Below are 121,903 nucleotides of genomic sequence, written 5' to 3' on the forward strand. Positions count from 1 at the left end.
TCCCAAGCTTTCTCAGGCTTTCTGTGGATGCAGTTATCCACATGGGCGCCATATGTAACATGATGGGCCGGCTTGTTGGGGTTTCTGTCCCGCCCGGTACCCCACAGCTGGCAAATTCCAGAGAAAATCAATCACACAGAGGTCTCTATAAGTTATAAAGCTGATTGGCCCATTAGGTCAGGCTTCTTGTTAACTCTTATAACTTATGTTACCCCATTATCCTTATCTACGTTAGCCACACAGCTCAGTACCTTTCTCAGCTGGGCAGCTTACATCTTTCCTCTCCGGTGGTCTGGGCAGAACTGGCAGCTTCCTGCTTCCCAGAATACTCCTAGTCTCTTTACTCCACCCCTATTTCCTGTCTGGCTTTCCCGCCTATACTGCCTGCCTGGCCAATCAGCATTTTATTAAAATATGATTGACAGAATACAGACAATTCTCCCACACCACACCTGGCCTTCCCAGTCTCTCTCTCACCTACAGGAGTGTAAATATTAGAGATGTGCACCACTGCCCCAGGCCTTGTCCCATTTCACCTGCAGGAGTGTCGTGATTACGAATGTGAAAAACAGCACCTGGCTTTCCTGTCTCGGCCTCACCTGTAGGAGTATGGAATTATAGATTGCACCACTGTACCTGCCCTTCCCTTTCTCCCTTTTATCTGCAGGAGTGTCAGGATTACAGTTGTGCACCACTGCACCTGGCTTTCCCTGTCTCCTTCTCACCTGCAGGTTTTATGGGACTACAGATGTGCACCACAGCTCCTGGCCTTCCCTGTCTCCCTCTCACCTGAAGGAGTGTCGGGATTACAGATGTTCACCACTGCACCTGGCCTTCCTTTTCTCTCTGCTGCAGGAGTGTCATGATTACAAATGTGCAACACTGCACCTGGCCTTCCCTTTCTCCATGTCACCTGCAGGAGTTTGGGATTACAGATGTTCACCACTGCACCTCACCTTCCCTGTCTCCATCTCACCTGCAGAAGTGTCGGTTTACAGATGTGAACCACTGCACCTGGTCTTCCTTGTCTGCCTCTCACCTACAGGAGTGTCAGCATTACAGATTTGCACCCCTGTACAGTTTTGCACCATTGCACTTACCCTTCCCTGTCTCCCTCTCACCTGCAAGAGTGTCATGATTACAGATGTGCACCACTGCACCTGCCCTTCCCTGTCTCCCTCTCAGCTGCAGGAGGGTCATTATTACAGATGTGCACCACTGCACCTGACCTTCTCTGTCTCCCTCACCTGCAGGAGTGTCAGGATTACAGATGTGCACCTCTACTCCTGGCCCTCCTTTTTTCCCTCTCACCTGCATGAGTGGACGCCTCTGGTCAATGAAAATAGGGCTCCAAATATATTTTCAGTATAAATGTCCAGGCTGTTTAAGAAGCTGCTAGATCTCAGACTTACTAGGAAAATGTGTTCTCAGGGTAGTGAATTTGTTTTCCTTGAGGAAAACCAGGAAATGGGGACATGCAGCCTAACAGCTGGGATAGGCACATGCCATACTGAGGGGCATTCTCAGGAGACCAAAGCTCATGCCAACTTCTTAGAAAAGTCATAGGCCTTAATGAAGGAACCCTATTGTCAGCATCCTGATACCTGGATACCTTCTAAAGACAGAAGAATGTATGGAACTTAAGAAGTAGCTCGGGTTCCTACTAACAATAGACTCCTCAAAGAGAATATGAAAACTCCTCTTTTCTTCTTTAGTACACAGCTTGAAACTCACAGGATAAAATAAAGGTGGGACTAGCCACATGGGCCAAATGTATTGATCCTTCATGACTTTATCTAGAATCAAATAGTTTCTGAAGTCCTGGATATAGACACCAAAGTAAAATATTTCCTTCCTTCAGTATCAGTAGGGACTATCACATGGAATCGTAGATGATGTATCTGTGGTATTTTTTTTGCTGTAACTTCAATGAGAAGTCAATGACATAGCAATTGGTTTGGTTTTATGTCACATCCACACATTATTCGATATATGTATTACTAGTCACAAGGGAAAGAAATGAGAATAAGTAGACAATACATGCTACTCCATAAATATCACTTCAAATCAAAACAAAATGCATCTTTTTGAACTGTAGGAGGCGTAATGTACAATCTGTTACTCCGTAGCACTGGTACCTCCTGGAGCCTGTGTGGTTGTGAAGCTGCTGTCTTCAGTCCTACTGGGTCAAAGTTCAGCATTTAATAACTTCTAAAAATTATTTTATAGCTGGGCATGATGGTGCAAACCTTTAATTCCAGCACTCAGGAGACAGAGGTAGGTTGCTCTCTGAGTTATAGGTCAGCCTGGTCCACAGGCAGAATTACAGAGTTTTCGCTACAGGACATCCAGGGCTACACAGAGAAACCCTGTCTTGAAAAACAAAACAAAACTACCAACAAAAGACCCAGAAAACAAAGCTCAAGATACTACAATATGTGGGTGTTGCATCTGTGTTCTATGTGTGCCAGGTATACAGAGAGGCAAGAAGAGGACATTAGAATCCCTGGGATTAGAGTTATAGTCAGTTGTGAGCCACCGTGTGGGTCCTGGGAGGATCTCTTGGCCATGTTGAGAATAATCCAATGGATAGAGTGGGTAGAAGTGGGGGTATAACCAGAGGCAATTAGATGTGTAGGAAGGCTATTACAGCAATCCAGAAAAGACAGTGTAACTTACCTACAGGTGGTAGCAGTTGTGTAGGAATGGAGAAATGGTTAGATTCCAGATGTATTATGAAGATGCACACTAACAATTGGATTTGAGTATATGAGAAAGGTAATTTTAAAAAAAAATAAAGTTTTGTTTGTTTGTTTTTAGAGACAGGCTTTCTCTGTGTAACAGTCTTGGTTGTCCTGGAACTCTCTTTGTAGACCAGGTTGGCCTCAAACTCACTGAGATCCTCCTGCCTCTATCTCCCAAGTGCTGGGATTAAAGGTGTGAACCACCAACAACCGGATAAGGGTACTTTTTAGATTCTTGAACACAGCAACTAGAAGAATAGAGTTGCTAATGACTACAGTGTGGCATCTCCTAGAAAGAGTGTTTTTTTCTCCTTAGTAATCTCCCCAACCATTGCTGCAGAACAAACCCCAAGGTATGTTACCTGACATGTTCTACCACTGAGCTATACTTGCAGCCCTTTCTCCCAAACTCTGACGTGGCAGGTGACACGATAAGCCTGTGGGCCCCAGCTTCCTAATGTTTGAGTCATGACATCATAATTAATAACTGTAAAATGTTTCTGGACACATTACTCCCAAAAGACAATTGTAAATCAAATGCACAATTAATCTGAGATGTTTCTGTGCTGCATGTCTTCCCTGCAGTCTTGGTTCTGAATTCACAAGTTACACTTCTCTGGGACGCCGGCACTCCACATGATGTGGGTGAATGTTTCTGAACTACTATAGCTCAGGTCCAAGACTGCCGTGTGTTACGAATTGTGTGCTTTTACTGTATGCACAAAGTTTTCTGCTTTTTACAGAGACATAATAATTGAATTTTGAAAAACAAAGACTTTTAATATTTTTCTGTCATCATTCCTTAGCATGCAAGTATCAAATTGTATCATTGGACTGTATCATGCTAGAATGTTGATTTTAAAAATTGCTGTTTAGAGGACCTGAGCTCATTTCCCAGCACCCACATGGCAGCTCACAACTGTCTATCACTCCAGCTCCAGGGAACCCAACACCTTTATACAGACATACACACAAGAAAAACACCAATGTACATAAAATAAATTTTAAAAATTTGTTGTTTAGAGGCCAGCAAGATGTCTCAGTGGATAAAAGCCTGGTGATTTGAATTTGATCCCTGGGACCTACACACAGTTCCCACAGCTATATCATGAATTCTAATTAGTATTAATAATAAAAACCCAGATACAGATATAGGAGTTAACGCTGAAGATCAGAGAAGCAAAGCACCAGCCACTAGAGACTTCTTTTACTGCTACCAATGCTCAGACCTAAGGGGCAATCCTGACTGCATCTCCAGACTGCATGTCTCCACCAGACTTCAGACTACACTGCTCCTCACACTTGTCCAGTCTTATATTCCTCTCTGCCTAGTCATATCACTTCTGTCTCCACCTCCCCTGTGACAGGAACTCTTTGTGTATGATGATAAACTTGACTGCCCTGGAACTTAAATTTAAAATTTTCCTTCTGACTATTTGTGTTATAAAATTCAAAGTTTTGTGTTTGACTGTACTTTTGATACTGAAATGTTTTCTTCTTTTAATTCAGAGACTCTTAGTAGAATTCATAATATTAGTCTCTTATGGAGATTAAAACTGCATTAATTATATATAATTATATGGTTATAATTAGGATAAATCAACCTTAAGGTGGTGACAATATGAATTGTCTCTATTTCCTCAAAATGAATTACATTTGGCTATTAAGAGTTCTTTATATGTACTTTAGACTCATTTTTGATTTTGATTACTGAAGTTGCTGGAATGCAGTGAGGTGTCATGATTCTTGTTTTGACAAATTATGAAAATTTCCTACTATGTTATTGTATTAAAATTATCTATTGGAGTAAAAAAAAATAAAGTTGTTGTATGCCAACCATTCCCTGGCCTCTAGTGGTTTAGCTCTGTACTCTAATCTTCAGGAAAATTTTACTTCTTAAAACACAAACAAAATTTCACTACACTATGATCCCCCTCACTAATAAGTAAGCAAAGACATACAATTTTAAAATTTACTGTTTGGGCTATGATCTGAGTTTCATTTTAGAAAACAATTAAATGGAGATTGGAGATTTGGCTCAGTTGGTATAACATGCTTGCCTAGCACGCACGAAGCCTCAGGTTCAATTCCAACACCATGTAAACTAGACTTAGTAGAGCACTCTCATAATCCTAGCACTCAGGAGGTGGAAGATTAGGTATCCAAAGTTATTATTAGCTAGTTTGAGGTCAGCCTTGTATGTGTGAAACCCAGTCTCAAAAAAAAAAAATCATGAAAGGAATTTTGAATTAGAATTAGGGCAGAATTTTCAACAAATTTTAAAAGGCTTGTAAACATACTTCTGCCATTTCAAATGTGTGTGTGTGTGTGTGTGTGTGTGTGTGTGTGTGTGTGTGTGTATCCTTACATATGCCATGGCATTCTCGTAGAGGTCAGAGAACTTTGAGTGTCTGTCTTCTCTTTTCATCTTGTTTGATACGGGGTATCTTGATGTTTTCTCTCTGCTGTGTACCCCAGGCTAACTGGCCATCTAGCTTTAAGAAATTCTTTTGTCAGCTGGAGGTGGTGGTACACTCCTTTTATCCCAGCACTTGGGAGGCAGAGATGGGAAGATCTCTATGAGTTGACGGCCAGCCCGGTGTACAAATTGAGTTCCAGGGCAGCCAGGACTGATGACATAGTCACAAAACCATCCCACACCAGTTCAGAATTATGAATAGTAAAAGGGTTATTTATTTAAGGGAAAAACTTACAGGTCATTGTCCTATATAACAGGCCTCTGCATGAACAGGAACAGAGCCTAGCAGCCAGAAGCAAGAGAGCAGGCGCACATTCACTGCTGCTTTTAGAGTATAAGAGACTATGGCCAAGTGGGCTGGTATCTTACAGGCTATTGGCTGAAGGAGCAGAATGTGCTCTCACAGCACAGGACTGTTACAGAGAGAAACCCTGCTTGGGGGGAAAAAGAGAAATTCTCCTGTCTCACCCCTTAGTCTCAGCTCCACAGGGACACTAGGATGCACAGGCATGCACTACCACATCTGGTTTTCTGTAGGTTCTGAGGATTCAGAGTCAGGCCCTCGAACTTGTGCAGCAAGCACTGAGCCCCCATTCTACCAGCCCACTTCTGCTATTTTGTACTATATATTTGTGAGAATCAATACTCTCAGAATGGATGATTATAAAATTAAAATGTAAAGCAACTGTAAAAATAAATATGAAATCCAGCGTTGGTGGTGCATGTCTTTAATCCTTGCACTTGGGAGGCAGAGGCAGGAGGATGTCTGTGAGTCTGAGGCCAGCCTGGTTTCCAGAGCTAGTTCCAGGACAGCTAGAGCTATATAGAGAAACTCTGTCTCAAAAAAAAGTACAAAAATTAACATTGAAGATTCTATGTGCTGAGCAGCATTAAATACTCAGCTAATATTTAATATTATGTAAGATATACAAAATGGCTTTTGTCTTTAAAAATGATATAATTTTATCATGTATACAAGAGAGGTTTTAAAATAAATTTCAGTATTATTTATCGTCAGTAAATGTTTAACTTGTATAACTATTTTATGTAATTATATACCCAGGTGTTGTAAGGAGGCTGCTTGTTCATTTCCTGGCTGCCCAGACTCCTGAAATAACCACACAGAAACTACATTAACTAAATCACTGCTTGGCCTATTAGCTCTAACTTCTTCTTGGCTAGCTTTTACATCTTAATTTAACAAATTTCCATGATTTTATATTTTACCATGAGGCTCGTGGCCTACTGGCAAGGCAAGCTTCCAGTGCGTCTGTCTCCAGCATCAGCTCCATGGCTTCTCTCTGTCTCCACTTCCTTTCTTCTCCCAGTATTCAGTTGAGTTTTCCCCACCCAACTAAATTCTGCCCTGCTATAGGTCCAAAGCAGTTTCTTTATTCATTAATTGTAATCACAGCATACAGAGCGGAATCCCACCTCACCCAGGCTCAGGTAAAACGTTCTCAGTCATAAAGCTGTCTTGAGTGGAAAAACCTTTGCTAGATGACAAAGGAGAAAGTACAATTTAAAATGTGGTTTTGTATGAAAAGCTGAAGGTGGGTTTGGAGAGATGGCTGTTTCCCAGAAGATCTTGCTTCAGTTCCAAGCACACATATGATAGCAAATACCTGCCTGTAAGTCCAGGCCCTCTGTAGGCACTGCACGAACATATGTGGTACACAGACATACAAAGTACACAGACATACACGTCACATAAAATAAAATCTTTAAAGAAAGCTAAGCTGGATGTGGTATTGCTTGTTTTTAATCCCATCACTCTGAGACTGAGGCATGCAGATATCTATGAATTGAAGACCAGCCTCGTCTACATAGTCAGCTGCTACCTGCTAGCCAAGGCAAACAAACGCCTAAGGTTAACTCTGTCATGATTGAGTGTAAGCAGCTCAGGGCAATAGTGAATAAACAGATATGGCAGTATTAGCAAAACTCTCAAACAATGAAAACTGAGTTTTATTGAACACTTGCACATTGACAGGGGAGACGAGGGACAGACAGGGCATTTTCACATCTTATAAAGCCACATTTGTACTTCATATCGTAGAAAAGAGTTTGCAAGTACACATTGTAATAGCTGACTCAGCACTACTAAGAGTTTGTTTGTTTTGGTGATCCAGGGGAAGAATACAAGGTTTTGTGACCTTGGGAACACACTGCACAGCTGCACAGCAAGCACAAGAGACACACAGAGAGAAGCTGCAGCACTGTGACTCTCAGAGGCAAGGCTGACCACCTGATCAGAGCAGGAAGACTAAACTTTGAAATGGTTGTCTGCCTCTGTTTCCATTTCATTAAAGACAACTGGCTGGAAATCAGGAGGCAAATAGAGGATGCTAATCTGTTGTCTCCTCAGATCACAAGGTTTCTAAATAAAGTGGCTTAATGCCTCAATCCCTGTTTTCTACTCATTGGTGTTTGTTGTGACAGTTTAAAGGAACTCTGCATTTTGGTGACAGTATCACACAATCTACTTTCACCTTTTGATAGCCAAGCTGTGGTATAGTCTGCAAAGCTTAAACATTTATTCTGTGGTTCTTGACAAGAAACGTTTGTAGATTTGTGATAGATGAAAATAGAGGGTGGAAGGTGACTCAGTGGTTAGGCATTGCTGCTCATCCAGAAAATGTCCCTGATTCCCATGTCCGAAGGCTTACAGCCACCACTCCCTAGCTCTGGAGGGATCAGACATTGGTCTTTTGGCCTCTGAGGATGCACAGACACACGTGGCACAAGGACACACCACACACAGCAAAATGGGACATTAGTTGATTTTTAAAATAAAGGTCATGAGGGTGAAACTCCCATGATGGCATTCATAGCTTTATATTTATTTATTTATTTATTTATTTATTTATGTATGTATGTATTTATTTATTTATTTATTGTGTGTGTGTGTGTGTGTGTGTGTGTGTGTGTGTGTGCGTGCCAGAGGTTAATTTTTGTGAGCAGGTTCTCGCCTTCCATTTTGTTGAGGCAGGGTCTCTTGTTTGTAGACAGGTTATTACAATCTAGCTGGCCCTCTTGTCTCCATCTTTTGTCTCAGGAGGTCAGGCTTGCCCAGCAAGCCATCTTACTCCCTTTCTCTCCTCTCATCTTTTCTTTTCATGTGGCATAGGTTGTCCCCAGAGCTGCTATGTAGCCAAAGCCGGCTTTGACTCCTGATCTCTCTGCCTCCATCTCCCAAGTGCTGGGATCACAGACCTATGCCTTTAGGGCTGTCTTTGATCATTTCTGAAGCTAAGTGATTACTTATGGATGTTCACTTTGCTAAATTTACTTCATTGTGCTTGATGGGAATCACACACAGGGTATCTCAGATACTAAGTTGAGCTATAACATTGAGTTCTGTATATGCTTGAACGTTTTCACAATAGCGTTTCAAATTCTTAGATGCAAAAGATCGTTAATCTTACGCTTTTCTCCTCCTTACAAACAAACGAACAAACAAACAAACAAAAAACCCCTTATGAATGTTGTGTGGGGCTAATAAAACAGAGTCTTGCCCTTTGCTTCTTTTTTTGAAAGACAGAAGTGATTCTAAGTTTTTGGTTGAGCAATATCCTTGGAATAGTCACAGACATAGTACAAAGGCACCAACACACGTAAAGGAAAAGATTTTTGTCTTGGAGATGTGTCCCAGGACCAATCGCATTGCCAAAAAGAAATCAAATCGAAATCCTCTCTAGATGTCACCATAGAGTCCCTGGCCCTCAGCTGATCTGTAGAGTCAATGCCAGGGGCTAGGCGAAGGAAGTTCTGTCAGCCCCACCGAGCAGGGGAGGGGCCCGACTTCAGCACGTGGGTCCTCACGTCCAGCTGGGAAAATACCGGCCTGAGTGCCCAGGCTGGCGCTGGCTGCTTAGAGAGCCCAGGAGCCTTTGCGGCTGCGGCTGTGCAAGCATGCGGGGGGCGGGGCCTCTGTGCTGAGGCTGTCATCACTGTCCTTGCTGTCCCGCCTCCGCCTGTGCTGTCCTCGCTGTCCCGCCTCCCCCACCTGCCGGCTCGGCTTCGGGTTGACCCTGGCCTTAGCAGAATTCTGGTCCACAGGCAGAATCACAGAGTTTTAGCTACAGGACATCCAGGGCTAAGTAAGGTTAAAAGAAAACACGTTACTAGGGAGTAGTTTTTTCTTCCCATCTATTGTAGTTTTGGTGGTGAACATGCCTGGAAGATTTTAGTACTTTATGTTGATTTTAGTCGCGGTGTGCAAAACAGCTTCTGTGAGATCCAATCAGATTAGAAATTTATCCCTTTTATTGGGTAAGCAAGGCAGACAAATATTTGGATTAAAAAAAAGGATGCAAAAAAACGTTGGGTATTTTTGTATTTCACAGACTTCTTTGCAAGCCCAGCTACTACTGATGAAGATGTGTTAGAAGAGTGGCTGCTGAAATTGACCTTTACTGACCCGAGACAGTTCTATTTGTTTCACTTACTTGTTTATCCCACTGCTTTGAGTTTTACTGCAATGGCTGAGAGACTTGAAAAATAAAACAACGTGCTGTGGTCTTGAACCTTCTCTTTGAGGAAATACTGAAGTGCCAAAGTGGAAAGCCAGAATGGCAGCCAGAGAGAAGCTCTTTGAACTTTGGATGCTTTATTGTACAAAGGTAATTGCTTTTATTTCTGTACGTGATTATAAAATTTTGTATCCAGCATTAAGACCTCAAATGCCTAGTGTGTTTGTTCATATTAATAATCCTGAATTGGCAGGTGTGATGGAACATGCCTTTAGTGCCAGCACTTGAGAGCAGAGGCAGATGGAGAGAGAGTTCAAGTCCATCCTAAGAGAGTTCTAGGAAAGCCAGGACTGCATAGAGAGCTCCTGTCTCAAAACAAAACACCCTAACAACCTCCCAATACTGAATTTTAAAAACATGTAAGAGATTTTATATTTTCCATAGTTTTTCAGATTTGAGTACACTGACCACTGGCCAACTATTAAAAATTTAACAGTGTGTTTTTTGATATTATCTTCAATGATCTCAAAATTATATAGGTAAGATTGTGCCTATAAAAGGAAAATAAAACTTTGTGTGTGTGTTTAGGATGTGTGGGACACACGGGTGCCATAATATTTTTATAGAGGTCTGGGGACAGCTTTGTGGATTTGGGTTTCTCTCTCCACCTTTCCATAGCTACCTAGGGTTGTATTTAGGTCTGCCAGATCACATGGCCTATGCTTTAACCATGAAGCCATTTTACTTGGAAACAGTTGACCTTTAATGCTGTTTTTGGCTTAAGGACTCTTTTGTGAGGACATTAAACTTTTTTCAGCAGCCTTTTATGATTTTATTTTTTATTGATTTGAGGTGGTTATGTGATTACCATTGTGTTAGCACAAACCGGCACTATCTCATTTGATAACTAGAGTCTGACAAGGTGGGTATTGTAATTACTCCCTTTCACTGATGAGAGAACTGGTGTAGGTGTGAATTTGAAACCCAAAAGCACATGATTCAGGTCCCCATGCTTTTCAAAACCATTTTAACTCTGTAAGATTTTTCCATTCAGAAATAGTTTTCTTGGACTTCCTTCATGTGGGTTTTGCATAGAAAGTTAGATTTTAGGTCATTGATACTAACTGAGAGTACTTCACAAGTAAGGATCATACTACCATACTACTACTCTGAAGATACTGGCAATGGCCAGAGAAACATCCTTAGTCTATTTAAATTAACTTAGGTATTTGTGATTATGCTCTCAGGTCATAGCCTGCAATTTTACATTATTTTTTCAGGCTTTTTTCTTTTAATATAATTTCAGGTATTTTATTTATTTTTATTTTATGTATGTTGACATTTTGCTTGCATGTTTGTCTGTGTGAGGGCGTCAGATCTTTGAGTTACAGATAGTTGTTAGTTGCCATAAGGGTGCTGGGAATTGAACCCAGGTCCTCTGGAAGAGAAGTTAGTGCTCTTAACTACTGAGCCACCTTTCCAGCCCCAATTTCGGCTATTTAAAAATCAAATTATTCCATAAAAGTCATCTAATTTTCACTGGAATTTTCCTTAACTTCCTGGTTAGATCTTCACGTTGAAGGCCAGCCTGATCTAGCTGTCCTTGTCCTATCAAGCTGTTAGCATAGCTGCTGGTCTTACATTAATAAATTTCTTTTGCCAAAAAATTAGTAATCTCACCCAATGGTAATAAACCAGTGTTTCTACATACCTGGTAGGAAGCTTTTCAAAGTCAACATCTAAAAATTGTTCATAACTTAAAACAAAATTGTCCAACCGTAGTCTCAGGTAATCTGGATCTTTCTGAAATTAGAAGATCATCACAATATTATCTGTCAGAAAAGCAATGCTTTCACACCTAAGTAATTACCTAAGTGGGAACAATAGCCATTCACAGGATCACATCTGTAATCTGAGCATCCCCCTCACCTTTGTCTCTTCAACACTTCTTTATGGCAGTCAAATTTCAACATGTCATTTAGGAGTATAAACACTTAATCATTAAACATCATAGCTTAAGCACTGATCTAAGGCAAAGGGATCACTAGCAAAGTTATTTGTTTTCCTAAAATAAAAGCATTATGCTATAATCCAGAATCTCAAAGAATGTTCCCAGAATAGATAGCAATTGCTGACCTTTGAAGATTTGTTTTTCTATTACTATATTGGTTCAAAATCAGCCTATAAATTACCACTATCTACTTCACAAGAGAAATCAGAAGATATAAATATTTTAGACAAAGAATAGTACCATGAGACATTTTCTAATACTTATTACTTGCTTTTTATGTTTCAAATTAGAATGTTATTTGTCTATTTATTCATTTATTTACCCACTAGGGCTAGAACTCCAAAAGTACAAGTACCCAGGGTTCTCCTTAGTAGTTGCTTTAAAAGAAAAATAAGCAGAGGATTACTTCTTGGTAAAAGTTAGGCACAAAACAATCACACACACACACACACACACACACAAAGTAAAAAATTAATGCATTTCTCTTCATATTTTATTTAGCAACTCTCTAGTATCTGGTTCAAATTCTACACCAATACTCTACATTTTAAGCCCTTATTCTGACTCCAAAGATCAATACTACCAAGTGTTGGGAAAGCACAGAATTCTCCTAGGAAACTGAATAATCACAAAGAAGAAAGGTACTGTTTCATTTAAGAAGTATAAAAGTATCCTCACTGGGCGGTGGTGATGCATGCCTGTAATCCCAGCACTCAGAACACAGAGGCAAACGATTTTGTGAGTTTGAAGTCAGCCTAGTCTACAGAGCAAGTTTCAAGAGAGGCCCCAAAGCTACAGAGAAACCCTGCAACTAAAAAGTATCCTCTATTTACTGAAAAAGGCCTGGAACAGCAGGCATTTTTAACCTTTATCCTTTTTTTGCTTGTTTGTTTTTCTTTGCTTTTTGGGACAGGGTTTCTCTGTAGCTTTGGAGCCTGTCCTGGAACTTGCTCTGTAGACCAGGCTGGCCTCAAACTCACAGTGATCCGCCCATCTCTGCCTCTAAATGCTGGGATTAAAGGAGTGTGCCAGTGTCTGGTCTTAATCTATTTTCTTATTTATACTTTACACTATCCAGAAAGGGTTTGGTTTTCCTAATTTGAGAGATTACAAAAGAATGTATAACTTGTCCAAAGTCATAAACTAAAAACTGTAGCGTTGCAAAGATACATGAATCCAACAGGTGCCCATTCTACTACACCATACTGGCTGTGAACCATGCACGCAAGCAGGGGTAGGGATTTAGTAGGTTAAAAAAGAAAAGGATGGGTTCAGTCAGGAACCATCAAGTCAAGGCTATAAAAATGTTAGCATACAAAATAATAGTATCTCTTACAGCTTGGAAAAATTTGTAGATGAACTGCACTTTGCTGTTAAGGGGCATACAAAGGAGCCCAAAATCAGAAACAGCAGTGATTGTATTATTTTTCCTCAGTATAGAACAATAAAAATATGATCACTCAGAGTTCTCCTTACCAGTTTTCCAACAGAGCAGAGGATTACCTCTTAGTCACTACTCTTGTGATTAAGTTCAGTATACTGAAACACCACAGCATGGTCTTACCTCCCTATTTGTACATTTACTAACACAACACACGAATATAGTGAGTATTTCAAGAGCGCTACGGTCAACTCAATATCACCTATACTTAAATCCCAGCATTCAGGAGGCAAAGGTTAGAGGACTGTGTGATCTAATACTGAGTTCCAGGCAAGCAAGAGCTACAATGTGAGTCCCCACCTCAAGAAACAAAATTAAAAATAAACAAAACAATAACAACATACCAATTGAATAAAAAGATAAAATGACACCAGGCAGTGGTGGCACACACCTTTAATCCCAGCACTCAGGAGGCAAAGGCAAGTGAGTTCCAGGCCAGGCAGGGATATGGAGAAACCTTGTCTTGAAAAAGCAAAAACAAAACAAGCAAAAAATTGTTAACTACTGAATGCCAACAACAAACACATAAAATCTACGACCCAATTATCATTTTTCTGAAGTTTAGGAATAACCTGATATCTGAATCTCAATGTTTTCATACAAAATTATACTCAACAATCTCATGGTATATTCTAACAGTGACAAACACGCCATAATGCAAACAGCACCAGAAGACCTAGAGATAAAAACTATCATTATAAATTATACTGACCCAAGTCAAAAGTAGCCATATGCAAACCCATACATATGTGTCTTAGCTTCAGAGTCTTCAATGGTGGAAAAACCCAGTCTTTAATACTAAAATAAGGAACAGGCAGTTTCCTTAATTCCAATAGAGTATACACTGGAGGTATTAGACAACACCACTAGACAAGAGAGATCCAGAAGCAGACTTAGCAGAACATTCATCATCTTGAATGACTTTCAAATCTAAAGAGCAGACTCTTATACCCACTTCAGATTCAAAAAAACAAAGACAAAAAGGAAAATTATACAAAAGTAAGAATTTCCAAGAGTACAGCCGCAGAAGAAATAAAAGAGTGACCTTGGCACTACAAAACCATAGCAGTTTCTCTGGAGGTAGAAGGAGCAGGGATTACTTGGTTTTCAGGGTTGCCATGAACTACTACTTATGTGCGTATCATTCTTCCCTTCCCTGAATTTTTACTGGGGCGCTCCCATTTTAGTTTTAACACTCTGTGTTGGCTTTGTGGTGGACATATATTGATGGTGTCTTCTGAATTAGACTTTAGTATCAAGAGAAGTCACAAATGGACTTGATGATGTCTGTCTGTGTCATCACAAGATCCTGGTTAGATTACGTACATAAATACAGGAGGTTTTAAGTTATGGAGATAAAAAAGTGTATTTTACATATAGCAGGGATATGAATAATTGTGATCAAGAAAGTGAACTGTAATAGAATGGATTCTTGATTTCAATATATTACTTTGCAGTAAAAACTTTTGTTAAGTTGGGCAATGGTGGTGCACACCTTTAATCCCAGCACTTGGGAGGCAGAGGCAAGTGGATCACTGAGTTTGAGGCCAGCCTAGTCTACAGAGTGAATGCCAGAACAGGCTCCAAAATCACTGATAAATCCTGCCTCAAAAAACAAAACAAAACAAAAAAACCTTTGTGTGGTTTTGGAGGGCTTAAGGTTTTTTGGCTTTTTTAAACAGAGTGTCATGACTGACCTATATCTATGTGGAACCAGGTTTGCCTTGAACTTGGAGATCTACCTGCATTTTTCCCCATGGCTTGTATTAAGGGTGTGTGCCACCGCCACCAACTCCCTTACAGAAAATTTGTCATGTAATTTTGCAGTAAAGGAAAAGAAGTTGTAGCAAGGGCAACTCAACATGTAAACAGAATAACTGAGCAAAGCTTTATTTCTAAAATTGCAGTTTCAGAGAACTATCAGAGGTTGTTTTCTGGGATGCCTAACTTACAAGTAAGAATCTTTAAAGTTTGTATTATTCATATTCACTTGTTAGCTACTTCAATCATCTTGTGAGTAAACAATATTGTTACACAAAGTTATGAGAATGTAATTCATAGAGCAATAAATTCCTTACATCATACACTCTAGAATTACAGAAGGATATTTGGAAATTTCAAATTATTTCAATGTTCTAGATGCCAAAATGTGGTAGACAGACCAATATTCTTGACCAGTTTGATGCAAAAAAAAAGAAAAAAAACAAAAGGAAATCTTTCTAAATGATAAAAGCAGCATGGCAATCAATATAATTCTGAATTTAATAACAAAATTGAGAAAAACAAGGGGTTTGTAGCTCAATAGTACTGCACCTGTTTAGCATGCATGAGGGCCTGGATTCATTCCCTAATACAATTAAATGAATAAATAAGTAGAGAACTTTTACTTTTAACATCTTTCATTATCACTCTTTTTAGACTGCTTTACTGAAACTACCAACAATCTCCACAATGTTTGGAGGAGTAATTTTTTTGAGTGTGAGAAAGAGAGACTCGTGTGTGTGTGTGTGTGTGTGTGTGTGTGTGTGTGTGTGTGTACCAAACATCCATATAAAGTTTCTTACCTTCCACCTCGCTTGAGGTAGGGTCTCTTACTCACCACTGAGCACAGGCTAACTGGTTCACCTGTCTCCAACTCCTATCTCATCTCACTGTAGCAAACTGTGATTACAGATGTGCACTAATACCAGAACTCTAGCATCTACACTTCCAAAACAAGAATGTCCGACTCTGAGCCTCCTCCTCAGCCCTAGTTTTTCATTTTGTTCTGGAACTCAGAATTCTCCTTTCTCAGCCTCCTGAGTACTAAATGTACAAAATGTACACTACTACACCCACCCTTCCAAATGCTTTTCTTGAATGCTATATTTTACTCTTCTGGACTATTTCATAAACCGTTCTTCTTTCTGAGGCACCAACACTCTTAGTCTCCCATTCAAACTCCTAAACATATATTATTATATGTCTAATGCATGAAAATATTGGACTTTTCTCTTGCTAACAGAAATTCTTCAGGTCCAAAACATCCTGACTTTTACCCTCTTCTTCTTATGTACAGATAATTTCTAATATAACTCTCAAATATTTATTTCTAGCACAAACCTCCCTTTGGAACTCCATATCTACTTCTGAAGTACCTGAATATCCCTCAAGGACCAAAAACTCAAAATGCTCACCTAGAAACCTAGTAATCTTATACTAGTTAACTTTGCAAAAGTATCAGTTTCCAAAGCATAGATTAAGTGCTATATATGCTATCAACTACTAGGGAACTTTAGATAATCAAAAGAATTTTTAACAAAACGTGATTTTTTTGAGACAGGGTCCCAAATTTTTTCAGACAGCCAGGCTCGTCTGAAACTCTCCATGTAGACCAAGCTGGTCTTGAACTCAGAGATCTGTTTATGCATCCTGAACGTACAGATTAAAGATGTGTGCCACCACGACCAGGCCAACAATAAAAAGTTTTCATGCCATTTTAACATTCTGAAAGAGTAGTACATGATGAGCACAGACAAAACCACAGAGGTAATATTCGTTTCCTAAAGACAAGCTCCAGGTCTTCTGATGTAAAGTATCCAGGACCTGAAACAAACATAGCTAAAACCCACCAGTACAATTTTTCAAAATCCAAATAAAAGAAAGTACATTACTTTTTATCTAAATAAAACATCCTTAAATCCTACTTTTACTATACAGCAAAAACTTTTATTCTGAAAAGGAACTTTACTCTGAGTTCACTGCAAAACTATTTCAGTCATATTCCAGATTTAGAAGGACAAAGGGCAACATCAGGAAATGAAGCATCACAAAGGTTCCAAACAAAGTTGGTTTAGAATTAGGGAAAATAAAAAGTCATACTATTATTCAAAATAACTAAGCACTATGCTTACTTAAAAGGCAATTTGAAAATTAAGATTAAAACTTAAAATATTTTATTAGCTCAGTTTCATTATCACCAAAGAGAGAAAAACTACCCTTGACTGTAAATATAAAGACCAACAGAAATTATGACACAAAATACTAATAACATTTTCTTACTTTTAATGTAAATGTCAATAAAACAAATTTATTTTTCCTCAACAACTTTGAGAGATAAATAAAAGTTACTTTATTTTTCCAATTTGACAGATGAGAAGATGGAAATATAATAGATGAGCAAATTTGAGGTCCTTAAGATCAAAAGCAGAATCAGAACTAAATTTTGGCTCCATTTCTATGAGCGCCACTTAATGTTTCAATGTAATCTGAATATCAAAAATAACAGAAAAAGATCAAACATCCCTAAAGCATCAGTACTAGAGAGGATAAGACAGGAATATCAAGAGCCCTGGCTGGGCTAGAGCACTTGTTGCTACATAAGAGGATCAGGGCTCTGTCCCCAGCACCTAAATGATGGGTCACAATCACAAACTTCAGTTCCAAGGAATCCAATGCCTCTTCTGACCTCCACAGCGCCAAGAACACAAGTGGTACGTATATATACAAGTAGCCAAAACATTCACAATGAATAAATTTAATTTAAAAAAAGAGTTCTACACGAGCCTGGGACAAATGACTCTGTTTTAAAAAGCATAATTAATGAGTACTGATTTTCAACCTACTTTATGGCACATTTCAAAATGTTGCCCCTCTATCACTTTGTGATAATTTTTACCAACTAGAATGAAAATGAGACAAACACGCCTATACTCCTGCAACCTCTATTGCACTCTGAAACACAGATTGCTCCAATACTAAGGGGACTTAAGAGGTGAGTGAACAGCCACGCAGCAGGACACCCCACTCTCTAGGGCCTCCACAGTGGGACAAAACAGCTTCCCCAAATCCCTTGGCTTTTCTAGCCAGCCAGTAGAAGAATGTCCTGCAGGTAGGCTCCCCAAAACCAGTTCCATCTACTGGACCCTCTAAGCTACTTGCCCCACCCAGCCTATGAACTAAGTAAGAGCTTGCTACAATACTGAGGGGACCAAGAGCTTTCTACAACACTAAGGGGACCAAGTGGGAGGACCAAGAGAGCGAACAAGGAGAGAAGACCAAAAAAGCAGGCTTAGAGAGACCTCAGAGGCTTTCTGAGACAGACACAGACAGTACAGAGCAGACCAAGAAAAACTCCCAAACACTCCAAAGATTGGACCAAGACACAAAGAAATAAAGCCTCATTTGAAGGAAGAGATGGGTAGACACCAAGGCAAGAATTCCTCCAACAACCTAAAAAAACCACATGGTAACACCAGAACCAAGCAAAAACAAAACAGGAAGGCTTGGTCATCCTAACACAAAAAAAGAAGAAAACGTCTTTAAACTCAACTATATGTAAATGAAGGATACCTTTAAAGAGGAAACAGAAACACTCCCTTAAAGAAACAGAAGAAAAGACAAACAAAAAATTGGAAGAAATTAATTAATCATTCAAAGAAACCCAAGAAAATCAAGAAAAAACAATCAAACAAGTGAAGTAAATAGGTCAAGACTTGAAGACTGAAATAGGGGTAATAAAGAAAACACAAACCAAGGGAATTCTGGATATGGAAAATCTGGGTAAATGAACAGGAACTACAAAGACAAGAATAACAAACAGAATACATGAGATAAAAGAAAGAATCTCAGGTGTTGAAAATACAATAGAAAAAAATAGATTCATTGGCCAAAGAAAACATTAAATCCAACAAATTCTTAACACAAAACATCCAGGAAATGTGGGACACTATGAAAAGAACAAACTTAAGAATAATAGGGATAGAAGAAGGAGAAGAAATACAGCTCAAAGGCACAGAAAATATATTCAATAAAATCATAGAAGAAAACTTTCCCAACCTAAAGAACGTATGAAGATACAAGAAGATTACAGACCACCAAATAGACTCCATCAAAAAACAAAAAAAAATTCAACTTGACATATGATAATCAAAGCACAAAACATACAGAATAAAGAAAAAAATATTAAGAGCTGCAAAGGGAAAAGGTCAAGTAACTTATAAAGGTAGACCTAGCAGAAGTACACCCAATTTCTCAATGGAAACTTTGAAAGTCAGAAGATCCTGGACAGATGTGCTGCAGACACAAAGAGACCATGGGATGCAAAAATAGACTACTATACCCAGCAAAGTTTTCAATCACCATCAATGGAGAAAACAAGATATTCCATGACAAAAACAGTAATTAAATATTATGTACCCACAAACCCAGTCCCACAGAACGTCCTAGAAGAAAAGCCCCAACTCAAGAAAGTTAATTGTACTCACAAAGCACAGGCAACATATAACCCCCCACCAGTGTTACCAAAGAGGAGAAACACACAAACACTACTATCAAAACATAAACTGGAATAACCACCATTGATCATTAATATCACTTAATATCAATGGACTCAATTCACCTATATAAAGACACTGGTTAAGAAAATGGATACAAAACCAGGATCCAACATTCTGCTGGATACAAGAAACATACCTCAACCTCAAAGATAGACCCTACCTCAGAGTAAAGGGTTGGGAGAAGGTTTTCCAATCAAATGACCTAAGAAACAAGTGGGGGTGGCTATACTAATATCTAACAAAATAGATTTCAAACTAAAATCAGTCAGGTGGCATAGAGAAGGACCTTTATACTCATAACAGGAACAGTTCATCAAGATGCAGTCTCCATCCTGAACATCTATGGCCAAATACAAAAGTACCCACAAATGGAAAACAAACATTACTAAAGCTTAAATCGCACATCAAACCTCACACACCAATAGTAGGAGACTTCAACACACTCCACTCTCCCCAATGGACAGATCAACAAGACAGAAACTTAACAGAGAAACAAGAGAACTCACAGATGTAATGAATCAAATGGACTTAGCAGACATCTATAGAACATGCCACCCAAACAAAAAAGAATATACCTTCTTCTCAGCACCTCATGGAACCTTCTCTAAAATTGATCACATACTCGGTAACAAAGCAAACCTCCACAGATTAAAAAAAAATGGAGTAATCCCCTTTTTATTGGATTAAAGTAAAAATTTAATAACAATACTACTCTCAGAAAGCCTACAAACTCATGGAAATGAAACAGTGAACTACTAAATCACCTCTAGGTCAAGGAATAAAGAAAGAAAGAAATTAAAAACTTCCTAGAATTCAACAAAAATGAAGGCACAACATAGCCAAACCTATGGGACACTATGAAAGCAGTGCTACGAGGAACGTTCATAGCACTAAGTGTCCACATAAAAAAACTGGAGAAAGTCACATTTCTGACTTGAGAGCACACCTGAAAGCTCTAGAACAAAAAGAAGCAGCCTCACCCAGAAGGAGTAGAAGATAGCAAATAATCAAATTGGGGGCTGAAATCAACAAAAATAGAAAAAAAGAAAAACAATACAAAGAGCAAAGAGCTGGTTCTTTGAGAAAAATCAACAAGATTGACAAACCCTTATCCAAACTAATCAAAAGGCAGAGAGAGAACATCCAAATTAACAAATTCAGAATTGAAAAGGGGGACATAACAACAGAAACTAGGGAAATTCAGAGAATCATTAGGTCACACTACAAAAACTTGAACTCCACAAAATTAGAAAATGGAAACGAAATGGACTGTTTTTTAGATAGGTACCATATACCAAAATTAAATCAAGACCAGGTGAGCAAAATTAGACCTAAAAACTACAAGGAAATAGAAGCTGTCATCAAAACCCTCCCAACCAAAAAAAAGCAAAGGACTGGATGGTTATAGTGCAGAATTCTACCACAACTTCCAAGAAGAGCTAATACCTATACTCTTCAAACTGTTACACATAATAAAAACAGAAGGAACATTGACAAACTCTTTTTATGAGGCTACAGTTACCCTGATACCAAAATCACACAATGACTCAATCAAGAAAGAGAATCACAGACCAATCTCACTCATGAGCATGGATGCAAAAATACTCAATAAAATACTGGCAAGACAAATCCAACAACACATCAAAAATATCATCCACCTTGATTAAGTCGACTTTATCCCAGAGATTCGGGGTTCAATTCATCTCATGCGAATTTATGCAATTCGGTTTTTTTTAAGTATTAAAAATTTGTACAGATTTTTTTGGAGGTTATTTTTATTTTAAGTATATTGGTGTTTTGCCTGCATGTATATTTGTGTATCATACGATGGAGGTCAAAAAATGGCACTGGAGAAAAATCCCCTGAAACTGGAGTTACAGGTCGCTGGGAGTCACTGTGTGGGACCTGGGAACTGAACCTGAGTCCTGCGCAAGAGCAACCAGTGCCCTTGACCACTGAGCCACCTCTCCAGGTCCCGTCTGCTTTTGAGGCCGGATCTCATGCAGCCCAACGTGGCTTTGAACTTGCTATGTAGCTAAGGATGACACTGAGCTTCAGAGCCTCCTGTCTCTAACTCATAAGTACTAGATTATAAAGATGCAATGCCAAGCTGGGCATTGAGTTGCACACTTTTAATCACAAATGCTGGGAGGCAGAGGCAGGTGGGTCTCTGAGTTCAAGGCCAGCCTGGTCTACAGAGTGAGGTCCGGACAAAAACCGTGTGGGAAGAAAGAAAGAAAGAAAGAGAGAGAGAGAGAGAGAGAGAGAGAGAGAGAGAGAGAGAGACAGAGAGAGAGAGAGAGAGAGAGAGAGAGAGAAGGGCAGGAGAGAGGGAAGGAAGGAGGGAGAGAGGGTGAAGGGAAGGAGGGAGAGGACCATGTTCAGCTTTATATCTATTTTTCTTGTGCATTTTAAAAACTATATACATGTATGTTATCTGAATATATGTGCACATGAGTGCAGGTGTCCACAGAGGCTAAGAGAGAGTATCAGATCCTCTGGACTTGAAGTTACAGGTGGCTTGAGTCCTCTGAAAGAGCCAAATGTACTCAACCAATGAGCCACCCCTCCAGCCCCTTCATATCGATCTTTGAAAAGCTTTTTTTAAAGGAGTTACAATTATGATTTTTCATACAAATTGTTTTATTTTAGTATGAGATTATCCAAAAGAAGAAAACTTCCTTACATGACTTCCTCAAAACCCAGAGGGAGAATAAGGTCAAGGGAGATAGAGACACGCTGTAAAGGACGAAACTACCTCCTCTTTCAAGAGCTGTGTAGCCACCTGCTAACCATGGGGTTACCAAGCGCACTGGCTGCAGGAATGTTGAGTTACTGCTTACCCAGAGCCAAAACCATCACAGTCTGTTTGTATAGCTCACTAAACACTCTGCAAGAAATCCACAGGCAGGTGCATTCAGTGCCTGAATGGAAGCCTCACCAAAGCTTGGTTAGAATCACAAGGTGAGTTGGTTGGTGACCTTGTATTGCCCCTGCTGGTTTCACCTCCAGGGCTCATGAAGAATGTGTACGAATTCTTCCGCTGACCAGGACCCAAAGTCTGAGTCCTCTAACTTCGCTTCTGGGGCGACATCAAACGGCAACTTCAAAGGGCAGGGCTGACACTGGGGACCTGGGACCTGCAGGAGGTGGCTCACTGTGGGGCATTGCAAAGCATACCTGGCTTCTACCCAGTGGAGAGAACCCACGCCTCCCCGCTGTGCTGTCACAACCAAAACCGTCTCCATTGTCCAATGTCTGTGGGAGCAAAATAGTAGCCAGCAACCACCCTGCTCTGTGCGATGACACAAGCTGGAGTCTTCTAGCTAAGGCTCTCAAGTAGCCAGAGTGTAGGAAGCAGCTGGGCTTGGGAGCTCCTGACTCAGCGCCCCAGATACTGCCAAGGCCAGCCCTTCATATCTCCTGTCAGAACTGTCTGGGGCTCCCGCTGCCAGCTGGGATCCAAAGGTGACACTGGCTGAGCCAGCGGGGAGCCATCCAGCTTCACTCATCCCTGCCACAGCCAGAAAGCCACCTTTCCACCTCCTCCTAGCAAAATGGGTGAAGTTTCCCCAGGCAGAGATTAACCAACAATGAGGGCTTAAGTGAGTGCCTGGTTCAAAGCCAGATGACACCATCCAGCATAACAAGGTGCCCTGAGCACTTGCCAACGGTCAGCCATATGTTCTCCAGCTCCAGACATTCATGCCACCCGCCCAAGAGGGTAATGGAGAACAAAGAGGAGCGTCTTTAGTGAACACCCCGCCCCACCCATGCGGGCGGCACTCCGCAGCCTGGCCGCGTTCTGTCTATAGAGAAGCAGCTTGCACTGACCTAGGGCTTTGAGAGACTTCAGGGCAGTCCTGGCATCTAACTAACCCAGCTAGATGCCTCATCCATTGATGGGAGAAAGACCTGAGGGATGAGCCCTCCACACCCTGGAGACATTGGCAAGGAAGACCGCCAGCACAGTTAACAATTGCTGAAAAGCCTCTTCCCCGTCCCAGCTGTCAACCTGCAATTTTCGCACAGAAACCCTTCATGAAGTTCTATCTCATCGGATTATAATTTCTTTGTGGGCACGTCTAGATCCACCCTATAATCACACTTATCAAAAAGCAAAGGGGAGGGAAAGGTTCGTAGTAACCTTTGAACGGTAACTTGAGAGCCACCCAAGTGGTACAGAAGGCTAATGCTGTCTTCACTACAGCTCCTGAAGAGTCCAGACCCACATCTGGGGATGTCTTCCTCTTGCCCTGAGTGTGTCTCTCTGTGTTAAAAGTCTTTTAGTAAACAGACTCTCCCTTGAAGAAGCCCACACCTATGCTCTGGGATGTGCCTTACTTTCTTTTTTAAGTATTTACTGTTTTTTCTTTAGCTTTTGTTTGTTTGTTTTGCTTTTCGAGACAGGGTTTCTCTTTGCAGCCTGTCCTGGAACTAGCTCTTGTAGACCAGGCTTGCCTTAAACTCACAGAGATCTGCCTGCCTCTGTCTCCCAAGTGCTGGGATTAAAGGTGTGTGCCACCAGTTTTGACTGCATGTATGTCTGTGTGAGGGTGTCAGATCTTGGAGTTACAGACAGTTAGTAGCTGCTGGGAATTGAACCCGGGTCTTCTGGAAGAGCAGTCAGAGCTCTTAACTGCTGAGCCATCTTTCCAGTTCTGTGTCTTACATTCTAAGTGCCTCTCACTGTCTTACGCTCCTTCTTAAAGTCTGGATTAAAATATCTTTCTTAAACCTCCAAATCTGTCTCTTACATCAAGTCCTGAAATCCTTCCCCTTTCTACATCAAAACCACATGTCCTTGGATGGCCTGAGTTCAGGTCCCCCAGAATGTAGGGGAACTCCTCAAGTTGCCATAGGTAGCAGTGTGGAGCTATAATTCAACCCCTGAGCCAGCCACCATGGACACAGCCACCGAGATAGACCCCAAATCCTTCATCTGACATCTGTGGGGAGTGGGGAGTTCTGATGTCCATGGTCCGTGTGCTGATGGCTTGGTGCCCAGTAGGTGATGAGGTGTCCAGTCCATGAGGGGTCTGACCTCATCAATACATTAACTCATTGATGGGTTCATATTGAGTAAACTAATGGAAGGCGGGAAAAGTCACAGGAGGTGGGACCTGACTGGAGGAAGTGGCTTATCAGGTGGGTTTTTGGAGAACGACAAAGCTTCCTCTTCTACTTTGTTGCTTCCTGGCCACCACAAGGAAAGCAACCTCTCCAGCTGCACATTCTTGCTGCCATATTTCTGCCATAACTAAGGCTCAGGGCAATGGACCCAGATGACGCCTAGCTGAGGCCTATGAAAACATGCATCAGAAATGGTCTTTTCTTTGTTTCTGTTTCTCTCAGGTACCTGCTACAGCAACCTGTACCTCAATGATATGCTCTGCCTTCCACAACAGCAGACAGCACAGCCACACAGATGGGAAATCTGGTCTCATCTGGTCTGGGTCAGGTTTTCTGCCAAAGGACTTTTTCACAACTTTATTTGGATTTTCAGTGCTCTGGATTGAGGGATAATGACCAAAGGCACTGGCTCAATGTTCCCTTGGGAGACACCGCCAAAAGTCAGAAAGTAAAAATGCTGTCCAGCCCAGACAAGCCACCAGCCCAAGAAGGCAACAAACAACAAAGATGACGGGAAAGGAGAAACCAAAATCATCTCCATGGCAAGAGAAGAAAGACAGAAGACACAAGTCAGCGACAATGGAACCATGCTCCCTCTTGGGTTTTTAGACTCATTAATAAAATAATTTAAGAAGGACTCAAATAGGAGCCCCAGGACTATTTGATTCCTATTTAGAAGAATGCCAAGGCAAGTTGTAAAATGTCACCAGCTGCCCAGAGGAGAGCATCGGGATGGGGAGGGGAAAAAAGCCATGCTATCCATCACCCAGGGATGCCCAGGACAACCATGAGGTGTCCAACAGCTACCAAAGGGATCTCAGCTCTCAATCCCGCTGTGCACCCACTTCCTCCGGGATCTCAGGCGAGCTAACGAATCTCATCTTGGCTCCCCATCAGTCAAACCTAGCAGCTTGGTCTTTCTGCCCTCCCATGAGGACTGTCATGTTTCTGTGACTCCACTGGATCCCCCAACAGCACAGTGAAGTGCATAGAGTAAGTCTGCTACCTTGAGAAGGAGGAGGAGGAGAAGGAGGAGGAGGAGGAGGAGGAGGAGGAGGAGGAGGAGGAAGAGGAGAATGAAGAGGAGGAGGAGGACGTGGGACACAGAAAGACTTGGGGACCGAGCTTGGGCAACACAGCTGTCCAGAATACTCTTGTCATGTGCACGGTGTAGGGAAGCCTGTCAGGCTCCTGATAGCTTTTTAGTTTTTGTTTGTTTTACTTTGTTTTTTGTTTCCGTAGGATTTCTTTGTGTAGCTCTGGCTGTCCTGGAACTCCCTCTGCAGACCGGGTTGGCCTCAAACTCAGAGATCCACCTGCCTCTGCCTCCTGAGTGCTGGGGTGAAAGGCGTTGGCCACCGCTGCCCAGCTCCAGGGGACTCTAGCTGTCTTACTCTAACATTTTTCTAGAGGACAAAATCATCCTAAGTGTACAGCTATGACAAGTGCAAGAAGCTGCAGGCTCTACCCTACCAACCTTGTACCTCTCTACAAGCAAAAGAGCAACGACCAAAGTGACCAGTACCCACAGCGTCAGATACCACAGCCAGGTGAGGACAGTCAGCAGTTACACCAACACAGGGCATCCTGACTCCTAGACCCACTGACAGGGGCACTGCCCATACCCCTCATCCCAGAAGACCAAAGGAAGAGGCAAGAGAAAGTTGCCAGGAACCAGGTATAAAGATGAGCAGTACACACCCCAGCAGCCTAGACCACTCAGCCCCTGTAGAGGAGACACTCAGTCCCTAGATCTCTGCCCATCCATGGCAGGCCTCATCATCACACAGGGAAGGAAGAGGGAGCCGCTATCCCTTCTGGCCCCAAGCTCTTGGCCATTCAGGAATCCTTCAAGTGACTTCCAGAATAATTTCACTGAGCTCTTTTTTGAATTGCAAATACCCCTGCGAGTTCATATTAGGACCTAACTTCCCACCCCCACAAGTCAGCCCCCTCAATTCAGAGCCAACAGCCGAGGACACACCTGAAAGCCCTCAGCCTGTTCTTTCACTGCTGCACCCAAGTCACCATGGCTACGAGAGATGCAGGAGTGGGTACCCACAGATGCTAGGGGACCAAACACCCACACAGCCTCCTCCATCACTAAGGGCATGTGGGTCACCTCCATGACTCCCAGAAACAGCTTCCTTCAATCTGGTGAATCAGTGGCCATTGTGGGCTTTTCTTCTGGGGGAATGGATTAAAGGCTGGCCCTAGAGTCTGACTCACAACCTGCTACTGCAGGATTGTTTTTCTCCCCCTTGTTAAATATTTGTTAACAAAATTCCAGCCATAAGTTTCGAAACACTGATTCAGCGTGGCATTCAAAGAGTATGGTACACAAGGAGTTTCAGACTGTTAACTGCAGACGGTGCCCCATCCCCACCCCAGTGAATGAGGCTCTTCAAGAGAAAGGGAAAATGCGCTTTCTAACATACTATGTCTTTAGGGAGGCATGACCGGCTTTCTATGGCTGAGCATTTTAATGTACGTCTTTCAGGCCTCTTTCTCCTCCTCCAGATGGAGGAATTAGTTTCCCATATTCAAAGATGGGAACAAAAGCCCTTTCCCACTTCAGCCTGGCCCTGCCTGTGGACAACCTCTACGTCTCTGGTTTCTGGGTTCTCTCTCTGGTCTTTGTTGCCACCCGGCTCCTTCCTCATGAAACTAATGAGATGGGCCTGTTCTGAGGTCAGCCAGCACAAAGATCCAAGCATGGACTTGGACCCGCCTTGTGTGGGCTGGCGGCTGAAGTGGGCAGAGTGCCCACACCACTCAGCAGCTTCACCAAGCTCATTAGCAGGAATTGAGGAGTCAAGGGAGCATTGCAGCGATGGCGTAAGCACAATCTGGCCGCTGGGGGTGTCCCCTTCCACAGCACACCCTAACAGAGTGCCCCTATGCTGCTCCTGCTGCAGAGATGGCTCAAAGACAGACAGCAAGGCTCCTCTCCCACGTTCACTCACGTGAGCTGGTACAGGTGGCACTGCCCTAGGCTCCCTCTGTGATCCCAGCTATGGGCAGCTCAGGGCTGTGCCACCAATCTTTGAGGTGGGAGCATGCAGGATGGGACAGAGGGGGCCATCTGCTGCTTCTGAGAGCCAACTCTGAGCAGCATCTTGGCTTGTTTTGTTTTGCTATGATATTAGCAAGCTTGAGTGGCATTCTGCGATCACCTAATTGCTCCAGGACTCTAACACTATCTACGGTCGCATACCAGAAGGCAGTCTGTGGAGAAGGTCTCCGAGAGGTCCACAGCCCTCATCCTTATCTGCCTGCTTCTGCTCCAGGAGGTCTGACGGCTCTTCCCCAGTCCCTCCCCCTGTACCATCAGGCTCTGGGGGTTCCCTCCAACTGTGCCCTTTGTTGGTGAACCTCTTGTACTCATGGCCTTTAGCTTTCACATTCAGTCGCACACTCAACTCACACCACAGCTCACGGGGCCCAAGGGCGTCATCAGCTGCAAACCCCTCCAGCAGCACCTGCAGTCTGAGTTTGAACAGATGGAAGAGATTAATAGCCAACACCCTCTTACTAAGAGATTAAAGGAAGATTTAGCAGAAACAAATTGCATTTCCCTCTCAGAACCCATGCTCCCCCTGGGCCCGCAGGGTCTTGAAATACGGTAAGTTAAGTTTGCTCCATAACTACTGCAGCTGACTACAGATACAAACATTCACAATTAAAAACTACCTGGCATAAAGTGCTTAAAGATTCTAATCAGCAACCTAAACTCAAAGGAACTCTAATTAGAAGTGTCACTCATTAATGCAACAAATATCTGCAGTGCCGTGTGTGCCAGGTGAGGTGTCAGGATGCCAAGAAGAAGCCTAACGTGGGTGCCCTCAAGATGGCCTCATCCAGCTGGGGGCAGATGAGCCACAGGGTTACCTGGTAGGAAGTGCCCAAGGGGAAGGGGAGGGGGAGAGGAAGGAATGAGTGAGAAGAGCTGTAGGCTTGTGGAAGGTGGGGGAGGCTAGTGAAGCTGGTGTGGGGTGTGGGCGGTGTGGAAGATGCCTGCTCTTGGTTCTCTTTTTCCTTTCCTTTCATGAAAGAGCATGGAGTGGTGGGGAGGGGGGCCGGGGGGAGAGCAGCTGCACGAAAACCAACCGCAGGCAATGATGGGACTGGAACTCCATGACAATAGCAGGAAGTAGTGGCAACACATGCTATGTCTTCTAGATGGTACCCAGAAATACACAGCAAAGCTATGCCTTCTCTACTCTGCTATTCAGCGACATGGGGACAAAGTGAGAATGACAGTCCCACTCAGAAGTCCGTGCATTCTGCCTTGGAGAGCACCAGGTACATTGCCCACCCACAGGCCCAGGTGACAGTGAAATGTCTGGAGACAGACTGTTTCATGGAAGGTGGCTTGAATCATTCACACCTGAGTCAGGATTCTGCCCAGGCCTGAGAAGTCAGACAATGCCACACGGGACTGGCCATGGGTCACAGAAGAAAACAAATATCCTATCCCAGCTTCATTCCGCAAACCTTCCAGAAGCCATTTTTTCCCCCAGAACATCCCTTTCATAAGCATCCCTCAGGGCCAAGGGGCAAGAAGGGGTAGGTTAGTCAGGTCACAGCTCCCACAGCCAGGTCGGCCACTTCACCACTGGTTATAAACTCTGATGGGGTGGGCAGTGCCAGCACCTTCATTCCTCCAAAGTGAGCCCTCACTTTCAGTGTTCAGTTTGTACCATCTCGGGGCTGCCTAAGTGCATTTTTATTGCTCTGTACCTTAAACCAGCATATGGCTGCTGTCCTCAGTCCCTCCGATCTTCACAGTCAAATAAGCTGGCCGGTAATTACCTTGAGACCATTTATTCACAGCTCAGCCACATGAGGGGCACGGCGCCTGCTGACCACAGTCTGTTTACCTATTATTAGCTCAAGGGAGACTTTCCCGCTTCCTGCTGCAGGTGGAAGGAGTCTAACTTAGGACTGCCAAGCATTTGGTCATAAGCCATAGGGTAAGACTTTAGCGCTCAGACTTGAGCAAGGGCACCTTTCAATTTCTGGGTACTCAAGGAGTATGGGGGTCCATGACTGTAAACGACTCCCAGATGAGACAGGGCCAACACTGGGGCCGTCTTGACTCTGCCAGGAAACCCACTTCATCCCTTCCTCTGTCTTCCACGTAGTAAGAACTGTGAACTTTCATGACCCAAAGTGCTGCCCAGCTCAGCTCATGTAGAAACTAGTCCTGTCCCAGTGTCTGAATCGCCTCCCTCTGCAATGGTACCCAGCACACAGGGTTACAAATCAAGTAAGCATCCCCGTGCAAGACCCTGCCAAGAGGTACCGGAGCCCCCAGTATGGCCCCTCAGAGTGTGATTTGAGGCCTTCATCTCTAGCCAGAGGTTCTAGTCTAGATTTCTACTGCTGTGTAAAGAGCAGCATCAAAAGCAACACAGAGAGGAAAGGGTCTATGTGGCTTACACTGCCAAGGTCACAGCCCATCAGTGAGGAAACTCGGGACAGGACCCTAGGCAGAGGCCATAGAGGAATGGCACTTAAATGGCTCATTCTACAAGGTTCTCTCAGTTTGCATTTTATACAACCCAGCACACTTGCTCAGGGTGGCATGGCCCATAGTGGGCTGGGCCCTCCCATGTCAATCATGAATCATGAAAATACCCCAGACTTGCCTATAGGCCTGATTTGATGGGGGCATTTTCTCTATTGAGACTTTCTCTCTTCCCTAATGACTCTAGTTTGTGTCAAGTTGGCAAAAAAAATAAAAATAAAAATCAACCTAACCAACATATGCCTTGACTCCTGGGGTCCTGTGCCTCACCTAGATCTGACAAGATGGAGCACTGAGGGATCCCTGGTGACACAGAAAGGGCTTGAGTCAGATTGCAGGGAACAGGGGTCTGGGAGCACCACGCGGGGCCTCCTGCCCAACAGGGGCTGTACACAATGTTCCGTGTACGAAGCTGTATGAAGCTGTAAGATTATATTACTTACACTTACATTATTGCACTTTCCAGAGCCATACAAACTTGCCTCCAGCAGCCAGGGCAACTGCCTTCTGGTGTCACTGCTGATCCAGGGACAGCCAGCCACCTGCTCTAGGAACTAGGCCCTGACCCTCCTGCCAGAGGCTTCAATTCCCTTTGGTCACAATCTAGGCCCCAGATGGTCAGAAGGTCATGCGACTTGTCCATTGTCAGTTGGTTGGTTAATGACATGCCAGGGTCCCGGGTCCTCTGCAACACTTACCAAAAGCACTGCCTGCTGCCCACCGAGAATTTTCATCCCCCAGTGAGTTCACTGGCCTCCCAGTCAGGACACACACTCACTCGCCAGCACTGCAGTCAGGGGACACGTGCCCCAGCAACTCAACAATCCCAGCATCTTCCTAGCCTCAGCACCAGGGACATTTCAGCATGGCCAACCCCTTCATGCATGTGTCTGTCCTGTGCATCACAGGACGCTGAGCTGTGTCCCATGCTTTCACACATGAAATGCCAGCTAATACACCTTCCCCACAATGACAGTGAGAATGTCTCTAGCCACTGGCAATTATCTCTTGGTAACAAAAATCACTCCCACTTAAAAGCCACCACAGAAAGAAATGGAACCTGCCTCGATGCCCATCACCAGATGACTGGATACTAAAAATGTGGGAAAATGTGGCAATTACACAACAGAAATTTATTCAGCCATAAGGAAAAAAAGAGATTATGATTTTTTTGTCAGGAAAATGGGTTGGTCTGGAAATTATATTAAATGACACATACTGCAATACTCTTCCATATGTGGATCCTAGATTCTAATTTTTGAAATTAGAAATTTTTGAAATGTGAAAGTGAGTGCAGATACAGGCAGTACAATAAGAAGGAAACCATAAGAGGGGGAAAGAAGCTTTATGGAACAGGGAGAGGGAGAGGATAGCAGATAAGCTAAAATGGAAAGATGGAAAACAGATGGCTGGGGTGGAAACGTACAAGTAGAAAGGGGCAGTGGGCAGGGAAAGAGGACCAATCAACCAACACACACACACACACACACACACACAAACACACAGTAGGTCTGAATCAACCAACAGACACACACACACACACACGCACATGCGCACACACACACACACACACACACACACACACAGTAGGTATCAACATGCCAGGAGACTTTGCATGCTAATTGAAAGTAAATTTAAAATAATACCAGAATGCTTCAGATACCTAGTCAAAAACACGTGTATTTTAATCTCTTGTAAACTGTCCAAAAGAAAAAGAAATAAAGTCTCTCTATTTTTAATATTTGCACATAAAGAAGCTCTCTGGGCCTCCCCTTTCCTGACAGGCATCCTGCAATGGGCGGCCAAGACCAAGTTAAAACACACACGGGGACAAGTTGTCAAGGCAGTGGTCTAGACACCTTGGAGGTGGAAGGGAGGCAGCGAACAGTGAGGATGCTATGACCAGCTGACCAGAGCCGAGTTTCTACGTCAGGATGCTGCCCTGACCCCAGACAGAGGAGACCTCTCATCTCCCTCCTAGCAGTCCCAGGAATGAAGCAGCTTCCCATGTTCACCTACCAATCCTGTTTCTAAACACAAGTTACAACCTCCTTAGAAAATGAGCCTTTGAAACTGGTCAGCCACGCTTGGTCTTGGCTGCACCTGGGTGGTATTGACATCAAGAGGAAAGAGAGAAACCTGTGTGGCTTTACCTCGGCAGCACAAGCCAGCTTCCATTTCCTCCTCAGGTCTCTTTGCCTTTACTCTCACCACGGACAAAAAAAACCCACCCATCGTTTTCCTTAGATACTTGGCCCTTTGTTTTAGACCAACAGCCTGTGTTGTTCCCACTAAGTACATCTTTATCTAGAGGAGAAAGGGGTGCCTGGTCCTAGAACAAAGGATTTAAAAGCAGACGAGGACGACACTGGAAACAGCAAGCATTTCTCTGGGTGGGAAACCAAGACCAGAGCTGGGAGTTCATGGGTACAGTGTTTGCCCAGCATCCACAAGGCCGTGGGTTCAATTCCCAGACCTAGAGATTCTGTCTTTTCTTGCTTTTCATGGCTGATCAAAAACAATATGGAAGAGAAAAGGTCTGACTTACATGACCACTCTGAAGGTACAGTTTATCATGAAAGGACGTCAGGACAGGAACTCTAGCAGGATTTTAAAAGAGCACGAGACTCAAGCAGAGACTACGGAGGAGGGCTGCTTACTTGCATCCTCCTGCAGGCTTGCTCGGCCTGCTTTCTTAGACAGCCCAGGCTCACCTGCTCAGGGATGCCACTACCCTCAGTGGGCTGGGCCCTAACACATCAACTAGCAATTGAGAAAATGCCTCACAGACAGGACCACATGCAATTTAATGTAGTTAATTCTTCAGCTGAGGTTTCCCAGGTGACCCTAGTTTGTGTCAAGTTGACAAAACCTGATCAGCACGAGCCTAAACCCGGTGATTCTCAACCTTGCAGACACTGTGACCGTTTAATACAACTCTTCAGGTTGCAGTGAACCCCCAACTATAAAATTATTTTCATTACTACTTCATAACTGTAATTTGGCTACTGTTATGAATCGTCATGTAAATATTTTTGGAGGCAGAGGTTTGCCACTGGGGTTGAGACTTACAGGCAAGGTCACTGGGCACCAGCCTCATTCTCTTCCTATGCTTACTATGGGAAGTGCTGAGCCTCCTCCAGATAGATAGTCTGCCAGCTGCCAACACCTGTTCAGGGACAGCTTGACAAACTGGTAACAGGAACAGGAGTTCATCTCCTGGTATGAGTATCCAGGTATCTGGACCTCCAAAAGTAATTACCACCAGAGACTTACCGTGGGCGCAGGGTCTGCCAGTCTCGGTAAGGGCTGTGCTCTGTGAGGAGACCATGCTCACAGTCTTTCCTCTGGGAGGCTCATCTCTTTCCCAGCCTGTCTCAGTTATGAGGAAGAAGAGGAGGTGGTGAACACAGCCCCAGTTCCTAAGCCTGCCACTGATATGTCAGGGAAATCTCAGGCTCCAACCAGGAGAAGGGCTTCGCCTTGGAGACCACTATAGAATACTCTGGTACGGAGTTCTTTCATGCTTTCAATAAGATGACACCTGGGGACGCTGCAGGAAAGATCTACATCTGCTTCAGCACAGGGTGTGCCTGAGGCAGGCCAATCTACCAATTACTCAGAGTTATGGCTCTTCTTCTGCTTCCCAATCCTGGGACCAAAGGGGTACACTACCGCTGCCTATATGAGCTCCATGCCCCCTGAAAAGCTGTTTTGGCATTGGTGGGAAAAATCAACATGAATTTGACTCACTGCAAATGGTTCTTTATGAAATGGAATAATTCGGACTTGTTCCTGAACCAGGAACCAAGAGGAACAGCAACTAGTAAGAAATGTTCATAAGCCTACCTCTAGCAAGCCTAAGATGATCCCCAAGTCACTGTCTGTGACGTGAAACACACATTTTATTCATTCTCCTGGTTCCTAATAGGACCTCAGTTCCCACTGGTAATAAAACATTCTCCAAAGGGGAGAACAAAGAAATAAATAAAAACTTCTTTCTTCTGGTTGAAAGTAGGAATCAGCCTTAGTACCTCAGCAGAAGGTAATATAAGCACACCAGAGAAAATGCGGCCATGGAAGGAAAGAAATTCAGTAAAAAATTGTAATTCAGCCTTCCCCTTAGTCAGATTTCTCATGTTTTCTAAGGAAATCTCATCATCTCTCTATGTTGTGTCTATTGTGCCAGCCAATGGGAATGCTGTGACGGGGCAGCAGAGGGACACTAAAGCTCACACTGGGCCAAATGCAGTGATGGGGTCCTGATACAATCGCCTCCAAAGCCAGATACACACATGCGCACATGCACATACACACAGAAACACACAAACGCACTCACATACACGCTCTCACACACATGCATACACACATATAAACAAACACACACGTGCACATGCACACACATACATGTACACACACCTGTACTTATGTGTACATCCCACACATAAAAACATGCAAGCATACAAAATTTTTTTAAGATTTTAAATTTCTTTTGAAGATACAGATAAATTTATATTAATTAGATTTACATTGATTTTGATTTTCATGACAGGAAGAAAACCCTTCCATATTTAGCTCACCAAACAAGAAAACAGATTTAGTTTACTGATTAGCTGCCTACTGACACATTCAAGGAACCCACTTGTTCTTTCTTATGGCTCCTATATTTCTTTGGGTTGCACAGTCTGTTGCTTTCAAAGACAAAGAGAGTAGAAGATAGGGAAGCAGGAAAGTGTCATCATCCCCCAATTCTTGTTTTTGAGGCACGGCTAATATGATGCCCATGATAGCCTCCAATTACCATAAGGAGACCAGCTGATACCTATACTCTTTAATGTATTTCACAATATAGAAACAGAAGAGTCATTGCCAAACTCCTTTTATGAAGCTACAGTTACTCTGATACCAAAACCACACAAAGACACAACCAAGAAAGAGAATTACAGGCCAATCTCACTCAGGAACATCTACGCGAAAATTCTCAATAAAATACTGGCAAACCGAATCCAAGAACACATTGGAAAAATTATCCATTATGATCAAGTAGGCTTCATCCCAGAGATGCAGGGCTGGTTCAACATATGCAAATCTATCAATGTAATCCATCATATAAATAAACTGAGAGAAAAAAAACATATGATCATTTCATCGGATGCTGAAAAAGCATTTGACAAAATTCAACACCCATTTATGATAAAGGTGTTGGAGAGACTGGGGATACAAGGATCACACCTAAAAATAATAAAAGCAATATACAGCAAGCTGACAGCTAACATCAAACTGAATGGAGAGAAACAAAGTAACATACCTTTTGACTTCAGTTTTGAAGCCAAGGTATTTTCCAAAACCTATCTTGGGTTATTTCAGCAGCATTTATAAACAAAAGTCTTGTAGCAGCTGTTGCTCCTTCCTCAGCACTCAAACAATTCAAAGAGAGCATAATAACATACAGTATCAAGATTCTCTGTGTGTTTTCCATCTTTATGTGGCTTTATTTTAACCTCTATTTCTTTTATTTTTACTTTTACTTTTGGCTTTTTGAGACAGGTTCTCTGTATATATCTTTGTCCTGGAATAACTCTGTATACCAGGCTGTCCTTGAACTCACAGAGATCCCTCTGTCTCTGCCTCCCCAGTGCTGGGATTAAAGGTGTTTGCTACCACACCTTGAACTCACAGAGATCTGTCTGTCTCTGCCTCCCAGGCATTGGGATTAAAGGCGTGCGCTACCACACCTTGAACTCACAGAGGTCAATCTCTACCTCTGTCCCTTGAAGTCACAGAGGTCAATATGCCTCTGCCTCCCAGGCATTGGGATTAAAGGTGTGTACCACCACACTCTATATCTCCCTTTCTTTCTTTTTTATTTTTAATGACTTTAACCTTTAGCCTGCATATAGTTTTTAACACACTGTAAACCATGTAGAGGTTTTCTTCCTCTTTGAATCTCTCTTTACTGTATATCTCTCTTTTTCTGACCACACAAGTCTTTAATGGGTAGGACTAAAGCCGTAGCTTTGACAGTTAGATCCAGCCCATTCCTTAGCATTCCAGCCTCATGGCTGAGATACCAGCCAGAGCTGTGTTCACTCCCACAACTCTATGGCGTTTCAAGGTCCTTGCTAGTAAGCAAGCTGCAGCATTCTGCTCACAGACCACACTCAGTCAGACTGCCTGCCTGAAAGAGTCAGAGATTGCCCTGGCAGGACAGCCCAGAAAGCCGGCATTTTAAAACAGCGCAGCTTTTTTCCCGCTACGGCTGAAAACCGAAAAGCATGCATTCAGCTTTTCATCAACACCGTTTAAGTGTTTCACGGCAGGACCTCTTAAAGGAGCTACAAAGTTTTGCAGCTAAAGCTGAGTCAGGAAGCCTCTCTTAGATGAGAGCATTTGCTTGCCTCTAGCAAGCACAGCAGACCCGAGAAATTGCTGCTACCAAGAAAACATGCTTTACTGTATTCTTTCCCAAGCTTTCTCAGGCTTTCTGTGGATGCAGTTATCCACATGGGCGCCATATGTAACATGATGGGCCGGCTTGTTGGGGTTTCTGTCCCGCCCGGTACCCCACAACCGGCAAATTCCAGAGAAAATCAATCACACAGAGGTCTCTATAAGTTATAAAGCTGATTGACCCATTAGGTCAGGCTTCTTGTTAACTCTTATAACTTATGTTACCCCATTATCCTTATCTACGTTAGCCACACAGCTCAGTACCTTTCTCAGCTGGGCAGCTTACATCTTTCCTCTCCGGTGGTCTGGGCAGAACTGGCAGCTTCCTGCTTCCCAGAATACTCCTAGTCTCTTTACTCCACCCCTATTTCCTGTCTGGCTTTCCCGCCTATACTGCCTGCCTGGCCAATCAGTGTTTTATTAAAATATGATTGACAGAATACAGACAATTCTCCCACACCACACCTGGCCTTCCCAGTCTCTCTCTCACCTACAGGAGTGTAAATATTAGAGATGTGCACCACTGCCCCAGGCCTTGTCCCATTTCACCTGCAGGAGTGTCGTGATTACAAATGTGAAAAACTGCACCTGGCTTTCCTGTCTCAGCCTCACCTGTAGGAGTATGGAATTATAGATTGCACCACTGTACCTGCCCTTCCCTTTCTCCCTTTTATCTGCAGGAGTGTCAGGATTACAGTTGTGCACCACTGCACCTGGCTTTCCCTGTCTCCTTCTCACCTGCAGGTTTTATGGGACTACAGATGTGCACCACAGCTCCTGGCCTTCCCTGTCTCCCTCTCACCTGAAGGAGTGTCGGGATTACAGATGTTCACCACTGCACCTGGCCTTCCTTTTCTCTCTGCTGCAGGAGTGTCATGATTACAAATGTGCAACATTGCACCTGGCCTTCCCTTTCTCCATGTCACCTGCAGGAGTTTGGGATTACAGATGTTCACCACTGCACCTCACCTTCCCTGTCTCCATCTTACCTGCAGAAGTGTTGGTTTACAGATGTGAACCACTGCACCTGGCCTTCCTTGTCTGCCTCTCACCTACAGGAGTGTCAGCATTACAGATTTGCACCCCTGTACAGTTTTGCACCATTGCACTTACCCTTCCCTGTCTCCCTCTCACCTACAAGAGTGTCATGATTACAGATGTGCACCACTGCACCTGGCCTTCCCTGTCTCCCTCTCAGCGGCAGGAGGGTCATTATTACAGATGTGCATCACTGCACCTAGCCTTCTCTGTCTCCCTCACCTGCAGGAGTGTCAGGATTACAGATGTGCACCTCTACACCTGGCCCTCCTTTTTTCCCTCTCACCTGCATGAGTGGACGCCTTTGGTCAATGAAAATAGGGCTCCAAATATATTTTCAGTATAAATGTCCAGGCTGTTTAAGAAGCTGCTAGATCTCAGACTTACTAGGAAAATGTGTTCTCAGGGTAGTGAATTTGTTTTCCTTGAGGAAAACCAGGAAATGGGGACATGCAGCCTAACAGCTGGGATAGGCACATGCCATACTGAGGGGCATTCTCAGGAGACCAAAGCTCATGCCAACTTCTTAGAAAAGTCATAGGCCTTAATGAAGGAACCCTATTGTCAGCATCCTGATACCTGGATACCTTCTAAAGACAGAAGAATGTATGGAACTTAAGAAGTAGCTTGGGTTCCTACTAACAATAGACTCCTCAAAGAGAATATGAAAACTCCTCTTTTCTTCTTTAGTACACAGCTTGAAACTCACAGGATAAAATAAAGGTGGGACTAGCCACATGGGCCAAATGTATTGATCCTTCATGACTTTATCTAGAATCAAATAGTTTCTGAAGTCCTGGATATAGACACCAAAGTAAAATATTTCCTTCCTTCAGTATCAGTAGGGACTATCACATGGAATCGTAGATGATGTATCTGTGGGGTTTTTTTTTTGCTGTAACTTCAATGAGAAGTCAATGATATAGCAATTGGTTTGGTTTTATGTCACATCCACACATTATTCGATATATGTATTACTAGTCACAGGGAAAGAAATGAGAATAAGTAGACAATACATGCTACTCCATAAATATCACTTCAAATCAAAGCAAAATGCATCTTTTTGAACTGTAGGAGGCATAATGTACAATCTGTTACTCCATAGCACTGGTATCTCCTGGAGCCTGTGTGGTTGTGAAGCTGCTGTCTTCAGTCCTACTGGGTCAAAGTTCAGCATTTAATAACTTCTAAAAATTATTTTATAGCTGGGCATGATGGTGCAAACCTTTAATTCCAGCACTCAGGAGACAGAGGTAGGTTGCTCTCTGAGTTATAGGTCAGCCTGGTCCACAGGCAGAATTACAGAGTTTTAGCTACAGGACATCCAGGGCTACACAGAGAAACCCTGTCTTGAAAAACAAAACAAAACTACCAACAAAAGACCCAGAAAACAAAGCTCAAGATAATACAATATGTGGGTGTTGCATCTGTGTTCTATGTGCGCCAGGTATACAGAGAGGCAAGAAGAGGACATTAGAATCCCTGGGATTAGAGTTATAGTCAGTTGTGAGCCACCGTGTGGGTCCTGGGAGGATCTCTTGGCCATGTTGAGAATAATCCAATGGATAGAGTGGGTAGAAGTGGGGGTATAACCAGAGGCAATTAGATGTGTAGGAAGGCTATTACAGCAATCCAGAAAAGACAGTGTAACTTACCTACAGGTGGTAGTAGTGGTGGAGGAATAGAGAAATGGTTAGATTCCAGATGTATTATGAAGATGCACACTAACAATTGGATTTGAGTATATGAGAAAGGTAATTTAAAAAAAATTTAAAGTTTTTTTTGTTTGTTTATTTGTTTTTAGAGACAGGCTTTCTCTGTGTAACAGTCTTGGTTGTCCTGGAACTCTCTTTGTAGACCAGGTTGGCCTCAAACTCACTGAGATCCTCCTGCCTCTGTCTCCCAAGTGCTGGGATTAAAGGTGTGAACCACCAACAACCGGATAAGGGTACTTTTTAGATTCTTGAACACAGCAACTAGAAGAATAGAGTTGCCAATGACTACAGTGTGGCATCTCCTAGAAAGAGTGTTTTTTTCTCCTTAGTAATCTCCCCAACCATTGCTGCAGAACAAACCCCAAGGTATGTTACCTGACATGTTCTACCACTGAGCTATACTTGCAGCCCTTTCTCCCAAACTCTGACGTGGCAGGTGACACGATAAGCCTGTGGGCCCCAGCTTCCTAATGTTTGAGTCATGACATCATAATTAATAACTGTAAAATGTTTCTGGACACATTACTCCCAAAAGACAATTGTAAATCAAATGCACAATTAATCTGAGATGTTTCTGTGCTGCATGTCTTCCCTGCAGTCTTGGTTCTGAATTCACAAGTTACACTTCTCTGGGACGCCGGCACTCCACATGATGTGGGTGAATGTTTCTGAACTACTATAGCTCAGGTCCAAGACTGCCATGTGTTACGAATTGTGTGCTTTTACTGTATGCACAAAGTTTTCTGCTTTTTACAGAGACATAATAATTGAATTATGAAAAACAAAGACTTTTAATATTTTTCTGTCATCATTCCTTAGCATGCAAGTATCAAATTAGTATCATTGGACTGTATCATGCTAGAATGTTGATTTTAAAAATTGCTGTTTAGAGGACCTGAGCTCATTTCCCAGCACCCACATGGCAGCTCACAACTGTCTATCACTCCAGCTCCAGGGAACCCAACACCTTTATACAGACATACACACAAGAAAAACACCAATGTACATAAAATAAATTTTAAAAATTTGTTGTTTAGAGGCCAGCAAGATGTCTCAGTGGATAAAAGCCTGGTGATTTGAATTTGATCCCTGGGACCTACACACAGTTCCCACAGCTATATCATGAATTCTAATTAGTATTAATAATAAAAACCCAGATACAGATATAGGTGTTAACGCTGAAGACCAGAGAAGCAAAGCACCAGCCACTGGAGACTTCTTTTACCGCTACCAATGCTCAGACCTAAGGGGCAATCCTGACTGCATCTCCAGACTGCATGTCTCCACCAGACTTCAGACTACACTGCTCCTCACACTTGTCCAGTCTTATATTCCTCTCTGCCTAGTCATATCACTTCTGTCTCCACCTCCCCTGTGACAGGAACTCTTTGTGTATGATGATAAACTTGACTGCCCTGGAACTTAAATTTAAAATTTTCCTTCTGACTATTTGTGTTATAAAATTCAAAGTTTTGTGTTTGACTGTACTTTTGATACTGAAATGTTTTCTTCTTTTAATTCAGAGACTCTTAGTAGAATTCATAATATTAGTCTCTTATGGAGATTAAAACTGCATTAATTATGTATAATTATATGGTTATAATTAGGATAAATCAACCTTAAGGTGGTGACAATATGAATTGTCTCTATTTCCTCAAAATGAATTACATTTGGCTATTAAGAGTTCTTTATATGTACTTTAGACTCATTTTTGATTTTGATTACTGAAGTTGCTGGAATGCAGTGAGGTGTCATGATTCTTGTTTTGACAAATTATGAAAATTTCCTACTATGTTATTGTATTAAAATTATCTATTGGAGTAAAAAAAATAAAGTTGTTGTATGCCAACCATTCCCTGGCCTCTAGTGGTTTAGCTCTGTACTCTAATCTTCAGGAAAACTTTACTTCTTAAAACACAAACAAAATTTCACTACACTATGATCCCCCTCACTAATAAGTAAGCAAAGACGTACAATTTTAAAATTTACTGTTTGGGCTATGATCTGAGTTTCATTTTAGAAAACAATTAAATGGAGATTGGAAATTTGGCTCAGTTGGTATAACATGCTTGCCTAGCACGCACGAAGCCTCAGGTTCAATTCCAAGACCATGTAAACTAGACTTAGTAGAGCACTCTCATAATCCTAGCACTCAGGAGGTGGAAGATTAGGTATCCAAAGTTATTATTAGCTAGTTTGAGGTCAGCCTTGTATGTGTGAAACCCAGTCTCAAAAAAAAAATCATGAAAGGAATTTTGAATTAGAATTAGGGCAGAATTTTCAACAAATTTTAAAAGGCTTGTAAACATACTTCTGCCATTTCAAGTGTGTGTGTGTGTGTGTGTGTGTGTATCCTTACATATGCCATGGCATTCTCGTGGAGGTCAGAGAACTTTGAGTGTCTGTCTTCTCTTTTCATCTTGTTTGATATGGGGTATCTTGATGTTTTCTCTCTGCTGTGTACCCCAGGCTAACTGGCCATCTAGCTTTAAGAAATTCTTTTGTCAGCTGGAGGTGGTGGTACACTCCTTTTATCCCAGCACTTGGGAGGCAGAGATGGGAAGATCTCTATGAGTTGACGGCCAGCCCGGTGTACAAATTGAGTTCCAGGGCAGCCAGGACTGATGACATAGTCACAAAACCATCCCACACCAGTTCAGAATTATGAATAGTAAAAGGGTTATTTATTTAAGGGAAAAACGTACAGGTCATTGTCCTATATAACAGGCCTCTGCATGAACAGGAACAGAGCCTAGCAGCCAGAAGCAAGAGAGCAGGTGCACATTCACTGCTGCTTTTACAGTATAAGAGACTATGGCCAAGTGGGCTGGTATCTTACAGGCTATTTGGCTGAAGGAGCAGAATGTGCTCTCACAGCACAGGACTGTTACAGAGAGAAACCCTGCTTGGGGGGAAAAAGAGAAATTCTCCTGTCTCACCCCTTAGTCTCAGCTCCACAGGGACACTAGGATGCACAGGCATGCACTACCACATCTGGTTTTCTGTAGGTTCTGAGGATTCAGAGTCAGGCCCTCGAACTTGTGCAGCAAGCACTGAACCCCCATTCTACCAGCCCACTTCTGCTATTTTGTACTATATATTTGTGAGAATCAATACTCTCAGAATGGATGATTATAAAATTAAAATGTAAAGCAACTGTAAAAATAAATATGAAATCCAGCGTTGGTGGTGCATGTCTTTAATCCTTGCACTTGGGAGGCAGAGGCAGGAGGATGTCTGTGAGTCTGAGGCCAGCCTGGTTTCCAGAGCTAGTTCCAGGACAGCTAGAGCTATATAGAGAAACTCTGTCTCAAAAAAAAAGTACAAAAATTAACATTGAAGATTCTATGTGCTGAGCAGCATTAAATACTCAGCTAATATTTAATATTATGTAAGATATACAAAATTGCTTTTGTCTTTAAAAATGATATAATTTTATCATGTATACAAGAGTGGTTTTAAAATAAATTTCAGTATTATTTATTGTCAGTAAATGTTTAACTTGTATAACTATTTTATGTAATTATATACCCAGGTGTTGTAAGGAGGCTGCTTATTCATTTCCTGGTCGCCCAGACTCCTGAAATAACCACACAGAAACTACATTAACTAAATCACTGCTTGGTCTATTAGCTCTAACTTCTTCTTGGCTAGCTTTTACATCTTAATTTAACAAATTTCCATGATTTTATATTTTTCCATGAGGCTCGTGGCCTACTGGCAAGGCAAGCTTCCAGTGTGTCTGTCTCCAGCATCAGCTCCATGGCTTCTCTCTGTCTCCACTTCCTTTCTTCTCCCAGTATTCAGTTGAGTTTTTCCCACCCAACTAAATTCTGCCCTGCTATAGGTCCAAAGCAGTTTCTTTATTCATTAATTGTAATCACAGCATACAGAGCGGAATCCCACCTCACCCAGGCTCAGGTAAAACGTTCTCAGTCATAAAGCTGTCTTGAGTGGAAAAACCTTTGCTAGATGACAAAGGAGAAAGTACAATTTAAAATGTGGTTTTGTATGAAAAGCTGAAGGTGGGTTTGGAGAGATGGCTGTTTCCCAGAAGATCTTGCTTCAGTTCCAAGCACACATATGATAGCAAATACCTGCCTGTAAGTCCAGGCCCTCTGTAGGCACTGCACGAACATATGTGGTACACAGACATACAAAGTACACAGACATACACGTCACATAAAATAAAATCTTTAAAGAAAGCTAAGCTGGATGTGGTATTGCTTGTTTTTAATCCCATCACTCTGAGACTGAGGCATGCAGATATCTATGAATTGAAGACCAGCCTCGTCTACATAGTCAGCTGCTACCTGCTAGCCAAGGCAAACAAACGCCTAAGGTTAACTCTGTCATGATTGAGTGTAAGCAGCTCAGGGCAATAGTGAATAAACAGATATGGCAGTATTAGCAAAACTCTCAAACAATGAAAACAGAGTTTTATTGAACACTTGCACATTGACAGGGGAGACGAAGGACAGACAGGGCATTTTCACATCTTATAAAGCCACATTTGTACTTCATATCGTAGAAAAGAGTTTGCAAGTACACATTGTAATAGCTGACTCAGCACTACTAAGAGTTTGTTTGTTTTGGTGATCCAGGGGAAGAATACAAGGTTTTGTGACCTTGGGAACACACTGCACAGCTGCACAGCAAGCACAAGAGACACACAGAGAGAAGCTGCAGCACTGTGACTCTCAGAGGCAAGGCTGACCACCTGATCAGAGCAGGAAGACTAAACTTTGAATGGTTGTCTGCCTCTGTTTCCATTTCATTAAAGACAACTGGCTGGAAATCAGGAGGCAAATAGAGGATGCTAATCTGTTGTCTCCTCAGATCACAAGGTTTCTAAATAAAGTGGCTTAATGCCTCAATCCCTGTTTTCTACTCATTGGTGTTTGTTGTGACAGTTTAAAGGAACTCTGCATTTTGGTGACAATCTACTTTCACCTTTTGATAGCCAAGCTGTGGTATAGTCTGCAAAGCTTAAACATTTATTCTGTGGTTCTTGACAAGAAACGTTTGTAGATTTGTGATAGATGAAAATAGAGGGTGGAAGGTGACTCAGTGGTTAGGCCTTGCTGCTCATCCAGAAAATGTCCCTGATTCCCATGTCCGAAGGCTTACAGCCACCACTCCCTAGCTCTGGAGGGATCAGACATTGGTCTTTTGGCCTCTGAGGATGCACAGACACACGTGGCACAAGGACACACCACACACAGCAAAATGGGACATTAGTTGATTTTTAAAATAAAGGTCATGGGGGTGAAACTCCCATGATGGCATTCATAGCTTTTTATTTATTTATTTATTTATTTATGTATTGATTGATTGATTTAGTGTGTGTGCTCTTTTAGCCAGTGCTCTTAACGTCTGAGCCATCACTTTAGCACTCCCCCCCACCCCGTTTATTTTTAATGATTAAAATTTAAACAGTGTTTACCATTTTGCTACCCCACTTGATTTTTTGAGTATATAAAACATTGTATCCATACCCAGTTAAAGAAGAAATCTTTGAAGATCATGCAGTGAATTTATGACATCTTTCATATTGGCCACAGTGCTAATCTGACTTCAGTACATGTACTCCCGTACATCAATAGTAAGTCACTCTTGTTATGTTTTGGATGTTGCCACTGATTAGTTTGAAAGTTTAGTGGAAGTACCCTTGACTTATACTGCTTTGTAGAAGAAATGTTATGGACTGTGTCTACTTACTCATCTGAGTTCAAAACTAAATGTTAGGGATTAAAATCTGAGTAGAAGCTTCTATTTTAGCAGGTGGATCCTCTCATATTTGTTGAATATTTGGTAAAACTCTTGGTATTTTTTATTTTTAATAGTTTTTTTTCTTAAATTAGCAAGTATTTATGGAGTGTGCTCTAATGTTTTAATACATGTACACATGAAATAATAAAGCCAGGCTAATTAACATACATATTCCCTCACACAATTGCTTTGTGATATGCAGTTTGTTTTGTTACCAAATGTTTCAGATATAATTTTTCTTACATGTACTTCCAACAATAGGATTTAATTGCATTGTTAGAAATATGGCGACTTATAATAGACTTGTTGACTTGCCTAGTTCTTACACAGTATTCCCGTTCTCTGAAGATTGTTACACTAGTGCATGTGACCACTAATTCAAGTTACATGTAGTCTGAACATTCTTGCTTTCAAAACCATCTCTACCTAAGGTCAAGGATTTGATTGACATATAGCTCTTAAAAGTTAAACATTAAATTTGAACAGCTCTAATCTAGTATCTGATTTTTTTTCAAAGTTTATTAAATTATGAAAGTTTCCATTTCCGCCCCTCCTCCCAACACCCTCCCACTTCCCCCACTCCCTCCTCCTCCCTCTCTATCCCTAAGAGCAGTCAGGGCTTCCAGCCCTGTGGGAAGTTCAAGATCCTCCCCCCTCCCTCCAGGTCCAGGAAGGTGAGTAACCAAACAGACTGGATCCCAAAAACCCAGTACATGCAGAGGAAACAAGTCCCAGTGTCATTGTCAATGGCTTTTCAGAAAGGCTCTGGGCCAGCCACATTCAGAGAATCCGGCCACATTCAGAAAATCTGGTTGGATCACATGCTCGTTCAGTTCCAGTCCAACTGGCCTTGGTGAACTCTCATTAGATCAGTCCCCTTGTATCAGTGGGTGATAGCACCCCTCGCGCTTCCAAGTTTTTTTTTCATGTTCTTCCTCCTTCTGCTCCTCATTTGGATCATGGGGGGCTCAGTCAGGTGCTCCAATGTGTGTCTCCGTCTGTATCGCCATCCATCGTCGAATGAAGGATCTATGGTGATAGGCAAAATCTTCATCAGTATGGTTATAGGCCAAGGCCGGTTCAGGCACCCTCTCCTCTGTCCAGAGAACAATCTGGGGATCTCTCCTTGGACCTGGGATCCCATTTATAATCAAGTCTCTTGTAAACCCTAAAATGACTCCCTTAGTTGAGATATACTCTTCCCTGATCCCATCCTTCCTCCCTCCCCCCCATATCAGTCCCCCGAGTTTTCCCCATTCCTCCCCTACTCCCTTCTCTCTAACCCACCCCCCCATGCACGCAAGGTTACCTGGGACGTTTGTCTATTTCCAATCTCCAGGAGGATAAGTACACGATTTTCTTCAGGTTCACCTTCTTATTTAGCTTCTCTAGGATCTCGAATAATAGGCTCAAAGACCTTTAATTATGGTTAGAATCCACTTATGAGTGAATACATACCGTATTCCTCTTTTTGGGTCTGGCTTACCTCACTCAGTAAAGCGTTTTCTATGTCCATCCATTTGCATGCAAAATTCAAGATGTCATTGTTTTTTACCGCTGAGTAAAACTCTAGTGTATATACGTTCCACACCTTCTTTAACCACTCTTCTATTGAGCGGCACCAAGGTTGTTTCCAGGTTCTGGCTATTACAAATAGTGCTGCTATGAACATAGTTGAGCAAATGCTTTTGTAGTATGATAGGGCATCTCTTGGGTATATTCCCAAGAGTGGAATTGCTGGGTCTTGAGGGAGGTTGACTCCCAGTTTCCTGAGAAACCGCCACACTGATTTCCACATTGGCTGTACAAGTTTGCATTCCCACCAACAATGGATGAGAGTTCCCCTCTCTCTACAACCTCTCCAGCATAGGCTATCATTGGTGTTTTTGACTTTAGCTAATCTGACCAGTGTAAAACGGTATCTCATAGTTGTTTTGATTTGCATTTCCCTGATCGCTAAGGATGTTGAGCATGACCTTAAGTGTCTTTTGGCCATTCGGAGTTCTTCTGTTGAGAATTCTCTGTTCAGATCAGCACCCCATTTTTTAATTGGGTTAATTAGAGTTTTATTGTCTAGTTTCTTGAGTTCTTTGTATATATTGGAGATCAGGCCTTTATCTGATGAGGGGTTGGTGAAGATCTTCTCCCAGTCAGAAGGCAGCCTTTTTGTCTTACTGACGGTGTCCTTTGCTTTACAGAAGCTTCTCAGTTTCACGAGGTCCCATTTATTCATTGATTCTCTTATTGTCCATGCTACTGGGGTTCAGCTTAGGAAGTGGTCTCCTGTGCCTATGTCTTGTAGACTACTTCCCACTTTCTCTTCTATCTGGTTCAAAGTGGTCAGATTAAGGTTGAGGTCTTTAATCCATTTGGACTTGATTTTTGTGCATGGTGATAGATATGGATCTACTTTCATTCTTCTACAGGTTGACATCCAGTTATGCCAGCACCATTTGTTCAAGATGCTTTCCTTCTCCATTTCATACCTTTAGCCCCCTTGCTGAAAATCAAGTGTTCATAGGTTTGTGGGTTAATATCTGGGTCTTCTATTCGATTCCATAGGTCGACTTCTCTGTTCTTATGCCAGTACCAAGCTGTTCTCAATACTGTAGCTGTGTAATAGAGTTTGAAGCCAGGGATGGTTATACCTCCAGACGTTTCATTATTATATAAGATTGTTTTGGCTATCCTGGGTTTTTTTGTTTTACCATATAAAAGTAATTATTATTCTCTCAAGGTCTGTCAAAAAGTTTGATGGGATTTTGATGGGGATTGCATTGAATCCATAGATTTCTATTGGTAGAATTGCCATTTTTACTATGTTGATCCTCCCAATCCAAGAGCAAGGGAGATCTTTCCATTTTCTTGTATCCTCCTCAATTTCTTTCTTCAAAGACTTAAAGTTCTTGTCAAATAGGTCTTTCACTTCCTTGGTTAGAGTTATCCCAAGATATTTTATGCTATTTGTGGCTATCATGAAAGGTGATGTTTCTCTGATTTCCCTCTCTGCTTCTTTATCCTTTGTGTATAGGAGGGCAACTGATTTTTTTGGAGTTGATCTTGTATCCTGCCACATTACTAAAGGTGTTTGTCAGCTGTAGGAGTTCTTTGGTAGAGTTTTTGGGGTCGCTCATGTATACTATCATATCATCTGCAAATAACGAGAGTTTAACTTCTTACTTTCCAAATCGAATCCTCTTGATCCCCTTATGTTGTTATATTGCTATTGCTAGAACTTCTAGCACTATATTGAAGAGGTATGGGGAGAGTGGACAGCCTTGTCTTGTTCCTGATTTCAATGGAATGGCTTTGAGTTTCTCTCCGTTCAGTTTGATGTTAGCTGTTGGCTTGCTGTAAATAGCTTTTATTATATTTAGGTATGATCATTGTATCCCCAATCTCTCCAACACCTTTATCAAAAAGGGATGTTGGATTTTATCAAATGCTCTTTCAGCATCTAATGAGATGATCATATGGTTTTTTTCTTTCAGTTTATTTATATGATGGATTACATTGATGAATTTGCGTATGTTGAACCAGCCCTGCATCTCTGGAATGAAGCCTACTTGATCACAATGAATAATTTTTCTAATGTGTTCTTGGAATCGGTTTGCCAGGATTTTGTTGAGAATTTTTGCGTCGATGTTCCTGAGTGAGATTGGTCTGTAATTCTCTTTCTTGGTTGTGTCTTTATGTGGTTTTGGTATCAGGGTAACTGTAGCTTCATAAAAAGAGTTTGGCAATGACTCTTCTGTTTCTATATTGTGAAATACCTTAAGGAGTATAGGTATCAGCTCTTCTTGAAAGTTCTGGTAGAATTCTGCATTGAAACCATCTGGCCCTGGGCTTTTTTTGATTGGGAGGTTTTTAATAACCGCTTCTAATTCTTCGCGACTAACAGGTCTATTTAGATTGTTCACCTGGTCTTGATTTAACTTTGGTAAATGGTATTTATCTAAAAACCAATCCATTTCTCATACATTTTTCAACTTTGTGGCATATAAACTTTCGTAGTAAGATCTAATGATTCTCTGAATTTCCTCTATGTCTGTTATTATGTCCCCCTTTTCATTTCTGATCTTATTAATTTGGGTGTTCTCTCTCTGCCATTTGATTAGTTTGGCTAGGGTTTGTCAATCTTGTTGATTTTCTCCAAGAACCAACTTTTTTTTTTCGTTGATTTTTTGGATTGTTTTCTGTGTTTCTATTTTGTTGATTTCAGCCCTCAGTTTGATTATTTCCAATCTTCTACTTCTCCTGGGAATGTCTGCTTCTTTTTTTTTCCAGAGCTTTCAGGTGTGCTGTTAAGTCTCCAATATGTGCTTTCTCCGTTTTCTTTAATTGGGCACTTAGTGCTATAAACTTTCCTCTTAGCACTGCTTTCATTGTGTCCCATAGATTTGAGTATGTTGTGTCTTTATTTTCATTAAATTCAAGGAAGACTTTAACTTCTTTCTTTATTTCTTCCTTGACCCAGGGATGATTCAGTAGTTGACTGTTCAACTTCCACACGTTTGTAGGCTTTCTGGTGTTAGAATTGTTATTGAATTCTAGCTTTATTCCATGGTGATCCGACAAGACACAGGTGGTTACTAATATTTTTTTGTATCTATGGAAGTTTGCTTTGTTACCGAGTATGTGGTCAATTTTCGAGAAGGTTCCATGAGCTGCAGAGAAGAAGGTATATTCTTTCCTATTTGGGTGGAATGTTCTATAGATATCTGTTAAGTCCATTTGATTCATTACCTCTAGTAATTCTCTTATTTCTCTGTTGAGTTTCTGTCTGATTGACCTGTCCATTGGTGAGAGAAGTGTGTTGAAGTCTCCTACTATTAGTGTGTGTGGTTTGATGACTGCCTTGAGTTCTAAAAGTTTTTCTTTTACATAAGTGGGTGCTTTTATATTAGGGGCATAGATATTCAGGTTTGAGACTTCCTCCTGATTAATTGTTCCTGTTATGAGTATAAAATGTCCATCTCCATCTCTTCCGATTGATTTTAGTTTGAAGTCAGTTTTGTTAGGTATTAGAATGGCCACGCCCGCTTGTTTCTTAGGTCCGTTTGCTTGGAAAACCTTTTCCCAACCCTTTACTCTGAGTAGATGTCTATCTTTGTGGTTGAGGTGTGTTTCTTGTAAACAGCAGAATGTTGGATCCTGTTTTCGTATCCAATCTCTTAGTCTGTGCCTTTTTATAGGTGAATTGAGTCCATTAATATTAAGTGATAATAATGACCAGTGGTTGTTGATTCCGGTTATTAATTTTTTTGTGTGTGTAGTAGAGTTTGTGTGTTTCTCTTCTTTGAGTTGTGGTTGTGAAGGGTCGCTAAATGTCTGGGTTATTGTAGACAGTGATGGCAATGTTGGATTCCTTGCGTTGCGATTTTTCTTCTATTACTTTCTGTAAGGCTGGATTTATGGCTACGTATTGTTTAAATTTATTTTTATCCTGGAATATTTTGTTTTCTCCCTTGATAGTGAACGATAGCTTGGCTGGGTATAGTAGTCTGGGTTTGCATCCATGGTCTCTTAGTTTCTGCAGTACATCTATCCAGGATCTTCTGGCTTTCATGGTTTCCATAGAGAAGTCCAGTGTAAGCCTGATAGGTTTACCTTTATAAGTTTCTTGACCTTTTTCCTTTGCAGCTCTTAAAATTCTTTCTTTAATCTGTATGTTTTGTGTTTTGATTATTATATGGTGAGGGGATTTTTTTTTGATCCAGTCTATTCGGTGTTCTGTATGCTTCTTGAACCTTCATAGGAATATCGTTCTTTAGATTGGGAAAGTTTTCTTCTATAATTTTGTTGAATATATTTTCTGGGCCTTTGATCTGCAGTTCTTCTCCTTCAATCCCTATTATTCTTAGATTTGGTTTTTTTATTGTGTCCCAGATTTCCTGAATGTTTTGTGAAGAGAATTTGTTGGATTTGCCGTTTTCTTTGACCAGAGCATTTATTTTCTCTATGGTATCTTCAGAATCTGAGATTCATTCTTCTTTCTCTTGTATTCTATTAGTTATGCTTGATTCTGTAGTCTCCGTTCATTTACCTAGGTTTTCCATATCCAGCCGGTTCTCGGTTTGTGTTTACTTCATTGTCTCCATTTCAGTTTTCAATTCTTGAACTGTTTCCTTTACCTGTTTGATTGTTTTTTCTTGGTTTCTCAGGGTATTGTTCACGGATTTACTTATGTCTTCAAACTTTTTGTTATATTTCTCATCTATTTCTATACTCATTTCTTCAAACTTTTTGTTATATTTCTCATCCAATTCTTTAAGGGAGTTATTCATATCTTGTTTAAGGGACTCTATTGCTTTCATAATGGCACTTTTTTCCACTTCTTCTGGGTTAAGGTGTTCAAGTCCTTCTATTGTAGGGTCCTTGGGATCTGGTGTTTTCATGTTGTTTTTCAGATTGTTGGATGAGGTCTTGCCTTGGTGTCTGCCCATCTCTTACTTCAAATGCTCTCTGTTGGAACTTCTGGTACTGGGTCAGGTTCCCTTCTTGGGCAGAGACTTCACTGACAGAATGTCCACCTTTCCTCAGGCAGGCTATTGAAGCACAGGCATTTCCTCTTTCTGGGATGCGCTTACAATTTTATGGCCCCAGGGGGGAGGGAGAAATATAGGAATTCCTACCTGGATGGGAGCTGCGATGGCAGGCGGGAAGGAGGGAGCCAGCACTGCAGGGTGACCTGGGAGTCTATGGGGTCGGAAAAGCCAGCTCTCCTCCTCACCCGGACCCTGCCAGGGGCCCAAAGCGAACTCACCCCTCCTTTGGCCCTCTGCTAGAAGTCAGGGCCCCTGCTGGTCAGGAATGTTGCTGATCTGGCACCTGGTCTACCTGTCCTCAGGGAGGCCTTTTAAGACCCAGGAACTGCCTCCAGCCAGGATGTGCCTACAGCCCAGGCCCAGCTTGCAAGGCAGCTTAGCTGGGGAAATTTTATGGCCCCAGGGGAAGGGAGAAATATAGGAATTCCTACCTGGATGGGAGCTAGGATGGCAGGTGGGAGGGGGGAGCCAGTACTGCCTCTGTTTGTTATTCTTGTCTTTGAAGTTCCTGTTCATTTACCCAGATTTTCCATATCCAGAATTCCCTTGGTTTGTGTTTTCTTTATTACCCTTATTTCAGTCTTCAAGTCTTGACCTATTTACTTCACTTGATTGATTGTTTTTTCTTGATTTTCTTGGATTTCTTTGAATGATTTATTAATTTCTTCCAATTTTTTGTTTGTCTTTTCTTCTGTTTCTTTAAGGGAGTTTTTTTGTTTCCTCTTTAAAGGTCCCCATCATTTACATATAGTTAATTTAAAGACGTTTTCTTCTTTTTTGTGTTAGGATGATCAAGCCTTCCTGTTTTGTTTTTGCTTGGTTCTGGTGTTACCATGTGGTTTTTTAGGTTGTTGGAGGAATTCTTGCCTTGGTGTCTACCCATCTCTTCCTTCAAATGAGGCTTTATTTCTTTGTGTCTTGGTCCAATCTTTGGAGTGTTTGGGAGTTTTTCTTGGTCTGCTCTGTACTGTCAGTGTCTCTCTCAGAAAGCCTATGAGGTCTCTCTAAGCCTGCTTTTTTGGTCTTCTCTCCTTGTTCGCTCTCTTGGTCCTCCCACTTGGTCCCCTTAGTGTTGTAGAAAGCTCTTGGTCCCCTCAGTATTGTAGCAAGCTCTTACTTAGTTCATAGGCTGGGTGGGGCAAGTAGCTTAGAGGGTCCAGTAGATGGAACTGGTTTTGGGGAGCCTACCTGCAGGACATTCTTCTACTGGCTGGCTAGAAAAGCCAAGGGATTTGGGGAAGCTGTTTTGTCCCACTGTGGAGGCCCTAGAGAGTGGGGTGTCCTGCTGCATGGCTGTTCACTCACCTCTTAAGTCCCCTTAGTTGGAGACTGTGTTTCAGAGTGCAATAGAGGTTGCAGGAGTATAGGCGTGTTTGTCTCGTTTTCATTCTAGTTGGTAAAAATTATCACAAAGTGATAGAGGGGCAACATTTTGAAATGTGCCATAAAGTAGGTTGAAAATCAGTACTCATTAATTATGCTTTTTAAAACAGAGTCATTTGTCCCAGGCTCGTGTAGAACTCTTTTTTTTTAAATTAAATTTATTTATTGTGAATGTTTTGGCTACTTGTATATATACGTACCACTTGTGTTCTTGGCGCTGTGGAGGTCAGAAGAGGCATTGGATTCCTTGGAACTGAAGTTTGTGATTGTGACCCATCATTTAGGTGCTGGGGACAGAGCCCTGATCCTCTTATGTAGCAACAAGTGCTCTAGCCCAGCCAGGGCTCTTGATATTCCTGTCTTATCCTCTCTAGTACTGATGCTTTCGGGATGTTTGATCTTTTTCTGTTATTTTTGATATTCAGATTACATTGAAAAATTAAGTGGCGCTCATAGAAATGGAGCCAAAATTTAGTTCTGATTCTGCTTTTGATCTTAAGGACCTCAAATTTGCTCATCTATTATATTTCCATTTTCTCATCTGTCAAATTGGAAAAATAAAGTAACTTTTATTTATCTCTCAAAGTTGTTGAGGAAAAATAAATTTGTTTTATTGACATTTACATTAAAAGTAAGAAAATGTTATTAGTATTTTGTGTCATAATTTCTGTTGGTCTTTATATTTACATTCAAGGGTAGTTTTTCTCTCCTTGGTGATAATGAAACTGAGCTAATAAAATATTTTAAGTTTTAATCTTAATTTTCAAATTGTCTTTTAAGTAAGCATAGTGCTTAGTTATTTTGAATAATAGTATGACTTTTTATTTTCCCTAATTCTAAACCAACTTTGTTTGGAACCTTTGTGATGCTTCATTTCCTGATGTTGCCCTTTGTCCTTCTAAATCTGGAATATGACTGAAATAGTTTTGCAGTGAACTCAGAGTAAAGTTCCTTTTCAGAATAAAAGTTTTTGCTGTATAGTAAAAGTAGGATTTAATGATGTTTTATTTAGATAAAAACTAATGTACTTTCTCTTATTTGGATTTTGAAAAATTGTACTGGTGGGTTTTAGCTATGTTTGTTTCAGGTCCTGGATACTTTACATCAGAAGACCTGGAGCTTGCCTTTAGGAAACGAATATTACCTCTGTGGTTTTGTCTGTGCTCATCATGTACTACTCTTTCAGAATGTTAAAATGGCATGAAAACTTTTTATTGTTGGCCTGGTCGTGGTGGCACACATCTTTAATCTGTACGTTCAGGATGCATAAACAGATCTCTGAGTTCAAGACCAGCTTGGTCTACATGGAGAGTTTCAGACGAGCCTGGCTGTCTGAAAAAACTTGAGACCCTGTCTCAAAAAAATCACGTTTTGTTAAAAATTCTTTTGATTATCTAAAGTTCCCTAGTAGTTGATAGCATATATAGCACTTAATCTATGCTTTGGAAACTGATACTTTTGCAAAGTTAACTAGTATAAGATTACTAGGTTTCTAGGTGAGCATTTTGAGTTTTTGGTCCTTGAGGGATATTCAGGTACTTCAGAAGTAGATATGGAGTTCCAAAGGGAGGTTTGTGCTAGAAATAAATATTTGAGAGTTATATTAGAAATTATCTGTACATAAGAAGAAGAGGGTAAAAGTCAGGATGTTTTGGACCTGAAGAATTTCTGTTAGCAAGAGAAAAGTCCAATATTTTCATGCATTAGACATATAATAATATATGTTTAGGAGTTTGAATGGGAGACTAAGAGTGTTGGTGCCTCAGAAAGAAGAACGGTTTATGAAATAGTCCAGAAGAGTAAAATATAACATTCAAGAAAAGCATTTGGAAGGGTGGGTGTAGTAGTGTACATTTTGTACATTTAGTACTCAGGAGGCTGAGAAAGGAGAATTCTGAGTTCCAGAACAAAATGAAAAACTAGGGCTGAGGAGGAGGCTCAGAGTCGGACGTTCTTGTTTTGGAAGTGTAGATGCTAGAGTTCTGGTATTAGTGCACATCTGTAATCACAGTTTGCTACAGTGAGATGAGATAGGAGTTGGAGACAGGTGAACCAGTTAGCCTGTGCTCAGTGGTGAGTAAGAGACCCTACCTCAAGCGAGGTGGAAGGTAAGGACCTTTATATGGATGTTTGGTACACACACACACACACACACACACACACACACACACACACACACGAGTCTCTCTTTCTCACACTCAAAAAAATTACTCCTCCAAACATTGTGGAGATTGTTGGTAGTTTCAGTAAAGCAGTCTAAAAAGAGTGATAATGAAAGATGTTAAAAGTAAAAGTTCTCTACTTATTTATTCATTTAATTGTATTAGGGAATGAATCCAGGCCCTCATGCATGCTAAACAGGTGCAGTACTATTGAGCTACAAACCCCTTGTTTTTCTCAATTTTGTTATTAAATTCAGAATTAAATTGGTTGCCATGCTGCTTTTATCGTTTAAAAAGATTTCCTTTTGTTTTTTTTTCTTTTTTTTGCATCAAACTGGTCAAGAATATTGGTCTGTCTACCACATTTTGGCCTCTAGAACATTGAAATAATTTGAAATTTCCAAATATCCTTCTGTAATTCTAGAGTGTATGATGTAAGGAATTTATTGCTCTATGAATTACATTCTCATAACTTTGTGTAACAATATTGTTTACTCCCAAGATGATTGAAGTAGCTAACAAGTGAATATGAATAATACAAACTTTAAAGATTCTTACTTGTAAGTTAGGCATCCCAGAAACCAACCTCTGATAGTTCTCTGAAACTGCAATTTTAGAAATAAAGCTTTGCTCAGTTATTCTGTTTACATGTTGAGTTGCCCTTGCTACAACTTCTTTTCCTTTACTGCAAAATTACATGACAAATTTTCTGTAAGGGAGTTGGTGGCGGTGGCACACACCCTTAATACAAGCCATGGGGAAAAATGCAGGTAGATCTCCAAGTTCAAGGCAAACCTGGTTCCACATAGATATAGGTCAGTCATGACACTCTGTTTAAAAAAGCCAAAAAACCTTAAGCCCTCCAAAACCACACAAAGGTTTTTTTGTTTTGTTTTGTTTTTTGAGAAAGGATTTATCAGTGATTTTGGAGCCTGTTCTGGCATTCACTCTGTAGACTAGGCTGGCCTCAAACTCAGTGACCCACTTGCCTCTGCCTCCCAAGTGCTGGGATTAAAGGTGTGCGCCACCATTGCCCAACTTAACAAAAGTTTTTACTGCAAAGTAATATATTGAAATCAAGAATCCATTCTATTACAGTTCACTTTCTTGATCACAATTATTCATATCCCTGCTATATGTAAAATACACTTTTTTATCTCCATAACTTAAAACCTCCTGTATTTATGTACATAATCTAACCAGGATCTTGTGATGACACAGACAGACATCATCAAGTCCATTTGTGACTTCTCTTGATACTAAAGTCTAATTCAGAAGACACCATCAATATATGTCCACCACAAAGCCAACACAGAGTGTTAAAACTAAAATGGGAGCGCCACAGCGAAAATTCAGGGAAGGGAAGAATGATACGCACATAAGTAGTAGTTCATGGCAACCCTGAAAACCAAGTAATCCCTGCTCCTTCTACCTCCAGAGAAACTGCTATGGTTTTGTAGTGCCAAGGTCACTCTTTTATTTCTTCTGCGTCTGTACTCTTGGAAATTCTTACTTTTGTATAATTTTCCTTTTTGTCTTTGTTTTTTCGAATCTGAAGTGGGTATAAGAGTCTGCTCTTTAGATTTGAAAGTCATTCAAGATGATGAATGTTCTGCTAAGTCTGCTTCTGGATCTCTCTTGTCTAGTGGTGTTGTCTAATACCTCCAGTGTATACTCTATTGGAATTAAGGAAACTGCCTGTTCCTTATTTTAGTATTAAAGACTGGGTTTTTCCACCATTGAAGACTCTGAAGCTAAGACACATATGTATGGGTTTGCATATGGCTACTTTTGACTTGGGTCAGTATAATTTATAATGATAGTTTTTATCTCTAGGTCTTCTGGTGCTGTTTGCATTATGGCGTGTTTGTCACTGTTAGAATATACCATGAGATTGTTGAGTATAATTTTGTATGAAAACATTGAGATTCAGATATCAGGCTATTCCTAAACTTCAGAAAAATGATAATTGGGTCGTAGATTTTATGTGTTTGTTGTTGGCATTCAGTAGTTAACAATTTTTTGCTTGTTTTGTTTTTGCTTTTTCAAGACAAGGTTTCTCCATATCCCTGTCTGGCCTGGAACTCACTTGCCTTTGCCTCCTGAGTGCTGGGATTAAAGGTGTGTGCCACCACTGCCTGGTGTCATTTTATCTTTTTATTCAATTGGTATGTTGTTATTGTTTTGTTTATTTTTAATTTTGTTTCTTGAGGTGGGGACTCACATTGTAGCTCTTGCTTGCCTGGAACTCAGTATTAGATCACACAGTCCTCTAACCTTTGCCTCCTGAATGCTGGGATTTAAGTATAGGTGATATTGAGTTGACCGTAGCGCTCTTGAAATACTCACTATATTCGTGTGTTGTGTTAGTAAATGTACAAATAGGGAGGTAAGACCATGCTGTGGTGTTTCAGTATACTGAACTTAATCACAAGAGTAGTGACTAAGAGGTAATCCTCTGCTCTATTGGAAAACTGGTAAGGAGAACTCTGAGTGATCATATTTTTATTGTTCTATACTGAGGAAAAATAATACAATCACTGCTGTTTCTGATTTTGGGCTCCTTTGTATGCCCCTTAACAGCAAAGTGCAGTTCATCTACAAATTTTTCCAAGCTGTAAGAGATACTATTATTTTGTATGCTAACATTTTTATAGCCTTGACTTGATGGTTCCTGACTGAACCCACCCTTTTCTGTTTTAACCTACTAAATCCCTACCCCTGCTTGCGTGCATGGTTCACAGCCAGTATGGTGTAGTAGAATGGGCACCTGTTGGATTCATGTATCTTTGCAACGCTACAGTTTTTAGTTTATGACTTTGGACAAGTTATACATTCTTTTGTAATCTCTCAAATTAGGAAAACCAAACCCTTTCTGGATAGTGTAAGGTATAAATAAGAAAATAGATTAAGGCCAGGCACACACCTTTAATCCCAGCATTTAGAGGCAGAGATGGGTGGATCACTGTGAGTTTGAGGCCAGCCTGGTCTACAGAGCAAGTTCCAGGACAGGCTCCAAAGTTACAGAGAAACCCTGTCCCAAAAATCAAAGCAAAACAAACAAACAAAAAAAGATAAAAGTTAAAAATTCCTGCTGTTCCAGGCCTTTTTCAGTAAATAGAGGATACTTTTTAGTTGCAGGGTTTCTCTGTAGCTTTGGGGCCTTTCTTGAAACTTGCTCTGTAGACTAGGCTGACTTCAAACTCACAAAACCGTTTGCCTCTGTGTTCTGAGTGCTGGGATTACAGGCATGCATCACCACCGCCCAGTGAGGATACTTTTATACTTCTTAAATGAAACAGTACCTTTCTTCTTTGTGATTATTCAGTTTCCTAGGAGAATTCTGTGCTTTCCCAACACTTGGTAGTTCTGATCTTTGGTGTCAGAATAAGGGCTTAAAATGTAGAGTATTGGTGTAGAATTTGAACCAGATACTAGAGAGTTGCTAAATAAAATATGAAGAGAAATGCATTAATTTTTTACTTTGTGTGTGTGTGTGTGTGTGTGTGATTGTTTTGTGCCTAACTTTTACCAAGAAGTAATCCTCTGCTTATTTTTCTTTTAAAGCAACTACTAAGGAGAACCCTGGGTACTTGTATTTTTGGAGTTCTAGCCCTAGTGGTTAAATAAATGAATAAATAGACAAGTAACATTCTAATTTGAAACATAAAAAGCAAGTAATAAGTATTAGAAAATGTCTCATGGTACTATTCTTTGTCTAAAATATTTCTATCTTTTGATTTCTCTTGTGAAGTAGATAGTAGTAATTTATAAGCTGATTTTGAACCAATATAGTAATAGAAAAACAAATCTTCAAAGGTCAGCAATTGCTATCTATTCTGGGAACATTCTTTGAGATTCTGGATTATAGCATAATGCTTTTATTTTAGGAAAACAAATAACTTTGCTAGTGATCCCTTTGCCTTAGATCAGTGCTTAAGCTATGATGTTTAATGATTAAGTGTTTATACTCCTAAATGACATGTTGAAATTTGACTGCCATAAAGAAGTGTTGAAGAGACAAAGGTGAGGGGGATGCTCAGATTACAGATGTGATCCTGTGAATGGCTATTGTTCCCACTTAGGTAATTACTTAGGTGTGAAAGCATTGCTTTTCTGACAGATAATATTGTGATGATCTTCTAATTTCAGAAAGATCCAGATTACCTGAGACTACGGTTGGACAATTTTGTTTTAAGTTATGAACAATTTTTAGATGTTGACTTTGAAAAGCTTCCTACCAGGTATGTAGAAACACTGGTTTATTACCATTGGGTGAGATTATTAATTTTTTGGCAAAAGAATTTTATTGATCTAAGACCAGCAGCTGTGCTAACAGCTTGATAATACTACATGACCGTGTTCACATGACAGATATTGCACAATGATCTTAGCAGTCTTCCTGGGCAGTATTATACCAGGCTCTTAGAAACCTCTTTGCTTTGGTGAGCTACTATCCTTTCAGTGGTCTGACACTAGCTATTCAGTTCAGCCCCAGATTTCACATGTGCAAGATAGAATCCTCCACAAGACTGTTTTTACTTCAGGTGGAAGATGCAAATCTTGACAGTCAGCCACTCTTGAAATTTTGTTATTGTATTTAATTAATTAATTATCTGTCTTAAGTTTCAACACTATCTCCTTGCCCATATCTGACAGGGTAGATGATATGCTTCCAGGAATATCTTTGCTTTCTGATAATATTCTTCAGGTTCTGAAGATCCAGCTGCTACATTGTGTTCAGAAAACAGCTGATGGGTTAGAGGAACAGCAACAAGCATTGCCAATTTTGCTCGTCAAATTATTATTCTTTGCAGGTATGTGGTATAAAAAAGTAAAAATTTTCGCATAATTATTACCAAAACTATAATAATACTTGTTAGTGATACTTGTTTGTATGATTCTTTAATGGTACCACAGTTTGTTTGTTTATTTAACTATACTGAAGGATATATGGTTGCTTCTAGTTTGTGACTGTTATTTATAAAACTTATAAATATTTGTGTCCAGGTTTTATATGGATAATTTTCAACCCATTTAGACAAACACCTAGGAACAATTATGCTATATCACATGGTTATAACATTATCATATTCAATGAATGAGGATTCCTGTTGTTCCCCATTTTCCAGTTTTTATTTCATGTTCATTGGTGCTTTTGCCTACATGCATGTCTGTTTGAGGGTGCCAGATCTCTTGGAATTGGAGTTATGGACAATTGTGAGCTGCCATGTGGGTGCTGGGAATTGACCCTGGGTCCTCTGGAAGAGGTGCTCTTAACTGACAAGCCATTTCTCCAGTTACATTTTTCAATATTTGATGATGCCAGTTGTTGGCAGAGGCTGCTTATTTATGCCTGGCCAACCAGACTCTAAGTAATCACACAAAAACTGTATTAATTAAATCACTGCTTGACCTATTAGCTCTAGCTTCTTATTGGCAAGCTCTTACATCTTAGATTAACCCATTTCTATTAATCTGTATATTGCCACGTGACTGTGGCTTACTAGTAAGGTAAGGCATATCTGTCTCCTGTGGGTGGCTACATGGCGTCTCTTGATATATCTTTCAGCCTGGCTTTACTCTGTTAAGCCATTGGCCGAAAACAGCTGCTTCTTTATTAACCAATGGCAATAAAACATATTCACAGCATACATCAACTACCTTTTTCTGTCTAAATAAAAAGGAAGGATTTAACTCTAACATAGTAAAATTACATATAATAAAACAGGTTTCAAGCAAGAATTACAGTTAAAATATTTATATCTACTTTATCTTTTATCATAACTAAGGAAAACTGTAATTATAACTTTTTTCAAATAATACAGTATCTGTGTGATTATTTCAGGGCTGAGCAGCCAGGAAACAAATGAACAGCCTCCACCAATAGTCATTCTTTTAGCATTTAGCTATTGCAATAGGTGTCTAGTATTTTATTGTTGTTCTTTAATGATATAAAATATTTAACATCTTTTTTGAGACTATTCATAATGTTTTTTGGTGAAGTACCTATATTATTCTTGCCAAATTTTAAAATTGGATTGTGTTCTTATTTTGATAGGTCTGTAAATATTTTGATATACAGTTTTTTTTTCAGATGATTGGTAGATTTTTTTTTCATTGTCTACAAGTTGTCTTTTTATTTTCTTAATACTGAGGCACAGAAGTTTTTAATTTTAGTGAGTCTCTTTTGTTCCCCCAATGGATTATGCTTTTAGTTTTTTTATCTGCAAAGTCATCAGTCAGTCTAAGAGACCTTAGATTTTCCTTCTGAAGTCTCTAAAAATGTTGCTGTATTTTGGGGCTCTTCCAAAGGACCAGGTTATATTCGCTTGTATCCACAGCACCTACATGGCAGCACACAACCATCTGTCACTCCAGTTGCAGGGATTGTGATACCGTCTTCTGACCTCTGAGGGCACTGGACAACAGTGGTACCCAGACATACATGAAAGCAAAGCACCTATACACATAAAAGGAAAAATCAAAACAAAACACAATACTACTGCAATTCATTTCACTTATCTCTAAGCTATAGCTACTCAATATATGTTTGGTGTTGTATTGAATAAACTATTATGTTGGATCTGTTTAAAAAAAAAGTAAGATTGTTACACAGAGAAACCCTGTCTCAAAAACAAACAAACAAAGTTTAAGTTCATTTGGATTTTGTCTAATTGTGAACATGACAGTGATGACACTTAGACTTTCAGTTTGGATCAGAAACTGAAAGTCCTTCCTTATTTAGATCCATTTGTTTTATTTTGTTTGGGAGAATGGGAGGCAGAGGGGAAGGAGGAAAAGAATGAAAAGAGAGTAGTTCTGAGAATAAAAGAGGACATGAGAATGGGATTAAACAGAAGCATAGGTGGCACTAGAGCTGTAGTCCCCAAACTGGCAGTTGTTATGTTTGGTCATTTTATCAGTTGATGGACTCATTTTATTAATTCGTAAGTGCTCTTTTACTACTTTGTCTGTGCCTCAGAGGCACAGCCTTAAAGGCTACTGCAGGTACCACCCAGATAGGCTATCCCTATTAAACATAAAGAAGTGTTCTCGCTATTTGTAGAACTGTAATGATAACAAAGAACAGTTCAATAAAAATTTACCTATAGGTCCATTTCCCCTGGACCTTTCTCTTTTCCCAGCACTAATTCTCATATAACTTTTAAAGTTGGGTGTTTTAATCCCAGCACTCGAGAGGTAGAGGCAGGTGGATCCCAGTGAATTGAAGGCCAGCCTTGTCCCTGGACAACTAGGGTTCTGTTACACAGAGAAACCCTGTCTCGAAAAAACATTAAAAAAAGTCATTTATAAATATTTGTACATTTTATTACTTAACTGCTGAGAGATAATTCACAGGTCATGTAATTGACCCACTTAATAATGTCATTCATTTTTTTAAACAAAAAAAATGTACTTTTGCTACAGTCAATTTTAGAACTTATTAATCAGTTCGTAAAGACATTCAGTTTTGTTTTGATTATAGTATATTTGGGGTGTGTGTGTGTGTGTGTGTGTGTGTGTGTGTGTGTGTGTGTGTGTATGTGAGAGAGAGAGAGAGAGAGAGAGAGAGAGAGAGAGTGTGTGTGTGTGTGTGTGTGTGTTTGGAAGAGTTGGTTGTCTCCTGGTGTTCCTGGGATTTAATTCAGGTTGTCAGGCTTGGTGGCAGATGCGTTTACCCTTTGTGCCATCTTTCCAACCCCAACAATGCTGAATTTTTAATCTCTTAAGAAACTGCCAAACTGTTTTCCAGAGTAGGTATTAGAATTTAAAATCCTGTCAGCTTGAAGGTTTCATTTTCTGTATATCCTTGCTAATACTTACTGTCTTTTCTGCTTTTATCTTTCTAGTGAATCTGGAAGTGGTTTTCATGACTGATGATGTTGCACATTTTTCATTCTACATATTATTTATATGTAGTACATTGTCGGCTACACACAGACTTTAAAGTTTAAAACAATGTATATGTGTGTATGTACTTGTGGTAGGTGCTTACAAAGGCTAAAGGACATCAGATCTCCTTGATCTGGAGTTACAGATGGTTGTGAACCAGCTGATATAGGTACTGGGAGCCAAACTTGGATTCTATGAAAGAGCAGTATATATTCATAACCACTGAACCATCTCTGATTCCTGCACAGAGAATTTTAACTATTCCTACATTAGAGAAACCACTAAGGTGTCATAGTTTAATTTTTTAAGGTGTGAAGTCTTATTAACTTTTCCTGTTCTGTGAACATCTAGATTTTAAGATAGAAAATTTTTTATAGATAACAGTGTCTCAGAACAGAAAACTTTATTAGTCTATTGCAAAACTTTTAACAGTAATGTCAAGAAAATATTTAGGTCTCTTAAATTAGCTTAGTATATGTCACAACTAAAGTCCTTAAGGACTCTCTACTTTAAATAGAATATAATGCTATGTCCTCTTAGAATATTTAAAGATGGATCCCCCTTGTGTTGTGGGATTTCTGATACAGTTTACAAAATAGGACATAAGCCAAAATAAAGGAGATAAAATTCAGAAAGTAGAGTAAAATAAATAATGGGACATACTTGAATAATGGCAACGCTCTATGCATTATTTTCTTTTTTAATATCATTAATATTTTATTTGCCAATATCTATTCTCAGGATCCACGCTGAATATACTAGCAACATATTGCTCATATATAATGCATGTTATTCTTTTATCTCCTAGGAATTTATCAAATGTGGAATAATTTGGGACTTGCTCCTATATTAATCATGTTATTATCATGACAACACTGTATATTCAGCAAGTAGGTGTGAATACATTCCTTTTTATTGCTTTATTGAGACTAACTGGGTTTTACTTTTTTTGTTTTTTTAATATTGTTATTAACCTTGCTAAATGTTTTCAAAGAAGGTAGTAATTGAAAAGACAATCGATTTTATAAATCTTGTATTTTATTTTTTTAAAAAATGATTTATTTATTTTTAGTTCATGTACATTAGTTCGCCTGTATAAGGATGTTGGAGCTCTTGGAACTGGAGTTACAAACAGTTGTGAACTGCCACGTAGGTGCTGAAAATTGAACCTGGCTCCTCTGGAAGAGCAGCCAATGCTTTTAACCACTGAGTTATCTCTCCAGCCCTAAATCCTTTATTTTCTAAAAGTAGACTAGCTATTTATACTTTTTGTTGGTTGGTTGGTTGGTTGGTTTTTGTTTTTTCGAGACAGGCAAATTCTCTGTGTAGCCTTGGCTGCCCTGGAACTAAATTAGTGGACCAGGCTGGCCTCGAACTCACAGAGATTCACCTGCCTCTGTCTCCTACTCCCGAGTGCTTGGATTAAAGGCAGTGTGTACCACCATTGTCTGACACTTTATTTTAATTTAAATTTTTTTATCATTTTTAAAAATGTCACAATGTTTCATTTTATGTTTAAATTTATTATAAGTCTTGCTGAAAAGTATGATTTCCAAAGATGTTTGACTATTTCAAACTTATTCTAGGAAGAATTTAATATCTGAGAGAATGTATCTAATCCATATAATTAAATGACTCTTAAGGAATCAAAAGCAAAGTTAGGCTTCTGTAAATAAAAATGACTTATTGAAAGCTGATAATTGAAACATACCTTTAATTTTATGTTTAATTTTATTCTCAGTTAAAAAGCAAAAAAAAGGAAAAGAAAATGGCTGATCAGACATCGATTGAAGAATTTGTGATCCATGCATTGGCATTCTGTGAAAGTTTATATGATCCATATAGAAATTGGAGACATAGAATTTCAGGGTATGTCTTATAAATGATACTATTGAGATTGAGTTTTACTTTGTAACTTGTCTGGCTTACAAACAACTTGTTAAATAGACCAGGCTGGAGAGAGACACATGTCTCTGGAGTGCTAAGATTAAGGCCTGCACCACCAGTGTGACCATAATGTTAAAGCCTCAGTATTGGCCTGAGGAGGTGGCTCAGTGAGCTTATGAGCAACATACACTTGACGACCTGTGTTCAGATTCCTGGAACTCATGTAAAGCTAGATACGAAAGCATAAATGTCTATAATTATGGTGTTCTTATGAAGAAATTGGAAGTGGAGAGAAGAAAAACCATGGAGGTTCACAGGCAAGCTAACCTGGCTCATGCAATAGAAATCCAACAGAAACATTGTCACAAACAAAATGGATGCCTGAGATTGTCCTTTGTTCTTCATGCGTACACTGTGTGCCTCTTCACACATGCTTGCACACATCCATTGTACACACATGACAAATTAACAAAACAAAACCTTGAGTGCCATAAATTTGTGAGTCTATAGAAAGAGTCTTCTGTATGTTAATCTTAAAAGAATCTCTTTCTATATGAAAACAGTATGAAAAGATGCACAGAAGATCTACATGTGGAAGGTTGGGAGATAACTCAGTAAAGTACTTGGTATACAAGCATAAGAACTTAAAATGTGGTCTTTAGAATCCACATTAAAAGATTAGGGTCAGCAGGGTTTGCTTATAAATCCAGTACTGGGGAGATGGAGACAGACCAATCCTTGGAGCTTGATAACCAGTGTGGCTTACTCAGTGTCTTTCTCAATTCCTCTTTACCCTATTTTTATTTATTTTTGAGGCTGGGTCTCACTTTGTATCTTTGGCTAGTTTGGAGCTGCTTTGTAGACATTGAACTCACAGAGATCTGCCTGTCAAGGGGCACCTTATTTTTTGAGACATGTTCTTACTGTCTGACCAGAAAGCTCAAGGATCTTCATGTGTCTCCTTTCCAGTGCTGAGGTTACAGGTGCAGTATGGTACATGAATTATTTTTGTACATGAATCTGGGTGCACATTTGGATGTCATAGGGCAATTTGTTTCTCTCCACCATGTTGGTTGTGAAGATTGAATTTAGGTTGTCAGGCTGATGACAAGTCCTTATCTGCTTAGCAATCTCATCAGCTGGTTTGTCTGGCTTTTTTATCTGGATGCTGGTGATTGAACCGAGGTTCTCCTACTTGCATAGCAAATGCAGTATCAACTGAGTCATATTCCCAGTCCCTGTACTTGTACTTTAAATAACTCGCTACCATTAGGTGATGTTAACTGTAACATATGTAACAATTGTAATTCACTTTTTGTATTCTATATATTTTATTGGCATAGAATATATATTGGCACTTGAGAAGGTAGAAGCAGGAGGATCAGAAGTTCAAGGTCAATCTCAGCTACATAGTGAATCCAAACCACTATGTATTTTAAAGTGTATAGACATGAGACTGGTATGTTTGATTTATTACCAATTTGAATGAAAATTTCTATGGCAATGTATGTTTGTGTTAATGCTAAGTATGTATGACTAAATTTGTGAGCAGACAGCTCACATAATATATCAAATACTGGAAAAATGTTTCCAATTCCCATACATGCTCTTATGTCAAATATTATTTCTATGAAAATTTGTATGAAATTGTCAATGAAGTACAAAACGGAAAAATGTGTGTGTGTGTGTGTGTGTGTGTGTGTGTGTGTGTGTGTGTGTATTCCTGATGAGAAGATTGGGAAAGATGTGCAAAGGCTAATTCAGTAAGGGTGATAAATTCAAAAGATTGACTTATAACTGTGGTTACTATAGTTTTTAACTTTGTATTCTTGAAAATTGCTAAGCGTAATAATTTTTAAGCATTTTCATAACAATATGAAGCAATTTATAAATGTCAGTTTGGCTTATTCTGCTACACACACATAGACACACACACGCACGTATTGCTAAAGATCATGTTCCAAACTGAATTCTTTAAAGTTCATCTTTTAAAAAAGTTCAGTCTCTAAAACAAGATATGAAATATAGAAAGAATAATAATATTGTCTTAGTCAAGTCCTGTAGGACAGCCAACATTTTTTAAAATGTATTAGATTTTTTTAAAAATGACCTGGAGAGAACAATACAACAGAGAAGTCGACCTAAGGAATCGAATAGAAGACCCGGGTATTAACCCACAAACGTATGAACACCTGATTTTTGACAAGGGAGCTAAAGCTATACAATGGAAGAAGGATAGCATCTTTAACAAATGGTGCTGGCATAACTGGATGTCAACCTGTAGAAGAATGAAAATATCTATCACCATGCACAAAACTCAGGTCCAAATGGATTAAAGACATCAACATTAATCCGACCACTTTGAACCTGATAGAAGAGAAAGTAGGAAGTAGTCTACAAGACATAGGCACAGGAGACCACTTCCTAAGCCAAACCCCAGGAGCACAGACAATAAGGGAAACAATAAATAAATGGGACCTACTGAAACTGAGAAGCTTCTGTAAAGCAAAGGACACTGTCAGTAAGACAAAAAGGCTACCTTCTGACTGGGAGAAGATCTTCACAAACCCCTCAACAGATAAAGGTCTGATCTCCAAAATATACAAAGAACTCAAGAAACTAGACACTAAAAATCTAATTAACCCAATTAAAAAATGGGGTACTGAACTGAACAGAGAATCACAACAGATGAACTTCGAATGGCTAAAAAGCACTTAAGGTCATGCTCAACCTCCTTAGCGATCAGGGAAATGCAAATCAAAACAACTTTGAGATATCATCTTACACCTGTCAGAATAGCCAAACTCAAAAACACCAATGATAGCCTATGCTGGAGAGGATGTGGAGAGAGGGGAACTCTCATCCATTGTTGGTGGGAATGCAAACTTGTGCAGCCACTGTGGAAATCAGTGTGGCAGTTTCTCAGGAAACTGGGAGTCAACCTCCCTCAGGACCCAGCAATTCCACTCTTGGGAATATACCCAAGAGATGCCCTAACATACTACAAAAGCATTTGTTCAACTATGTTCATAGCAGCACTATTTGTAATAGCCAGAACCTGGAAACAACCTAGGTGCCCCTCAATAGAAGAATGGTTAAAAAAGGTGTGGAACGTATATACATTAGAGTTTTACTCAGCGGTAAAAAACAATGACATCTTCACTTTTGCATGCAAATGGATGGAAATAGAAAACGCTTTACTGAGTGAGGTAAGCCAGACCCAAAAAGAGGAATATGGTATGTATTCACTCATAAGTGGATTCTAACCGTAATTAAAGGTCTTTGAGCCTATTATTCGTGATCCTAGAGAAGCTAAATAAGAAGGTGAACCTGATGAAAATCATGTACCTATCCTCCTGGAGATTGGAAATAGACAAGAGTGCCAGGTAACCTCGGGTGCATGAGGGGGGTGGGGGGACTCTTGGAAGGGGAGAGGGTTAGAGAGAAGGGAGTAGGGGAGGAATGGGGAAAGATCGGGGGACTGGGATGGGGGAGGGAGAATGGATAGATATGGGATCAGGGAAGTATATACCTCAACTAAGGGAGTCATTTTAGGGTTTACAAGAGACTTGAGTATAAAGGGGATCCCAGGTCCAAGGAGAGATCCCCAGATTGTTCTCTGGACAGAGGAGAGGGTGCCTGAACCGGCCTTGGCCCACAACCATACTGATGAACATTTTGCATATCACCATAGAACCCTCATCTGGAGATGGAGGGAGATGGAGGCGGAGACCCACGTCGAAACACTGGACCTAGCTCCCAAGTCCAAACGAGAGGCAGAAGGAAGGAGAACGTGAACAAAGAAGGCAAGAGCAGAGGAAACCTTGATCCGGCGTTGGATGGCGATACAGACGGAGACCCATATTGGAGCACCGGACGGAGCCCTCCACGGTCCAAATGAGGAGCAGAAGGATGAAGAAAATGAAAAAAGAAATCAGGACTGCGATGGGTGCCATCACCCACTGATACAAGGGGACTGATCTAATAAGAGTTCACCAAGGCCAGCTGGACTGGAACTGAATGAGCACGTGATCTCACCAGACTCTCTGAATGTGGCCGGATTCTCTGGATGTGGCTGGCCCGGAATCTTTCTGAAAAGCCATTGACAATGACACTGGGGCTTGTTTCCTCTGCATATACTGGATTTTTGGGATCCAGTCTGTTTGGATACTCACCTTCCTGGACCTGGAGGGAGGGGGGAGGAACTTAAACTTCCCACAGGGCAGGAAACCCTGACTACTCTTAGGGATGGAGAGGGAGGAAGAGAGGGAGTGGGGGAAGTGGGAGGGTGTTGGGAGGAGGGGCGGTAATGGAAACTTTTCAATTTAATAAACTTTTTTAAAAAAAATAAATAAAATAGATTTTTTTAAAAAAAAATACCAATTCAAATTCCTACTCCCTTCCTTCCTCCCATTCCCTCCACTCACCCTCCTACCAAACCCCATTTAATTCTAAGAGAAGGTAAGATACATTGCTTTGTGGAACATCCGAGGCTCTACCTACTACATCTAGGCTGAGCAAGGTATACATCCAAAGAGAATAGGATCCACAAAAGCCAGTACATGCAGTAAAGATAAATCTCAGTGCCACTACCAGTGGCCCCTCAGTCTGCCCCAGACATAAAACTGTCAACCACATTCAGAGGGACTAGTTTTGGCCTATGCTTATTTCTTCCCAGTCCGACTGGAATTGGTGAGCTCCCATTAGCTCAGTTAAACTGTCTCAGTGGATGACCCCTTCATGGTCTTAACCTCTTTCCTCATATTCTCACTCCTTCCACTCTTAAGTTAGACATTGGGAGCTCAGTCCAGTTCTCTGATGTGGGTCTCTGCCTCTGTTTCCATATGTTGTTAGACAAAGGTTCCATGGTGATATTTAAGATGATCATCAGTCTGGCTACAGGGCAAGGCCATTCGGGCACCCTCTCCTCTATTTCTTAGGCTCTTAACTAGGGTCATCCTTGTGGATTCCTGGGAATTTTTCTCGAGCCAGGTTTCTTGATAACCCCATAATGACTCCCTCAATCAAGATATCTATTTTCTTGCTCTCATATCTGTTCTTCCTCCATCTCGACTATCCCATTCCCTCAAGTTCTCCTCAACCCTCCCCTTTTCCCCTCCTCTTCCCCTTATACCCTTTCTTCTACCTCCACCCCCATGCTCCCAATTTTGTCAGGAGATCCTGTCTATTTCCAATTTCCAGGTGGGTCTTTATATATTTTTCTTCGGGTTCACCTTATTACTTAGCTTCTCTAGGTTCATGAACTCTAGGCTCAATGTCCTTTGTTTGTAGTTCATAACAACTTATGACTGAGTACATGCCATATTCATCTTTTTGGGTCTGGGTTACCTCACTTAGGAGAGTGTTTTCTAATTCCATCCATCTGCATGAAAAATTCAAGATGTCACTGTTTTTACCGCCCAGTAGTACTCTAATGTGTAAATATGTCACATTTTCTTTATCTGTTCTTCAGTTGAGGGGCGTCTAGGTTGTTTCCAGGTTCTGGCTATTACAAATAATGCTGTATAGTTGAGCATACTACAAGCACATAGTTGAACAAATGTGCTTGTAGTATGATTGAGCATCTTTTGTATATATGCCCAAGAATGGTATTGTTGGATCCTGAAGTAGGTTGATGCCCAATTTTATGAGAAACTGCCGTACTGCTTTCCAAAGTGGCTGAACAAGTTTGCATTCTCACCAGCAATGGATGGGTATTCCCCTTATACCACATCCTCTCCAGCATAAACTATCATTGGTGTTTTTGATCTTAGACAGGTGTAAGATGGTATCTCAATTCTGTTTTAATTTGCATTTCCTTGTTATCTAAGGAAGTATCTTTTGACCATTTCAGATTCTTCTTTTGAGAATTTTCTGTTTAGTTTAGTACCCAAGTTTTAATTGGGTTATTTAGAATTTTAATGTCTAGTTTCTTGAGTTCTTTATATATTTTGGAGATCAATCCTTTGACTGTTGTTTGGTTGGTGAAGTTATTTTCCCATTCCTTTTTTGTCTTATTGACTATGTCCTTTGCTTTACAGAAGCTTCTCAGTTTCAGACAATCCCATTTATTGTTGCTCTCAGTGCCTGTGATAACGGTGTTATATTTAGGAAGTGGTCTCCTGTGCCCATGCATTGAAAGCTACTTCTCACTTTCTCTTCTGTCAGGTTTAGTGTGGTTGGATTTATATCAAGGTCTCTAATCCATTTGGACTTGAGTTTTGTGCATGGCTGGATCTATTTTTTATTCTTCTACATGTTGACATCAGTTATGCCAGCACCATTTGTTGAAGATACTTTCTTTTTTCCATTGTATTTATTTTAGCTTTAAAAATCAGGCGTTCATAGGTGTGTGGATTAACATCTGGGTCTTCTATTCAATTCCATTTGTCAACATCTCTATTTTTATGCCAGTACTAAGTTGTTTTCATTACTGTAGCTCTGTAATAGAGCTTGGTGTCAGGGATGGTGATGCCTCTGGAAGTTCCTTTATTGTACATGATTGTTTCAGCTATCCTGGGTTTTTTGGTATTCCATATGAAGTTGATTATTGTTCTTTCAAGGTCTGTGAAGAATTGTGTTGGGATTTTCATGTGGATTTCATTGAATCTATAGATTGCTTTGGTAGGATTGCCATTTTTACTATATTGATCCTTCCTATTCAAGAGCATACGAGATCTTTCCATTTTTTGGTATCTTCTTTAATTTCTTTCTTCAAAGACGTAAAGTTCTTGTCAAATAGGTCTTTCACTTCTTTGGTTAGTGTTACCCCAAGATATGTTATGTGATTTGTGGCTATTGTGAGTGGCTATTGTGAAAGGTAATGTTTCTCTGATTTCCCCCTCAGCTTCTTTATCATTTTTATATGGGAGGGCTACTGATTTTTTTGAGTTGCTCTTGTATTCTGCCACATCACTGAAGGTATATATCAGCTGTAGGAGTTCTCTGGTAGTGTTTTTGGGGTCTTGTATGTATACTATCATATCATCTGCAAATAACAAAGTTTGATTTCTTCCTTTCCAATCTGAATCCCTTTGTGATGTAGGAGAGTCTTCTTTCTATGTGTTACTTTCACTGGCTAAATAAAGAGACTGCCTTGGCCTGTGATTGGACAGCAGCTTAGATAGGTGGAGTTGACTGAACAGAATGCTTGGAGAAAGAAACAGTTTCAGGCAGATGCCATGAAGCTTTGGCCCAAGATGGACATAGGTTAGAATCTTGCTGGTAAGCCACGACCTCGTGGTGATACACAGATTACTAGGTATGGGTTAATCAAGATGTGAGAGTTAGCCAGTAAGAGGCTAGAGGTAATGGGCCAGACAGTGTTTAAATGAGTACAATTTGTGTGTTGTTATTTCGCGTATAAAGCTAGCCGTGTAGGAGACAGGCTGGACAAAAAGCAGGCCTGCTTGCCTCATCACAATTGGCGCCTCAATGTGGTGAACTGGATCCATGTAAAACCTGAAAGAGTTTAATTTTAAACGCAGAAAAAAGAGAATTTAGCACAGCTTTTTGCTGTTTGCTAGGATGTGCCGTAGAGTGATTTCCTGTTTCATCAATGGCAGCAGAAAAAAAGCCATGCCATTTTAAAACGCAGCTTCATGGGCTGTGCCGCTGGTGCAATCTCCGGCTATGGAGTATTTGTGGGCTGGATGTTAGTGAATCAGGAAGAAAGTACTCTGAGATCATGCCAATCGCTCAGCACTCCCTCACCTGCACCTGGGCAGACAGCGGGGTCAGGTTTAGGCAAGTTGAAGAGCATGGGGGATTTCTGCTGCCATAAAGAAAGATGTTTCCCAGCTGCACAGTGGTCTGCCTGGCAGATTGGCTGTAATTGAGATAAAATGCTCATTCTCAGAGTTAAAGTGCTGAGTGTGGCTCCTAACTGGAGGTGAAAAGAAAAAGCCGCACAGTTTTAAAACACCGGCTTTCTGGGCTACGCTCCTACCACAACCTCTGTCTTTTGTGGGAGAAAGAGAATTTTGATGGGGTTTTGTGAGTAAAGTGCTACAGCTTGCTTGATAACAATGTGGACTGCTGTGTGCCTGGAACTGTGCTCGGCTCAGGGCACCAAATGGCTGAGGCAGGAGCAGCTCCGGCTCTGCTCCACCATGCTGAACTGTGCTACACTGAGGCAGGAACTATCATAATTACCATAATAACAGCTCAGTTAAGGTTTAGACTGGGCAGGAAACAAGCCGTACCATATTACCTCTACATGATGCAACTTAAGTTTTTAAGAAGTGCTCCTGGACAGTAAAGAATTACAGATTCACAATAGGACAGATTCCGACATAAAAGACCTCTAAATGGGTCATAGTGTTAGACATACATAGGCTTGGGAGAGAGAAGCAAAAGAATATAGAGAATAAAGTTAATGCCTTAAAAAGGGGTAAAATCTTTAAAGAGACAGAGTACAGATAGTTATAGATTAAAAGAAATATAGAAAAATAAGCCACATAAAAATGGTAAATTCACAGAGAGTTTGGATTCTGTATATTGTGTTTTCTTTGAATTTTTTGACTGTGAAGGAGCTAAATACAGAGAGATATTTCATTGTGTGGGCTGCTAAACTGATCCAACATGTATGTTCTAAAGGTATCATGACTTCCAGATTTGGGTCTAAGAATATGATGCTTTGGAAAAGAGGGTCTTCTTTTGTTTTCACAGAGGATAAGACCCTGTGGATTGCTTCTGTTCCAATATGGTATGATAGACCACACCCTCCTGAAAGATTACCATAAACACCTTCAGAAAATTACTTTGCTCAACTGCTAAGAGGAGCCTAACATGCAGGATACACCATAAAAGACCTGATTAACAGTGCCCCTATACAGCAGGAAGAAGTTTGGAGAGAAATAACTGCACCCATATTTCCAAATGTTGTCCATAAATGTTCTTTTACATTTAAAGGGGGATATGATATAGATATGAATAATTTGCATTGGTATGGATTTTAAGGTCTATTTTGTTATATGTATATATATTTCTGATCTTGATTAAGGTATTGTGATTGTATAGTTCATTTTTTAAATGTATAATTAGGAAATATAGGTTGTTAATGGATAATCATCAATAATAATCAAGCTTGTAGTCATGTTAGTTAGATTTTTTAGATCTATAGAGATATATTTCAGTTAGATAGGCATTCTTCATATCTTTTAAAGACTACAAAATATGGCATTTTAAATGTTTTAATAACTTAGGGCTGTTCACGACAATGAGACACATCTGCTCCTGGCAGCACCAATCTACTTCAAGAGGAAGATGGGCATCGAAGAGGCTCCTTATGGAGTTGGTTAGCCATTTGGGCGAGAAACTGCTCTTGCCTGGACTGTTGCATAAACTGAACACAAAGAACCCGCAGAAAGAAGACTGCTGAGCTTGCCTAAAGGTGAGATGATCCTTTGGGGTTCCTGATTAATGAAAGAGTCTGCAAGACATTCTGCAGGACATAGCAGAAAATGACTGAACTGTTTTTGAAATTTCCTGCTTCATGGAGATGTCTGCTGGAAACTATGGGCCTGTAGGCTGAAGATGGATGCCCCAACGGTACAAAAGAGCATTGGGTGACTGTCCAGACAGCAAGATGTCTCTGTCATTTCTAGAGTTTTGGAAGTTGCTTACTTCGTGTTTACTTAGGTAATATTATATCCTTCTGGAGTCTTTGATATAGTTGAAGAATAGATACATAGTTATAGTTTTCCATTGTTATAATAAAAGATAAAATAAATTTAAATATTGTAATTGTAATTTTTGCTTTATAGCTGTTTTTTTATATGTAATTTTTCTATGTTAAAGTTAAGGCTTTTTTGTTTAAACAGAAAAAGGGGAAATGATGTAGGAGGGTCTTCTTTCTATGTGTTGCTTTCATTGGCTAAATAGAGAGTGCCTTGACCTTTGATAGGACAGCAGCTTAGATAGGAGGAGTTGACCGAACAGAATGCTAGGAGAAGGAAACAGAGTCAGGCAGACGCCATGAAGCTCCGGCCCGAAATGGACGTAGGTTAGAATCTTGCTGGTAAACCACAACCCCGTGGTGATACACAGATTACTAGATATGGTTTAATCAGGATGTGAGAGTTAGCCAGTAAGAGGCTAGAGCTAATGGGCCAGGCAGTGTTTAAATGAATACAATTTGTATGTTGTTATTTCAGGTATAAAGCTAGCTGTGCGGGAGCCGGGCTGGACAAAAAGCAGGCCTGCTCTCCTCATCACTACACCTTTGATCTCCTTTTGTTGTCTCACTGCAATTGCTAAAATTTCAAGAACTATGTTGAAGAGATACAGAGAGTGGACAGCCTAGTCTTGTTCCTGATTTTAGTGGAATTGCTTTGAGTTTCTCTCCATTTAATTTGATGTTGGCTGTCACTTGCTGTATATTGCTTTTATTATATTTAGGTATGATCTTTGTATCCCTAAACTCTCCACAACCTTTAACATGAAGGGGTGTTGGATTTTGTTGAATGCTTTTTCTGCATCTAATGGTTTTTTTCTTTCAGTTTATTTATATGATGGATTACATTGATAGAATTTTGTATGTTGAACCCCTACCTAATCTCTGGGATAAAGCTGACTTAATCATGGCGGATGATTATTTTGATGTGTTGTTGGATTTGTCTTGCCAGTATTTTATTGAATATTTTTGCATCCATGTTCGTGAGTGAGATTGGTCTGTGATTCTCTTTCTTGGTTGAGTCATTGTGATTTTGGTATCAGGGTAACTGTAGCCTCATAAAAAGAGTTTGTCAATGTTCCTTCTGTTTTTATTATGTGTAACAGTTTGAAGAGTATAGGTATTAGCTCTTCTTGGAAGTTGTGGTAGAATTCTGCACTATAACCATCCAGCCCTTTGCTTTTTTGGGGGTGGGAGGGTTTTGATGGCAGCTTCTATATCCTTGTAGTTTTTAGGTCTAATTTTGCTCACCTGGTCTTGATTTAATTTTGGTATATGGTACCTATCTAAAAAACAGTCCATTTCATTTCCATTTTCTAATTTTGTGGAGTTCAAGTTTTTGTAGTATGACCTAATGATTCTCTGAATTTCCCTAGTTTCTGTTGTTATGTTCCCCTTTTCAATTCTGACTTTGTTAATTTGGATGTTCTCTCTCTCCCTTTTGATTAGTTTGGATAAGGGTTTGTCAATCTTGTTGATTTTTCTCAAAGAACCAGCTCTTTGCTCTTTGTATTGTTTTTCTTTTTTCTATTTTTGTTGATTTCAGCCCTCAATTTGATTATTTGCTGTCTTCTACTCCTCCTGGGTGAGTCTGCTTCTTTTTGTTCTAGAGCTTTCAGGTGTGCTCTCAAGTCAGAAATGTGACTTTCTCCAGTTTTTTTATGTGAACACTTAGTGCATGAACGTTCCTCGTAGCTCTGCTTTCATAGTGTCCCATAGGTTTGGCTATGTTGTGCCTTCATTTTCGTTGAATTCTAGGAAGTTTTTAATTTTTTTTCTTTATTCCTTGACCTAGAGGTGATTTAGTAGTTCACTGTTCAGTTTCCTTGAGTTTGTAGGCTTTCTGAGAGTAGTATTGTTATTAAATTCTTACTTTAATCCAATAAAAAGTGGATTACTCCCATTTTTTTTTTAATCTGTGGAGGTTTGCTTTGTTACTGAGTATATGATCAATTTTAGAGAAGGTTCCATGAGGTGCTGAGAAGAAGGTATATTCTTTTTTGTTTGGGTGGAATGTTCTATAGATGCCTGTTAAGTCCAATTGATTCATTACATCTGTGAGTTCTCTTGTTTCTCTGTTAAGTTTCTGTCTTGTTGACCTGTCCATTGGGGAGAGTGGAGTGTGTTGAAGACTCCTAGTATTACTGTTTGGGGCTTGATGTGCTATTTAAGCTTTAGTAATATTTCTTTCATATATGTGGATGCTCTTGTATTAGGGTCATAGATGTTCAGGATGGAGACTGAATCTTGATGAATTGTTCTTGTTATAAGTATATAGTGTTCTCCTCCATGTCATCCGATTGATTTTAGTTTGAAATCAGTTTTGTTAGATATTAGGATAACCACACTCTATTGTTTCTTAGGCCCATTTGAATGGAAAACCTTTTCCCAACCCTTTACTCAGAGATAGTCTCTGTTTTTAAGGTTGAGGTATGTTCCTTGTAAACAGCAGAAGATTGAATCCTGTTTTTGTATCCATTCTCTTAGCCTGTGTCCTTGTATTGGTGAATTGAGTCCACTGATATTGAGTGGTATTGAGGACCAGTGGTTGTTTATTCTGGATATTTTTCAGTGGTAGCGTTTGTGTGTTTCCCTTCTTTGGGTTATGTTGGTGGGGATTATTATATTCCTGTGTTTTTGTTGGTGCAGTTATCTTCCTTGGGTTGGGGTTTTCCTTCTCATAGTTTCTGTAAGGCTGGGTTTGTTGATACATATTGTTTAAATCTGTTTTGTCATGGAATATCTTGTTTTCTCTATTGATGGTGAATGAAATCTTTGCTGGATATAATATTCTGGGCTTGCATCCTTGGTCTCGTTAGTATCTGCAGCTCATCTATCCTGGACCTTCTGGCTTTCTTGGTTCCCAGTGAGAAGTCAGTTGTAATTCTGATATGTTTACCTTTATATGTTACTTACCTTTTTTTCTTTTTTAGCTCTTAATATTCTTTCTTTATTCTGTATGTTTTGTGTTTTTATTATTATATGGTGAGGGGACCTTTTTTTTTGATCCAGTGTATTTGGTGGTCTGTAATCTTCTTGTATCTTCTATGCTTTTTTGTCGAATATATTTTCTGTGCCTTTGAGCTGTAATCCTTCTCCTTCTTCTACCCCTATTATTCTTAGGTTTGTTCTTTTCATGGTGTCCCATAATTCCTGAATGTTTTGTGTTAAGAATCTGTTGGATTTAATGTTTTCTTTGACCAATGAGTCTATTTCCTTTATAATATCCTCAGCACCTGAGATTCTTTTTCTATCTCTTCTATTCTGTTGGTTTTACTTGTCTGTAGTTCCTGTTCATTTCCCCAGATTTTCCAAATCCAAAATTCCCTCAGTTTGTGTTTTTTTTATTACTCCTATTTCAGTCTTCAAGTCTTGAACTGTTTACTTCACCTGTTTGATTGTTTTTTCTTCGTTTTCTTGGGTACTTTGAGGGATTTTTTAATTTCTTCTAATTTTTTGTTTGTCTTCTTTATTTAAGGGAGTTTTTCATTTCCTTTTTAAAGGTCTCCATTTTCATAAAGTTATGTTTAACGTTACTTTCTGCTTTTTCTGGGTTAGGATGATTAAGTCTTCCTGTTTTATTTTTGCTTGGTTCTGGTGTTGCCATGTTGCTTTTTAGGTTGTTGGAGGAATTCCTGCATTGGTGCCTACCCATCTCTTCCTTTCAATGAGGCCTGCAGTGTCTTTGTGTCTTGGTCCAATCCTTGCAGTGGCTAAGTGTTTGGGAGTCTTTTTTTGGTCTGCTCTGTACTGTCAAAATGTCTGGCTCAGAAAGCCTCTGAGGTCTCTCTACGCCCTTCTCTCTTGTTCTTCTGTCTTGCTTTGCTCTCTTTTGCTCTGTCTTAATCCCTTCAGTGTTGTAGCAAGCTATTTGTCTCCTCAGTGTTATAGCAAGCTCTCAGCTCTTAGGTGGGGTGTGGCTAGTAGCTTGGGGGTGTCCAGTGGATGGGTTTGGGTTTGGGGATAGCTAGCCACAGAAAACTCCTAGCTGGCAGGATAGAAAACCCGAGGGAGTTGGGGTAGGGACTGGGGTTTTGTCCTACTGGGGAGGACCTAGAGAGTGGGATGTCCTGCCATGTGGCTGTTCACTCACCTCTTAAGTCCCCTCAGTTTTGGAGCAAGCTGTGTTTCAGAGTGCCACTGAGGTTGCAGGAGGATAGGTGGGTTTTGACAGCCAACATCTTAAGTATTGCTAGTTACAGTGAAAAAGGAGAAAAGAAAGTGATGAAACTCTTATATTGTAAATTTAATTTTTTGGGGGGGGTCATGTTGCATGCCAGAATATTTTCATTCTGAATTTGCTGTTGTCCAGAACTGATTATGTGTCCCTACCACAAGGGACCCCATCAGCTCTGCCATAAGAGTAGGAGGACTGTGGAAATGGCAATGATTTGGCAAACAGTACTGTGACTGCTTCTCGCCTTTGTGCCTCTCAAGACTTTTTTAAGTAGACAAAGATACACATAACACTTCTTCATTGTAGACTTTTTAGTAATTTATTGTTTTAGATTCAGTGACTCAATTTTCCTCTACTTTGATTTGTATGCTAGAGATTTTGCAAAGAAAATTGTCTCTCTTCTTCCCACTTTTCTCTCTTCCACTTATTGCATTTAACAATGAAGAACTCTAAGGAAATCTATTAAAAGTTTTGAAACAGTGACATTGTTCTTTTTCTTTATAGGCAGCAAAGCAGATAAAACAGGAACTGCCAGTCTGAATATGATCGAGGCTTTTTCTTTAAAAAAAATTTAAAACCAGAGCAAAAAGAATTTATTTATTTATTTATTTATTATGTATACATAGTCCTACCCATAGCCCAGAATAGGGTACCAGATCTCCTTACAGATGGTTGTGAGCTATCATGGGATTGCTGGGAATTGAACTCATGACCTCTGGAAGAGCAACCAGTCCTCTTAGCCTCTGAGCCTTCTCTCCAACCCTGCAAAAAGAATTTAAACGTGGTAAAAGGAGTCAAGATGTACATAAAAGTAGCTCTGATAATAAACTAAAACAAAATAAGTAAAGCAGTTGTTAGAAACAAACATAACTTTGAAATTTTTTTTTTTTTTTTGGTTTTTTGAGACAGGGTTTTTTTCTCTGTTATCCCTGGCTTTGCTGTAAGTATTCTTTTTTTTTTTAGTAAATTTTATTAAATTATAAAAGTTTCCATTTCCACCCCCCCTCCCAACACCCTCCCACTCCCCCTACTCCCCCTCCTCCTCCCTCTTCGTCCCCCAGGGCAGTCAGGGTTTCCTGCCCTGTGGGAAGTTCCAGTTCCTTCCCCCTCCCTCCAGGTCCAGGAAGGTGAGTGTCCAAACAGACTGGATCCCCAAAATCCATTATATGTAGAGGAAACAGGTCCCAGTGTCATAGTCAATGGCTTTTCAGAAAGACTTCGGGTCAGCCACAGTCAGAGAATCCGGCCAAATTCGGAGAGTCTGGTTAGATCACGTCCTCTTTCAGTCCCAGTCCAACTGGCCTTGGTAAACTCTCATCAGATCCGTTCCCTTGTATCAGTGGGTGATAGCATCCCTCGCAGTACTGATTTCGTTTTTCATGTTCTTCCTCCTTCTGCTCCTCATTTGGACCTCGGGGGGCTCAGTCCGGTGCTGCAATATGGGTCACCGACTGTATCGCCGTCCTTCGTCAGATGCAGGATCTATGGTGATAAGCAAAATATACATCAGTATGGACATGGGCCACGGCCGATTCAGGCACCCACTCCTCTGTCCAGAGAGCAATCTGGGGGATCTCTCCTTGGACCTGGGATCCCATATATAATCAAGTCTCCTGTAAACCCTAAAATGGGTCCCTTAGTTGAAATATAATCTTCCCTGATCCCATATTCATCCTTCCTCCCTTCCCCCCCCATCCCAGGCCACCAAGCTTTCCCCTTTCTTCCCCTACTCCCTTCTCTCTAACCTTCTCCCCTTCCATCGACCCTCCCTCCCCCCCATGCACCCGAGGTTACCTGGGACTCTTGTCTATTTCCTACCTCCTGGTGGATAGCTAAATAATCTTCATCAGGTTCATCTTCTTATTTAGCTTCTCTAGGATCACGAATAATAGGCTCAAAGACCTTTAATTATGGTTAGAATCCACTTATGAGTGAATACATACCGTGTTCCTCTTTTTGGGTCTGGCTTACCTCACTCAGTAAAGCGTTTTCTATTTCCATCCATTTGCATGCAAAATTCAAGATGTCATTGTTTTTTACCGCTGAGTAAAACTCTAATGTGTATATGTTCCACACCTTTTTTAACCATTCTTCTATTGAGGGGCACCTAGGCTGTTTCCAGGTTCTGGCTATTACAAATAGTGCTGCTATGAACATAGTAGAACAAATGCTTTTGTAGTATGATCGGGAATCTTTAGGGTATATTCCCAAGAGTGGAATTGCTGGATCCTGAGGGAGGTTGACTCCCAGTTTCCTGAGAAACCGCCACACTGATTTCCACAGTGGCTGCACGAGTTTGTATTCCCACCAACAATGGATGAGTGTTCCCCTCACCCCACATCCTCTCCAGCATAGGATATCATTGGTGTTTTTGACTTTAGCTATTCTGACAGGTGTAAGATGGTATCTCAAAGTGGTTTTGATTTGCATTTCCCTGATCGCTAAGGAGGTTGAGCATGACCTTAAGTGTCTTCTGGCCATTCGAAGTTCATCTGTTGTGAATTCTCTGTTAAGTTCAGTACCCCATTTTTTAATTGGGTTAATTAGAGTTTTAGTGCCTAGTTTCTTGAGTTCTTTGTATATTTTGGAGATCAGACCTTTGTCTGATGAGGGGTTGGTGAAGATCTTCTCCCAGTCAGAAGGCAGCCTTTTTGTCCTACTGACAGTGTCCTTTGCTTTACAGAAGCTTCCCAGTTTCAGTAGATCCCATTTATTCATTGTTTCTCTTATTGTCTGTGCTGCTGGGGTCCTGCTTAGGAAGAGGCCTCCTGTGCCTAAATCTTGTAGACTACTTCCCACTTTCTCTTCTATCAGGTTCAAAGTGGACGGATTAATGTTGATGTCTTTAATCCATTTGGACTTGATTTTTGTGCATGGTGATAGATATGGATCTACTTTCATTTTTTTACAGGTTGACATCCAGTTATGCCAGCACCATTTGTTAAAGATGCTTTCCTTCTTCCATTGTATACCTTTAGCTCCCTTGTCGAAAATTAGGTGTTCATAAGTTTGTGGGTGCTGTAAGTATTCTATAGACCAGGCTGACCTTGAACTCAGAGATCCTGCAGTCTGCCTCCTGAGTACTGGCATTAAAGGCATGCGCCACCACTGCCTGGCCAGGTTTTGAAATTTTGAACAATGGGAAGTTTTAAATAGCATGATATATAACACATGATGGAAGATGAGCACATGTCAGGTGGCCAGACAAAGAAGAAAAGCATACATTAATGATAGAAGTGTGAAGCATTATGCTTGAAACTGTTTTTCTGCTCTCTGATATACTTAAAAATTCTTCAGTAATAGAGCTGCTTCAGTGGCAAGTGGGCAAAGTAAGGACAGACTTCAATGTTTTTTACTTGATAGAGAGATTCAGTCATACACTTATAAGGAAAAATATGGAAGACCTATTCAATTGACTCATAGTAGTAGCTTGTGTCTTTCTTTAAACTGATTGTCAAATTAAATGGACATTTATAATAAGTGTATTATTTACCAAAAGAATCAGGTAGAACAAATGTAAGTTAAAGCTGCATAGTTTCATATTCAGGAACATTTAAAATTAAAAGTTTTTTATTGATGTAAGGGATATTTCTCATATTTCATGGAAATTGCCTTAATCTGTTAACTTTATTTCGTTTGTACTTGGAGACTCTTAAATAGTAACTCAGAGGAACTAAAGTATAGTAATAAAACAAAATGAGAAACCCAACAGCAACAGCAGCAAAAACCTCTTATTAAAGTATCAGTCTAAGATATAGCTCAGTGGTAAGATGCTTTCCCTACCATTCCCTAGAACCAGATTCCATCCTACTACCAAGCTGGGGGCAGGTGTATACAAAAATGCTTGTTTGTTTATCCAGCTGTTTATTCAAATGTTTATTAGTTCATTACTGTGCTTACTGTAAGTTTAGTAGGTATCATTGCCTGTCCATGGAGAAAAAAAATTGTTTAGTTAGGCCCTAAGCTCTGTTTACCAAATGTGACAATATACGCACAAAAAATAATCACAGAAAAGATTAATAAACTATTAAGAAAAAATATGAGTTCATCCCAGTATTAAGTAACTTGGTAAATAAAAAAATTAAATTTCTTGTAGTAGTAGATTATGAAGTGCCAATTAATAAATACAGAGATGATGTTGGAGTTGAAAGAAAATCAGCATTTTGATTTATATGTCATAGTATAAGATTGTGTCAGTCACAGATCATTAATAAATGATAAATCTAGAGGCAGTTCTGATTAGCAGAGTGATATATAAATGCTTAAAATGTCTTTGTGTAAATTGCTAGTTACTTGTAAGTGAAAAATTAATTATGTATCCTGGTCAGTATTATTCACTATAATAAAGTTGACTGGGTAACCAAAATTATGATCAGTGAGAACTTCACACATGATACCGAGAAAGATGTTATTGTCTCTGTAGTAGTTAGTAGTTCAGCTCTGAATGCATAGTCCAAGCCTAATTGTGAGAAAGCACCAAGCAAATCCAAAATAAGACTTCCTATTAGAAAGGGGGAGACTGGTGTACACCTGTAGCCTAAAGATACACAGAATTTCTAGGTAGTTTCTGGTATTTTTCCATTCATTGTTTTTAATAATATTAAATATACTTTTCAAGACATGATAAAAATCCTATAATTTTTATTTTAATTTTAGTTTTTCATTTTCGCCATTCCACTATTGGATAATATTATTGGTTTTAACAGGCTTTATTCTCCAATATTTTTATCACCTAGCCTATCTAAGTAATTTCATTTCGTGTTGAACTGGAATGACTGCAATGCTCTTAGTAAAAGCCTGCATACTTTGTTTTGGCCTTGTTAAAGTTTATAGAAAATATCCATGGAAACTCCTGGAGTTTTCATTAAATGATAATCTCATTTTTGTACTGGATTTGCATCCTCAAAATGAGGGAACTTAAAGGTCTGGACTCACTGTATCTGAATAAAACCTCAGTAAAGCACAGGTCAGTCACTGGCTTCTGTGGTTTCCAAGGAATACTGTCATAGTCTTAGCTATCACTTTCTCAGGACTGCCTTGCAAATTCCTCTGCAGATTGGGAATTTAAATGCTGGCTTCTTTTTAAATTCCCAGTTATTTGGAGACTTAAGTTGGCTATCACAATGCGTAATAAAAATATTCTCTAATTGGTAAACACTTAAGTTGTTTCAACTTCTCTTTGAACATTGTACCAGTCCTGAAGATGTTTGTTCAGTTTGCAAACCAAAATCAGGATGTTAAATTTGTTTTGAAATTGTTTTTTAAATTGTGTCACCTCTGCTTTTTCATGTTATAATTTGTTATTGACTTTTTTTTTAATGATAGATGAATCCTTAGTTCTGTGGAAAAGAGCAGACAGAAATACAAGCCAGCTTCTCTCACAGTGGAGTTTGCTCCTTTCTTTTATCGTAAGTAACACCCTACTTTACTTTGATTTCGATCAGTTCTGATTAGTGTCTTTTTTCTTACTCTAGTTTTGACCTTAATTTGGTTTGTGATTTTATAAAGTAAAGGCTACTAAAGAACAAAACCACAAGGTTAGTTCATTTGTGTTTGGTTGTGCTAAAGGTTCTTGGTTTGATTAATTTTCTCCATTTAATTCTTTTTAAGAGCTGATCTGTTTCTATGAGCTGAACATTTTAAAAATTGCGTATTTTAGAACTTCACAATTTTTACTAAGATGAGAAATCTTGAGAGATATCCAGAGAATATATGTTTAGCATGCACCAAACCTTCCATTTGATCCTTAAAACCAGAAAACAAACCAGTTAGCACCCAAACCATTAAGTGATGTGACTAGTTTGTTTGTGCATGGCTATATATATATGTTCTAGTTTCACCCTCACTGTTTTTTTATGCTGAAGCAGGGTTCCATGTCTCCTAGCTTGACCTCAAATTTGCTGTAGCTGAGTGTGACTTGATCTCATCCTGAGTGTTGATTTTACAGACATCTGCCACCATACATGGCTAGTTTTCACTTTTAAAAATGATTGTGCTGGAGGCTAGAGAGATAGATGACTTAGTAGTTAAGAGTGCTTGCTGCTTTTGTTAAGGACCATGGTTGGTTCCCAATTCCAGTTCCTTTTCTGGCCTTTCTGTGCTCTGTGTACACATGGTACACATATATACATGTAGGTAAATATTTGGAGATAAAAAGATAATGCTGGGGTAGGAATGTAATTCAGTTGGTTCAGTGCTTGATTCTCATGTACTAGTTTTACTTCATAACTGCATTATTGAGACATTGTAGCTAGAAGTACTACATAGTAGCTAGAAGTCCCCCTGGTCCTCCTGGACTGATATTTCTCTGCCCGCCTGTTCCCAAAGCTGCTTATGAAATAACCACTCTGAGGCTTAATATTAGTTATATTCTCTTTGGCCTATTAGCTCAGGGTTCTTATTAACTAACTCTTACATCTTAACTCATTTTTATTGTGTTATATTTTACCATAAGGCTCATGGTTTGTTACCTCACATCTTGCTTCCTTTGTGGCTGCAGACATCTCCCTGAGTCCACATTTTATCTCCCTCTATTCAGTTTAGTTTTCCTGCCTAGCTATATTATGCACTGCCATAGGCCAAAGCAGCTTCTTTATTAACCAATGGTAATAAAACACATTCACACATTCTAGTATGCTTTTACTGCTATAACAGAATACTTGAGATTGTGACTTAAACACAGACGTTTATTTACTCATAGTTTTGGAGGCTTGACATTATAAGAGCCAGGTCCTAGAAGGGTTTGGTTTTTGGTGAGGTCTTTTTGTAGCCTGGTGTTAGTCTCCTTGTATTCTCAGATTTTAGAAGGACTGATACCTCTTCAAACAAGAGCATCAGTTTTGTTGTATCAGGCAATCCCTTCTCTGATCTTATCTAACCTTAATCTCTTCTTTAAAAGCCTAGGCTCTAGTGTAGTCATGGGTGTGTGTGAGTTAAGGCATTAGTATTTGAATTTGGGAGGGATAGTTGAGTCTATACTATTTCACCCCCCCCCATTAATGTTTTATCACTTGCAAAATATGTTTATTCCACCCTGATAATCCAAGTGACTTAACACATTCCAATATTGGTTCTCAATAGTCTAGAATCCCAAATCTCCTCTAATTGTTAATCAGATATGAGCAAAACTCAGATGCATTCACAGTGAGTCCACTTCCCTCTTTAGCTGTGAACCTGTAATAGGTACTTCTAAAATACAATGGTGAATCCGGAAGAGGATTTAGATTCTCATTCTAAAAGGGAGAAATTGGAAGAAAGAAAGGGGGTACATGTTTTAAGCTTGTCAGGGACCAGCCCAAACATAATTTCTTATACCAGAATGGAGGCATGGAAATGAAGATACTATTCATATGACAGTATTTGGAGGGAGTTCAGAGATCATTCAGATCCTGAAAATCTCAAATCACTTCCTGAAAAGTCCATTCATTTTATTTTCCAAACAGCTTTTATTTTTTTAAACAAAGGTAAACTGAGGGGTAAGTTCATTAGCATTCTGTTAGCTAGGTGTGGGGGTGGGGGGATGACTTAGGTCACCTCCCGCCTATGCCTGTTTTGTCATGTCTACTGAAAACATCTCTTCTCCAGGCAATCTCCTAATTTACAATAAAAGGAGCAGAATGACATTAGCATACTCTGACCACTTGTTAGGATGGCATCAGGTTATTTTACTATCAAAAAGCCAGACTACCACCTTCTGTGTGTGGTAGGTGCACCTTGTAGGTCGCTCAGAATTCTCAGAATTATGGGCCTGCATAATTCAGCCTCTACACAAGCTATCATAAAATCTGGAAAGATAACAAATTTCATTACTTAAAGATTCAAAATGGTATTTGGTTTAGTGCTTTGCTCTTTGATTAGGGAGCTAGTGCTGTGCCTTCTAGCTCTATAAGGCATTCAGTTTATTTAGTTATTTAAAATTATTGTATGTATCTATGTTTGACATGTATGTGGGCAAGCATGCCGCAGTGTGCAGTCAGAGACCAACTTTGTGGAGTTAATTCTTTCCTTCTGTTTTTACATAGGTTCCAGGAATAGAACCCAGGTCACCAGTTTTGCACAGTAGAAGTCTTTTCTGGCTGAGTCGTGTTGCTGGCCTTAAATTTTTTTTTTTAGGTAGGGATTTGCTTTTCTCTGCTTTCTTGAGTCACCACCTGTGTGCTTGTATTTGTGAGCACAATTCTGCCCCTGGGGCTCTGAGTAGGTTGTTCTGACCCCACTCTAACTGTAGTATAGTCCTCTGAATTTGAAGAAACACAATTTGACCTTCATTCCTTCCTATTTTCTCTGTTCTCTTCAGTTGAAAATGGTAAAGTCCTTATTGGTATAATTCTGTCCTTATTTCCGACCTTAGCTGAAATGGCCAATTAAATCAGTAAGTCATATTGTCACTGGAATCTCGGCCTAGACTCTTGTGATCTCCATCAAGAATAGAGACAAGATACACAGCATAGTATAGATTTTCCTGGGGGACTTTGAAGTGGTTGGTGGGCTTGGTTAGATTGTTTCTTCTAGGAGGAGCAATGGTATGTCCTTATTCTTTATCAAGAGTGTCTCCTTCTACATAAAAATCTTTAAAAGTTCAGAGCTGTTGGAGCCACCTTTAGTTATTTGTTAATGTTTCTTTTGGTACCCCAGGATGCCTTTAGAGCCAGAGATAAGAATCAGGTCACATTCTTCTTACCAGTAATTAAAGTCCTGCTATTCCAGATCTTTCTTCTCTTTCTAATGTGGATCCTGGGATTTAAGCTCATGCTGTTTGTATTGGTGGTAAACACTCTTTAACTTATTGAATCATCTTTCTGGACCCTTGAACCTTCTTTTGTATGTAATGTATATGAGATGATATTAGGCATATCCATAAAATGCTGAGCCTTAATAAAAGTGCAGTGTCTCCTGACAAGTGCTGAAGGTATTTAAAGTAGTACTTTTGTACAGTTGCTTTTTAAATAAAATAATTCATACTTAAGAATTAAGAGAAATTTTCTGAGCTATATAATTTATAACTTCCTAAATATGTGTATAATAAGAATTTTAATATGCCAAAATGACATTCTCTATATCTGTAGATGAAATAAAAACTGTTTTAAGTAATAAAGATTCTTTTGAGATTCACTAGAGAGATGCACTGAATCAGATTTAAGGGAAACATCCTTTAGTGATATTGCCTGCTGCTGGGGAATCTGGAGTAGGAGTAACAACAAAAACGAGAACAAAGGAAAATACATTTATAGACTTTTGAGGAAAGAGGGTCTTCAAGTTTAGCATGTTAGTGAAGGTACTAGGTAGAATACCAGGCAACTCCGGGTGCCTTGAGCCTGGCTACAGTGAGCTGACCCTATTGTCTCGCTCTGTGTGGCCTTCCACTTGTTTGCACTTAGCAAAGGCACTAGATAGAATGTAAGTTGTAGCTGATCTCCTCGGGTAGAATCAATCATCTAACAAAAGCTAACTAGTTATACCAATGAAAACATTCAGGTTCCAACCATGTTGTAGCACAGGATAATCAGAATTTTTACTTCTTGATCTTATAGTCAGAAATTCTAGTCTATACCCATCAGTTCATCCTAAGAGCAACCAGGACCAAAGGATAGTGCCTTAGAGCCATTAAATGCCATTAGGAGCTAACCAGCATATTCTCAACTTCATGACCTACTCAGTAACAAATCATTCTGATGGATCAAAGGCAGGCAGTCATATTTTACATCAATGGAGATCAATCCTATGTAAATAATACCACTGGGATACATGAATAAGTACAGATTTGTTGTTTTCAGCATTAAAAGACTTTCTGACTTAAACATCTTTTGTTAGTCCTTTATATAGCTATACCTCAGATTTGAAAATATCCTGATGTCTTGATTATTTAATTGTTGTGAAAGGAGTGCTTGTAAGGCAAGGCTTAGCATATATCTTAGCACTGCTGCCTTTGTCTCATCCTTTGAAAGCTCTTGTCTTTTTTGATTTCAATTCAAATTACTAGAGCATTGGGGAAGTATCCTATCTAGCAACCAGGTCTGGCATGATCAGTTGTAGTGGACTTTAGTCATAGCCTTGAAGAAGAGTATATACTTTTGAAGTCCAGAGTTATGGGAGTGGATGTGTTGGGTATATGTGGCCACTTGTTTGTTTCCCGACTGCCCGGCAGCTCAGACTACAGATAGCCACACAGAAACCATATTAATTAAATCACTGCTTGGCCTATTAGCTCTAACTTCTTATTGGCTAGCTTTTACATCTTAACTTATTTTCATTATTTTATATTTTACCATGAGGTTCATGGCCTACCAGCCAGGTAGGATTCCAATGTGTCTGTCTCTGTCGGCTGCTCCATGGGTTCTCCCTGACTCTGCCACCTTTTTCCAACATTCAGTTTAGTTTTCCCTGATTAGCTCTACTCTATGCCATTACAGGCCTAAGACAGTTTCTTTATTAAACAATTGTATTTACAACATACAGAGGGGAATCCCACATCAGGTATATCTATAGACTCAACTTTTATCTTCTCTGTTGCTATGAGCATAGTCTTGGGCCTGAATAAAGAACAATTTTTATGTTTGTTTGTTTATTTATTTATTTTGATATTTTGGGAGGGTTTCTCTGTGTAGTCCCAGCTGTCATGGCACTTACTCTGTAGACCAGGTTGGTCTTAAACTCACTCTCCCTCCTTGGTGCTGGGAATAAAGGTATGTACCACCACACCCAACTTAATTTTTAGTTTTTAAAAATTAGATTTAGTTATTTTATGTGAATGTTTTGCTGTATGTATGCCTATGAACCGCATACATTAGATGTCACAAGATAACATGAGATCCCTTGGAACTGCAGTTAAAGATGATTGTGAACCACAGTGTGGGCACTTGGAATCAAACTCTGGTCCTCTGCAAGAGCAACATTTGCTTTCTACCACAGAGCCTCCCTCTAGTCCTAAGAGAACTAAATTTTATCTTGGGTATAAAAAGAATAAGACTAGCTAGAACCAAATACAAATAGCAAGGCTTAGCTTTTTCTAAAACTTTTTTTATTATTGAGAATTTCATGTACACATCCAATGAAATATCATATTTACTCTCATTTTCCCTCCAATTCTTCTTATATTTTCCTAAAAACATATCTTTCACAAACTTCATGAGTTTTTTTTAAAATAACCTAATAACTCCAGTTATTGTTACCCATATATGCATGATAGCAGAGTCATTCATTGGAACATGGGAACCTTACCAGTGGCCACATTCTCACAGAAGAATGAGACTCCTTCCCAAGTGATCCTCTGACATCTATACTGGTGCTATAGATGAAAACATATGCCTCCTTTCCCATATGGTAAATAAATAAATGCAAAAGAAAAAAGAGCCAGTCAGTTGATAGGTGTGAGGCTCCTCCATATAAGTTTATATTAACATCTATTTTTTCCCATTGAAAGCAGTTTAGACAATCTCCATAACCCTTAGGCAGTCTCTGTAATCTGTGGTTTTTATAGCCTGTTGGTTTGTTAGGCTTAGAAGCATATTGAATGGATGACTGGGATTCTTCCTCCTGAAACAGATCTACATATAGAACGAGGCATTGATAAATCACCTTGGAAGGGGTTAGGCCAAAAGCTGTTTGAAGTCTTATGTAGGCTCTTGGTAATAACACCCTTTAGATATACTCAATCTCTGGGCATAATTTTTAAAAACAACTTAATGGTCTGATTAGAATGTTCCACCGTTTTAGAAGAGTAAGGACTCTAAAATGAATGAAGATAGTATTAACTTCCCAGAGATTTAGATAGAAATTGAGTGATTTGGGAAGCAGCTGAAGGCACATTTTTATTTTAAAGAGTACCTGAAAAGCTAAGTGGGGGAGTAATTTCCAGAAAAAGAGCTTCAGATACTTCAGTGACCTTTTCAGGTTGAGGTGGAAAGGTCTTGTGCAAGGAGCACCAAAATGCGGTAAGGGATAGTCAGCTGCCTGTTTGACTGCCGCATCTCCTTTTTTAGTTTCCTAAATGACTTCTTTTTGGTGTGCCTTGTAAAGGACCGCTGCTATTTCAGCCAGCAAATGTATTGTCTCTAATGAACTTAGAATTCGAAATCCATAATCGATGGGATCACTTTTAGCATTAAAATAAAATCTTTTCCCTCCAGAGGGCAGTATGTGCATGTATTACCAAGAAAGGTATTTAGAGGCAGTGTGCATAGTTTCCCTTTTGCTCTGGTTAAGTTGCAGCAAAATTTAAGCCTACTCGTCTAACCAAGTGTGCTGATTTCTGTGGTACCTGAAAGGAGGACAGTAGTAGCGCAGCTGGTTTATTTTTCATTATTCGCATAGGAACTGCTGTTGATGAGCCATATTGCATTTGTGAAATTTAAATAAACCATACTCTGGGGTAGGAAATAAAGTAGAAGAGTTGAGGTGGGACACTGTTGTAAAGATATTTCAAAGTTATCAAGTAGCCAGGCTTGGTAACATAAAAGTATCTAAACCAGTGGGAGATTTGGGATTTAATAGAGAGGTTATTTGATATAAAATATAGACAGTGGAGACCCCAAAGTAAATTTAAGGACTTCTTCTATTATTAAAAGAGTCATGACAGTTACTTTTCTTTTTTCTCTTTTTCTTTTTTTCCCACCTCCCTTCCCCTCTGTCCCCCTCCCTCTTTTGAACCAGAGTGTCTCCACATAGTTCGGAGCCCTAGAACTCATCGTGTAGACTAGGCTGTCCTAGAACTCAGATTCCACGTGCCTCTACCTCCCAAGTGCTAGGATTAAAGGCTGTAGTTAATGTATCCTGTCAACCATTTGTCAAGTGAATCAGTTTTAATATTTACCCTACAAGTAGATAGATAGCTTTGACCTAGGGCATAATTTGAGAACTCCAGGGTTACACCCTGGTATTTGGTAACATACAGTTTAAAAGATCTGTCAAGTTGTAATAACCTCCAAAGTTACATCCCTGATTAAAGAAGCTTTTAATTTCTCAGAAGACTTCTTTTGTTCTTAGTCCCGTGAAAGAGAACTTAGTTGCTTCATTTTAGGGATTCATTTAGAAGCTTATGCATAAAGCTATAACTAGGAATCCAAAGAGTACAGTAACTTGTTAATTTTCCAGAGGCACTAAGCTGCAGTGGTAGGATTTAAGAAAGACCTGAATGGCTCTAATACCATTAAGAGATGGATACCCTAAGCCAAATGATTCCCAGATATAGTTTCTACAATAGTAATGGGGCTTTAGGCTTAGAGATTCCTTATATCCTGTGATCTAGGAAAGTGAAAAGTTTTATTATATGATTTGGGGCCTCAGATGATTTCAGTTTTGTTGAAACCATCCAAAACATTGTAGATAGAAGCTAATGGAAGATAGCAAAACATTGTAGATAGAAGCTAATGGAACATAGCGGGCCTTTTTCTTTCCACCAGGAAATCAAGGTGTTGAGCTGTCTGTTTCAGTATCATGAAACAGATGAAAACAGATGAAACAGGTCTTTGAAACCTGTTTTAAATTGACGCTTGCTGACTTTGACTTTCAAATGGAGCAGTTTGTTACCTTTTTTCTTTCTTTTTTTTTTTTTAATTGTTCGACTTTACCAGAGAATATAGTGGGGGTGTAGTGATCATGTGTATTTTTTCTGGAATGTCTTTGAAGACATTGAGCTTGACTTGGGTGTGCTTTGGATGATCAAAAATAAGTGAAACATGTATTCACCTTTTTGCTTTGACTCTGGCTTTGGACAAGATAGAATTTTTTTATTTTTGTTGCAGTTTTCTTGAAAGGGGTCTTCAGATAACTTATTTTTGCTACTTTGTTAGAAAATGTGTGGTTTTTTGTGGGGTTTTTTTGTAACAAAATGTGCCTCCCAATGTATTGTACATGTCTACATAAATGTCAGAAGTCATTCTGTGATCCTGGTGGTTGAATTTAAGCCATTAAGCTTGGCAGGAATTGACGTTTTACCTGGTAAGCCTTCTCACTACCCCTTCCAGCAAAATTTTGATTAGAGAAAACATAGTATGTATTTTTTATAGTCTTTATACTGTTTATTTTCTTAAGTTTCCCCAGAGCTGAATGAAATACCCATCTTACATCTTAGTATAAGATTATAAAATCTTTCTACTTACACCATCTTTGTAGTTTTTGCCTGCTTGTAGAATTTTACATTATCTTATGAGGATTGTTACTCAAACACAAAGCAAGTGTTATATGTGTTTTTGAAGCACCTGGTATAACATTCTCCATTCCAGTATTCTACATTGCAAATTCCAGTTGTTCCAGCCTCTCCTAAAACTGTTTCATGTCCCCTGAACTCAATAAACAGCACTGGTCTTTTAGGGTCCTCCCATTTTGTGCAGTGATTCTGAAAGTGTCTCTAAAAAGAAACCTGAATTAATCCTTGAGTTCAGCTTGTTTTCCATCTATGTTTGACAGTTTTCTGACCCTATTTCTGAGACTGATTTGTCCATTTTTATATTGTCTAAAACAGGAAAGCATGTGTATGCCAGTTATTCCAACATAGCTATAATGGCTTATTTTTTTTTAAAGTACGAGTTTCTATTAGTACATTTTACAGCTTTATTTGGCAGTGTTATGTGTAAAGTTGGATATCTATCATTATATTTTTGTGTAAGTATTAATAAAGGCAAAATAGTATTTACTATAGAATTATAAAAAGAACGGACAAATAGGTTCTGGGCAGATGGCTCAGTCAGTAAAGTACTCAGTGTGAAAATGTGAGGATTCACACAGTCTATAATTCCAGTGTTCAGGGGCAGAGTTAATGAGAATCACATACATGTACATGATCTAACACCCCTCCCAAATTGGTGGGGTAACAACAGTTTGTCAGTAGAGAACTGGTTAACAAAATGTTCATCAGGCTGTTTTATTTTGGTGATAAAGATGAATAAGGTATATTATCTGTTATAGTAATGTCCATAATGTATTAAGTTCAAAAACTAGAAGTGTATTCAGTACTTTCCACATCCATGAGTTCCACATCAGCAGACACAACTAACTGTGGCTTAAAAACATGCAGTGGAAAAGAAATTGCATCTATACATGTACAGATTTTTTTGTTTTCGTTTAAAACAGTACATTGTTAGAGTTACATACTATTTGCATGTTTAGCTAGTGTAAGTAATCTGGAGATGATTTAATGTATATTGAAGGATTGACATAGGTTACAAAAGCAAATTTTGCTCCATGGCTTTTTGTATTTTGAGGTGAGAGTCCTGGATACAATATTCACTGAAATCCTTAGAAAGACACTATATTGTACAGCTCTTTTTCTTTAAAAAAAATTAAAGGTAGAAGTATGTTGGTAAATTGAGGAAAAGGTCAGAGGGAAACTTCCGGATTTCTTGTTTTGTTTTTCTGCCTTATTTTTCTTTGACATGTGCATTTATAGCATTTAAAAGTAGCAAAATATTTTATTATGCTAAAAGACATAAGGTCCTAGTCCTAGAAATTTAGAGTATTGATCCTTGGAATAGATTTAGGAAACTTTTATTTAACTCTTATTTTCTAATTCACTAAAGTAAGGGTCAGTTGTTAAGAAAACAGAAGAGATTTTAAGTTAGGACTGGGTTAAGTTCTAGTTCTGTCAGTAACCACATTACTTCAGATGAGATAATAACTTATCTTCCAGTAGCTTATTTATACTGGGTCAGGATGTTCTTAGGGAGTACTATGAGAAGTAAATGAGATATGACACATTTGTCAGCCTTGCCTTTTGACGGATTTTTAGCCTTTTCATAGAGTTCTTCATATGTCAATTTCCTTAGACATGAATTGTGTTCTGCAATAGAAATCTTATTGATTTGTTCATTTGTGTATTATATTCACAGAATGTTTTCAGGAAAGTGAACATCTCAAGGAAAGTCTTAAGTGTTGCTTATTGCATCTCTTTGGAGCCATTGTAGCCGGTGGGCAGGTGAGGACAGTGTTGAAAGTTAATGTATAAGTTGTAGTTAACAACACAAAAGTCTCTTCATGGATTATTTAATGCATTCTGTCTTTTATAACTTGATGCTTCAGATAACTTTCAAATTTATATTTTATTTAAAACTAAACTTCTTAAAATCTTCCATTAAAATCCTAAGTAACATTAACACTGACAATTAGTATTTCTGGATGAATAGATTAAATGAGTATTGGTATTATAAGTTCCTATTTCTCTTGACTTTTAGTTATTAGATATTATTTTAAAGTATAAAGGAAATCATCTTTATTAGAGGTATGAAGAAATAAAAGTTTAGCCAGTTTGATTTCCAAAGTCATAAATTTATTCACTCTGCTGTCTAGTTGCAATTATTAAATATATTTATACAGCTATATATGTCCCAAAAGTGTTTCTCTGGCAAAACTGAATGTAATTGCCTGTTGCCAAAAGGCTAATAATTCAGAGAGAATGTTCTACATGTTTTCTTAAATGATGCATTTTAAGCAAGAGAGTCTTTGTCCTTTTGTACATATTGTATAGTATACCCATTGTAGAGTTTAGACACTTATCAGAATTTTTAAATGTCTAAAATACCTATCATAAAAGAAAAACTACCTTGAAATTCAGTTGTTGAAATGGTAATAAAACAAATTTGTGATGTAATAATATGTGCTTTTGTATGGTCTTGGAATTGAATTTATGACGCCATGCATGATAGAGGCAAACACTCATGCTACAGTCCAGCTCCACTATGGTTCCCCCCACCCCCACCCCAAAACAGGGTTTCTCTTTGTATAGTTTCTGCTGTCCTGGAACTTGCTCTTTAGACCCAGGCTGGCCTCAGACTCACAGAGATCCACTTGCCTCTGCCTCCCGAGTCATGGGATTGAAGGTATGCTCCACCATGGCCTGGCTCTCCAAATATGGCTTTTTATAATTCATAAAACAACAGGATACAGCAGTGAGTCAGTCACAGTGCTACCAAGCTTTAGTCAGAACAGTGCAGGAGGTTGAGACAGGATTCCTTGAGCCAAGGAATTTGGAAGAACAGCATACATAACCTAGGAAGAACTTAGTTTGATAGGCTGTAAAGGATCTTGCTATGTTGTAACAACTATAACATATGAAAGTGCACATTTTTATTGGGGGCAGAATCACAAGTATTACATTGCTGTGTTTTGTTGCTTACATTGGAATTTAAATAAAATACTGTATTTCCACTACTGAAATTTTCTCCCTATCTTTTCTATTTTTGTTTCTATTATATTATCATAGTTTTCAGTTAGTAATCTTCACATCCAGTGCATATTCACTCCTGTCGCTTTTAGATTTCTGCTAGAATTTCATTCTCTAGTTTATTTATCCTGTTCCCTTTTTAGAATCCAGTGTCACTATTTAAGGCTTCCTGGTAGGTTTTGTGCACTTCTCTTGATTCTGGTGGAAGATAACAGTCTTTCTAAGATGAAAGAAGCAGTGGTTTAGATCTTGCTTTCTGATTGTTTTTCTGAGACAAGGTTTTTCTGTGTAGTCCTGACTGTCCTGGAACACGTTCTGTAGACCAGGCTGACCTTGAACTCAGTATCCTCCTGCCTCGCCTCCAGAGTGCTGTGATTAAAAGGGTGTGCCATCTTTGCTCAACCTTACTTTCTGTTTTAAGTTCACTTCATCACTTTGTTTCATTTGCTGCTTTTCTTCTTTTGGATCATTGCCTTACAGTTTTTATCAATTTTTTTTTTTACTGTTGTGAATAGGAATTGACAGATATATAAACATGAAAAAAAATAGGAATGGTGTTGTTGACTGAGGGGGAAGCCTACATGGGTCTCATTCATCTCTGAGTACCTAGAGACATATTCTTGTTAGTACTCATTCATGGGTTATGAACCTCAAGGATAATTCTGTAATGAACTGTTGCCATGAAAAATAAAATAGGTACCTGAGACTCGATTTATTATGTTATGTGCTACTCAGAATCTTTGTGATCAGACCATAGTCAGTTTGACTTACAGAAGTCAGAAGGTTGCTTGCTGGTTGTTGGGTCAGGACAAGTTGGTTGAGTATTTGATGGCTCTTATTAAAGGAAAAGAAAAAGTCTGATAATGGGTCTTTCCCAAAGTGTTGTACTTGAATTGTTCACTGACATATTTGTATTTTAGATCTGTAAATACACATAAGAGAGTCTGTTGTGTTTTGTTAAGTGCAAGGATGCTAGGGTTGACCTAGGTTTGAAACGAGTCTGTCTCACAGAGGTTGAACTCAAATTGTCTTTAGGTTACACACTTATAATGTGGAAGCAGTGATATTTACAGGATATATATATAAGGACTAAAGGACACACGCTCTTGGTAAAACAATGAGCAAAAGTGGTCTGGGCTTGTAGAAATGAAGGAGGTTAGACTTGTATCTGATTTATTATTTGCTGTATAATAATAAAATAATCTAAGCTTAATTTAGTTTATGTTTGTCTCCTAATCAAAAACTGCAGTTGTGGAGTTGGAAATGTAGCTTAGTGATACAGCATACACTTAGCATGTGGTGGTCCTGGGTTTAGTCCCTAACACTTGAGGGAAAAGAAAGAAAATAAAAAGTTAGTAAACAGTTCAGGCTCTTCAGAGACTCTTGATTCCTTCTGAACATCAGTTTGTTAGTAGCTGCTGGTGTTTTGACCATAATGTCAGACATCTGGAGCACAAAAATGGGGTTATGACAGAGATACTGACATAAATAAACTCTTTTCAGGAGATAATGATCTCTCATTTCTTCATCCTCCCTTCTCCCTTCCCTCTCCCTTCTCTTCTTAGACACATCTCACTATGTAGCCCTGGCTGGTTTGGAACTCACTTTGTACTCATCAGATCTGCATGCCTCTGCCTCTCAGGTGCTGGAACTAGAGATGTGCAACACTGCATCTGCTCAGTCCCGTGTCTCATTTACCAAACTTGGGCATTGTCATGTAAAAGGGCCAAATGTGTCCAGATGATAAAATTCATTTCCTGGACCTTCTTATCAGCAGGGGAAATAGGCAGTATGATCTGTATTGTTGGTAGCCATGTATCCAGGAAAACATCATGGGTTCTAATAGTAAAGATTTTTTAGGGGAGATCAAATACTGGTTAATGCCATCAGTACTTTCTTCCATAATATTATCTATTGTTAATATTATTATTGGTAATAGTAAGACTAAGTGACCTATGGACTGTTATTGCATAATTATGTTCATTACATATTGTTTTTTTTTCCTGCATTATTGGACAGTGAGCCTAGGACTTCACATGTGTCAGACATTGCTATAGCACTGAACTGTATACACTTCTCCTTTCTTTTACAATTAAATTTTGGGACAGGGTCTCACTAAATTGTCTATGTTAGTCTCAAACTTACTTTGTAGCCCAAGCAAGGTTTGAACTTATTGGTTCTCTTGCCTTAACTTCCCCAAGTAACAGGGATTATAGACCTGTGCTACAGCAACTACTTAACGTAAGGAGTTTCAGAAATATTTGTAAAATTAGTCATAAATGTGTCAGTTATTTTACAAACCTAAGTCATTTGGAGTGGACTTAGTTCTATAACATAAAATCTAGTAACACTGATGTTTTAAATTTAGTTAAGAAATTTAAATGTATGCAAGGTATTGGTGGAAGTTTCTGTCTGCCCAGTCCTGAAATCACACAGAAACTATATTATTTAAATCATTGCTTGGCTAATATTTTAAGTGCATTGCTAGCTAGCTCTTCTGCCTTTGGCTAACCCATTTCTCTGTGTATCACCACGTGACTCTGGCTTACTGACAAGGTTCTATCACATCTGTCTCTGGCAGCGGCTACATGGCATCCTGCAACTCTGCCTTTCTCCCAGCAGGTTAGTTTTCCGTGCCTACCTCTGTTCTGCCCTATCACAGGCAAAAGCAACATGTAGAAGGACTTCCCACACTGTAACATGAGGGAGCCTGCTTGTTAGGGTATCTGTCCCACCCAGTACCCCATAGCCGGCAAGCCCCAAAGAAAATCACACAGAGATCTCCATAAGTTATAAAACTGATTGACCCATTAGCTCAGGCTTCTTATTAGCTCTTGTAACTTATATTAACCCATTAATCTTATCTATGTTAGCCACGTGGCTCAGTACCTTTTCCAGCGGGGCACATTACATCTTGCTTCTTGGTGGTCTGGGCAGGAATGGGAGGAATGGGCTTCCTTCTTCTGAGAATTCTCTTATTCTCTTTGCTCCACCTCTACTTCCTGTCTGGTTTTCCTGCCTATACTTCCTGCCTGGCCAATCAGCATTTATTTAAAACATGATTGATAGAATACAGACAATAATCCTGTACCACCACATCATTTCCCCTTTTCTATTTAAATAAAAAGGAAGGTTTTTAATTTAACATAGTAAAATTACTTAAAACAAAACAGGTATCAAGCAAGAATTATAGCTACAATACTTACATCTACTTTATCATAACTAAAGAAAACTATATCTGTTCTTCAACTCCATCGAAGACTCCAGAAGGATATAATATTACTAAGTTAACAGGAAGTGCATTGTAAGCTACTTTCAAATCTCTAGAAATGACAAAGACATCTCTCTGTGTGGACAGTCACCCACAGATCTTCTGTATCATTTGAGCATCCATCTTCAGCCCATACTACTGGCCTATAGTATCCAGCAGACTATTCCATGAAGCAGGAAATTTCAAAGACAGTTCTGCCTATATTGTCTATCAGTCACTTTTTTATGTGTCCTGCAGAATGTTTGGCAGACTCTTTCATGAAGCAGGGATCCTGAAGGACTGTCTCACCTTCTTTAGGCAGTTATAGCAGTCATTTTTCTGAGTATCTTGCAAGTCCATTCAAACAGTTAAGGAAAGAACAATTTATTGCCCAAATGGCTAACGAGCTCCACGAGGAGCCTCTTCGATGCACATCATCCTCTTGAAGTAGCTTGGTGCTTGCAGGAGCAGATGTATTTCACTGCCATGAAAAATCCTAAGTTCTTAAAACATTTTAAATGTCATATTCTGTAGGACTTTGAAAGGTTTGAAGAATGACTATCCATCTGAAATGTATCTCTGTACATCTAGAAAATCTAACTAACATAACTACAAGCTTGACTATTACAGATGCTTATCTTTTAACCTATATTTTTAAATTATATGTTACATTTTTAATGAGCTGCACAAACATGAGACCTTTATCAAAATCAGAAATATATAGTATATAGTATAACAACATTGACCTTAAATTTATATTAATAAACCAAGTTCCATACCAATGAAAATCTCTATAGCATATCCTCCTTTAAATGTAAACAAATATTTATAAACAATATTTAGGAATTTGGGCATAGTTCTCTCCAAACTGCTTCCTGCTTTTTGTTGGGCAAAGTATTTTGGGGGGTGTTAATGGCATCCTTTCAGGGAGGTCTTGGTCCATCAGACCACATTAGTCTAGAAGAAATCCATAGGTTCTCATCCTCTGTGGAAGCAAGTAGAACCTCTTTTCCAAAGCATTATATCCTTAGATCCATATTTTGAAATCAAGATACCTTTAAAGTATGTATGTTGGTTTATCTTAGCAGCCTGTACAATGAAATGTCACTCTGTACTTAGCTCCTTCACAGTCAGAAAATTTAAAGAAAACACAATAGTATATATAATCCAGATTTTTGTGTATATTTCATCATTATGTGGCTTATTTTTCTTACTCTATTTTTTCTACGAGTTTACTTTGTCTCTTTAAAGACTTCATTTTATTTTTTAAAACGATTTACTTTTTTTATAACTGTCTATATTCTTTTTCTTCTCTGTCCCAAACCTATGTACATTTTTCTAGCACTGTGACCCATTTACAGGTCTTTTTTTATATCTGAATCTGTCTTTATTGCATATCTGTAATTATTTTCTGACCAGAAGCCCCTTCCCCCCTTTTTTAAATGCTAAGTGGGCATAGCTAGAGCCAATGCTTAACCTTTTGATTCAACCCAGTCCAACATGGTGGAGGTCCATTCACTGCCTCTGAGACTGCCGGGTGGGAGCCACACTCACCACTTCAACTCTGGTAGCCTGTTGGCCCATGCTTCCACCAAGTAACTTACAGCACACTAGCAGCCCACAAACCCCATTCAAGTGCTCAGCCTCCTAAAAGAGCCAGAGTTCATGCTGGCAGCATGAACAAACCAGGAAGCTGCCATTTCAAAACCACACTTTTTTTTTCTGCTACCACTGAATCAGGAAGACCTCTTTTAAAGAAGCTGCGAAGAATTTCTTCCCAAACTTTCTTGTGTTTTAAGTAGATTTAGTTGGCCACATTGGCCTCAATTTGTTGGTGGAGACCATTTGTTTGTTCCCAACTGCCCAGACAATGAAATAATCACTTAGAAGCTATATTATTTAAATCACTGCTTCTCCAATCACTTAAGCGTATTGATAGCTAGCTTTTATATCTTTAGTTTACCAGTTTCTATTATTTTATATTTTACCATGAGGCTTTTGGCCTACCTGTAAGGTTCTGGCTGACGTCTTGCGTCTTTCTCCTCTGGCAGCTCCATGGCATCTCCCTGACTCCGCCTACTCTCTCTCTATACCTCTTTCAATTTGGCTTTACTCTATTAAGCCATTGACCAAAAGCAGCTTCTTTATTAGCCAATAAAAGCAACACAGAAGGACTTCTCACATCAGCAATGGGCTAAGACCCTTAGTGTGTCCTATTTTACTTTCTGTACACTGACTACAATTTAATTTTGGGTTGTATCTTTTTTATCTGTACACTGCCTACAATTTAATTTTGGGTTGTATCTTTTTTTTTTTCTGTACACTGCCTACAATTTAATCTTGGGTTGTATCTAAGCATTTTGTCTGCTCTCCAGGATGGAAAAGGAAAGAAAGAAACCCCTTTCCGTTTATAAAGAAATAGCTCTTTTATAGTCTTTGTCTTCTGTTTTTTTGAGCAAAACCTTATTTTACATGGTGTCTTTTAGCTGCAAAGAAGGTGAAGTTGAACTTCAGACTAGTAGTGAACAAAATAAGGCTTAGATACAAGTAACATTTACAGTGTTTATCAAATATATCTGTTAATAATTTTGTTAATTTATTTAAAAGAAAAAGTTACCCATAGGCTTACTAAATTCTTTGTTATTACAAATATATAAAACCTTTAGATTTCATTTCATCTTTTACTGTTTTTAATGTTTCAGAGGAATGCTTTGCAAGCTATTTCTTGAATAGTTCTCAAGCGGGTTTTGTCTGATTGTGATTCATGGGAGGAAGGAGATCCTGAGGAAGTGAGTACTAACTCTGAAATGCCTGACACAAGTGGTACATATCCTTCTTACTAGCAGTTCTGACCAGCGTCAGGTGGAAACCAGTTCCGTACTGGAGAACTATTTTGATTGCTCAATTCAGATCATTCATCTTTACCCAAACAGAGGAAGTCCATGCGGTGGGAAAGCCAGTTCATAGCTCTGCAGATTAAGATGCTCAGTAAGTATTCAATAAAGATTTCCCTCAGTTCATTTTTGCTTTTTTATTCTCAGTTTCTTTTGAGATGCAGTCTGCTGTATTAAAAATATTGACTGTTTAGTTTAAGTAATGTATATTTATATTTTTGACTTCCAAATGATTAGTATGGAATTGATTTATTTATATTTTTATTTTATCAATTTTTACATTTTTACTGTCTATTCTTTTTTGGAGGTATAATCCAATAAAGTGTGTCTGTTAAAAAGAAAGTTATGACTAAAATTGCCAGGAAGAAGAATTTTTTGAAGATATTATTTATATCCTTTTACTTATGATAAAAATTAACTAAATAAATGCCTCTCTAACATTTCTATTCTCTAGAACAGAAAATCTAGTTGTCACAGAGAACCCCTGTGTCCTTGTTTTTTTCTTCTCTTTGTGTTGGTTGTTTTGTGTCTCTGTGCAACTATATCTGGTCTCTGTACTTTACAAACTCCCTAATCAGTTTATATGATGTTTTTTCTTCAAAATGAAGGTCATTTATTTTTTGTTTTGGTTACAGTGTATTAGTATAGTATATTCTTTGCATCAATTGTTTCAGTCAATAGGTGAATCTATCTATCTATCTATCTATCTATCTATCTATCTTTCTCACTATCTATCTATTTTTGATACAGGATCCTAGACTGGCCTCAAACTTCAGATCTTCCTCCCTCACCCAAATGCTGAGATTACAGGCATGTAACACCATTCCAGATCCTTAATACTTTTGTATTATTTCATAGTTTAATATTTATTTTTACAATAAATTTGTAAAAGTAAAACATATGGAGTATTGTGGTATATACTGTTAGTTCCAGCCACTTCAGAGACTGGAGGATTGATTTCACTAAAACCTGAGACCATCTTGGGCAGCATAAGGGTAATAAACAAAAAGTTGGGCGTGGTAGCTTACAACCTGTATCTTAGCTTAGGAGACTGAGACAGGAAGACTGTCATGAGTTGCTAGACCATTCCTCAAAAATAAACAAACTGATAGGGCTGAAGAGATGACATTAGAGAACTGGATTTGATTGCTAGCACCCACAAAGTTGGCTGGAAACCATCTGCAATTCTGGAGATCCAACATTCTCTGGTGTTTGTGGGCATAGGCATGTATTTAGGGTAGACACACACAGATAGGCAAAAACTCACATATTAAAAATAAAACAAACAAAAAACCAAACGAAACAACCCAAACAGACAGACAAATGTTGAATCTAGTAGCACAAAACTACACCATGACCGGGTGGGATTTATTCTAGGAATTCATAGATGTAGTTTATTTTTCCGACAGCACTTTGGGTTGAATTCAGCACTTCACTCATGCACTAGGAAAGTACTTAATCATGGAGATCATGATTATGTTAGGAAAGTAATCATATGAATTATTTAAGAAAACAGTTTCAATCAAGGTCCTAGATGTCTGAAAGTCACTAGATAAATTTTAACAATCAATAATACAGTAAGAAAAAAAATGGGTTCTTTTCAAACTTGTAAAATGTGAGTCATCACAGTAGCTTTTATTACTGGGAAAATGCACAACATCTACCAGTCACCCTGCAACAAGGGCACATATAAAGGCCTGACTAGCTCCTTGCGGAGAAAGGTCATTTATCTCTGCCATGATGGTGGTTCCTCTATCCTGTTGTTTCCCAAGTACAGAGTCCAAGGCATTCTAGCAGCAGTTGTAATGGGCAGGTCAAAGTACCCTCGCTCTATCTCTAGATGAGATAAGCCCACTCTGGAAACAGAATTGTGGTTGGAGGTTTCTGTGTCCTGTTTCTAAATAACCACTTGGAGAAGTCATATCAATTGCAAACTCTTTGGCCTGTTGCTCAGGCTTATTACTAACTAGTTCCACCTCTCAAATTTCTATTTATCTATGCATTGCCATATAGCTCGTGGCTTTACCTGTGGTCTAGGACATCTTGCTGCTTTGGCAGCTCAGTGGCATCTCCCACACCCCATCCTTCTTCCTTCTATTTTCAGTTTGGCTTTCCTGTGTAGCATTATTCGGTCTTACTATAGGACAAAGCAGCTTCTTTATTAATCAATGGGAATAAAACATACTCACAGCATACAGGAACGTTGTCCCACAGCACATGACCTCTAAGTAAATTTTGGGGAAGAAAGCACCAAATTCTTAATTGCTGAAATCTATGCCAAACCAAGACTGGCTCTTGGTTCTACTCTTGGATTCCACTGACAGGCATCCTTTCACCGGGATACAGTGCCATAGAAAAATCTCTGATTTCACAAATGGATGCATACTACAGGATAGTGTTCTGTCCTTTCAGAGTTCTTGGGGCTGGCATTTTGGTTGCACCTTTAGAATCTGTTTCAGCATTCTAGAAGGCCGGTACAGCCAGTAGATGTCATTGTCATGGGTTCATTTCTATTTCTTTAGCTGTGCATGTGGAACTCTGTGCTTGTAGATCAAGCACTCCTTAAGCCCAGACAAATAGAGCTGACAGTTTACTGCCACAGAAGGCCACATCCATCTGAGTGTCTCCCTGCCATGCTCCTTTACTCTTTACTTTTGACAAGGTCTCATGATCCACTACTCTCAATTGCTCAAAGGACAGATTACAGGTATGTACTACCGTCCACCTTCTTTCTTTCCTAACTAAGTTTTGCATTTCAGCAGTTGGAGATAATTTTTCTTGACTAGCAAATAAGAGGAGTTGAGTTTGGTCTCCACAGCACATAATTCAGACAAGGAGACAAATTTTAATCTCATGTTTTGGAAACAGAAAGCAGAGGGTCAGAAGTTCAAGGTCACCTTCAACTACACATGGGAGTTTGAGACCAGCCTGAGCTAGAGACATTGCCTCAAAAATTACTTTTGTAATTAATAAATATTTTATTAATAAATTTTAATTTTTCGGGCTTTTTTTTGAGACACAGGCTTAAAAGACCAGCTTGGTCTTTACCTTGCTATATTGCTCAACTTGGTCTGACCTGAAAATCCTTGCTTCTTGGCATTCTGAATGTGGGTGCAGGAGGTAACATGTGTTGGCCATCATGTCTGTACACACTAGATGGAATAAACACACTGGATAGTCTGTACAAACTGGACAGTCTGTACACACTGGACAGAATGTACACACAGGACCGAATGTACACATTGGACAGTCTGTACACACAGTACAGTCTCTACTCACTGGACACAATGTACACACTGGACAGTCTGTACACACTGGACAGAATGTACATATTGGACAGTCTGTACACACTAGATAGAATGTACATACTGGACAGTCTTTACACACATTGGACACAATACACACACAGGACAGAATGTACACACTGGTCAGAATGTACACAGTGTACAGTCTGTACACACTGGACAGAATGTACACACTGGAGAGTCTGTATAAACTGGACAGTCTGTACACACTGGAATATCTGTAAATGCTGGACTGAATATACATACTGGACAGTATGTACACACTGGACACTCTGTACACACTGGACAGTCTGTACACACTGGACAGAATGTACACACTGGACAATCTGTACAGGCTGGACAGAATATACAAACTTGACAGTTTGTATACTGGACAATCTGTAAACACTGGTCACAGTTTACACACTGGACAGTCTGTACAAGCTGGACAGTCTGTACAACCTTGACAGAATGTACACACTTGACAGTCTGTACAAACTGGACAGTCTGTACACACTGGACTGTCTGTACACACTGGACAGAATGTACACACTGGACAGAATGTACACACTGGGCAGAATGTACACACTGGGCAGAATGTACACACTGGACAGAATGTACACACTGGACAGTCTGTACACACTGGGCAGAATGTACACCCTGGATATTCTGAACAAAATGGACAGTCTGTACACACTAGACAGAATGTACACACTGGACAGAATGTACACACTGGACAGTCTGTACACACTGGACAGTCTGTACTCACTGGAAACAATGTACACACTGGGCAAAACATACACACTGGATGGAATGTACACACTGGACAGTCCGTACACACTGGACAGTTGGTAAACACTGGAGAGAATGCACACAATGGAGAGAATGTACACAGTGGGCAGAATGTACACACTGGACAGTCTGTACACACTGGACAGAGTACACTGGATAGAATGTTGACACTGGACAGTCCACACTGGCCACTCTGTAAACACTGGAGTGTCTGTATACACTGGCCAGAATGTACAAACTGGGCCGAATGTACACACTGGACAGTCTATACACACTAGAGAGACTGTACAACTGGATAGTCTGTAAACACTGGACAGAATGTACACACTGGAGAAAATATAAACAATGGCCAGTTTGTACACACACTGGAGAGAGTGTACAAACTGGACAGAATGTACAGAAGGTACAGTCTGTACACACTGGACAGAATGTATACACAGGACAGTCTCTACAAACTGGACACAATATACACACTGGAAAGAATATACACATTGGACAGAATGTACACACTGGACAGTCTGTACACACTGGACAGTCCACAGTGGACACTCTGTAAACACTGGACAGAATGTACACACTGGACAGAATGTACACACTGGACTGAATGTACACACTGGACAGTCTGTAAACACACTGCACAGAATGTACACACAGGACAGAAAGTACACAGTGTACAGTCTGTACACACACTGCACAGAATGTACACACAGGACAGTCTGTACTCACTGGACACAATTGCTACATCCACGGCTGTCTCGCCAGTGTAGCAGAAATGCTGACTGGATGGGCAAATATTGCCGGAAGGATCAGGATCTGCGCTTCTCGGAGTTGAGTCCTGGGCTGTCCCTTGGCAACCAGTTGTGGTGTAATGCTACCTGAGTTGCCATTTGTACTGACTCGACCTGACTGTACTTGGTGCTATATGTCTGTCTTTTCCTTTGTCTGTGTGTTCTTTGTGATCCTTGCATATTGCTAACAGATCAGACTATTCCAGGCAGTTGCGGATACAAACAAGACTGCTGAGGACATTTTTGAGTTTTGCACCCCTATTCATTAAAGCCTTTAAAGAAATAGCCAGTTCTGGAAATAGGGAAGTCATCGTTAAAATAATTCCTTAATGATGTGGAGCAAAAGGAGTTGCTCTTATCAGGAGAAACCTTAGAAGCCTTCTGTAGGAAAACAGCTACAGCAACACTAGATGTTTGCCTGAGAATTATGTGCGGGAGGCCTATGCAGCCTTCATTATGGCCAGAATAAACCTAGGCTAATTACAACATCTGACCCTGAGAGTCGGGGAGGGAAGAAAGTTGAGATTTATGGTATGAAACCAGATTCAGACAAGTTTGAGATCATGTCTAAAATTTCCTAGCAGAAAGTTTTCCCAGGAAGATAGTGGCCTTCTCCTCTCACACCCCAAGATATTCTGAGCACAAGGTCACTTAGCCCTGCCAGCCGCCTGGTACAGACTGGGCGAAAGTCCTTGTGCCCAAGTCAAAACATTTTCAAAGATTCTTTTTGTAAACTATTCTATGCTTTTTTTATGATCTGATGATGTATGCCTTTGCCAAGTTCTTTGTTTGTAATAATATAAAAACCTCACACTGAATAAGTAAAACACAGCAGCATTTTCAAAATACATTGAGAGTGGCTGTCTGTCAAATTCCTCCGCCGTATCCTGAAATCTTCCGTCCTTCGCCCTGATTCCCTCACGGTCTGAGTGGCTCCCCTGAGCCGGTCTGTAGCACACAATGAACACAGTGGACAGAATGTACATACTTGACAGAATGTACAAATTGGACAGCCTGTACACACTGGACAGTCCACACGGGACACTCAGTACACACTGGAGAGTATGTGCACATATGAAAGAATGTACACACTGGACAGAATGTACACACTGTCCAGCCTGTACACACTGGAGAGAATGTACACACTGGACAGTCTGTACACACTGGACAGTCTATACACACTGGACATAATATACATACCAGACAGAAGGTACACACTGGACAGAATGTAGACAGGACAGAATGTACACACTCGACATTCTGTACACACACTGGAGAGAATGTGAACAGTGGACAGATATACACACTGGACAGTCTGTACACACTGGACAGTTCACACTGGACACTCTGTACACACTGGAGAGTATAAGCACATTTCACAGATTGTATACACTGGACAGTCTGTGCACACTGGACTGTCTGTACACACTGGACAGAATGTACACACTGGACAGTCTATACCCATTAGACAGCCTGTACACACTTGAAAGAATGTACACACTGGCAATCTGTACAAACTGGACACAATGTACACACTGGACAGTCTGTACACACTACTCACAATGAACATACTGGACAGAATGTACACACTAGACAGATTATACACACTGGACAGAATGTTCACACTGTGCAGTCTGCACACAATGGACAGAATGTACACACTGGACAGTCTGTACACACACTGGAGGGAATGTACATACTGGAGAGTCTGTACACAGTGGACAGTCTGTACTCACTGGAGACAATGTACACACTGGACAGTCTGTGCACACTGGACAATATGTACACACTGGAACGAATGTACACACTGGACAGAATGTACACACTGGACAGAATGTACACACTGGACAGTCTGTACACACTGGATAGTCTGTACAAACTGGACAGTCTGTACACACTGGACAGTCTATACTCAATGGAAACAATGTACACATTGGACATAATATAGACACTGGTCGGAAGTATACACTGGACCAAATGTACAGACTGGACAGAATGTACGCACTGGACAGAATGTACACACTGTCCAGTGTGTACAGAGTGTCCAGTGTGGGTACAGAATGTCCAGTTTGTCCATTCTGTCCAGTGTGTACATTCTATCCAATGTGTACTTTCTGTCCAGTGTGTATACAGACTGTCCAGTGGGTACAGACTACCCAGTGTGTACATTCTGTCCGATGTGTACAGACTGTCCAGTGTGTACATCTTGTCCAGTGTGTGTACATTCTGTCCAGTGTGTACATTCTGTCCAGTGTGTTCAAGGAATGGTCAGTGTGTATTTCTGTACAGTGTGTACAGACTGTCCAGTGTGTACATTCTGTCTAGTATGTACAGACTGTCCAGTGTTTACAGAGTGTCCAGTGTGGGTACAGACTGTCTAGTTGTCCATTGTATCCAGATTGAACAGACGGTCCAGTGTGTACATTCTGTCCAGTGTGTACAGACTGTCCAGTATGTACATTCTGTCCAGTGTGTACATTCTGTCCATTGTGTATATTGTGTCCAGTGTGTACATTTTGTCCATAGAGTACAGAGTGTCCAGTGTGTGTTCAGACAGTCCAGTGTGTACAGACCGTCCAGTATGTACATTCTGTCCAGTGTGTACTGACTGTCCATTGTGTACAATCTGTCCAGTGTGTACCGACAGTCCAGTGTATACATTCTGTCCAGTGTGTGCATTCTGTCCAGTGTGTAGAATGTCCTGAGTGTACATAATGTCCAGATTGTACAGACTGTACAGTGAGTACATTCTGTCCAGTGTGTACAGACAGTCCAGTGTATACATTCTGCCCAGTGTGTATATTGTGTCCAGTGTGTATGTTCTGTCCAGTGTGTACATTGTGTCCATCTGTACATTGTGTCCAGTGTGTACAGAGTGTCCAGTGTGTACAAACTGACCAGTGTGTACATTCTGTTTCGCGTGTACAAACTGTCCAGTGTGTACATTGTGTCCAGGGTGTACATTCTGTCCAGTGTGTACATTCATTCCAGTGTGTACAGATGGTCCAGTGAATACAGAGTTTCCAGGGTGCACAGATTGTCCAGTGTGTGCATTCTGTGCAGTGTGCACATTCTGTCCTGTGTGTAAATTCTGTCCAGTGTATACATTGTGTCCAATGTGTACATTGTGTCCAGTGTGTACAGACTGTCCAGTGTGTACATTCTGTCCAGTGTGTTACATTCTGTCCCATGTGTACATTGTTTCCAGTGGGTACAGACTGTACAGTGTACATTCTGTCCACTATGTACATTATGTGCAATGTCTCCATTGTGTCCAGTGTGTCCAGACTGTCCAGTGTGCACATTCTGTCCAATAGTACAGAGTGTACAGTGTGTGCAGACTGTACAGTGTACATTCTGTCCACTGTGTACATTGTGTCCTATGTGTTCATTGTGTCCAGTGTGTACAGACTGTCCAGTGTGTACATTGTGCCCAGTGTGTAGAGAATGTCCAATGTGTACATTCTGTCCAGTGTGTACAGAGGTTTCAATGTGTGAATTCTGTCCAGTTTGTAGAGACTGTCCAATGTGTACATTCTGTCCAGTGTGTACAGACTGTCCAAGTGTACATTGTGTCCAGTGTGTTCATTGTGTCCAGTGTGTACAGACTGTCCAATGTGTACAGTCTGTCCAGTGTGTACATTGTGTCCAATGTGTAATTTCTGTCCAGTGTGTACATTGTGTCCAGTGTGTACAGACAGTACAGTGTACATTCGGTACAGTGAGTACATTGTTTCCAGTGTGTACAGACTGTAAAGTGTACCTGTGAGGTAGGAGATGACCATGCTGATCTCCTCTCTTTCCCCAGCTGATTTCATGTTTCCAGGCTTTGGCCACTGTGTACTGGGTTCTGCTGTTCCCAGAATTCATAACACATTCTGAGGCTAACCCTGCTCCAGGACAGGACTGTGAAGGGGTTCTTCTAGGCAGCCTTTTTTTCTTTTTCTTTCCTTTTTTTGTAAGCATTGCTGGACATAAAGCTAGAGTATTTGGCTTGTGAGGTGGCCTTTAGCTACATCCCCTCAGACCTGTTTCTTCTTCTGATTTTCTCTTCTCCCCACCTCTTACCAGAAAGTTTGTCTGTGTGCACGTTGAGGCCAGAGGTCTAAGTCACGTGTCTAACGTATCTTCCTCTAGTGCTCTCCACCTTAGTTTTGAGACATGGTCTCTCAGTGAACCCACAGCTCAATGAGCAGTGAACTTCGAGACTCCTCCAGTGTCTACTCACTGGCTGGGCATTATAGATGTGGGTAGTGAACCTCCAGACTCCGACAGTGTCTACTCACTGGCTGGGCATTACAGATGTGAGCAGTGAACCTCCAGACTCCTCCAGTGTGGTGTAGGAGGGTCTTCTTTCTATGTTTCTTTCGTTGGTCAAATAAAGAAACTACCTTGGCTTTTTGATATGGCAGAAGCTTAGATAGGTGGAGTAGACCAAACAGAATGCTGGGAGAAAGAAAGCAGAGTCAAGCAGGTGCCATGGCTCTCCTCTCCAAGATGGACACTGATTAGACTCATGCCAGTAAGCCACAGTCATGTGGCGATACAGATTATTAGAAATGGGTTAAACTACTATGTGAGAGTTAGCCAGTAAGAGGCTGGAGATAATGGGCTAGGCAGTGTTTAAATGAATACAGTTTCCCTGTAATTATTTCTGGTGTAAACTGGCCAGGCACCAGGCACGCAGCCCGCTGCTCCTTTTACAACAGAGTGGCGCCCAACATGGTAACTAAATCCACTTAAAAACCTGAGAGGGCTTAAAATAGAGAGTGTTTAACACAGCTTGTTGTTATTTTCTGGTGGGATGCCACAAAGAAATTTTCCTGACTCAGCAGCAGAAAAAAAGTGGCAGTTTTAAAATGTCCGCTTTCTGGGCTGTGCCGCCAGTGCGACCTCTGGCTCCTGCGAGAGACAGAGCATCTGAATGGGGTTTTGTGAGCAAAGTGCTATGACTTGCTTGATGGCAATGTGTACTCGCTGCTGTGTGCCTGGAACTGCATGTGGCTCAGGGGCACCAAATGGCTCTGAGGCAGGAGCGGCTCTGCCATGCTGAACTGTGCTGATCTCAGGCAGGAACTATCATAATTATCATAATAACAGTGCAGTTAAGATTTAGAATGGCGGGGGGCTGGAGAGATGGCTCAGAGGTTAAGAGCACTGGCTGCTCTTCCAGAGGTCCTGAGTTCAATTCCCAGCAACCACATGGTGGCTCACAGCCATCTGTAATGAGATCTGGTGCCCTCTTCTGGCCTGCAGGCATACATGGAGACAGAATGTTGTATACATAATAAATAAATTAAAAAAAAAAGATTTAGAATGGGCAGTAAACAGTCAGTACCATATTACCTCTATATGGCACAACTTAAGTTTTTAAGAAATACTTAGCATTTTAAGAAGTACTCCTGGACAGTAAAGAATTACAGATTCACAATAGGACAGATTCAGACATAAAAGACCTCTAAATGGGTCATAGTGTTGGACATACGTAGGCTGGGGAGAGAGGAGAAAAAGAATATAGAGAATAAAGTTAATGCCTTAAAAAAAGGGTAAAGTCTTTAAAGAGACAGTACAGATAGTTATAGACTAAAAGAAATAAAGAAAAATAAGACACGTAAAAATGGAAAATTCACAGAGAGCCTGGATTCTGTGTATTATTGTGTTTTCTTTAAATTTTTTGACTGTGAAGGAGCTAATTACAGAGAGACATTTCATTATATGGGCTGCCAAGCTAAACCCGAATGGATATCATAAGGGTATTATGACTTCAGAATTTGGGTCTAAGGATATGATGCTTTGGAAAAGAGGTTCTTCTCTTGTTTTCACAGAGGATGAGACCTTGTGGATTGCTTCTATCCCAATATGGTATGATAGACCATGCCCTCCTGAAAGATTGCTGTGAACACTCTCAAAAAATTACTTCACTCTACTGCTGACTGAGAAGAACCTGGCAGACAAGATACACCATGAAAGACCTAATTAACAGTGCCCCATACAGCAGGAAGAAGTTTGGAGAGTAATAACTACGTTCCATATTCCCAGATATTGTTTATGAATGTTCTTTTACATTTAAAAGGGGATGTGGTATAGATATAATAAATCTTGATTTATTGATGATAAAAGATAAAATAGATCTAAATATTCTAATTGCAATTCTTGCTTGATTACTGTTTTGTTATATGTAATTTTACTATGTTAAAGTTAAAGCCATTCCTTTTTGTTTAAACAGAAAAAAGGGGAAATGGTGTAGGAGGGTCATCTCTCTATGCGTTGTTTTCATTGGTCAAATAAAGAAACTGCTTTGGCTTTTTGATAGGGCAGAAGCTTAGATAGGCGGAGTAGACCAAACAGAATGCTGGGAGAAAGAAAGCAGAGTCAGGCAGATGCCATGGCTCTCCTCTCTGAGATGGGCGCTGGTTAGACTCGTGCCGGGAAGCCACAGTCATGTGTTGATACAGATTACTAGAAATGGGATGAATCACTATGTGAGAGTTAGCCAGTAAGGGGCTGGAGATAGTGGGCCAGGCAGTGTTTAAATAAATACAGTTTCCATGTAATTATTTCTGGTGTAAACTAGCCAGGTGCTGGGAAAGCAGCCCACAACTCCTTTTACAACACTAGTGTCCACTCACTGACTGAGGATTACAGATGTGAACAGTGATCCTCAAGACTCCCCCAGTGTCCACTCACTGGCTGGGTATTACAGATGTGCTCTGTCATGCTCAGGTATCACACATGGGCACTGGGGATTTGAACTCAGGTCCTATGCTTGCACAACATCATCTCCGAAGGAACCCTCTCCCCACCATTCTTTGTGGACTGTTTCTCACCACATAGCTCATGCAGCCCTGGAAATTGCAATCTTCCTGCCTCAGCCTGCAAGTGCTGGAGTGACAGGCATGCCCACCACCTCATGTGAGCAGCTGGTCTCCACAGAACATTGCCTGTGACAACTCCCCAGAGTGTCTATGACACCAAGCAATGCAGGGACCCTCTACAGAATCCTGGTCAACTCCCACACTAGTCATACCTGGAACTTTGAGGAAAAGTGACCAGTACCTCAAAGGGTCTCCAGCTGGTATTCAGTGTCACATCTATGGACGAGGACAGATCCCCTCAGCTTGACCCTAGAATCACATGGAGGCCTTATTTCTGCACCTCACTTTACTCCAGGACAGGCAAGGATCTGGGGTAAAGGAGGCATCCATATGGCAGGGTGCCCCTCAAGAAGACTTGGGGTACTCTGGGAAGCAACAATTGTTGATGTAACCTTTAGGATGTTTTTTGTTGTTAATGCATACAATCACTATATATTTATTGATTGATTATATTTATTTATTTATTTGAGACAGGGTCTCACCATATAGCCCTGTCTCTCCTTGAACTCACTACAGAGACCAAACTATCCTTGAACTCACAGAGATCCAGCTGCCTAGGCTTCATGAAGTGCTGGGATTAAAGGTTAGCACCACCATTCATAGCCTGGTGTGTGTGTGTGTGTGTGTGTGTGTGTGTGTGTGTGTGTACAGATGCCGAAGTGCCACACAAGGCCAAAGTGCAGCACATGGGATTCCATTCTCTCCCTCCACCATGTGGGTCCTGCAGAGGGAACTCAGGTCATCAGGCTTTGTGGCAAGCACCTTCATCTATAGCGTCATCTTGCTAGCCCTTATTGCCTGCTCTGACAGAGCCAGGACACCTTGGGATGAGCCACTGTCCTTCCAGTCACAGACAGAAAGTAGGGGTTGGCTTCAAGAAGGGTTAAGTACCCCACACGGTGGTGACTTGGAGGAGGGCTGGACTGTCATCCAAACAGGAGCTGTGTGACTAGCCAACAGGAAGTGGCCACTTGATCCACAGATGTTTCCTGGGCTGGATGGGGTGAACAGTGTTGTAGGGATGGGGCGGTGGGAGTGGCGATGGGTTGAAGCCCAGAACCCTCTTTTCCATCCTTGGCCCCATTTTTTGTGAGGCATCTTGGAGAGACAGAGAGCTGGGCAAGAGACCCAGACCTCTTAAGCGCACACAGGGACCTCCCATGGGCTCCAGGGTGAGCCAGCAGACTCCGGTGCTTATGCGGGGGGTGGGAGCATTGCTCTAGAGTTATCTCCCTGGAAGTACAGTCTGTTCTCTGCCATGGCTCTGGAAGCCAAGGGTGGTTTTGACAAGGCAGGAAGTCCCAGGCTGCAGCCGAGGAGTGGAGTCTGACCCTGGCAGCATGTCCTGGCTGCTGCTGTGTCCACTGGTGCTGGGGCTCAGCCTGACACAGGGCACCCAGAACCCTAGCATCTATGATGATGGAGAAAGTACCGGGGGAGGCCATGGTGAGTGATTGTCCCTTGACGGGGTGGATGAGAAATGGAACCACAGCTTGGCAGGCTTACAGCCTTAGGTTCCTAAGCCCTGAGCTTTGGGGCTGGATTGTATCTTTCCATTCAGCAGCCTGAGACTCACACCCAAAGGCAGGACTGACATCCCCTCTCTCCCACAGAAGGCACTGTGGGTCCCACAGTCGGACTCAAGGAGTCAAAGTCCCCAGGCCAGTTTCACCCACGAGGCTTCCCAGGCAATCTGTGCCAATGACAGTGGCACCCTGGAGCTTCCTGCCAGCTCCCAAGAGCTGCTGCTGGGGTGGGTCCCCACGAGGCTGGTGCCTGCCCTCTATGGGCTGGTGGTGGCTGTGGGGCTGCCGGCCAATGGACTGGCATTGTGGGTGCTGGCCTCATGGGTGCCCCGCCTGCCATCTACCGTCCTGCTCATGAACCTCGCCATTGCAGACCTGCTGCTGGCCCTGGTGCTGCCACCATGCCTGGTCTACCACCTGCATGGCCAGCACTGGCACTCTGGGGAGGCTGCCTACCGAATGGCCACAGCTGCCCTCTATGGCCATATGTACAGCTCAGTGTTGCTGCTGGCCGAAGTCAGCCTGGACCGGTACCTGGCCCTGGTGCATCCTCTGCGAGCTCGTGTGCTGCGTAGTCGGCGCCTGACCACGGGGCTTTGCTTGGTGGCTTGGCTCTCTGCAGTCACCCTGGCCCTGCCTCTCACTCTGCAGCGGCAGACCTTCCGGCTGGCCGGCTCTGATCACATGCTGTGCCATAATGCACTGCCCTTGGCTGAGCAGACCTCCCACTGGCGACCTTCACCTGCGTGGCCGTTCTGGGCTGCTTTCTGCCACTGCTGCTTATGGGCCTGTGCTATGGGGTCACTCTGTGCGCACTGGCGGCCAGTGGCCAGCGCTACGGCCATGCACTCAGACTGACGGCCCTGGTACTGGCCTCAGCAGTGGCCTCTTTCACACCTAGCAACGTGCTGCTGGTGCTGCACTATTCGAACCCAAGTCCTGAGGCGGGGGGCGATCTCTACGGAGCTGATGTGCCCAGCCTGGCGCTCAGCACCCTCAACAGCTGTGTGGACCCTTTCATCTACTACTATGTGTCCCACGAGTTCAGGGACAAGGTACGGGCCATGTTGTGTCGCCAGCCAGAGACCAGCAGCTCCTCCCAGGTCTCCAGAGAGGCTGGACGCCGAGGGACTGCCATTTGTTCCTCTACACTTCTGTGCAGGGTGGCTGAGGCGGGAAGGGAGCATTCAGGGTTGACTGGATCCCCTCTAAAGCTACATCCCTTCTGCGCCCTCAGGACATGACCTTATTTGGAAATGCAATTGGTGTGGCGGTCATTAGCGGAGCTGAGGTCCACAGGAGAAGGGTGGTGGCCGATGCCCTTGTAGAAGAGGAGCCGTGGGCCTCAGTGCCGCACACCTGTCACCCTAGCACTAGGGGGACGGAGGGAAGAGGATTAGGAGCTCAGGGTTATCTTTGCCTACATAGTGAATTCAGAACTAGCCTGGGCTATGTAAAACTCTGTTCTTTTTTTTTCAAAGTTTATTAAAATATAAAAGTTTCCATTTTCACCCCTCCTCCCAACACCCTCCCACTCCCCCCACTCCCTCTCCTCTTCCCTCTCCATCCCTAAGAGCAGTCAGGGTTTCCTGCCCTGTGGGTAGTTCAAGTTCCTCCCTGCTCCCTTAAAACTCTGTTCTTAAAAAAAAATACAGGGGCCAGGCAGTAATTGTGCACACCTTTAATCCCAGCACTAAGGAGGCAGAGACAGGTGGATCTCTCTGAGTTTGAGGCCATTCTGGTCTACAAGAGCTAGTTCCAAGACAGGCTCCAAAACTACAGAGAAACCCTGTCTCAAAAAAACAAAACCAAAGCCAAAAGAAAACAAAACAAGCCAGTAACAGAGCACAAGAATGTGTGACTACACAGGCAGACAAGAGAGATGAGGCCACAAATCAAGGGATGCTGAGGGTGGCTAAGGTCACCGAAGACCAAAGGTGAGACAGTTTTTGCCTCAAAGCCTCAGAGGAACCCAGTCCGGGACACACTGATCTTGTCAAGGGGTCTCTCAGAACCGTGAGCTGATAAACTTCAAACCTTTGTGCTTTGTGCATGTGTCTTTGTGGTGTGTGTGTAGGTATGTGTGTGTAGGCATGTGTGTATAGGCATGTGTGTGTGTGTAGGTGTGTGTGTAGGCATGTGTGTGTAGGCATGTGTGTGCAGGTGTGTGTCTGTATGGTGTAGGTGTATGTGTAGGTGTGTGTTTAGGCATGTGGGGGGCATGTGTGTGTATAGGCATGTGTGTGTAGTTGTGTATGTGTGTGTAGGCATGTGTGTATAGGTGTGTGTGTGTTTAGGTGTGTGTCTGTATGGTGTCGGTGTGTGTGTAGGTATGTGTAGGCATATGTGTTTGGGGGCATGTGTGTGTAGGCATGTGAGTGTAGGTATGTGTGTAGGCATGTGTGTGTAGGTGTGTGTCTGTATGGTGTAGGTGTGTATGTAGGTGTGTGTGTGCAGGTGTGTGTCTGTACGGTGTATGTGTGTGTGTGTAGAGGTGTGTGTGTAGGGTGTGTGTGTGTAGGTGTGTGTGTACATGAGCCTGTGGCTGCACTGGGGGGGGCAGAGGACAATGGGTGTGGGTGCCTTACTCAAGTTCTTCTCTACCTTTAAATTTTAAAAAAATTATTTTACGGTCATGTGGTGGAGACACACGTCTTTAATCCCAGCACTTGGGAGACAGAGGCAGGCAGATCTTGGAGCCACAAAGCCTGTCTGGTCTACAGAGTGAATTCCAGGTCAGCCGGGGCTACGCAGAGAGACCCTGTCTTGAAAAACCAAAACTAGTTATTTTATGTGTGTGTGTGTTCTACCTTCATATATGTTTATGCACTGTATGTGCCTGGTTTCCACAAAGGTCGTAAGAGGGTCCCCTTGAACTGGAGTCACAGATAGTTGTGGGCTATCATGTGGGTCCTCAACAAGAGCAACCGATGCTCAACTGCCCAGCCGTCTCCACAGCCTCCACCTTAATTTGTGAGATTGGTCTCTCGGTGGATCTGAAACTCGTTGCCTATGTCAAGGCTGGCCCACCAGGAACTCCCAGAATCCACTGTCTCCGTGCACAGCTCCTGGCTTTTACGTGGGTTCTGGGGATCCAGACTCAGTCCCCATGCATGCACAGCAAGCGCAAACCCCTGAGCTATCTTGCCTGCCCTCTGTGCATACTCTTTAAAAACCACCCGGGTCATTCATCCATTCTGCTATGCTTGTTCGAAGATGCTGCAAGGGATGATTGAAGACTCCTTGGCCCATCTGGCTCCTCAGCTCTGCTCTTGGTGTCCCTGCACTTAACAAGGTCCCTCATGGGACCTAACTAACTAAGGACCTAACTAAGCTTGAGGACATGATTTTGGTCCCCTGGCCCCCATGGTAGGAGGGAACCCATTCCAAATTTCCTCTGACCTTCACACATGCGCTGCAGCATGCACACACGACAGTCACTCGCGGCCTGGATTAGTGTCCTGTCCTCCCCCAGCCCAAAGGTCAGTTGCAGGTGGAGCAATGGTGGCCACTGCTCTCAGGGGCCAGCCACCACGCCTCTAGGTCACCCGCAGCCAGGCTTTGTGTGCAAACAGGCTTGTGCCCTCGGGACTAGCCCTACATTCTGTTGTCGGCTGAGGGCTGAAGATCACACATGACTTCAGGAGTCAGCTTGTACCTACCAGTGGCCCCTGCAGCAGAGAACACAGGACTTCCACATAGCTGGAAGGCGTGGATTACACAGACTTCCCAGGCTGCAGCAGCCTTGGGCCTCGGCCTTTCAAATGTGTGGGGTCTCTGGGGGTCTGTATGTGACCCAGCCCATGGCATTAAGTTGGGATGCACTCTGAGCAGGTTCTGCTGACCAACACAGAAAGTGTAGGCACTGACATCTGTGGGTTCAACATGGCATCTTGCCCTAGGACATCCCTGCAGGTGGTGGAGTTGGGGGCTGGTGACCCCCGCTCTGGAAAGACAGGAAATGGTACAGGGAACAGTAGCTAAGGAGGACAGTTAACTGGACAAGGCAATTTCAAACCTTTAGATTGAGAGCACCTGAAGTTTAGAGTCAGAACCTGCCCAGGCACTTGGAAGTTTTGAATAGGTGCCTTAAGGAGCTCCTGGGCCCATGGGGTCCCCACTGCGGACTGAAACATGAAAGTGCTGAGAAAGGAGACTGGCACAGATCTGCCCTCAAACCAGGCAACACCCCAACCCAGGAAGCCCACCTGAAACTGCCCCAATCCCACTCAGGCCCAACCTCCACACCCCTACCACCCTGCTCCTCCCAGCCTTGTCTTGGGACCTTGGCTGTTCCGCTTTGACCCCTGACTGATCTCAAGGGTAAATCTTTTCTGGAGTTAGAAGGTGTGCGTCCTGGTTATGCAACAACAGCAGATTCCACAAACTCACCAGGACCTATGTGCCACCTACCTGCACATGGACCCTGAGCACAGACCTGGGGTGAAAGGGCTGTACACAGGACAGCAGTGAGGGCCTTAAGGGACCAAGGGTGAACTGGTAGGGTGGAGAGTGAGGAGCGAGGCAGAGAGCCTGAAGTTGGTAAATAAGTCCAGGACAGTGCTGAGGCACACACACCACTCTGGTGTCTACTACGTCCAGTGGGAGGCACTTCTTTCTCTTCACTCACACCAGGAACCCCCAGCTTGCTGGCACCAGCCAGAGGAGTCCTTGAGGGAGAGAAGATTGACCTCTCCTGGTGCGAGCCCTCCAGGGTCACCTTGTATTTCTGGTGATGCTGGTCATTGGTCCTCACTTTGGGGACTGTTACCAGTTTAGTTTCAATTGTTATGATAAGCACAATGACCAAAGGCAACACCTAAGGAGGAGAGGGTTTATTTGGGTCACAGTCCATCATCAGGGGAGGTTGATGGAGGAACCTGGAAGCAGATAGTTGTTTGTCATCCGATGTGGGTGCTGGGAACTTCAGTCCTCTGCTAGAGCAGCAAGCCTTCTTAACCGTGGAGTCAGCTCTCCAACCTTTTTTTTGTGACAGTTTTTACCAGGTAAGCCCTGGATGGACTTGAACATCCTCCTGTCTCAGCCTTCAAAGATTTACAGGAATGGAGACTACACCTAGTTCCCACTGTGTAGGTGGAGAGCTGCCCCACACTGTCTAGGTCCAGATGCTGTCTCTAGAACATGCTTCCAACAATTGCCACCCCACTTTGTGCAGAGGCTATGTGGCCTAAGCCAATTGTTGCAGTTCTCGGAGCCAGTCCTGGAGAGACCAGGCCCAAAGGGGAGCAATCTCCCCTGTGGGAACAGACATGTCTTCTAAAACCCACCCTCTACCTCTCCCTGGGATTGAAAGTGTGCACCAACATGGCTGGGCCAGGATGCTGTGTATTTTAGTAAATTATAACAAGACATTTAGTAAATTATAACAAGACAGACTGCGTGTTTGACTCAAATACAATTTATTTTTCCAGTCCTTGGGATTAAACAAAAGACCGTGTACATGCTAGGCAAGCCTACCCGAGCCTCGCCCCAGCCCCTCACTGGGGGATCCTAGGCAGGGACTCCATCCCTGAGCCAAACCCCATTCCCCCTTTTTCATTAATTGATGTATGCATGTCTGTCCAGTGTGTGTGAGAAAGCCCAAGTGTGAAGATCTGAGGACAGCTTGCAGGAGTTGGTTCTCTCCTTCCACGTGCACGTGTGTTCCAGGGATGAAACTTGGGGTAGGTATGGCAGCAATCAGCTTTACTTGGTGAGCAGGCTTGCTGGCCCTGCAGTATCTTCAGAAATTCCTTTTGTGTGGGGACTCCCAGGGTGTTCAGTGACCACCCAAATCTGCCTAGCCTCTCCACTCATCATGTCGCCCCCCCCCCCCGTTACATGTGTGGACAATGGAGATGCCTGCGACCTCTGTGCCCCTCGAGCTGCACAGACAGCTTCTCTGTCAACCCGAGGCAGGGCTCCCCACAGAGCTCGAGGTCACAGAAACACTGATGGGGCTTTTCAGTTGAGCTTTGTAAAGACAATTAAGATGGGAATTTGGGGTTGTCACTATATTGGCTGCACTAAGCAACCAGCAAGCACTCCTCTGGGAGACCTGAGAGCAGCAAACATCTGTCCTTTGGAAACAGTCCGGATGCGATCAGTCTGTTATAGCTGAGGCCACAGGGGAAGCGGTTGCAGGGAGGAGGGCTGATCATTGGCTACAGTAGCCTGGATGCTCAGAGGCTCCACGGGCTTCTTTGCAGCAGGAACCCACAAATCAGTCAAAAAGTGGGGGGACACCCAAGTCGCTAAGAAACACTCCTACCTCATACTGTGAGGAAAGGCCCCCCTCCCTGGCCTCAGGATGCTCCCCATGTGCTGGGATGACAAGGGCAAACCACTTTGAGCTGGGGACTGAACTCAAGCATCTGTGCATACCAGGTAAGCACGCTGCCAACTGAGCTACATGCCTGCCCCATTTTTAACTTCTCAAGACAGTCAGTCTTATGTAGCCCAGGCTAGCCTCAAGCTTACCAGGAAGCTGAGGATGACCCAGAAC

At 40.8% G+C, this 121,903-nt stretch overlaps 1 long non-coding RNA gene and 1 pseudogene across 3 annotated transcripts; both read left to right on the forward strand.

Annotated features, from left to right (window-relative positions):
• The first annotated feature begins 9,575 nt into the window (after positions 1 to 9,575).
• LOC148123223 (uncharacterized) lies at positions 9,576 to 103,014 on the forward strand. 3 transcript variants are annotated; one of them, XR_015737257.1, is made up of 11 exons: positions 9,576 to 9,848; positions 59,354 to 59,445; positions 59,913 to 60,018; positions 63,906 to 63,987; positions 64,839 to 64,966; positions 74,191 to 74,626; positions 84,163 to 84,245; positions 94,659 to 94,744; positions 101,942 to 102,028; positions 102,173 to 102,227; positions 102,884 to 103,014. It is a non-coding gene; the product is annotated as an uncharacterized LOC148123223 (long non-coding RNA). The 3 variants fall into 3 exon arrangements; XR_015737256.1 differs by lacking the exon at positions 74,191 to 74,626 and having other exon boundaries at positions 59,861 to 60,018; XR_015737255.1 differs by lacking the exon at positions 74,191 to 74,626.
• A 12,198-nt stretch (positions 103,015 to 115,212) lies between these two features.
• LOC148123224 (proteinase-activated receptor 4-like) lies at positions 115,213 to 116,642 on the forward strand (annotated as a pseudogene).
• Positions 116,643 to 121,903: the final 5,261 nt, after the last annotated feature.

The sequence above is a fragment of the Myodes glareolus genome, chromosome 1 (genome assembly GCF_982192425.1).
Source record: "Myodes glareolus chromosome 1, mMyoGla1.1, whole genome shotgun sequence".
NCBI lineage: Eukaryota > Metazoa > Chordata > Mammalia > Rodentia > Cricetidae > Myodes > Myodes glareolus.